Source organism: Pecten maximus, chromosome 13 (genome assembly GCF_902652985.1).
Source record: "Pecten maximus chromosome 13, xPecMax1.1, whole genome shotgun sequence".
NCBI classification, from domain to species: Eukaryota; Metazoa; Mollusca; class Bivalvia; order Pectinida; family Pectinidae; genus Pecten; species Pecten maximus.
In genome coordinates, this window is record NC_047027.1 from 37,111,376 (window position 1) to 37,230,070 (window position 118,695).

The 118,695-nt window shown below is 37.8% G+C and overlaps 4 protein-coding genes across 7 annotated transcripts in view; 3 read left to right on the forward strand and 1 right to left on the reverse strand.

Moving 5' to 3' along the window:
• Window positions 1-474, forward strand: part of LOC117340743 (beta-1,3-galactosyltransferase brn-like) — a 669-nt gene extending 195 nt beyond the window's left edge. Inside the window, exon 1 of the mRNA XM_033902505.1 lies at window positions 1-474. This exon is cut by the window's left edge and continues 195 nt beyond it. Within this exon, the coding sequence (XP_033758396.1) occupies window positions 1-474 (474 nt within the window).
• An 18,127-nt stretch (window positions 475-18,601) lies between these two features.
• LOC117340744 (beta-1,3-galactosyltransferase brn-like) lies at window positions 18,602-19,792 on the forward strand. Its single transcript, XM_033902506.1, has one exon. The coding sequence runs from the start codon at window positions 18,602-18,604 to the stop codon at window positions 19,790-19,792; it is 1,191 nt and encodes a 396-aa protein (XP_033758397.1).
• Window positions 19,793-35,903: 16,111 nt separating this feature from the next.
• LOC117341471 lies at window positions 35,904-99,362 on the reverse strand. Of its 4 annotated transcripts, XM_033903330.1 has the most exons (20): window positions 99,221-99,362; window positions 94,039-94,135; window positions 72,429-72,522; window positions 70,941-71,047; window positions 70,253-70,337; window positions 67,075-67,302; window positions 66,502-66,594; window positions 64,372-64,494; window positions 63,892-63,969; window positions 63,010-63,109; window positions 60,315-60,476; window positions 58,515-58,617; window positions 58,001-58,145; window positions 57,678-57,754; window positions 57,050-57,300; window positions 56,341-56,533; window positions 54,747-54,886; window positions 54,076-54,255; window positions 48,917-49,078; window positions 35,904-47,502 (listed from the first exon to the last, which is right to left on the reverse strand). In XM_033903330.1, exons 2-20 carry the CDS (start codon window positions 94,053-94,055, stop codon window positions 42,068-42,070), a joined length of 7,773 nt encoding a protein of 2,590 aa, XP_033759221.1. In that variant the 5' UTR covers window positions 94,056-94,135; window positions 99,221-99,362; the 3' UTR covers window positions 35,904-42,067. The 4 variants fall into 4 exon arrangements, with proteins under 4 accessions (XP_033759221.1, XP_033759220.1, XP_033759219.1 ...); XM_033903329.1 differs by lacking the exons at window positions 94,039-94,135; window positions 99,221-99,362 and adding an exon at window positions 86,388-87,618; XM_033903328.1 differs by lacking the exons at window positions 72,429-72,522; window positions 94,039-94,135; window positions 99,221-99,362 and adding an exon at window positions 71,297-72,371 and having other exon boundaries at window positions 63,022-63,109.
• Window positions 99,363-99,749: 387 nt separating this feature from the next.
• Window positions 99,750-113,478, forward strand: LOC117340866 (coatomer subunit delta-like). Its single transcript, XM_033902643.1, has 12 exons — window positions 99,750-99,864; window positions 101,684-101,723; window positions 102,319-102,542; window positions 103,335-103,514; window positions 106,019-106,224; window positions 106,834-106,925; window positions 107,149-107,221; window positions 107,830-107,995; window positions 108,284-108,431; window positions 109,840-109,948; window positions 111,896-112,100; window positions 113,008-113,478. The coding sequence occupies exons 1-12, from the start codon at window positions 99,862-99,864 to the stop codon at window positions 113,095-113,097; spliced, it is 1,536 nt and encodes a 511-aa protein (XP_033758534.1). The 5' UTR covers window positions 99,750-99,861; the 3' UTR covers window positions 113,098-113,478.
• The last annotated feature ends 5,217 nt before the right edge of the window (window positions 113,479-118,695 follow it).

The following is a 118,695-nucleotide window of genomic DNA, read 5'->3' on the forward strand; positions in this document are numbered from 1 at the left end:
ATTCACTGGACCGTGACACACTGTAACCGCTCCAGGTTTGTAGTTTTTGTCGATGATGATATGTTGGTATCTACTTCAAGGTTGGTGGACTTTTTAGAAAACAATGCGACCTTGTCAATATTTTTTGGAGGATTTATCAAGAAACATAGACCAATCAGAGGTAAGAGGTTAAAATGGTATGTGCCACGTGATGATTACCCGCATGACGAATATCCTCCAATGCCGTCCGCGGGGTTTATGATAATGACAATAGACTTCGTGATTGACTTACACTTCGCGTCACAATACACCAAGAAGTTTATCTACGATGACTGTTACCTTGGTATTTTAGCCTATAAACTCCACGTCTCTCCTGTCCACATGCGTAGAGTTCATATGCGACGCATTAAAGACAATGCCGTCTACAAATCTATGATAGCAGCACATGGCTATTCTCCCTCTAATCTTAACTTGACATGGCTAGCCCTTCAATGAGTAGTATAATGTATATATATTGTGACAGATCAGTAGTGTGAGCCAATGTTATTTACCTTTATACTTATAAATATCAGTTTTAGCAGTAATTCTCACGTAAATTGTATACCTTAATCCTTCTGAAGGATGTGTGAATACTTCATGATAGTGATTATCTTCTGTAATCTAAGAAATGCCTGAAATTCATCAGTGTTATATCGACGATGTTTATACTTCTTCATGCTCGATGTTCAGACCGGAAGTGACGTTTAGGATTGTGTGTACACTTAAGCTTGTGGAAGTTATTTTTAGTATCGATAATATAGCGGTATTTTCAACTTAGTTATACGAATACTTTACTCATTTTAAAGACATAATTAATGGATGTATTAACAACGTAATTTATTAATCATTTATAAACAGGTGTGTGTTGTATGCGTGTTGTGTAGGTACCATCCGCCGGGCAACTTGGTGAATGCTTAGTCACGATGCGGCTTGTCCTTTGTCTTGTGAATGTTGGGGGATGTATTAGTGTTAGGGATAATGATAATTTGTAGTATTTTGGGGACTTTTTAGTAGTTATTTTGAGTTAAATGTAAAGTTCACTTGAAATGTTGACACAGTGTACGCGTCACAGTGGGGTTAGATAGGTGGCTTTTAGGCCTAGCTTATTTTTATTACCGGTCAATGGTTACTGGTTTAAAAGTGCTTGACAGTATTAGTTGGAGAGTTTGATTGCTACTAGGTCTAGTATTATAGAATTGTAATTTAGAGTAATATTCATTATAGAAGTTGGGTTTAAGAAATATTTTTATAGGTTTCCAGTGAGTATGAGTTTGTACTGAGAGTGTCTTGTGAGGAAGTGATCTTAGGGAAGTTTAGGTTTTATTCTTGGATGGATAATTATACAGCTGTTTCATTGATATTGTAATTGCTAATTTATGTGTGTAAATACAGGAATAATACATCATTAACATAGTTCTCCATTCTCATCTCATATAGGTACATGTACAGTCGGATAAACTGAAAACAGTAGTAATCATAGGTTCATGTAAATATACTTATTACTGTTTAAAACCTCAATATTTTAGGGGTAATAATAAAGTGTCTAAAGTAAATGTCCATCACATCTCATTCAACTTAGAAGGGTGAAAGATTGTGCGATTCGGTTAGGAATATTTATGTAATTCATAACTTTGTTTTGGTATGCGTTCCCTACTTTATTAAATATTGAACTTTATTTCACTCTTCTGGTTTTCCTTTGCAATCGAGGTTCTACATGAGAATCATGACTCAGTCATGGAACCATTTAATGGTTTAGTGCTGATGCAGCACTTATAGTCACTGTGACTGTCTGGTTATCTTGTCTGATATTGGATGACAGAACTAGGTCAAGTCAAGGTCAAAGTAATAATTAGGTCAACTTTAACTACAAGGACCAAGGAGTACCAGGATTTGTTTTATCAATCCATCAACTATAGCTAACTTATATATTACTACATGGAGCCATAGACCTGCCTGATTGGAGACGGATGGAAACTGAGGAACCTGATGGAGAGTTGCTGTTTATTTATTATTTTATTGGGTATTTTACCCCTATATATATTGTAACAGCCTGCACGCTACCATATTAAGAAGTCCGAGATTGGGTCCGGACCACTTTGGCGTCACAATATGTTCCTTTCTTGGATATAAATGGAACTTGGATATACGTCAAATACTTATTTAGGGTCAAAAAGTGAATGCATGTATAGAAGGAAAGGATATCAAAATAATCCTCAAGTTTCAGGTGTGTGCAACATCGAAATATATTTTTTGTTAATAAACTAAATATTTTCAACTAGTTTATTTAATCTTTATCACAACAAAACATCCAATTTATTTCTTAGTTGAAATTATATCTCAAAAAAAGAATGTTAAAAAATCGCAAATGCATAGGAACCGTTGATACAGAATACCACGGGAGGCAGCCAATCGCATCGGTTCTTACCAGATTCTGATAACGCATGCGCAACGCAATTAACCTAAAATAACATTGGGAAAATCCCTATAATAGCTAGTACAAATGTGTCTAACTAAGTAGGCCTATAGGTAGTTCATATGACTTGGTTTTATTTATTTTTTTTAATGCCTTATTATAAGTCAGGGTCATTTAAGGACGTGCCAGGTTTTCGAGGTGGAGGAAAGCTGGAGTACCCGGAGAAAAACCACCGTCCTACGGTCATTACAAGGAAACTACCCCACGTGGGTTTCGAACTCGCGACCTAGAGGTGGATGCTAGTGATAAAGTGTCGGAACACCTTAACCACTCGGCCACTGTGGCCCTTAGTTTCCATAGTCTGCACCGTTCTGATATAGGGTTGAAAGAGTGTTGAACAGACACGTGTATTCTAGGACGCAGTAGGATGATGTTGCAATCTATTTCACGGATGAAAAAAATATATAGGAAAAAAGATGTTTTTTTCCTCGCCTGTTTTTGTCAGGGAGAGTTAATTAAGAGTGCATCTTGTTGTAAATTTAGGTGAGTTTTTGGTGTTAATTCAATACAAGATGGCGGCCCCCATATAAAAAAGTTCAAATTGGTAGAATTTTACAGGTTTCCGAGATGGCCTTCTTCAAAATTATGGCTAGTGGACCACTGCTGAAAACTCCATTTAAGCAGGACAGTGGTAAACGTTAACATTATCGTCTATGGGAATGTATATTTTTGTTTTTCAAGTCTGAAGACATTATTCTTTATTCTCATATATAGGAAGAGCCTATTCCATATGTTAATTACTCAAGAAAATAGCTGCAAAACACATCTTCGTTGGGGATTCGTTCAGGCAAAACAGCAGCTGATTGGCTAATCTAGTTGTGTGATTCCGTTAAGAAGAATTCTTTGCCTTATTTGTAGTCTCATTTAAGTGAATGTATAATGTTCTTCAGACACAATTCTCAAGTCACAGCAACCTACATTCAGCAGTTCTCCTGGTATAGCGGATAATCTCCCTTGATGCGCTGGTACATCAGTCCTAGACTGTGCCAAGAGTAACAATAACCTCGGCCGAGCTGAAGACCTCGTTTACCTATAAGTTATAAGCATTATTTTGTTCACACCTGGTTCACCTGTGATGCAGAAGTGTACCTTTAATAAACTGGTGCTTTTAAATTGATATACAAATTCAAACCTGTTTTATTAAATTTCATATAATTTTAAAATTGATACCTGAAAACTAATTAAAAAACTCATTTAAACATAGCCATTCAGCTTCTTTAGGTGAGGTATCTGAGTGATTTGTCAGAATAGGGGGAGGGGAAATTAAGCTTCTTTAATGACACCTGCCCAGATCTGAAATCTCATTATCATGGATGTACATGATATGAATGTTTTCGCTACCTAAAAGAGGATGATATTGTATAGGTTCAATGCCAAATACGAGCACATGGGTATTCTAATAACAGTGAACCTGGCATTTATAGTGGACCAAGTACATGTGCATTTGAAAAATCACGATGCGTGTCGATTGCATCGCCGAGATTGTACACTCATGCGTGAAATAGATTGCAACATCATCCTACTGCGTCCTAGAATACACGTGTCTCTTCAACACCTGGAGTTTTCTCTTTCAACCCTATATCAGAACGGTGCAGACTATGGAAACTAAGGGCCACAGTGGCCGAGTGGTTAAGGTGTTCCGACACTTTATCACTAGCATCCACCTCTAGGTCGCGAGTTCGAAACCCGCGTGGGATAGTTTCCTTGTAATGACCGTAGGACGGTGGTTTTTCCCCGGGTACTCCAGCTTTCCTCCACCTCCAAAACCTGGCACGTCCTTAAATGACCCTGACTTATAATAGGGCATTAAACAAAATAAATCAAACCAAGTCATATGAACTACCTATAGGCCTACTTAGTTAGACACATTTGTACTAGATATTATAGGGATTTTCCCAATGTTATTTTAGGTTAATTGCGTTGCGCATGCGTTATCAGAATCTGGTAAGAACTGATGTGATTGGCTGCCTCCCGTGGTATTCTGTATCAACGATTCCTGTATGCATTTGCGATTTTTTTATCATTCTTTTTTTGAGATATAATTTCAACTAAGAAATCAATTGGAAGTTTTGTTGTGATAAAGATTAAATAAACTAGTTGAAAATATTTATTTTATTAACAAAAAATATATTTCGATGTTGCACACACCTGAAACTCGAGGATCATTTTTATATCCTTTCCTTCTATACATGCATTCACTTTTTGACCCTAAATAAGTATTTGACGTATATCCAAGTTCCATTGATATCCAAGAAAGGAACATATTGTGACGCCAAAGTGGTCCGGACCCAATCTCGGACTTCTTAATATGGTAGCGTGCAGGCTGTCACAATTTATCCTGCAACTGCCACCGCATTGTCGGAATACACCCACCGTATATATATTTGCTGTATACGGCAGTGACGGAAAACAGCTGTATTTTGGAATCATAGCACGTGCGTCAGTTCGACTGACCTACTTCAAAGTGAAACTACGTTTAAAAAGCGAACATATTTCTGTCATTTTTGACACCGTTTCACTTCAAAATGATTATTTCTGATGATTATTTTTATGTCTGTTGCAGGATAAATAGAATACATGGTCAGTGTCTTAAGATATAAGCAGTATTTTTGGCTCGGGACAGAAAGACAAGGCTCGCCACTTTTGCCTTTCTTTACCCTCGCCAAAATACAGCTTATATTTTAAGACACTGACCATGTATTCTCTCTATATATAGGTGTAAAATACCCAATAAAATAATAAATAAACAGCAACTCTCCATCAGGTTCCTCAGTTTCCATCCGTCTCCAATCAGGCAGGTCTATGGCTCCATGTAGTAATATTTAAGTTAGCTATAGTTGATGGATTGATAAAACAAATCCTGGTACTCCTTGGTCCTTGTAGTTAAAGTTGACCTAATTATTACTTTGACCTTGACTTGACCTAGTTCTGTCATCCAATATCAGACAAGATGACCAGACAGTCACAGTGACTATATAAGTGCTGCATCAGCACTAAACCATCAAATGGTTCCAGGACTGAGTCATGATTCTCATGTAGAACCTCGATTGCAAAGGAAAACCAGAAGAGTGAAATAAAGTTCAATATTTAATAAAGTAGGGAACGCATCCCAAAACAAAGTTATGAATTACATAAATATTCCTAACCGACTCGCACAATCTTTCACCCTTCTAAGTTGAATGAGATGTGATGGACATTTACTTTAGAAACTTTATTATTACCCCTAAACTATTGAGGTTTTAAACAGTAATAAGTATATTTACATGAACCTATGATTACTACTGTTTTCAGTTTATCCGACTGTACATGTACCTATATGAGATGAGAATGGAGAACTATGTTAATGATGTATTATTCCTGTATTTACACACATAAATTAGCAATTACAATATCAATGAAACAGCTGTATAATTATCCATCCAAGAATAAAACCTAAACTTCCCTAAGATCACTTCCTCACAAGACACTCTCAGTACAAACTCATACTCACTGGAAACCTATAAAAAATATTTCTTAAACCCAACTTCTATAATGAATATTACTCTAAATTACAATTCTATGATACTAGACCTAGTAGCAATCAAACTCTCCAACTAATACTGTCAAGCACTTTTAAATCAGTAACCATTGAGTTTTGACCGGTAATAAAAATAAGCTAGGCCTAAAAGCCACCCATATAACCCCACTGTGATGCGTACACTGTGTCAACATTTCAAGTAAACTTTACATTTAACTTAAAATAACTACTAAAAAGTCCTAAAAATACTACAAATTATCATTATCCCTAACACACATACATCCCCCAACATTCACAAGACAAAGGACAAGCCGCATCGGGACTAAGCATTCACCAAGTTACCCGGCGGATGGTACATATACAACACGCATACAACACACACCTGTTCTATTCAACAGCTAAACAGCAACTCAATCCCGTCGGAACAAATCATGGAACGCGGTCGGTTCTCTCGTGCTACTGTTCTACCGTCGGTTTATCCGTCGGAATCCCGAGATCTCATTACCGCGATAATTATAAATGATTAATAAATTACGTTGCTAATACATCCATTAATTATGTCTTTAAAATAAGTAAAGTATTCCTATAACTAAGTTGAAAATACCGCTATATTATCGATACTAAAAATAACACAATCCTAAACGTCACTTCCGGTCTGAACATCGAGCATGGCGAAGTATAAACATCGTCGATATAACACTGATGAATTTCAAGCATTTCTTAGATTACAGAAGATAATCACTATCATGAAGTATTCACACATCCTTCAGAAGGATTAAGGTATACAAATTACGTGAGAATTACTGCTAAAACTGATATTTACAAGTATAAAGGTAAATAACATTGGGTCACACTACTGATTAGCTGCGATAACGTAGCTCTGGACGACGGACAGACAATTTCTGACAGATGGTCGTCGTCAGAGCTACGATTCCCTCCCATTGCTCGTAATGTAGCAAAACAGTGAACCTCGAAAATGCTACAAATAGCGGATATCGTTTAACTTTGGAGTAATAGTTGGTATAATTAAACATTTCTAACACAATTTTGCACTGTATTAGCCTACCGTCTAATCTGGTAATCTTTATTTCGCATATTCTGATATCATACTGTTTGGAGTTGTCTCCGTGACCCGCCATGTTACTTCTCGAAGAACTCTCGTGAGGATGCTGACCCAAATATGGAACCCGTGACCATATATGGATGAAGCTACTACGATAAATAAATACATTATCATAGATATTTAACCTCTGTTTTGTAACTCTTGTGAAGAAAGCGAATCTTACTTTGCGTAATTAAATAATTTCAGAATGAATTGACCTTCCGTACTGAGATATATTACTCCGAATCTGTTTTTCTGTTGAAATCTCGCAGGAAACCTCATTAGCATCAATTTATTTTGATTTCCTTATAAGGAAATTGACCTTTACACTTGTATCAAAGATGGCGGTATGTTTGAATTGATATCTCCGTGTGTCTTGCTCGTTTTGGATTTTACTATTTATTGTCAAACAATTGACGTAATGTGCAGGTTTGTGGCTTGAATATTAATAATAGATACCAGAATCATCAATTTACATGTGTTTTTTTATCCGAGAAAATTTTTACCACCGCTAATACTGCCCGATGTGAATCACATCGGGGCTTACTACACTATCAGCAATGGGAGGGACTTCATACCCTGCCGGAGAGCAGTGTAGGCAGGGTATGAATATTCGTTCTAACTACTGATCTGTCACAATATACATATACATTAAGCTACTCTTTGAAGGGCTAGCCATGTCAAGTTAAGATTAGAGGGAGAATAGCCATGTGCTGCTATCATAGATTTGTAGACGGCTTTGTCTTTAATGCGTCGCATATGAACTCTTCACATGTGGACAGGAGAGACGTGGAGTTTATAGGCTAACATACCAACAGTCATCGTAAATAAACTTCTTGGTGTATTGTGACGCGAAGTGTAAGTCAATCACGAAGTCTATTGTCATTATCATAAACCCCGCGGACGGCATTGGAGGATATTCGTCATGCGGGTAATCATCGCGTGGCACGTACCATTTTAACCTCTTACCTCTGATTGGTCTATGTTTCTTGATAAATCCTCCAAAAAAAATCGACAAGGTCACATTGTTTTCTAAAAAGTCCACCAACCTTGAAGTAGATACCAACATATCATCATCGACAAAAACAACAAACCTGGAGCGGTTACAGTGTGTCACGGTCCAGTGAATCGCCCTGATTGTCTTTAATGTGTTGTTATAGTAATTGTCATAAAACGACATTACGACCATATCCTTATGAATGTCATTTTCGTTTTCTATAGCTGATAATCCTTTCACCTTTTTAGGATTACCGAGAAGAAACATCCTGATAAAATTATATTTTCTCATCAGCATTGAATTCGCCCATGTTTCCCTGATGGCCATCCTGTTTCTATAATGTTTAAGTGCAGATTTGATGAGAAATATAAATAACGGCGAGCCTTCCACACAACCATCTACACGGTGATGACTAAACTTATACTGATACGGAAATATTGGTTTGTATTCTACGGGTATGTTAGATCTCAGATTTCTCACAAGCTGAACCATATCCACATCCAAGGGATATCGGTACTTATCCCAAGATTTCTGTGATGTGTTTGATGCAGATGCAATTGAAGCATTTGCGGACTCCCGAGATGGATTTTTATCAAATGCTACACCTGACTTGTTCTGTTTGTTTGTATATCGTCTTGGCCAGTTTTCGCTGCCGAGCTTGAAATCATTGTTTTCAGTCCTCTTCAAGCCATTCGAAGTCTGCGTTGATATTTGCAATACTTTCCATGACATGATCTGAAGATTGTTACTGGTATGAAGATGAAAAGAGGTCTTGATGAACGCTCCAAAAACCACCACTGTCATCAGTCCCACCAATGACCTTATCCGTTCATTGAAAGACATCATGCTGAAAAAAAGAATCATTTCATTTCAGAATATTATTTTGGCAGATTTAAGAATAAAGGGAATTTGGCGTAGCCTATACCAGCCCTCCGGATGCAAGATAAACTACAAGATCATACATTTCTATTATTCCAAAATAAAAGATATCTGAACAAGAGAAAAGTCATCAGTATCAATCAGCTGGTCAACAATATTACAGGTGGGTGATACACATAAACTAATTAAACTAATATAATATACTCTTTATTTAAACCATCCAGAATATAATATAATATACTCTTTATTTAAACCATCCAGAATATAATATAATATACTCTTTATTTAAACCATCCAGAATGTATACCAACAGACCAATGTTTTCAATGAAGCCTTTTTTTCATAATTTAGTCAAAGGGTCTTGTATTTCCGATGGCCTTTCTCTATTATCATCATATTAATATCACCATTCTGTGAATGAAAGCTGTGCAAAACAGTTTGTGTATTCATTGGAATATCATTATATAATAAAGAAACAGAGTCATACAGGAGTCATCTTCGGTTGATATATAGTGGGAAATGGAGAAAATATGTAAATGTTTACTGTCTTCAACTGGGAAGAACATTTTCAATAAACATGATAATAACAGAGCCCCAGAATGACGAACAGTTGTATGATGTCCCTAAACGTCACTGACGAGTCCTAGAACGACGAAACAGTTGTACGGTGTACATAACGTCACTGACGAGTCCTCGAATGACGAAACAGCTATACGATGTCCCTAACGTCACTGACGAGTCCTAGAAAGACGAAACAGTTGTGTGATGTCCCTAACATCACAGACAAGTCATAGAAAGGCGAAACAGCTGTATGATGTCCCTAAACGTCACTGACGAGTCCTAGAAGTGCCAAACAGCAGTGTGATGTCCCTAACATCACCGACGAGACATAGAGCGATGACACAGCCGCACAGCTCCGATCGATCTCGTAGGGGTACTTGTATTGAAAGTCTCGTATTTATGGAATTTTTCATGAACAAAATCTGATTGGTTCCGCTGAAAATTTGTCGTAAAATCTTACCAATCAGAAATGCCGTTTAATGTGTCCTTTGATTTATTTAACAAGATACGCAAACCACGTCGACAAATGGGTGCGGTCGTCTTGGCATGCCGTTTTAATTTTCCAGGGGAAGCATCAATATTCATGTCAAACGAAAGGCAGTGCTGGCCCGGTCTAATGAGTAAAACGAAGAGAAGAATACATAGGGACCGACGATGTCTCTACAATATTTAATTATTGATCATATTTATATTGTGCGACTTTTTTTTCAATCATTCGTTTCCTACAGGGAACGAGAAATTTACGTCAGTTTTGAATTTTTAACCACAATTGATTATTGTATCTCATTGCACATATGATGAGTGGTAACCAATACGGAATTTACATTTAAAAAAAAATTATTGTGGGACCCAAATTGTAAGTACAAAGGACAAAAGCACAAGTCGATCTCGTTCGCCAGTCAGTAGTACACAAAGTTTTACGATCAAGGACATGTCACGTGACATCGACATTTATCTTCAACAAGATCTATCCACCTCCATTAAAGCCCCGGTATTAGTAACTAGAGATCCAAGGGTGATCTTGGCGCCCACCTTTTCTCTCTTTTCCCTTTTCCTTCCTCTGCAATATTTGGGGGACCTATATATCAACCATAAAACGGATCTAAGAATAAATTTCTGAAATGTATCATAACGCATCTTAAATGTCAAAATCCAAGATGTCTGCATGTCGGCTAATTTGTATCCTAATTTGACTCAAACTTAAATTGGCACAACTAAGGGACAAAGGAAAACCTGCCTGTGAAGTTTGAGAAATATCCCTCCAGCACTTATCAAGAAATAGCGATACCAAGAAATGTTTACAGAATGACATCTTATGATAATTGGCTAACAAAATGGAGGTGGCACTTTTATGACCTTAAACACACATTTCAGAGATCCCGTTTATGTTTATGCCGTCGCATGGATTGATGATCATCATCTTTCGGCCTGAAGATTAGACTTTTCTATCATCTGGTAAATGTGAGAGTGAGATTTGGATGTGAAATATATTTTGAAGTTATCTCGAAATTAGCCATGCGTGTCGTAATAATTCTTATAAATGTTGGAGACATCGTGAACTGGGGCCTATGAGACATTTCCATCATTTTTAGGCTGGTAGTTCCTAAAAGAGATTGTCTTAAAATCATAATAATACCAATGACGCCAAGATACTTATTACAGTTGTACATATTTTTAGAGACTGACTTATTTTCAATATATCTGTTCATTATATTCGTCATCCCAAGTTGAGGTATCGCCTAGAATGCGACGTAGATATCAGAATGAGGGATGCATTACATGCGTTCCCGAATCCTAACACGGTATAAGGAATGAGGTATTAGATCACAATTTGGTAGCACGTACTAGTCCTCGAAAAGTGCAATCAACCGCGAGACCCCGACGATGTTGAACGAATAAACCGACAAGATAATAGAGCACGTTTGGAATATGTTCAAATCGACACTCAACGACGCTGTCACCAAAAGCATACCCCTATAACCTATCACATATGAATAAGACACCCATGAATACTCCACTTCATTAACCAATGAAAAAAAAAAACAAAAAAAACACTAGTACAGACAAACTCGCGAAAATGCAATTCAGCGCCACGATTATAATACATCAAATTTGCACAACAAAAGTAAGAAATACACAACAGCACTTCGGGGGAACTAGTGACAGACACGCATACAAATAAGCCGTGTTATATACTCCAGGACAGCTGTTATTCAGGAAATAATTAACGATGATTCGTGTATTGTTGCAGGATATACAACGAGGACGTGGATATTTTGCAGGCCTGAGTTATTAATTTAATTGCAAAATATCCACGTCCTCGTTGTATATCCTGCAACAATACACGTGTCAAGTTGATTATTTCTATTCTACCAGGTACTGTTTAGTTCTGAGATCGACCTCTTTCTAATAGAAAAAACAGCAAAGAAACCCGAGAAAACCTTGTTATTTATTTCTTGAGTATTGCATTATTTGTTGATGAAATATACAGGCAATACAGTACTACGATCAAGAGCATCTAGCATATGGCATTGATTTTGAAAATTAAAAAAAAGGGATATAAAAAAGAAAAGAAAAGGGGGGGGGGGGGGGGGTATAGTAACCTTTTATAAAACGGGTGAATATTAGATATATAAAATTGTAACAGCCGTGACTAGCGATCGAGTATTATTGGCACGAGCGTGGGTTATTGGAAAATAATACATGGTTTTAAACCAATCTAAACTGGTGTTGCATAGCCAACATGGTAGAATAGATAATATTAAAATGAAGGCCCTCAAAATAGCTCGCCAAAATAGCTCGCCAGTTGCATTGCAGCTGGAGTTCATGCATATTTTCCCAAATGGCGTGGTTTTTGGAGGGAACAGAGGTGTATGCGTCGGAACGAGAATACATTTTATATGTGTATATGTGATGTTATTGAAAGAAAAAATATCCATCTTTTCGACAATCATCAGGATATTTCTCTATACTCAGCAGAAACGAGAAACGTAGGCGGTGTCGATATTTTGTCACAGGGAGCTTTCCTCCCTTTCCGTATATATGAACATCGGGGGTGTCATTTTTACCGAATTTTAATCTAGCCCCCAAAACCGTCTCAAAATGTGCTATACACACTAGGGAAGGTACAAATACATGTAAACTATAACACATATCATGTCCCTGTGGTGGGAAGTAGTTAGTCTGAACTCTCCCTTGCCATTGGCCGCAGGTGTCCGGTTTTTCCTGCGCGGGTTTATCTCGGTGAAGGGTGTTCCCCCCTTGCTGTCCTTGAACATATTGTGATAGTGGCATTATTTGTCCTAACATCGCTTGTATATTCACCGTTTTTTTCATGCTTGTCAAACGCCGACCGCTTTTCACACGGCGGACTAGACGGCAAATATCTATTTGCATTTTTAATTTATGTTTTAGAAGACTATATGATACTCGATCCGTAATGTAAACCAGCGAGAATGTACCAGGTAAGTCTTCCAGATTTGATTTCATGTTAAAAGTGTTTTTAAAGAATTTTACATATTTCTAGGAAATAAAAACTGACAGCATTCCTGACCAGCTCGTCATTAACTGAGACCAGACAGGTGTGTCATTTGTACCCAGCAGCAATTGGACAATGACAGATACCAATAAGTTTTTACATGTAATTACCGACTACAATTGAACCGTGTACACATACATCCATCTCATCACGGGTACATAATTGAAGAGAAAGATGTAGTCGCCCAAATCAAAGCTCATTTAAATATACCACAAGTACATTATAATGTCTTAACTATCCCGTTAGGACGGGTGTCTAGGGAGACACCAACAGCCAGAGCCATATGAGGACGGATGTCTAGGAGACACCAACAGTCAGGGTAATATGAGGACGGGTGTCTAGGGAGACACCAACAGCCAGGGTCATATGAGGACGGGTGTCTAGGGAGACACCAACAGCCAGGGTCATATGAGGACGGGTGTCGGGGACACAAACAGTCAGGGTCATATGAGGAAAGGTATCTAGAGGGACACCAACAGTCAGGGTCATATGAGGACTGGTGTCTAGACGGACACCAACAGTCAGGGTCATAAAAAGACGGTATCTAGAGGGACACCATCAGTCAGGGTCATATGAGGACGGGTGTTTTTTGGGGGGGGGGGGGGACCATTAGTCAAGGTCATATGAGGACGGGTGTCTAGAGGGACATCAACAGTCAGGGTCATTTAAGGAAGAGTGTCTAGGGAGACACCAACAGTCAGAGTCATATGAGGACGGGTGTCTAGGGAGACACCATCAGTCAGGGTCATATGAGGACGGGTGTCTAGGGGGGCACCATTAGTCAAGGTCATATGAGGACGGGTGTCTAGAGGGACATCAACAGTCAGGTTCATATGAGGACGGGTGTTTGGGGGGGGGGGGGGGACCATTAGTCAAGGTCATATGAGGACGGGTGTCTAGAGGGACATCAACAGTCAGGGTCATTTAAGGAAGAGTGTCTAGGGAGACACCAACAGTCAGAGTCATATGAGGACGGGTGTCTAGGGAGACACCATCAGTCAGGGTCATATGAGGACGGGTGTCTAGGGGGGCACCATTAGTCAAGGTCATATGAGGACGGGTGTCTAGAGGGACATCAACAGTCAGGTTCATATGAGGACGGGTGTCTAGGGAGACACCAACAGTCAGTCATATGAGGACGGGTGTCTAGGGAGACACCAACAGTCAGAGTCATATGAGGACATGTGTCGTGGGAGACACCAACAGTCAGGGTCATATGAGGACATGTGTCGTGGGGATACAAACAATCAGGGTCATATGAGGACGGGTGTCTAGGGGGACACCAACAGTCAGGGTCATATGAGGACGGGTGTCTAGGGAGAGACCAACAGTCAGAGTCATATGAGGACGGGTGTCTAGGGAGACACCAACAGTCAGGATCATATGAGGACAGGTGTCTAGGGAGACACCAACAGTCAGGGTCATATGAGGACAGGTGTCGTTGGGACACACACAATCAGGGTCATATGAGGACGGGTGTCTAGGGAGACACCAACAGTCAGGATCATATGAGGACGGGTGTCTAGGGAGACACCAACAGACAGGTTCATATGAGGACGGGTTACGCCCAACCAACTATATTTTATTTTGGCCTAACCTTCCTATTCTATCACTACTTTTTCTGAAACATCGTATCACAAGTGATATAAGCCAGATATTATTATATTCTTATTTATATTTCTATATGAAATGTGTTGAAAGATTAGAATATCAATTGAAATTGAATCTATATAAACGATACCTAGAAGTATCATGAGTGTACACCCGAATAAGATTACCAGGTATGGGCATTCTAAATGGACGCTTTGAACAGGGGAAGTAGCTGGAGTGTGAAGCTAGTATGTCCCAGGTAAATATATAATGTCTTATAATTCACATTCTGTATATTATTAATCCCCTTTATGATATCATTACCATTTCCAATCTGTCTCTTCGTTCACTCCACTGATTCCCAATTTCGTTTCATTGTATATAATGAACATATGTATCTATAGTTCCTGTCACACTGCTGAAATAAATTGTGGAGGCGAATGCGTCTATTTGCTGCCATAACTTGTGCTCAGTTTGGTTTGGTTTGTTTTTGTTTAACGTCCTATTAACAGCCAGGGTCATTTAAGGACGTGCCAGGTTTTGGAGGTGGAGGAAAGCCGGAGTACCCGGAGAAAAACCACCGGCCTACGGTCAGTACCTGGCAACTGCCCCACGTAGGTTTCTAACTCAATTCAATTCAATTCAATTCAATTCTTTTATTACCTTAGGCCTTTCGGTCCATCGGTTTTTAACAAACATATATACATATACATGATACATTTACACAAAATCTCACACTCTACAGTGTACATGTTACATAATACTAAAGCGGTACACATTTTCCACCTAAAGTAATGATATGACATTTCATACATATAATTCTTAGATAATACTTTGAATTAATATGTAGTTATACGTTCTAAGGTATATCGAAATTGAACGGTTAATCCTTACACCTGTACAGGTATCAAAGTAACTACATTATTACTGCAATGTATTTTTCAAAGTGCTGCTCTCTGTCCGATATTTTTTACGTGTTTATGTTCAATCTGTCCGTTCGTCCGCCTGTTCCATGCGTCATTGGTATTGTTATGATTTTAAGAAATCTCTTTTAGGAACTACCAGCCTAAAAATGATGGAAATGTCTCATAGGCCCCAGTTCACGATGTCTCCAACATTTATAAGAATTATGACGACACGCATGGCTGATTTCGAGATATCTTCAAAATATATTTCACATCCAAATCTCACTCTCACATTTACCAGATGATAGAAAAGTCTAATCTTCAGGCCGAAAGATGATGATCATCAATCCATGCGACGGCATAAACATAAACTGGATCTCTGAAATGTGTGTTTAAGGTCATAAAAGTGCCACCTCCATTTTGTTAACCAATTATCATAAGATGTCATTCCGTAACTTCACAGGCAGGTTTCCTTTGGTGTCGAGTTGTGCCAAATCCATTTTGAGTTAATCGGTTTGGTTTGGTTTGGTTTATTTTGTTTAACGTCCTACTAACAGCTAATGTTATTTAAGGACGGCCTCCGTGCGTGCGACATGCATGCGTGTGGCGAGTGCGAATGTGTGTTTTGGGAAGCTGCGGTATGTTCGTGTTAAGTCTCCTTGTGATAGGCCGGAACTTTTGCCGATTTATAGTGCTGCCTGACTGAAGCATACTGCCGAAGACACCCAACAGCACACCCCACCCGGTCACATTATACTGACAACGGGCGAACCAGGTGTCCCACTCCAAATATGCTGAGCGCTAAGCAGGAGTAGCAACTACCATTTTTAAAGACTCAGGTATGTCTCGGCTAGAGGACAGAACCCAAAGCCTTCCTCACAGCGGCGAACGCTCAACTAAATGCCAAAAGTGATGCAGTGTCAAGGGAGACATTAGGAAGAAGAAAGTTGTTCAGAAAGAAGAGAACAGATAAGATCCTAAATTTAGTCGCCTCCTACGATCATGCAGTGGGGGCAGCAGGTTTCCTACGCCCTACCTGCAGGGCAGGAGTTAATCGGTAAAGCAAGATGTCCGACAGATGGCCATCTTGAACTTTGTTAGTTGAAGATTGTTATCGTTATTTCTTGGAGGGATCTTTTTCATACTTCACATACAGGTTTTCCTTTGTCCCTTGGTTTTGTCCATTCAAGCTTGAGTCAAATTGGGTAAACAAATTAGCCGACATGCAGACATCTTGGATTTTTACATTTAAGATGCGTTATGATACATTTCAGAAATGTATTCTTTGATCCTTTTTAGGGTTGATATATAGGTCCCCCAATTCATCAAATATTGTAGAGGAAGGAAAAGGGAAAAGAGAGAAAAGGTGGGCGCCAAGATCACTCTTGGATCTCTAGTTTCTAATCACGGGGCTTAAATGGAGGTGGATAGATCTTGTTGGAGATAAATGTCGATGTCACGTGACATGTCCTTGATCGTAAAACTTTGTGTACTACTGACTGGCGAACGAGATCGACTTGTGCTTTTGTCCTTTGTACTTACAATTTGGGTCCCACAATAATTTTTTGTTTTTAAATGTAAATTCCGTATTGGTTACCACTCATCATATGTGTAATGAGATACAATAATCAATTGTGGTTAAAAATTCAAAACTGACGTAAATTTCTTGATCCCTGTAGGAAACGAATGACTGAAAAAAAAGTCGCACAATATAAATATGATCAATAATTAAATGTAGAGACATCGTCGGCCCCCATGTATTCTTCTCTTCGTTTTACTCGTTAGACCGGGTCAGCACTGCCTCCCGTTTGACATGAATATTGATGCTTCCCCTGGAAAATTAAAACGGCATGCCAAGACGACCGCATCCATTTGTCGATGTGGTTTGCGTATCTTGTTAAATAAATCAAAGGACACATTAAACGGCATTTCTGATTGGTAAGATTTTACGACAAATTTTCAGCGGAACCAATCAGATTTTGTTCATGAACAATTCCATAAATACGAGACTTTCAATACAAGTACCCCTACGAGATCGATCGGAGCTGTGCGGCTGTGTCATCGCTCTATGACTCGTCGGTGATGTTAGGGACATCACACAGCTATTCCGTCCTTCTAGGACTCGTCAGTGACGTTTAGGGACATCATACAGCTGTTTCGCCTTTCTATGACTTGTCTGTGATGTTAGGGACGTCACACAGCTGTTTCATCTTTCTAGGACTCGTCAGTGACGTTTAGGGACATCGTACAGCTGTTTCGTCCTTCTAGGACTCGTCAGTGACGTTAGGGACATCGTATAGCTGTTTCGTCATTCGATGACTCGTCAGTGACGTTTAGGGACATCGTACAGCTGTTTCGTCCTTCTATGACTCGTCAGTGACGTTATGTACACCGTACAACTGTTTCGTCGTTCTAGGACTCGTCAGTGACGTTTAGGGACATCATACAGCTGTTCGTCATTCTGGGGCTCTGTTATTATCATGTTTACTGAAAATGTTCTTCCCAGTTGAAGACAGTAAACATTTACATATTTTCTCCATTTCCCACTATATATTAACCGAAGATGACTCCTGTATGACTCCGTTTCTTTATTATATAATGATATTCCAATGAATACACAAACTGTTTTGGACAGCTTTCATTCACAGAATGGTGATATTAATATGATGATAATAGAGAAAGGCCATCGGAAATACAAGACCCTTTGACTATATTATGAAAAAAAAGCTTCATTGAAAACATTGGTCTGTTGGTATACCTTCTGGATGGTTTAAATAAAGAGTATATTATATTAGTTTAATTAGTTTATGTGTATCACCCACCTGTAATATTGTTGACCAGCTGATTGATACTGATGACTTTTCTCTTGTTCAGATATCTTTTATTTTGGAATAATAGAAATTTATGATCTGATAGTTTATCTTGCATCCGGAGGGCTGGTATAGGCTACGCCAAATTCCCTTTATTCTTAAATCTGCCAAAAAAATATTCTGAAATGAAATGATTCTTTTTTTCAGCATGATGTCTTTCAATGAACGGATAAGGTTATTGGTGGGACTGATGACAGTGGTGGTTTTTGGAGCGTTCATCAAGACCTCTTTTGATCTTCATGCCAGTAACAATATTCATATCATGTCATGGAAAGTATCGCAAATAACGCAGACTTCGAATGGCTTGAAGAGGACTGAAAACAATGATTTCAAGCTCGGCAGCGAAAACTGGCCAAGACGATATACAAACGAACAGAACAAGTCAGGTGTAGCATTTGATAAAAATCCTTCTCGGGAGTCTGCAAATGCTTCAATTGCATCTGCATCAAATACATCACAGAAATCTTGGGATAAATATCGATATCCCTTGGATGTGGATATGGTTCAGCTTGTGAGAAAACTGAGATCTAACCTACCCGTAGAATACAAACCAATATTTCCGTATCAGTATAAGTTTAGTCATCACCGTGTAGATGGTTGTGTGGAAGGCTCGCCGTTATTTATATTTCTCATCAAATCTGCACTTAAACATTATAGAAACAGGATGGCCATCAGGGAAACGTGGGCGAATTCAATGCTGATGAGAAAATATAATTTTATCAGGATGTTTCTTCTCGGTAATCCTAAAAAGGTGAAAGAATTATCAGCTATAGAAAACGAAAATGACATTCATAAGGATATGGTCCTAATGTCGTTTTATGACAATTACTATAACAACACATTAAAGACAATCGGGGCGATTCACTGGACCGTGACACACTGTAACCGCTCCAGGTTTGTTGTTTTTGTCGATGATGATATGTTGGTATCTACTTCAAGGTTGGTGGACTTTTTAGAAAACAATGTGACCTTGTCGATTTTTTTTGGAGGATTTATCAAGAAACATAGACCAATCAGAGGTAAGAGGTTAAAATGGTACGTGCCACGCGATGATTACCCGCATGACGAATATCCTCCAATGCCGTCCGCGGGGTTTATGATAATGACAATAGACTTCGTGATTGACTTACACTTCGCGTCACAATACACCAAGAAGTTTATCTACGATGACTGTTACCTTGGTATTTTAGCCTATAAACTCCACGTCTCTCCTGTCCACATGCGTAGAGTTCATATGCGACACATTAAAGACAAAGCCGTCTACAAATCTATGATAGCAGCACATGGCTATTCTCCCTCTAATCTTAACTTGACATGGCTAGCCCTTCAAGGAGTAGCATAATGTATATATATTGTGACAGATCAGTAGTGTGACCCAATGTTATTTACCTTTATACTTATAAATATCAGTTTTAGCAGTAATTCTCACGTAATTTGTATACCTTAATCCTTCTGAAGGATGTGTGAATACTTCATGATAGTTATTCTCTGTAATCTAAAAAATGCCTGAAATTCATCAGTGTTATATCGACGATGTTTATACTTCGCCATACTCGATGTTCAGACCGGAAGTGACGTTTAGGATTGTGTGTACACTTAAGCTTGTGGAAGTTATTTTTAGTATCGATACTATAGCGGTATTTTCAAATTAGTTATAGGAATACTTTACTCATTTTAAAGACATAATTAATGGATGTATTAACAACGTAATTTATTAATCATTTATAAACAGGTGTGTGTTGTATGCGTGTTGTGTAGGTACCATCCGCCGGGCAACTTGGTGAATGCTTAGTCCCGATGCGGCTTGTCCTTTGTCTTAGGGATAATGATAATTTGTAGTATTTTTGGGACTTTTTAGTAGTTATTTTTAGTTTAGGGGTAATAATAAAGTGTCTAAAGTAAATGTCCATCACATCTCATTCAACTTAGAAGGGTGAAAGAATGTGCGAGTCGGTTAGGAATATTTATGTAATTCATAACTTTGTTTTGGGATGCGTTCCCTACTTTATTAAATATTGAACTGTATTTCACTCTTCTGGTTTTCCTTTGCAATCGAGGTTCTACATGAGAATCATGACTCAGTCATGGAACCATTTGATGGTTTAGTGCTGATGCAGCACTTATATAGTCACTGTGACTGTCTGGTCATCTTGTCTGATATTGGATGACAGAACTAGGTCAAGTCAAGGTCAAAGTAATAATTAGGTCAACTTTAACTACAAGGACCAAGGAGTACCAGGATTTGTTTTATCAATCCATCAACCATAGCTAACTTAAATATTACTACATGGAGCCATAGACCTGCCTGATTGGAGACGGATGGAAACTGAGGAACCTGATGGAGAGTTGCTGTTTATTTATTATTTTATTGGGTATTTTACCCCTATATATATTGTGACAGCCTGCACGCTACCATATTAAGAAGTCCGAGATTGGGTCCGGACAACTTTGGCGTCACAATATGTTCCTTTCTTGGATATAAATGGAACTTGGATATACGCCAAATACTTATTTAGGGTCAAAAAGTGAATGCATGTATAGAAGGAAAGGATATAAAAATAATCCTCAAGTTTCAGGTGTGTGCAACATCGAAATATATTTTTTGTTAATAAACTAAATATTTTCAACTAGTTTATTTAATCTTTATCACAACAAAACATCCAATTTATTTCTTAGTTGAAATTATATCTCAAAAAAAGAATGTTAAAAAATCGCAAATCCATACAGGAACCGTTGATACAGAATACCACGGGAGGCAGCCAATCACATCGGTTCTTACCAGATTCTGATAACGCATGCGCAACGCAATTAACCTAAAATAACATTGGGAAAATCCCTATAATATCTAGTACAAATGTGTATAACTAAGTAGGCCTATAGGTAGTTCATATGACTTGGTTTGATTTTTTTTTTAATGCCTTATTATAAGTCAGGGTCATTTAAGGACGTGCCAGGTTTTGGAGGTGGAGGAAAGCTGGAGTATCCGGAGAAAAACCACTGCCCTACGGTCATTACAAGGAAACTACCCCACGTGGGTTTCGAACTCGCGACCTAGAGGTGGATGCTAGTGATAAAGTGTCGGAACACCTTAACCACTCGGCCACTGTGGCCCTTAGTTTCCATAGTCTGCACCGTTCTGATATAGGGTTGAAAGAGTGTTGAACAGACACGTGTATTCTAGGACGCAGTAGGATGATGTTGCAATCTATTTCACGCATGAGTGTACAATCTCGGCGATGCAATCGACACGCATCGTGATTTTTCAAATGCACATGTACTTGGTCCACTATAAATGCCAGGTTCACTGTTATTAGAATACCCATGTGCTTGTACTTGGCATTGAACCTATACAATATCATCCTCTTTTAGGTAGCGAAAACATTCATATCATTTTCACATCATTTGAACTTTCACGTGAGAGGAAGGAGTCACTAGTAATAACATATAATAAACTATTCAGTTTTACATTAAAGACCAGGTGCCTGAGGTGATCCTCACCTTCGCTGTCTGTACATCCATGATAATGAGATTTCAGATCTGGGCAGGTGTCATTAAAGAAGCTTAATTTCCCCTCCCCCTATTCTGACAAATCACTCAGATACCTCACCTGAAGAAGCTGAATGGCTATGTTTTATTGAGTTTTTAATAAGTTTTCAGGTATCAATTTTAAAATTATATGAAATTTAATAAAACAGGTTTGGATTTGTATATCAATTTAAAAGCACCAGTTTATTAAAGGTACACTTCTGCATCACAGGTGAACCAGGTGTGAACAAAATAATGCTTATAACTTATAGGTAAACGAGGTCTTCAGCTCGGCCGAAGTCATTGTTGCTCTTGGCACAGTCTAGGACTGATGTACCAGCGCATCAAGGGAGATAATCCGTTATACCAGGAGAACTGCTGAATGTAGGTTGCTGTGACTTGAGAATTGTGTCTGAAGAACATTACAAATTCACTTAAATGAGACTACAAATAAGGCAAAGAATTCTTCTTAACGGAATCACACAACTAGATTAGCCAATCAGCTGCTGTTTTGCCTGAACGAATCCCCAACGAAGATGTGTTTTGCAGCTATTTTCTTGAGTAATTAACATATGGAATAGGCTCTTCCTATATATGAGAATAAAGAATAATGTCTTCAGACTTGAAAAACAAAAATATACATTCCCATAGACGATAATGTTGCCGTTTACCACTGTCCTGCTTGAATGGAGTTTTCAACAGTGGTCCACTAGCCATAATTTTGAAAAATGCCATCTCGGAAACCTGTAAAATTCTACCAATTTGAACTTTTTTATATGGGGGCCTCCATCTTGTATTGAATTCAGCACCAAAAGCTCACCTAAATTTACAACAAAATGCACTCTTAATTAACTCTCCCTGACAAAAACAGCCATTTTCATTTTTGCTGAAATATTGGATTTTTAATTTTAAGTTTTCAGGTATTAATTTTATAATTATATGAAATTTAATAAAACAGGTTTGAATTTGTATATCAGTTTTAAAACACCAGTTAATTGAAGGTACACATGTATATCACAGATGAACCAAGTGTGAACAACATAATGTTTATAACTTATAGGTAAACGAGGTCTTCAGCTCTGGCGAAGTCATTATTGCTCTTGGCACAGTATAGGACAGATGTGCCAGCACTTGTTTTTCAAGGGAGACGATCTGCTATATCAGGAGAACTGCTGAATGCAGGTTGCTGGTTGTGGTGACTTGGGAATTGTGTCTGAAGAACATCATGGAATAATTTGAATGAGTCCACGGCTAAAGAGAAGACAAAAATTATTCTTAAAGGAATCACGCAACTAAATCAGTCAATCATCTGTTTCGCGTGGACGAAGTCCCTGAGGAAGATGTGTTTCTGAGATTTGTAGCTATTTTCTTGAGTAATTAACATATGGAATAGGTACATTATGTATACGAGAATAAAGACTTAAGACTTGAAAAAAAAAACCAAAGGAAAAAAACAAAAAACCACTCTACTGAACATAGAATGACATAGGACTACATGTGAAAAAGGGGGTGTGAATTACCCAGGTGGGGGTTCCCCCGCCCACTGTTAATGCCAGCATTACTGTCTTTTGAGTGCTCTTCTTCGCCATTAAAACCTATACAATAACACATTGTTTCAGGTAGTGAAAACTTCAAACTGTAATGTCATATCCATTTCACTATTTGAACATCAAATTAGTGAATGAGAGAATGTTGACACTAGAAAAACATATTTAGATCTGTGAGTCCTTTACTGGTAACGACCACGTATTGAAGTGACCCTGACCTTCGCTGTTTGCACAGCCGTGTTCATTAAAATGCTATCAACTTAATGCAGGATGTAAAAAAAGCAATTAGCTTTCCGGATTCAATAAAAGATGACCCGTTAATGACAAAATTGAAACATCACCTAAATCCACAAGACTACAAAGTTCCAGCCTACAATTATACCGGTAGTCATATTCACTAAAATTAAGGATGGAGTGCTGCTAGAAACTGCTGCCACGACACCTTTTTAACTACACTTAAAACTGCATGTGTATCAATAGATCTGCTACCAATCAAAAGACAAAAGACATGGGATGGTGTTGCAATCTATCAATGTAGCTTACATATAACTGCACTCGGAATTATTCAATCCCCCAACCCCACAATTATCTTGCATCCTGTCATAGTGCCAAAATTTATTCTGATTTTAATTGTTTTCCAAAATTGTCCTACATGCTGTCTTGGTGTCTATTCGCATATTACTGTTTTCAGAAAGCCGCCATAAATGGAATCAGAAGTGTGACATGTGACATATTTGAACATCGACCAATCAGGACAGTGCAAGGGGAAGGATACAGATCTCCTCTGTGAACAGTTCTCTTTAAACTCCTACAAACGGTAAAGTCGGACGAACAACAATAAATTCCATAAAGAAGCACCTACTGGTCCCTGCTAACAAAAATACTATCAGTGACTTGGAACTTGACCCAAAAACTCAGAAAATCAAACTTGTACGATGCATTATGGTCATACATCATTATGTGAAGTTTGATCAAAATCCCTGAAGGAATGAAGCTTCTAGAGCGCTGACAAACTTTTGCATTACGTACGTACAACCGTACATGATAGACAGAGGAAAGCAATAGTTCCTCCTGTTCCCAAGTAGAGGCCTAATAAGAAACAATTGATGAGACGTCAGGAAATGACGTCAGACGAATATTAATCTTCAATAACCTCCTCTCAGACGTAAGTGGTTGATGAACAATCAGGAAGAAAGGTGTCAAAAGAAGAAAATGGCGTCTTTGAACAAACTGATAAAGACATCAGTTTTTCTATTACTATTGGTAGTCACTGGAACGCTTGTCTGGAGTGTGAATTTACTTTTAACATATAACAGGAAATACAATGTGGATTTACTTATAACATATAACAGGAAATATCTTCATGACTTTCCACAGGAGTTGGCATCCGTTCAACCCCCTACATATTTACCCTGGAATAAATATCGATATCCCTTGGATGTAGATATGGTTCAGCTTGTGAGAAAACTGAGATCTAACCTACCCGTAGAATACAAACCAATATTTCCGTATCAGTATAAGTTTAGTCATCACCTTGTAGATGGTTGTGTGGAAAGCTCGGCGTTATTTATATTTCTCATCAAATCTGCACCCACACATTATGGAAACAGGATGGCCATCAGGGAAACATGGGCGAATTCAACCCTGATGAGAAAATATAATTTTATCAGGATGTTTCTTCTCGGAAATCCTAAAAAGGCGGAAGATCTGTCAGCCATAGAAAACGAAAATGATCTTTATAAGGATATGGTCGTAATGTCATTTCATGACAATTACTATAACAATACATTAAAGACAATCGGGGCGATTCACTGGACCGTGACACACTGTAACCGTCCCAGGTTTGTAGTTTTTGTCGATGATGATATGTTGGTATCTACTTCAAGGTTGGTGGACTTTTTAGAAAACAAAGTAACCTCCCGGACCTTTTATGGAGGGTATGATGTAAAACTTAACCCAATTAGGGAAAAAAAGTCTAAGTGGTATGTGTCAAAACAAGACTATCCCCCCGACGAATTTCCATTAATGCCTGTGGGTGGCTTCATTATAATGACCATGGATTACCTGACTGATTTACACTTCGCGTCACAATACACCAAGAAGTTTATCTTCGATGACTGTTACCTTGGTATTTTAGCCTATAAACTCCATGTTACTCCAGTCAATATTCGTGGAATTGTTATGGGCCATGTAGCCATTTTCAGTGATGCCTTCAATACATCTGTGATAGCAGTACATCAGTATACCCCCTCTCTTCTGAAAAGTACGTGACAAGCCTTACAAAAAGTTACCTAACATATCGTATTCCTAACGCGGATAATATATATTTAACAGATGCTAAACAACGAGTGGTTGTTGTATATGGTATTTCTTTCAATATCGTTAGTTATATTTCAAGTTACAAAAACACATTTGTTTTTAACCAATGTGACTGAAGAACAAACCAAATCGTCACAAAAACATTAATGTAGGCTGTGGCTTCTGTGGACATACACTCGTATCTGCTGATCGGGTCAAGGCACTAGTGTTACACTTAAAACAAAGACGAGACATGTTCCCGTGGTCAAGATGATCCAGGTTTTGTTCACCAATTGATATTTTATGATTGGGTGATAGGGGAGTAAAGAACGTTCCTGGAGTAGCATGGCTATGTTGTGGACATTACAATATAAATCGGTTGTTTAGAGGAACAATTAAAGGACGTATCTCCAACATGGAGCGCTTAGATAGAAGTAAAGGGCCGTATCTCAAAAATTACAACTACGAGTGAGATTTTCTTATAGAATTTGCACATTATATCAATTGAAATGGTCTAATTCTGTTAAAATACTACTATAGTATGTGATTTAAAAGAATTAGATAATTTCCATTTATATAAAATACATATTCTATAAGAAATGCTCAGTCGGAATTAAAATTTATCAAAACCAAAAAAATTGATAAATTTGAGATACGACCCTTTACTTCTAAGCACTCATGTCTCTGTTCCTCTAAACAATCGAAATGCTGAGATCGTTTGGTATTTTACGAATTATTAAAGCGACCGATTGTAATATTCAATACGAGACAACAATTACAAAAAAAATGTACAAGTGCATCACGCCTTTTTAATTTGTCAATATTATTAGATAAGTTGTCGATGTCAAATGAAAAGTGTTGAATGTAAAAATCTAGATTTAAATTATCTTGGAGATGTATAGTCGGTTTCATTGATAGACTTCTTTAATTAGGTGTAATGAGTCGTGGCTGCCATTGTTCCTCTGACTGCCACTGTCAACTACTGATGTTTAACTTGACTCTGAAATATTATAGAAAGTGGGCATTAGTATCTAGGACTCTTTTTGGAGTTCGTGATGATTTTAATATATGTTTCAGTCAACTGTACATGATTTATTATGTTTATTTTATGTAATTTATTTAGAACTATATAGTTCCTATGCGCAAAGACTGTTATGGGGGTCAACGGAGTCATCCAGCCAATCAGAGGGCCGCTAGTCTTCCGGCCGAGGGGTTGAGCACAGAGTCTCGGAATCTCTGTTTCTCCAGTACCAGCCGCATTACGCTCAGAACGTCGTGAACTAGACATTATTAGTGGTTTATTTAGGTAAAGATAGACACTCATAAACTTCTAGAGTGCGGCTCCTTGCCTTTTAGAGTTGCATGTGGTTATTGCTCTAGAGTGCGGCTCCTTGCCTTTTAGAGTTGCATGTGGTTATTTATTTATTATTAGGTTAGGTTTGATATTCAAGCTGCTAGAGTGCGACTTATCGCCTCTTTGAGTTGTCTATGATTATTTATTTATTATTAGGTTAGGTTTGACATTCAAACTTCTAGAGAGCGGCTCTTGGCCTCTTTGAGTTGTCTATGATTATTTATTTATTATTAGGTAAGGTTTGACATTCAAACTTCTAGAGAGCGGCTCTTGGAGATGTATGTGGCTATAAACTTATCATTTGGTTAAGTTTGACATTCAAACTTCTAGAGAGCGGCTCTTGGAGTTGCATGTGGTTATTTATTTATTATTAGGTTAGGTTGTTAGATACTTCTAGAGTGCGCCTGTTCGCCTTGTTGAGTTGTGTTTGGCTACTTATTTATTATTAGGTTAGGTAAGACATTCAAGCTTCTAGAGTGCGGCTCTTGGCCTCTTAGAGTTGCCTGTGGTTATTTATTCTAGAGTGCGGCTCATGGCCTCTTAGAGTTGCCCGTGGTTATTTATTCTAGAGTGCGGCTCTTGGCCTCTTAGAGTTGCCCGTGGTTATCTATTCTAGAGTGCGGCTCTTGGCCTCTTAGAGTTGCCTGTGGTTATTTATTCTAGAGTGCGGCTCTTGGCCTCTTAGAGTTGCCTGTGGTTATTTATTTTAGAGTGCGGCTCATGGCCTGTTTGAGTTGCATGTAGTTATTTCATTAATAGTTAATTACCAGTTGATGGTTGGTTATGAGTGAATTATAAGTTATCGAACAGTAAAGATTGTCTTCCTTTAGTTGAAAGTCAATATTGAAAATAGAACACTGTATTATCTTTTCTGTACTTACCATCATTTCGTTACATGTAACATAATTGAAAAATAAATACAATGCCTTGTGTATTGCTGGAGAATTTCTGTTGGTCATATTCATTGTCAGTGTAATTAACTAATAATCAGAAACTGTATTTGATACTTTATAAATGCTGACTTTTTCAGTTCTAGATAAAACATGCTGAGACTTTAATTACTGGCTTGAATTTTCTTTCATTCATCTGAATCGTTATTGGATAAGCTAGTAGTCTGGACATGAAGGCTGAAGCAACGGATATATATATGTACAAGTTTATAGAGATTGACCGAAGCTGTGACTTGGGGGTGGATACTGATTGCTACCAAGAGCTACCAATTGATACCACACCCACGGTTTCAGGGTTTGTCACAGTGGTGGCAGCGGTCCATTGGAATAGCTGTTCTATATCACGGAGATATAAATCGACACTGATCTTTCTCTCCAGATGGAGGATCCTGAAGAGAGTCCATCCTCCCCTGCTACCGGAGAACCCGACGTCCTACAGGCTGATTCCATTGAGACAACAACAAGTGGACAAACATTTTAGGTTCCAGAATCCCCTGGGGAGTGTAGTGGGGAGAGCATCCTTAGGTACAGCTAGAGAGCTACAGCATAGCGGAAACAAACACTGGCCAAATCACTTGTTTTGAGTTTTGAAAATGAAGATGGTATATGGTGTCGCATGTGAACGATCAATGTCTTGGTATTGGTGTCTGGTCCACCATGGTAGCACACTACAGTAGGACAGCCTGGCCATGGGCGATTTTTTGGTTAAGCAAATAACTCCTGTATTATGATATGCATAAAAAATGTATACTATAATTGGTATATTCAGTATGAAGTAGTACATACAGGCTTAAAACAAAAATTAATAAATTGGTTTCGGATTTTCCGCAAGTGTGTTTACACAGTTTTGCCTAGAACGAAAAATGGAAGCCCACAGAAAAGGTCAGATAGCGGGAAAACTTGATTTACAACATATGTCAAAACAAGATTAATTCTGTCTTTGGGATAGAGATATTTAATTTTAAATAGGTTTCAGAAAAAAAAATTGTGTAGAGAATTGTGTCATTTTGGGTCAAATATAATATTTTGCAATTTTTGAGCATTTGTTAAGCTGTTACCATGGTATTCACAGCTCTAAAAATCACAGAAAAACTTTATTAGAGGTTATATGTAGGGTTAACTGGCAATGTTTACATATCTAAAACATGTGCCATATTTTTCAGAATTGGGCATTTTTACTGTACACTTCTACCCAAGGAAGTTGGGGACCTGGAATTTGTCTGGGGAGCCGGTACTATGTCTACTCATTTGTCCGCCAGGCATCCAGGAGCAAGTGAAGAGTTGAATCCCCACATACTTATGGTAGACTTGCGAGACTCTAGACTGACAAGAGAGGTTAATTTGACCCTTTTTTGCCCAGCCAATCAGCCCCTGGGGGTATGTAAGCACCAGTATGAGCATATGAGTATGAGCATATCATATAAATGTCATCCCATGCCGATAATGTTAACCAAGTTAGAATGAATTCCAATAGACATGAACAAATGACAATCTAAAATGTCATTTTGCTATATAAACTATAGTAAAGAATACCTCCCCAGGGGCAAACTTGTTTGGTAAAGCACTGGAGACCTTTCTAGCTGTGAAAAGTATTTGATTCTACCACATCTGGAAGTTCAGAAGATTTTTTTTAAATTTTAGTAAATTTGACCCTTTTTGGCTCCGTCCCTCCGGCCCCTTGAGTGGGGACCATATAATTCTAAATCTTGGTTGACACTTGACCAGTGAAGGTTTCCGCCAAATTTCATTGAATTTGTTTCAGCGGTTTTGGAGAAGAGGTTAAAGATTTAATTTGTTTACAATCGTGAAAATCTTAATCCTCTGAAACTTTGTCTTATGTGACCTAAAAAGATTATATAGAATGTAATAATGGTGTAATTGGAAGATAGGACACCACTCTGTCGTCTGTGAAAATTTCGTTTAGTACCCTAGTCAAATTGCATGTTGATCAAAAGGTTACCCTTCTCAAAATGAATAGCCTTCTAGCCCAATAATATCATGGGTCAAACTATCTAATACATTTGGAGATAGTTGCTATGTAAAACAAATGGGAATAAGATGATATGACATGCGAACTTGCTGTTGCTCTGCTTGTGGTGTTGGGTTATTTGACACGATTGATGAGGCAGCGAGAGCTAGTATGGAATATAAGTCCTTCTGGTAGAAGAAGAGGACGTCTGTCTCATCTGAGATTGTATCAAAAGCAAGAAAATTGAGCTGACAGAACCCGTAGATCAAAACTGGACTTCATCAGACAGTTATAAAATCTGTGGATGACCTGCAGCGGTTGTACATAGGCTTTTGTGCATTGAATTGATCAGTGTATTGACACTCCTCATTGGTATAGGTTTCCCTTCCTCGTGATCCTGCTAAAGCGTCAGTCGTCACACACGGCCGACCATTTCGGAGACAGTCTGCAATCCTCCCTGTGGTACAGAGTCTCCGGATGAGACGGCAAATGGTCGATGGATGGACTCAAAATTGATCGGTCTGATCGTGGGAGGTACCTTGCATAAGAAGTGATATTGTACTGTACGTTCCCTCAACTTCCTAAAGTCATTTTAAGGTTAATTCTTTGCGCTAAAAACTTGTAAACCAAGACGGATATATCTGAGGAGTTGTTCACAGAAATTTTGAGCCGATCCTTCAGACTGGGCTCTGAATATAGTGTATTTTCATTATCATTTGAACAGTCGGTCATGGCAGTTTGTGTGTTACAAATCAGCAAATTTGAATAGTGTACCCAAGAAAGAAAGCCTTAATGGGCAAAACTTTATCAAGTTTCAGCGATTTCATTTCTTTATTCTTTTACTTTAATTTGGGACCAATCCGTAAGCAAAATGCATCACTATTTGGAACCAATCTTCAAACATTTTCGTCTGAACGTATTGCAGACCAATCTGTAACTAGCTAACGGCAAATCACGCCTCGATTTTAATAGTTCACCCAACTTTGCCAGGGATTCGCAGTTGTCTATGAACTAGCATCTGATAAATGTCCAAAACAATTATTTTATATTTCTACTTGTCTTAATCAGAGAGTATAAATAAGCGAATGTGAAGTTTAATTTTTTTTAACGTCCTATTAACAGCCAGGGTCATTTAAGGACGTGCCAGGTTTTGGAGGTGGAGGTAAGCCGGAGTACCCAGAGAAAAACTACCGGCCTACGGTCAGTACCTGGCAACGGCCCCACGTAGGTTTCTAACTAGCAACCCAGAGGTGGAGGGCTAGTGTTAAAGTGTCGGGACACCTTAACCAGTGTAGTTTAAAGTGCACTACTGCCTTCTGTGATCAAATTGACCTGCCATCTTGAAAAGATCATTCCCTAATGGGAAAACAACAGTGGAAACAAGAATCCAAGAAACAAAGAATTTAGACTTGTCTGGTGTAAAGACCATACAAATACATCTTGCTAAAAAGAAAGAGGATAAAAGTCTAGAAACACGATCATTCGTCATAGCAGTCCGAAACAATAAATATAAATGCCTTAAGAGGACAAAAGAAAACAGTAGACCTAAGTCGAGGAGTGAGAAACAAGAAGTTACCTAAGGTGTTAATATCTAGTGTGTCTTTTTCTCAATTTGTACTGAAAGGTGTTAATATCTAGTGTCTTACTTTCAATTTGTAACGAAAATTGTTAATATCTAGTGTGTCTTACTCTCAATTTGTACCTAAGGTGTTAATATCTAGTGTCTTACTTTCAATTTGTAACGAAAGGTGTTAATATCTAGTGTCTTACTCTCAATTAGTAATGAAAGGTGTTAATATCTAGTGCGTCTTACTCTCAATTTGTACCAAAAGGTGTCAATATCTAGTGTGTCTTACTCTCAATTTGTACCGAAAGGTGTTACTATCTAGTGTCTTACTCTCAATTTGTACTGAAAGGTGCCAATATCCAGTGTCTTACTCTCAATTTGTACCGAAAGGTGTTACTATCTAGTGTCTTACTCTCAATTTGTACTGAAAGGTGTAAATATCTAGTGTGTCTTACTCTCAATTTGTACCGAAAGGTGTTACTATCTAGTGTCTTACTCTCAATTTGTACTGAAAGGTGTTAATATCTAGTGTCTTACTCTCAATTTGTACCGAAAGGTGTTAATATCTAGTGTCTTTTTCTCAATTTGTACCGAAAGGTGTCAACATCTAGTGTGCCTTACTCTCAATTTGTACCAAAAGGTGTTAATATCTAGTGTGTCTTACTCTCAATTTGTACCGAAAGGTGTTAATATCTAGTGTGTCTTACTCTCAATTTGTACTGAAAGGTGTTAATATCTAGTGTGTCTTACTCTCAATTTGTACCGAAAGGTGATAATATCTAGTGTGTCTTACTCTCAATTTGTACTGAAAGGTGTTAATATCTAGTGTGTCTTACTCTCAATTTGTACCGAAAGGTGATAATATCTAGTGTGTCTTACTCTCAATTTGTACTGAAAGGTGTTACTATCTAGTGTCTTACTCTCAATTTGTACTGAAAGGTGATAATATCTAGTGTGTCTTACTCTCAATTTGTACCGAAAGGTGTTAATATCTAGTGTCTTTTTCTCAATTTGTACCGAAAGGTGTCAATATCTAGTGTGCCTTACTCTCAATTTGTACCAAAAGGTGTTAATATCTAGTGTGTCTTACTCTCAATTTGTACCGAAAGGTGTTACTATCTAGTGTCTTACTCTCAATTTGTACTGAAAGGTGTAAATATCTAGTGTGTCTTACTCTCAATTTGTACTGAAAGGCGTTAATATCTAGTGTGTCTTACTTTCAATTTGTACCGAAAGGTGATATCTAGTGTGTCTTACTTTCAATTTGTACCGAAAAGTGTTAATATCTAGTGTGTCTTACTCTCAATTTGTACCGAAAGGTGTTAATATCTAGTGTGTCTTACTCTCAATTTGTACCGAAACGTGTTAATATCTAGTGTGTCTTACTCTCAATTTGTACTGAAAGGTGTTAATATCTAGTGTGTCTTACTCTCAATTTGTACTGAAAGGTGTTAATATCTAGTGTGTCTTACTTTCAATTTGTACCGAAAGGTGATAATATCTAGTGTCTTACTTTCAATTTGTACCGAAAGGTGTTAATATCTAGTGTCTTACTCTCAATTTGTACTGAAAGGTGTTAATATCTAGTGTCTTACTCTCAATTTGTACTGAAAGGTGTTAATATCTAGTGTGGCTTACTCTCAATTTGTACTGTAAGGTGGTAATATCTAGTGTGTCTTACTCTCAATTTGTACTGAAAGGTGTCAATATCTAGTGTGGCTTACTATCAATTTGTACCGAAAGGTGTTTTTTTAGTTTAAACATATTTTATTGTCAATTAAGTGAACAAAAGGATAAGGCACAAGTTATGTCAACTTATTGACGCCCTCTCCTAAATACAATATAATATCTATTGGCCTAGACAATATTAATGAAATATAACACATCATATACATGTATATATAGTACGAATGTATATCTTAAAATCTTTTGCTGGACTTTATAAAATAATGCACATGTCTGAAAATATTTAGATTTACATTATCGGCATACAGTTTGGTTTGTTTTTGTTTAACGTCCTATTAACAGCCAGGGTCATTTAAGGACGTGCCAGGTCTTGGAGGTGGAGGAAAGCCGGAGTACCCGGAGAAAAACCACCGGCCTACGGTCAGTACCTGGCAACTGCCCCACGTAGGTTTCGAACTCGCAACCCAGAGGTGGAGGGCTAGTAATAAAGTGTCGGTACACCTTAACCACTCGACCACCGCGGCCCCTAAATCGGCATACAGATTGTTACCATACAATAAAGTATTCAATGTTATATTAATATTTAAGTTTCTTAAATTGTCAAATAAAATGCCTCTGCAATTTACATACTTTTCACATTCAAAGAAATAATGATAGGCACTCTCGCAACGATTTCCACAACTACAATCTGGACTATTTATGAGATTTACACGGAACAAATCATAATTCAATGCACTGCATCTATGCCGTAATTTAGTATGGATAATATTTGTCTTTCTGTCACCAAAATTATAAAATGTTGGGTATTTATCTTCATCAGACCTGGATATACTTTTTTTAAAAGTTGCCAAGGAAGGAGATGATCTAGTAGATTCATCCAGGTCATTCCACATGTGTAGAGATGAAGGTATAAAGGAGGAGGTAGTAAGGGAGAGTCTGTAGTGGGGAATTCTGTAATTATTGTTAGTTCGTAAGATGTAGTTGTTAGTATCGCCAACATTTGGAGGAAGAAGAGAATTAAGATAATGTGGAGTTAAGTTCCTATCCATTTTGTAGAATAGACTTAATTTTCTTCGTTTTCGTCTCTCAGAGAGTGTTAATATATAGTGTCTTACTTTCAATTTGTACCGAAAGGTGATGATAGCTAGTGTCTTACTCTCAATTTGTACCGAAAGGTGTCAATATCTAGTGTGTCTTACTCTCAATTTGTACCGAAAGGTGTTAATATCTAGTGTGTCTTACTCTCAATTTGTACTGAAAGGTGTTAATATCTAGTGTCTTACTCTCAATTTGTACCGAAACGTGTTAATATCTAGTGTGTCTTACTCTCAATTTGTACCGAAACGTGTTAATATCTAGTGTGTCTTACTCTCAATTTGTACTGAAAGGTGTTAATATCTAGTGTGTCTTACTCTCAATTTGTACCGAAACGTGTTAATATCTAGTGTGTCTTACTCTCAATTTGTACCGAAAGTTGTTAATATCCAGTGTGTCTTACTTTCAATTTGTAACGAAAAGTGTTAATATCTAGTGTGTTTTACTCTCAATTTGTACTGAAAGGTGTCAATATCCAGTGTGTCTTACTCTCAATTTGTACCGAAAGGTGTTAATATCTAGTGTCTTACTCTTAATATGTACTACAGGATATAATTCGTACATAGTGTGTGTAGAGGAGGGCGCATGGATTTTGCAAAAAAAATTTGATTGCTTAATAAGTCTTTTTTTTTTTCAATATAATGACTCAAAAAAAAGCAGTTAAGTAACGGAACGGGGACATCAACCTGAAATTTTATCAAATGTAACAACTTTTTTTTTTATCATTTTTAATAAAAGTATTGAACTCTCAAGTACAAGTCTTAATTGTTTCAAACAAAAGGTAAAATGCTAAAAACATTACCAATATTTGATTTTCTATAGAGAAATCTATGGAGAAACAAATGGTGTAGAATATTCATCAATATTCGCTATAAGTGTAGCATAGCGTAGTGCAATCAACTGGGGGAAACCGACAATGTGACAGCACAGCAGGGTACATTTTCTCGATTTCCCAAGAAACACTTTCCCAGAAACATCAAGAACTGTATTCATGAAGTCGTACTCGTGCTCAAATACATATACAATGTACATAATTGTAAGGCCGGTTTTCAAAAGTAATTTTTGGTATATTTTAACAGGAACCAGACACAGAATCGGTCCGGTGTTCGGAATTCAGAGGGATCGGTATTTGGAGGTTTTTTAATACTATAATAAAGAAGGACCAATTCCGTACAATGACAATTCGTTCGGTTTTCAGAGGTGTTCGGTTTTTAGAAGGTTCGGTTTTCGAAAGTTGCAATGTATTTTGTGATAAAACAGAATTTTTAATTTTTCAATGATTTGAAATATTTTGGAAAGACTGAGTGAGATGTCATTTGGAGGTTTAGGTTTTTTTCTGTTAAAATGATATTTCATGATTTAGCCCAGTTTAAAGAAATTAAACCATTTGTACAGATTTCGTGTTTGAGCATGACTCCGTGGATACAGGCCTAGAAGTTAAGAAAGACAAAAAACACAGGACTATTTACTCATTAGATGATTTATTGAGTATGAGCGTCATCACACACGTGACACGTGTTGCTGTGTCGGTACTGTGTGATGATGTATATATGTATATATATGATATTCAGTAAATAATAAATATTATGCTACAATCTGAACATTATTTCTACAAACAAACATGGTTACGTGACCAGTCAACAGATGTGTAACGATTTAAAACACATGATAGTCACAGTTAAAACCCCTGTATACACATGTGTTACTATGGGAAATCTACAATGTGTACGACAAAAATGTCACTCTCACAACACCATACTTCACAAATTCAGTCTTATTCCCTCATTTGGCAATGTTCCATACTCTTGATTTCCCCAAATTTTCCTCCAGACTTAAACTTACTCTATTTTGTTACTTTCTAACAAAACTGTACAAAATTTACTTTCATTTTGCTGTCAAATTTTAACACTAGCCTCGTCTCTTCATATTGACCAAATTACACAAATTCATTCATCTACTACCTATATGAATCCATTTTTATTTGTCTGTCTGTACATATTCCAGTCTTCTGAAACTATTTGGCACATAAGTTCCTATACAACTAGATCTATTACCCTATTTGGCTCACATTGGTATAAATAATCCACCCCCTTCTCCCACTATTTAGCATTAATCTGTTCTAATCCGTCGATCTTAATCCCTGTTTTCTAGTCATTTTCATGGCCCCTAGCTGCTTATTATTGATAAACTTGGCCCAATTTTCAATTTAATTTCTATAAATTCATTTTTTAGTTTATCTCCTTTTTTACTAGAATATGTCCACCGATGTCTTAATGTCTCCTTCCATTAAGTCTGACAGCATCCATCACCCCATTACTTTTGCCTGCTTGTTAATATTTTCTGACACGATTTTGCGCTCCCCCAAATATTCCAGCTGATCTCATGGTTGAAGTAAAGATGTATTTGTCTTGTAGAAGACAATTAAGTTTCAGAATATAGATAACATTATGATAATAGTTATTGCGCCAACCTGGTACAGAAATTTGCACAACCAACAAATCCAGACTTTCTTATCGACAAAATTAAAGGGAGGTAATTCCCTATTTTTAAGTAAGTTGCAAGTTTTAACCTGTGTTTGGCCTATATTGTTGAGAATACTGGTATCGAGAATACTGGTTATCAGGCAATTAAGACTGCTGATTGTCGCCCGCTAAGTCTGCTGATATTTATATTCCTAAAGAACAAATTTCATAAGCAGATTCATTATTTAAGAAATCACAATTAATGTTTAAAAAAAAAGTCAGAAAATAGAGAATGAACCACTAGATTAAGCAAGTGTTATTTTTTAAACACGAGTCTATCAACATAGTTAATATCAAACTCTGAACCTGTCGATATAATGAAATTGACGCACTAAGTAACACAATGACCTAAGTAGTAAGAGTCATAAAAACGTCTATTAAAAACAAAATGTTTTGTCAAAGGGATATGGCTAGCAGTTCTTCTCAAAATAAACTTGGTTTAAATTGATGGCGATAAGCTTAATTGTGGATAATTTTTTTTTTTTTTTTTTATGTATCTACAAGAATCCTAAATTCCATAGGTCGTCCATTTTTCTTTCTTTTAGATATTGCTTACAAGAATCTTAAATTCCATAGGTCGTCCATTTTTCTTTTTTTTAGATATAACTACTAGAATCCTGAAATCCATAGATCGTCCATTTCCATACACTGTCTGGCCCACATTCATACGACAAAACACACGTATATAATGATTATTGTCAACATATTATTGCATATATTAGTTGTAATAGGAAGAGGAGGAACCGCTAGGATGAAATCAGTATTACAATGTAAATGTTTGTATACCTGTTATTAAAATCACACAAAACATTTTTCCCTAACAAAATGAATGTGTACATTAGTTATAATGTTATATATATATGGGACAATATTTAATATTAAGCAATTGTTAGCTTTTTTCAGTGTGTGAAGCCGAGGCCGGACGTGAAATGGCAGTTATAAGTTCATCAACTCATGAATAACGTTTAGTACATACTATACTGGAACATATACGCAAACAAGTTATCTCCCCTGAAGGAACTCATATTACACTGAAAACATGGAATTCAAAGGCACAATAACATACCAGGCCAGTTATAACCCTGTATTTCTGATAAAATGTAACATTTATACCCAAATTATTTTGTAATTTATTTATTTTGAAAAATTAACATTGTATTTGTTTACAGTGAGTAAATCACGGCTGTAAACTAAACTTCCATCCAGGCTACAGGGATTATTTTGGGTTACCAAATGGATTGGTCATTTTCAAGGAAAAGAACTATCTGTTATATGATTTATGGGCCATTTATAGAAATTTGAAGGATTTTTCTGAATCATGTGGGTAATTACGGAAAATTGTTGGCCAATGACCCCCTCCAAAATGATCCCCGAGACAATGACACGACTCCAGTCTAACTGAATTTAAGGTTTGGTTTGTTTGTTTTTGTTTAACGTCCTATTAACAGCCAGGGTCATTTAAGGACGTGCCAGGTTTTGGAGGTGGAGGAAAGCCGGAGTACCTGGAGAAAAACCACCGGCCTATGGTCAGTACCTGGCAACTGCCCCACGTAGGTTTCGAACTCGCAACCCAGAGGTGGAGGGCTAGTGTTAAAGTGTCGGGACACCTTAACCACTCGGCCACTGCGACCCCTTTAAGGTATACTCCGCTGAAGAACAAGTTTGTGAAAAAGGATTGGCCCATCTCCAAATCTCTTGGTTAAGAGGTTATCTGAACACCAAGAACGATGCTGGAAACAAGCAATTTTCAGTGATAATTTTGGAAAAATGTATATATAGGGAATCTTGACCATCATCCTGTGTTATCAGGCTGGACTACGTATATACATAACCAATGTACAAACAGGCTTATCTCATTACAGTTCCTTGTTTCTCTTTCGCTGAAACAGCGTCTTATTTCATTGATCCACAGTGTTAAATGGACACTAGAAATCATTTCTTGCAAAATGTTAAATTGTATAAAAAGAAAACATGTCTACTGGCAAACTCTTTCACAATCATAGCATTTAAAATAATACAGTATACAAAATATTAATGATTTCAGTGAGGGGAAAAAGAAAATAGTCATCTATTGCACATAGCATCAATCAAATATGTTCTTCTTGCCAAATACACATTGAAATGTGTGATAATGTTTTCCCCGTTAAAAATGTGTTAATTACAGAGTGATATTCAGGTAATGAGATGTATTAGGGGCGTGGGACTTTCTAATAAGTGAGATTCTGTTCAACCTCCCCAGTGTAGTGGCCCCGCCACACACCTCGGAGAATACAGTACAGCACAAGGAACACTGCGAGAAATTGTGAGAGCAAGCTGTAAACATGGAAATTTACGTAAGGGGAAAATTTTACGCTAAATACACGAAGGTCATTTGGACCCAAAAAAGTCCCAACTGAATATTATTGTGATTTATGAGGTATTAATACAATAGGTGAAAACGAAAATTAGAAGAAAAGTTGAACCCTCAAGAAAATAACCACTTTCAGAGTAAAGAAAAAATATGTTAATTCTGATGGAGTGTAATGTAGACTATTGTGTGAATTCATGTTCAGAATCAACAACTTAAGTGGACCTCACGGTTAAGTACAAAGTTAGAAATTCATAAAATCAAGTGTTCACCAAATTTTAAGTAATCATAATTGGCCGTTATTGCTGATAGTTGAAGGTCATCTTTTAGATATAAATACTAAAATTCTCTTAACCGAACATATAAATGCAAATAATCTACCAAAATTTGGTACAGAATGATTTGATATCTTTTAAGGAAGGATTACTGAAATCTACAATTAAAAAAAACGCTGCCAAGGGAAGTCACAATGCTAACTTGTCTTGCTAATTTTAAAACCGATGCTACGTATATACCAACTCTATGACAAATATTGCTAAACTTAATGAACGATTTGATAAAAGATGTTAATTGATGACAGATGTTGCTTACATTTTACTTAATGATCTCAACGCCGCTAACTTCGTAATTATTGCACTGATTCTGTCAAAGACGTTAGGTTGTTAACTTGATGACCATTGTCACTACCTTCATAAAAAAGGTTGTTTATTTATAGATATTTTGGAATTGTTAGTTACATGAAAAGAAACACTCATCCATAAACTGATTTCTTTGATCCCCTATTTAAGTACACGGTAAGAGAGTCATTAAAATTGCCTGTCTATCTTTTTTTCAATTCATTGATTAAGTTTTCTTCAAATTCAAAAAATCTATTGTTGTTGCACATTCTCAGAACCAATTTAATTTCTCAAGGACTTTAAAAATAAACTGTCTGTATAGACTAAGTGTTCATTTTATTTGTTTGTTGGAGATTTTGCTACACATCTGTAGAACGAATGAAAAATTTCAAATTGGAGATACAGATACAGGTAAAAGGTCTCTAAAACTTACAAATGCTGCGTTATGTGGACTATCTATTTCACATAATTAAAAGATTAAAACAAAATATTATGTACTGGGCCCCAATTTCAAGTTTTTATAAATATTCTATACAATTTTTAATAATTTAAAAATCAGATCTTTACGTACGAAATCACTGGATACTCCTCTTCTTAACCCAAGCAAGAGAAAAAAAAAAAAAATTATCATAGAAACTATAAATGACTAAAGTCTGAGCTTAACCCAATTAAAAGGTAAAATGTTGATTAATCCAAGACACAAAATTATATTGGTCAGCTTAACCCAAGTAAAAGGTAAAATGTTGATTAATCTAAGACACAAAATTATATTGGTCAGCTTAACCCAATGAAAGAAACAACTGAATTGATCACCATGAATGTAGCTTAGAAACTGGGGCCTAGTATTATAAAGTTCATCTATCAGTTAAAAACAGAATATGTGCAGCAGTTTAAAAGTACAATGAATTGGATGAGGGTGCTGTATAAAATGCTACATAACTATATAACTACAATCACAACCAGATATAGTATAGTCCCCTCACACGACACATTCATCCTCAGCTAGACACCGCATTACTAAAATCTTAAAAAGTATTAAAAGAAATTAAAATACTTTGTTTTCTGTGTCCTTTTTGGCATCATCTCTCACAAACGTTAGACAGTACCGTATCTGGCTATGACTGTCACTACACTGAGTATCCACCAAGATAATTCATTATGACTAGACTGTTCGACTCCTGTTATAATTTGTACAAGATACACCAACATACTGGAGTTTCAATTCCTTTCTTTCCAAACATGAAATGCAATTTATAACTTTATATATAAAAAAAAAAAAAAATGTCAAGATTTTATACCCTGACCTTTCACCCTGACCATGCCCTTTGAACTCCTGATGATCAGCACTTTGACCTGTTCAGAAAGCACTTCAAATATTTATACTGACCAAAATAAATCAGTATCACACACTCCGTAATAGCAGACTTCTATTTATAGAGTCACATCTACATAGGTCCAAGAAATATATTAAAATCGCATCTTTACAGTTTTTACCTAAAAAGGTCAAATCTGCATTAACACAAACCTCTGTATATTGGTAACCCTTGTTTAGAGCACACTTCTCCATGACAGTTCATAACATACCGTATGCAAAAGAGAAATTAAATGTTTTCTTCCCAAATGAAACAGTAAGAGAAATATGTCTTTACTGTATAATGTCACGAACCCCAAGTTAGACTGACCTCACCCCTAAAGAACTTAATACTTTCACACAATAGTGATTTTAGAGAGCTATAACCTCTTCTAAAGAGTGACTTTCAGAAAAACAAAGATCTTAACAGGATGACCTTCACATGCATGAAGCCTATAATGTATACAGCAGTGATTTATATGAGATTCATCAGAAGGCTCTCAACTTTTATATCGCTTGTCCAGGAATACTGAAGTGGTAGTGACAGAGGTAGTCTGTCTGAATTTGTACTGATGTTACTGTTACCAAGAGGTTGTGTTAATGGAGACTTGACCTTTAACCCTGCATGGTGTCATTCCTATATGCGACCCTGTACTTCACATTACTTACAATAATATACAGACTAGGTCATAATATAAGTAGTAAAACATACACTATTAGGTTTTAAAAATTCTAAAAATGTCAAAATGTTGTACATCTTAACAGGAGAGTAAAAACAAATAGAACATCTTACTTCCGAGCTCCATAGAATGGTTTAGGGCCCAGCCGCACTGGCTGAGAGCGGACTGAGCCCTCTAAAGGAGGAGTTGCCCCCCTTGACGGCAGTTCCAGACTGTGGCGGACATTAACCGTCTCTAGAGATTCATGGCGATGTGATTGACAAAGTGTGGGTGACACACTACGAACCCGCGACCTTAACAACAAATTTTCCGCACTTTGAGTGTCAGTATCGTGTTTCTGTTCAAAAAACTCTCTTAGCTCTTTAATGCTCCCTCTCCGCTCTAGATTGCACCCTTCTGTCCCACCCCAATCCTCTACACACCCCTGACTCCCCTTGGAGCTAGGCAGTATACACGACTGACTCAGAGTTCTCTCAGAACTCCTTTGTACCACACTGTCTTTCTCCACAGTCTCAACTGTTGCTATGGAGGTTTCTATTGACAATGACCTCCGATTTCCAGGTGACCTCCAAGCCCTCGGAGACTTTGGAGAACCCTCGGAGGGAGTATTATCACTTCGTCCAAAACTAACACGGCGTAACACTTTAGGCGAATCATCTGTCCTCTGTCTGTTTCGTTGTGAGGGAATAGAGATGTCACATGCCTTTTGTAAAAAAGGAGATTCACTTCCTTTACGAGATTTAGGGGAGGCAGTTGCCCCATCTAAATGCTGAGTCTTAGGTGAGTTTCTGAGAGAAGCATCTTTGCAAAGCTTAGGTGATCCAGTATCGTGAATTTTTGTTGGTATCCTTGACTTCGGAGACCCATCAGAGGAACATCCATCACGCTGAGATTTCGGAGAACTTTTTGAGCTTCCGACACGATTCTCTGACTCACTTACTGATGATTCACTTGCTGTGCGATTCCGTGAGCAGCTACGGTGTTTTGGTGGTTTGCTGGCACTTGTGAAGCTAGACTGACGATCCCAGGAACGCTCACGACGAGTTGTTTCCTTTCTCCTGCCAAGTTCGTATCCAATGTCAGTAGAGATACTACGGCGACTTCTCGGCATCTGCCACTCATCAGATGTCGTAACAAACTGTGTGGAAACATTTTCCTTGTCCATCACGAAGCGTTCTGTGTGTGATTGCGAGCGTCTGGCGGCAAAGGCACTACGCGCACTGTGCAGTCTAACAGTCTCAGTGTTTTCTATCTCACCACCAGGCAAGCACACCAGCTTTTCTTGAGACGAAGATGATGACTGTTTCTTCAAATGTGATGCCTCATACTCGCCAGCAGTCTTCTCGAACAATTCCCGTAAACTTTTTAGCTTTGTGGATCTATGAGCACGAGTGAATCGAATATCTTCCTGTTGTCCTTCATCGTCTCTGCTTAAAAAATCGTCATGACGGGACGATGCCACCTGGAGGAAGGACTCATCCAAAGAACTGCGACTTGGTGGATCATTCAGAAATGCTGATAATGGACTACGTTCCAGGTTAAACCTGTGTCTTTCTTTAGGTATATCCTGTACAGCCGAAGTGTTAGTATCGACAAAAACATCATCGTTGGTGTCTGCGTCGCTTGCCTCGCCGGTCTCCAAATACTGTGCATTGTTAACGCTATCCTTTCCTTTTTTCAAGCTTGTCTTCCTTTCCATGACCAATTTAGTCTCTCCTCGCTCTGACCTCTGACCTTTTGCTCCTGTCTTGTCTGCAGTCTTCTTTTCCTTTTCTGACTTGGCCTTTTGAGCTCCTGTCCTATGAAATCCCCCCTCCCTACGCTGAAGATGTGCTTCGTCAGCCTTTGTTCGCTCTGACATTGACCGCCTGATACCAACGTTTGTTCGAGGCTCGGACTTCTTGCGGGACTTTGAACACTTTATTACACTGGGTCGACTCACTTCCATAAATTCCCTTTCAGGGGGAGGCAACTCTGGGAGATCGGATAGATTCTGTTGCCATGGAGATTCTGCTGTACTGTAATTGTCTTCATGCGCCATATTTCTTAGTTTTGAGCAACAGGCATCGTCATCGTCAAAGTCGTCCATGTCATGTGTCATCTTTGGTGACTTCTGTGACATGGTCAGTTCTAGGTCAGCGTTGATGGCATTCTGATGAGCTTCCTCAGTGTTGTCAAGCATGTCAATGACCCTGTTAGTTGCCATGACAACAGGGCCTTGCGACAGGGAGCACAAGTTCTCTGTAGGAAGACTGATAGATGACATGCCTGCCTCTACCTCCATCCGTGTGCTTGACTGAAATTCACCCTCATACTCCCCTTGATCAAAATGTGCAGCAGTTTCGATGTGACTCATGTCTACAACAGGTCTGGCGAATCCCACGTGGACCTCATGTTCTGACTGCTCCTGATATACAAACGACTCCATGGCGACCACACTAGGTGAGTCTAAACTACTCTGTTGGGACTGGGACTTTAATCTCTCGTTCATTTTTTCTCTAAATTCATTCGACAAGTTTTGATGCGTAGGAATGCCAAAACAACTCTCGTTGACGTCTATATCCTCCAACATGGATTGGAATGGCTGGGCGTGGTCGCGGTCGGTGAATGCAGTATTTTCTGACCGTGACGACTCACTATAATGCCCGGCACCTCCAATATTGTTTGTGTTGTAACTATTACTGGTACTCTCAGACTGACTAGAGGATATGATATGACTAAGAGCAGTGGCACCATGACTATACTGATTATCAACGAGCCTATCCTCTGACGGACCCGACGTGTCCATTCTCTCCTGCACAGAACTGTCGCGGGGAAAATCAAACGAATCCATTTTCTGAATTTTGCGAGGTTTTGGAAATGAGGCCTTTTCTTCGCGTTCACATTTTTGACTAGTTGGTAGTTTGCTATCACTTTGTTTTAACTCGTCGCGTCGTATCGACGGTTTTTCCACTGTCATACGATCTGTAATACTGTGTATTTCTGTAAGGGCGTCCGACGTCCCACTTGACGATGTCGTACTCTGGCTATCCTGAGTCATTATACTACACTGACGTATCTGAGGAATGTCCGACTCTGTCAAACACTTTTTTATCATAGGTTTTTCCATTGTGACAGTCTGATCTTGTGTACAACATTCTGGAGTTTTGTCCCTTTGTTTACGACTACCCATCAAAGTCGTTTCTATGGCACCAACTGTCTGAGATTTTTTGAGCTGTGGACGAAATCTATTAGAAGAACTAAGAACATGGTCATCGTTTGCCACTGTCCGACACACATCTCCTGTGGGGGCCAGTTGCTGGCGCCACACATCATTAAAATCAGATAAACTCTGCAATTTTCTGTCAAATTCCTCAGAAGCGGATTCAGATTCGACCTTGACTTTGTCTTTTTGTGCTTTCACAGACTCTACTTTTGTTGCATGTTTGACTGATGGAAGAGCTCCGAAGTCCTGATTTAACCCTGCCAGGTCTTCCCACCGTGGCTGTTGCCTAGGTGACCGAGGACTGGATTTGGACGACTTGTTGGACGAATCATGGTCAGATTCTAACATGAGTTTTGCAAATTCACGCCTAGCAGGAGGTTTGGTTTTATGTACCGAGTGACTCTTAGTGGTTGGCGATCCTTCACATGCTTTTGCTTCACTTGCAGTTGCGGGACTATAGGTGGCGCCACCTACATAGGCAGATCCAGACCCAGAGAATGACTGTGGCATGTACCCCATCTCCTGAGACCACTGTACAGGAGAGCTTACAGACTCGGTGGGAGACAGAACAGGACTGGATGTTGTCTCATCCTTACTTACACGACGCATTGTTTTCATTTCCTGTAGAATACCTTGCCGCGACAAGAACTCCAGATCTTCATCTGACAAGTCAAATTCCACACAGCCATGACGCGAGTCTGAGCGTTTCATCTTGTTGTCAGGGTTACGACTTTTGACTGGATGCTCATCATCAGAGAGACCAAATTTAGCCCGCTCCTCAGGAGACATAGGACTCGGAAGACAGCTTGACTGTTGGCTACTGGCACCATGCATGGCCTGGCGAGGACTTAGCTTTCCTCCTTCACTGTATCCTGAAATATCACTTCCTGTTGGTGATGCATTCTGGGTATTAATGTGTGCTAGTTTTGTTTGGTTTGCTGCTGATGGCCGGAGTGGTGCCCTGATGACACGTGCAGTCTCTATTACCTGAATCTCCTCAGCTGGACGTTCAACAAAAGTAGTCTTAGCATCGCCAGAATCTGACGGCAGAGGTGGGATAATGTTAGGAGACGAAAATCCAATATGGTCGCCTTGGTAATCTGAGGGAATATTGTCAAAGGATCCGGAGCGACTCCGGTTATTGGGGCGTTCTCCTTCCTGTAAGTGATTGGCCTTGTCCAAATCTCTTCTAAAGGCCTTGTCAATCTGTGCGTTGATCTCGCGTAATGTCCGTGTTAGGGGAGATTCAGCTTCATTAAAACTGTCCACTGAAGCACTACGTCTCCGACGGGCAGCTGTATGATTGTCTTCATAACGTGCGAAACTATCTGTCGAAGCGGACAATTCACTAATCGTGATGGAGCTGAGCATGTCGTCACGAGACCCTGTACAGGACGTCATGTCCTCCAGAGACTTCTGAATGTCAGCAGGTACACTCAGGCACTTTGACATCTTGGAAACGGACAAATCGTTTGTTTCACTAACACTTTGCTGTAAAACAGTTGAAGACGTCATCTTCACAATTTTACCATCAATATTTCTAACACATTCAGAAGTACCAGATGAAGGATCAGAGGTTGTCGGCGACGAAAGAGAAGATGACGGCGTTCCAACAGAGCGACAAGTATCAACATACATTTTCTTATCTGCACCGAACGTTGTCTCAATATGGCCAGAGATGTCCATTGGAGATGTTTTGGTCTCTTCTTCAATGCCGAATCGTGACTTCTCCTCATCAGATAGGATTTCTGCATAATCATGGTGTCTTGAGTAGTAAAAGTGAGAAGTTGGTGGTTCATCGGGAGTTCCAGCCGGTGTGGATCCACCACTACCACCCATCCAGTTTTTCCGTTTCGCACCTGGACTCTCCGGAAGTTCTATTGTCACCACCTTTCCGTCATCTGCTTGGGAGTTCTTGTCTTTGATCTTGTCCTCACGGAGACGACCCCTGACGATGGGTGGTGTTCGGCTGCCCCTTCGGCCATGTTCCCGCTTTTCTTCCGGTGAAACATTTGGTAAAAGACTCGGAGACTTGCGCTGATCTGCGGTCTTCAACAAGTTAGCATCTTTCACATGTAGGACAAATTTATCACAATCACCTTGCCCTTCCTGAGATTTACGAACACCACCAGGTGGTAGGTCAGCTTTATTGGGTTTGTCGGCACTTTTACTGCTGGAGTTAGCTCCCTTTTCCTGTTCCTGCCTTGGCGATGACGGTCCTGACGGTGATCGACGGTGTGTTATAACCTTGCGTTTGTTATCTCCCCTTACAAAGGACTGCTTACGCTCCGGTCGATTGTCAGACACACCATTTTCAGTCGGTGTACTGTCTGGTGTATCTGTAATGAAGAAAAAAAGATCAGATAAATCTTGTGTTCACGAATACCAGTAGTTATAGTATATAGTTTCCTTCTACATTCCCTTGTTTTGTTCTAACTTAAGCCAAATCAAATATCCCCTTTCCTTTTAAAGCTGTTCCAGGAAATTATATATGGGATAGGGGGGGGGGGCACTTTAATAAACTCTTTCCTTTTAAAGCTGTTCCAGGAAATTATATATGGGGGGGGGGGAGCACTTTAATAAACTCTTTCCTTTTAAAGCTGTTCCAGGAAATTATATATGGGGGGGGGAGCACTTTAATAAACTCTTTCCTTTTAAAGCTGTTCCAGGAAATTATATATGGGGGGGGGGGCACTTTAATAAATAACATGTGGTGGTGTGGTTTCATACTAAAGTCACATCTATAGGTTGGTAGGGTTTGAAATAAACTGATTCTGTTGTTGGCTGTATTTGATGTATATGTACCATTTTCACATTGAAATTGCTTCTATACCAGGGTACTGTTCACAGAAAAACAGACATGTGGGAGGGTCATCAAAATTTTAAATAACTTCTATATATGGGTCCCCTGATTCTAAGTGCCTTCCCCTTGTCCCATATGTTTTCCTGGAACAGCCCTAAGCAAAAAGACACTTCATCCCAAATTCTTTTCCAGTAAACTGAGAGTTGGGTACATTTAAAAATTTGTTTTTAATTTATATCATAACAATTGCCTCACTACAACATGAAGGTCTTGGTCCTAATAAATCAGTCATGTAAGTATTCCATGTCAGTGTATTAATTATTATCAAGCCTTGTTATTAAACGTCACCTAGAAAAGATGTGATTTTTCCAATACTAGATACTCAGAAATCTGGCCATATAAGATGTCATAGCAAATGTGGTGACTGGTGGTATTAAAACGTTAAATTTCAACAGCCTGTGGTTCGTACAGATTTTTCATAACAAAATTCAAGCATTTTTCAAGCAATTTTTCTAAATTTTCCAGGAGCATTTTGTTTTTGTAAAAACTCACAGACAATTGGGGTATTTTTTTACTTAGATTAAAATATTAAAAGTACATGTCGACCATTCCTATTCTGTAGTGTTAAGTTAAGAGCTTGTAATAAATAACCATTTAGCTAATGTTTGGTTACTGTGATGAATGAATTTAATCCAGAAAATACATCTAAAAGATGAATTTTCTTGATTTTTTTCTTAATTCTGTAACTACATGAGAAAAAAAATCAAGCACTCTCAGTTAAACTCAAGGAAGAGAAATAAAAATTCAAGCACTTTTCGGGGACTTTTATATATTTATATATATATATATATATAAAAAAGTCGATTCAAGAACATTTTGAAGCACTGATTTGAAATTTGTAAGAACTTTCGAGGTCTGTACGAACCACCAGCCAAACTGATAACACCTACCGCTGCTAGTGCCACTGGCATCCACATCAATGCCGACCTCGCGAGACCCGGTCATGATAAAGGACGGATAGGACACGGAATGGTCGGAGTGCATCAGTGCTCGTGGAGATTCTGATGACAAGGAACGCTTGTGTCGGATACTCGGATGTTTTGATTCGTCATCTGTAAATAAGAAAACGAAATATATATCCCACAGCAATCAACACACAGAGATCAACACAAATATCAGTGGGATTTTAATAACAATGCTACATATCTGAACTTCAATCATCTGAGTTTTGTGTCCACTTTCATCAGTTTTCTTTCGTGATGAAGTCAAACATACAAACATCGGTGCATTCTAACGAATTAATATCCCGAGAGCAGTTTGGACATTCATCATTCTATCGCGTCATAGAAAAGATACGATTTCTTTGATACAATGATTTAACATCAATGGAGGAATTTTTTCAATACCATCAAAGACCAAGGGTATACATACACTCTTGTTAACAATACAGTGGAGATTATTGGGACAAAATTGATATAATACCTCATATTTACAGGACTGTTTCACGTTTGTAGATTATTTTATTTCAGATGACCTATTCTCTATGTCATAAGGTTAAAGCATGTCCTACAGAATGGATACCTGTGTATCAGTACACTATCAGTAAATAACTAATTTATTCCTCTAGATCATCAGCTTAAAGCATGTCATACAGAATGGCTACCAGTACCTGTGTAGCAGTTCTCTATCACTAAATTACTAGAGACAAGGAAAATTTCTAAACCCTAGAACTTATATTTCATGATCTGGGCTAAAATATTTAACAAGGGCCCAATGGGCCCAAATCGCTCACCTGCAATGCAGTGATCTTTTCATATATGGATCCTGCAGTTATTTGAAAGCATGCTACAGGACCAATATAATGTCTCTCTGCACTTTGGCTTTTCACTAAAAGTCATTTAAAGATTTAAGCATACTTGATCGACGTGACCTTGAATGTGAGTCAAGGTCATTCATTTGAACAAACTTGGTAGCCCTTTACCACAGCATGCTACAGTCCCAATATCAACTCCCTGGGACTCTTGGTTATTGAGAAGAAGTCGTTTAAAGATTTTAGCCTTTTGACCCCTGTGACCTTGAATGAAAGTCAAGGTCATTCATTTGAACAAACTTGGTAGCCCTTCACCCCAGCATGCTACAGGCCAAATATTAGGTCTCTGGGACTGTTGGTTATCAAGAAGAAGTCGTTTAAAGATTTTAGCCTTTTTGGCCCCTGTGACCTTGAATGAAGGTCAAGGCCATTCATTTGAACAAAGTAGGTAGCCCTTCATCCCAGCATGCTACAGACCCAATATCAACTCCCTGGGACTGTTGGTTATTGAGAAGAAGTCGTTTGAAGATTTTAGCCTTTTTGACTCCTGTGACCTTGAATGAAGGTCAAGGTCATTCATTTGAACAAACTTGGTAGCCCTTCACTCCAGCATGCTACAGACCCAATATCAACTCCCTGGGACTCTTGGTTATTGAGAAGAAGTTGTTTAAAGATTTTAGCCTTTTTGACCCCTGTGACCTTGAATGAAGGTCAAGGTCATTCATTTGAACAAACTTGGTAGCCCTTCACCCCAGCATGCTACAGACCCAATATCAAGTCCCTGGGTCTTTTGGCTATTTAGAAGAAGTCGTCTAATTTTTTTTTAGCATATTTGACTCCTGTGACCTTGAATGAAAGTCAAGGTCATTCATTTGAACAAACTTGGTAGCCCTTTACCCCAGCATGCTACAGACCCAATATCAACTCCCTGGGACTCTTGGTTATTGAGAAGAAGTTGTTTAAAGATTTTAGCCTTTTTGACCCCTGTGACCTTGAATGAAGGTCAACGTTATTCATTTGAACAAACTTGGTAGCCCTTCACCCCAGCATGCTACAGGCCCAATATTAGGTCTCTAGGCCTTTTGGTTATTGAGAAGAAGTTGCTTGAATGGAAAGTTGACGCCGGACGGCCGGACGGACGACGGACGACGGACGCCGCGCCACGGCATAAGCTCACTTGCCCTTCGGGCAGGTGAGCTAAAAACTGGTCAGCTGCTTTACTTCAAAGCCTATGAGTGTATGCCTTATAATAGACATAGGAAGAGACTGGAGGGTGCAATGGGATTTCATAAAAGTAGTGAAATTAGAAATTATTTTTTCAGGATTTCAATATTGTTGTTAGACCCTGATAAGCCAAATTTGAACAACTGGGCCCTGTTGCTCAACACAGAATAACCGTGGTTAAAAGAATCCTTTACCTGTAAAAATGACCCTACCAGACTTTGTATACTTTTTGTACCTGAGTAGATCCTAACCCTACCAGACTTTGTATAATTTTGTACCTGAGTAGATCCTAACCCTACCAGACGTTGTATAATTTTGTACCTGAGTAGATCCTAACCCTACCAGACTTTCTATACTTTTTGTACCTGAGTAGATCCTAACCCTACCACAGACTTTCTATACTTTTTGTACCTGAGTAGATCCTAACACTACCAGACTTTCTATACTTTTGTACCTGAGTAGATCCTGACCCTACCAGACTTTCTATACTTTTGTACCTGAGTAGATCCTAACCCTACCAGACTTTCTATACTTTTGTACCTGAGTAGATCCTAACCCTACCAGACTTTCTATACTTTTGTACCTGAGTAGATCCTAACACTACCAGACTTTCTATACTTTTTGTACCTGAGTAGATCCTAACCCTACCACAGACTTTGTATAATTTTGTACCTGAGTAGATCCTAACCCTACCACAGACTTTTTATACTTTTTGTACCTGAGTAGATCCTAACCCTACCACAGACTTTGTATACTTTTGTACCTGAGTAGATCCTAACCCTACCACAGAGTTTCTATACTTTTTGTACCTGAGTAGATCATAACCCTACCACAGACTTTGTATACTTTTGTACCTGAGTAGATCCTAACCCTACCACAGACTTTGTATACTTTTGTACTTGAGTAGATCCTAACCCTACCAGACTTTCTATACTTTTGTACCTGAGTAGATCCTAACCCTACCACAGACTTTCTATACTTTTTGTACCTGAGTAGATCCTAACCCTACCAGACTTTCTATACTTTTTGTACCTGAGTAGATCCTAACCCTACCAGACTTTCTATACTTTTTGTACCTGAGTAGATCCTAACCCTACCAGACTTTCTATACTTTTTGTACCCGAGTAGATCCTAACCCTACCACAGACTTTGTATACTTTTGTACCTGAGTAGATCCTAACCCGACCAGACTTTCTATACTTTTTGTACCTGAGTAGATCCTAACCCTAACAGACTTTCTATACTTTTTGTACCCGAGTAGATCCTAACCCTACCAGACTTTCTATACTTTTGTACTTGAGTAGATCCTAACCCTAACAGACTTTCTATACTTTTGTACCTGAGTAGATCCTAACCCTACCACAGACTTTGTATAATTTTTGTACCTGAGTAGATCCTAACCCTACCAGACTTTCTATACTTTTTGTACCTGAGTAGATCCTAACCCTACCAGACTTTCTATACTTTTTGTACCTGAGTAGATCCTAACCCTACCAGACTTTCTATACTTTTTGTACCTGAGTAGATCCTAACCCTACCAGACTTTCTATACTTTTGTACCTGAGTAGATCCTAACCCTAACACAGACTTTCTATACTTTTTGTACCCGAGTAGATCCTCACCCTAACACAGACTTTCTATACTTTTTGTACCTGAGTAGATCCTCACCCTACCACACTTTCTATACTTTTGTACCTGAGTAGATCCTAACCCTACCACAGACTTTCTATACTTTTTGTACCTGAGTAGATCCTAACCCTACCACAGACTTTGTATACTTTTGTACCTGAGTAGATCCTAACCCTACCAGACTTTGTATAATTTTGTACCTGAGTAGATCCTAACCCTACCAGACTTTCTATACTTTTTGTACCTGAGTAGATCCTAACCCTACCACAGACTTTCTATACTTTTTGTACCTGAGTAGATCCTAACCCTACCAGACTTTCTATACTTTTTGTACCTGAGTAGATCCTAACCCTACCAGACTTTCTATACTTTTTGTACCTGAGTAGATCCTAACCCTACCACAGACTTTCTATACTTTTTGTACCTGAGTAGATCCTAACCCTACCAGACTTTCTATACTTTTGTACCGGAGTAGATCCTAACCCTACCAGACTTTCTATACTTTTTGTACCTGAGTAGATCCTAACCCTACCAGACTTTCTATACTTTTTGTACCTGAGTAGATCCTAACCCTACCAGACTTTCTATACTTTTGTACCTGAGTAGATCCTAACCCTAACACAGACTTTCTATACTTTTTGTACCCGAGTAGATCCTCACCCTAACACAGACTTTCTATACTTTTTGTACCTGAGTAGATCCTCACCCTACCACACTTTCTATACTTTTGTACCTGAGTAGATCCTAACCCTACCACAGACTTTCTATACTTTTTGTACCTGAGTAGATCCTAACCCTACCACAGACTTTGTATACTTTTGTACCTGAGTAGATCCTAACCCTACCAGACTTTGTATAATTTTGTACCTGAGTAGATCCTAACCCTACCAGACTTTCTATACTTTTTGTACCTGAGTAGATCCTAACCCTACCACAGACTTTCTATACTTTTTGTACCTGAGTAGATCCTAACCCTACCAGACTTTCTATACTTTTTGTACCTGAGTAGATCCTAACCCTACCAGACTTTCTATACTTTTTGTACCTGAGTAGATCCTAACCCTACCACAGACTTTCTATACTTTTTGTACCTGAGTAGATCCTAACCCTACCAGACTTTCTATACTTTTGTACCGGAGTAGATCCTAACCCTACCAGACTTTCTATACTTTTTGTACCTGAGTAGATCCTAACCCTACCACAGACTTTCTATACTTTTGTACCCGAGTAGATCCTAACCCTACCAGACTTTCTATACTTTTTGTACCTAAGTAGATCCTGACCCTACCACAGACTTTCTATACTTTTTGTACCTGAGTAGATCCTAACCCTACCAGACTTTCTATACTTTTGTACCTGAGTAGATCCTAACACTACCAGACTTTCTATACTTTTTGTACCTGAGTAGATCCTAACCCTACCACAGACTTTCTATACTTTTTGTACCTGAGTAGATCCTGTATAGAGATTCCTCAAAGTCGCGCGAGATTCGACCACAGTCAAGCCCCGGTAATGACATTGCTAATAACGATTCTGCACTTTTGGCACCACGTAGACGTCGCCGCTTCCAGTTGTGAACATCTTCCTCTGTGATGGCTTTCCTATCTTCACTCAGACCAAGTGGCTCTGGAATGATGTCATATTAATGGTAAATAAAATGTTTAATGTATTGAGTTATAATATTAATGGTCATTAAAGTGTGTTGAATGGTAATATTATTGGTCAATAAAGTGTATAATGTATTGAATGGTAATATTGACTGGCGCCTTTCTATTTATCTGTCACCCAGATTGCATTTATATTGACAATAAATACAATCTGACAAGCGTTTAATTGTTGATTATAAAGTTTTCTGCACTTAACGAGTTAACTATTATGACTGTCATGCATACATGTATTATCACAGTTCAGAAATAGCTAGAGAGTCATCTGTTGTAACACACTTGCACTAAATGCAGTATTTGTATATTAAACATGTAGACATACCAACTGATCAAGGCACAAATCTATTATAATCTGTGTATGTACTAATATTTTACCAAGTTTATGAGACAAATTATTTCAATTATGGACAAAAGTAGTCATTGACGTCACATTTCCATTTAAAAGTTACTTACCACCTATGCTGTTTTTACGTCCCTTCTGTTTGATGCTGCCCTGCCGTGGCCCACGAGAGAAGATTGAGCGCCAACCACTCGGTGATTTCTTTGACTTGCCATAGCCTACAGTGTTACTTCCACTGACCAGCGTTTTCTTTCTGTATAGGATAAAACAGAGCCTGAAATCATGTTAGGTACAGCATGTGGGCTTTGTCCCTCACAATGTACATAGCTGGGGTGAGAGTTCGGTTTATTTTGTTTGGTTTGTTTAACGTCCTACTAACAGCCATGGTCATTTAAGGACGTGGCAGGTTTTGGAGATGGAGGAAAGCCTGAGTACCCGGAGAAAAACCACCGGCATACAGTCAGTACCTGGCGACTGCCCCACATAGGTTTCGAACTCGCAACCCAGAGGTGGAGGGCTAGTGATAAAGTGTCGGTACACCTTAACCACTCGGCCACCACGGCCCCTGCTTGAGTGAGAGGTTGTTGGGATAATGCAATTTAGTGGTTGGTGGTTAAATGGCATGGTAATAACATAATAGCCTTACATCTGTATAATGTTGTGTACATCATGTTGGCTTTTGTCCCCCACAATGTACATAGCTGGGGTGAGAGGCAGTTGGGATAATTCTGTTTAGTGGTTGGTGGTCAAGTGGTGTAGATGTAACACACTTGACTTTCATCAGGGAGCACTTTCATCTGGGTCAACTAGACCGATTAAAATATCGAGGATATTGAATGATTTCAAGTTGCATATAACATACATTTCAACAGTATGACAGAATATCGATATAACATACATTTCAAGAGTATGACAGAATATCGATATATTCTTTCATCACAATTTAGGCATTTTCTACTGTTATCTGCAGAGAATCTGTGCATGAATAGCTAACTTCAAGTGAGTATTTTGTCAAACCTAGTCTGCATATTTCAGAAATACAGCAAAATGGCCCATCTATCTCTCAAAACTTTATTTTCAATGTAAAACTTATATTTTCACTGCAAAATCTTATAAAATTCTCTCATCGCTGCAGTGAAGATATAAGTTTGATAAGTTTGATAAGTTTGCTAAATTTCACAGGCAAAAATGCAATAAAAGGTGATGTAACTGATTTCCCAATTGTTGTAAAACACATAAGGTTTGATATCCATTGTAGTGGCTGGATAGTGGGATAATCAAGTTAGTGGTGGTTTGATAGTTGGATTAGTGGGTTTTCTAGATTCAACAACAGTTTAGCCATTAAGTGTAGCCATTCTTAATCCAGTCATCAATCGCCTTATGCAGCTTCTATTCTAGGTTTATACTTTTCAGATAGAACAACCCTATGCTCCAATGTAGAGGTAACTCTGATATATGAACCCAGTCAACTTGGTAAGCTTTTTTAGGTTATTTCCCTTGAAGATATTCAATTTAAAACCTTCCTAAATCTTTCAAACTTGCATTCTGCTAATGTCTTTATATTACCAAGCTTGTAAATTGTACTGCCAGAATCTTTATGTCAAATATTTTTTACAGAAGACCCTGAAATATACCTTTCTTATTCAGAAACGGGTTATTTTAGTGCCAAGATTTACTCTTATTTGAATAATGATGGTATGCAAGTACCTATAGCCTGGCAAATCTATGACGGTATGGTAGCGAGATGGAAGGCGTTCTGGTCCCCCTCCGACATCTATATACTTCTGTGGCGGTGGGCGTAGACTAGCGGACAGGGCACGCTCCCTTGCCTCCTCCAGTGTAATTAGTTTAGTCGGTGTAGATATTGCTAGTGACTTTGGACGAGGTTTCCTCTGGGCACCTACAACACAATGGCATCAGTTTAAGACAAAGACAAAAAACAAACTTTTACATGAGGGAGTACTAAGAACATTTTACACACTTTTATACAAGGTACAACAATGTACATGTACTTGGTTCAAATTATTTGTTTTTCATATCTGTCGGGACTGGAATCGATCAATGTCAGAAATCTGGCTCTCCAAATATGCGAAAATAATGAACTCATTCCTGGGTTGCTATTCAAATAGTTATTGTAGAAACAACCAGATCTGATTCTTTTATGTTGCACATGGATCGGAATTTTTTTTGCACAAGCTGTGTAATTCAACAAGATTAACAAAGTCTTGTCTAGCTTTCCTCTGTAATTTACAGTTGATATAATATTTGATGAATCAGCTAAATATCTGTGTTTAAACTCTTCAGATGCTAAATAAATCCCTAAATCTAGGTTTTAATGATGTAATCAGTAATCTTGATATTTTTCATTTCCAGCCAAAAATGATCCTTCTATATGCTGTACCAAAGGTATACTCACTTTTGAGTTCGGGTGATGAGTAAGATGGCATCTTATCACTGAAGATAAGATCAGCATAGAGTATCAGACACTCTGTGACCACAGCTTGTATCCCCACCCCCTGGAGAGCTGCAGCTCCACCCCCAGTCTCCAGCTCTTTCGACCGGAGAAGATTTGGTGCCCACACAATGGCCAGGTTCTTGGAATGCATACCGGTGTCAGGGCCATAGGCAGCCACTTTGGCTAGATGTCGCATGAGGTATTCTAAAGTTCTGGAAAATGAAATGTGTATACAAATACAGTGAAAAATTTTCCAAACTGACATTCAATAGGATGGGAAATGCTGTGTAATCTGACATCAAGTGTCATTAAAACCTGTCTAATATGAAACCTTGATAGATTGTAAGAGAAACCCTCCAATTAGACACCCTTTTGGATCTGTATTATATACTATTGTATGGGATCTGAATTGAATCCTATCTGAAACAAATTTAGCAGATCTGTACTTTCTAATGAGGGGGAAGCAACCTGTCCTACCTGTAATGAGGGGGAGGTAACTCATAATACTAATGAGGGGGGATAACTCATCATACCTGTAATGAGGGGGAGGTAACTCATAATACTAATGAGGGGGGATAACTCATCATACCTGTAATGAGGGGGAGGTAACTGCTGCACAACATCGTGAATCTTCCACAGTTTATTGTCTTCATCTCGCACTGCATCCTGTCAACAATTCAAATAGATATCCGTGGATATATTTATAAGTCCAAATCACACAATTTAAAAATTCAAAAAGAAGCAATTGTAGAAGATATCCTATTAGGCTTTTACTTATGGGAACAGTTGTTTAAACTATCTTACATCAAAGAATTTTTCTGATTCAAAAATGAAAAGATATGGCAACCCTATTTTGGGATGTGTGTCTCCTAATATGCAAATCAAATCATTCTGTAAGACAATCATACATACAGCAAATTTGTTGTAAAGTTGATAGGTAAGGAGAGGGTTGGGAAGCTCACGGAAGTACATCTTAAGTAAGGAGCTGATACTGTGGATGTCCTGTAGATAAACGTCGGTCGTCAGATCTGGAACGCGGTCTTCATCGAAGGCCAATCTAACCACAATAAAGAATTGTAACCAACATTGGCCGAACAACAACAAATATAATCCAAAATCTGGAAATATAGTACACAACAAAGGTCGTCCATGTGTTGACGATATAATATTGGGACCGATATCTATCAGGGGTATATGCTATAAGTTCGAGATTTTGTGTGTACATGTACAACAAGGGCAGATAACTCATACACGTAACGCAAGGTAAATATCCCTATAGATTTGCACAGGGCTGTATTGCTTTTATTTCATTTCTCTTTTTATTTACAACTCTCTAAATATCATATTAAGCAAGATATTAAAACCTACAAAGAAGGGAGATTACTCCTGTGACAACTGAAGATACCAGGTTACTGGCTGAACTCACCGGAGTTTCTGTATATTGGAGGTGATCCCTGACAGCCTGTAGATGCCATCCACAATGCCATGTTCCTCTATTACTTCTGAACAACACTTTAACACCAGGGGTACTGTAACAGAATATCACAGCGATTCTATGGATCTCTATACAGTAAAACATGTTTAGTATGAACACGTTTATAGCGATTTTATAGATATTGCGAACTGATCCCGATTCCCCAGCTATTCTCCCTCTTACTTCTATGTAATTCTGTAATTATATTGCGAATTTCACATAGCAAAATATTGTCTATAACGAACCAATTTAGCGGTCCCGTCGGCTGAAGTACGGCTATTCAATCGGTGAGTTATATTTTCGATGACTTCTGAATAAAGTGAGTTGTTTTGTCGATGTTTATGTCAAGTTGTTAATCCATTCTTCGAAGTCTAATTAGTGTGTACACAGTACAATGGCTTTATCATCAAGCGATTGAGAGCTAGTGAAAACGAGACTTCCGGGGTAAAGGTCACTGCGACCGATTTTGTCAGTATTGATGCAGATGTTGTAAAAGACATTAAGAACGTGTTGGACAGTGAAGACGAGGAGAAAATAGAGACAGGGGACTAACAATCCGTAATCAGTGGCGCTACGGCGAGTGATTATTTACACGAGATAAGCCATTTTCTGGAGTCCCAAAATGATATGTCAGATGTTTTTAGTACTTTGTACACACTTGCCTCACACAAAAAGTTTCGGCAGAAAATTATAACGGACTTAAAATAATTGAATCGCTTTTAATTTCTACTTGCTTGTAATTTTATTTTAATATTTTCATACAGCGAAGTTTTTAGGAAAAAACAATAAAATTTGTAATACACGTAATACGAACTATCAATATAACGAACTGATTCAGTTGGTCCCCTGGGATTCGTTATAACCGTGTTTTACTGTAGCAATGTCAACAACTAAAATGGTTTTTTGTTCAGGACAAAAAAGGAAAACATGATCTGGTTGCCTGAGGCCATTAGATTTGGTGTGTGTGGACAAGTATACATTGGTGACTACTTGAATTTTCTTTACCAGTATATCATATTTATTAAATAATTCTACGATACAAACTGACACCTTAACAAACAGGAGAGTTTGAAAATCGAAAAAGAATGCCAAAAACGGTGATTTCAAGGTTATAAGTTCATTTTTAAAGTCTTTCAACAAAGACCTAGGATAAAAGAAAAGGTTTTTCTAGTTTGTATGAATATTGTAATCAATTTGATGAATTGAAACTGTTGATTCTGCACAAACTGATATCCTTATCATACAAATAAACCATTGTCCACAAATAAGCCCCTGGCTACAAACAAGCCCCTGTCCACAAGTAAGCCCTTGTCCACAAATAAGTCCCTGCCAACAAATAAGCCCCTGTCCACAAATAAATCCCTGTCCCCAAATAAGTCCCTGCCAACAAATAAGCCCCTGTCCACAAACAAGCCCCTGGCTACAAACAAGCCCCTGTCCACAAATAAACCCCTGTCCCCAAATAAACCCCTGTCCCCAAATAAACCCCTGTCCCCAAATAAGTCCCTGCCAACAAATAAGCCCCTGTCCACAAATAAACCAATGTCCACAAATAAGCCCCTGTCCACAAATAAGCCCTTGTCCACAAACTAGCCCCTGCCCACAAATAAGCCCTTGTCCACAAACTAGCCCTGCCCACAAATAAGCCCTTGTCAACAAATAAGCCTTCCCCAACTCTAATACTTAAGTTTGACACTAGGGGAAGGGGCTTATTTGAGTATATAATATACAGCACCGTATTGTCGCACTCACCATCTGTTGTATTTTCTTGGCCAGTGTTGAGTAAATGCTCTCCAAGATCACATCCAAACACGCGCTCCTTAACAATTCCCGACTGTTTGAGTTGGTTGCGAGCTGGACGGGTCGTGAAGAACATCCGAAGAAAAGACAGGAACTTCCCATGCTTCCGAACCACTACCATATCAACCACAAACATTACAGTATCTCATAGAAAAAAATCAGTTTATAACAATATATATCAAAATTGTTTGTGTCTGTCTGTGAACATATGACTAATGTCTCATAATTTATCTTGAAAAGAATTAAGAAAATCTTATTTAGAAAATTTAAACAGATACAATCATGAACTCATGTATAATTCAACAATGGAAGATCTTTGGGCAAAACTGAGAAGACCAATTTAATTTAGAAAGATTCTATGGTTTACAATAGAAAACTGTCTGAATTATATATAATTTACATATTTAATATACATCAGTATACAAGTAATAGACATACCAACCCACACACATGCAATGAAATCTAATCGGAACACAGAAAATCTGATAATCTTAGAATCTAAATGATTCCCAAGAGATTCAGGAAATGTTAACATTACATTGAAAGTTAATTAAAGTGTCTGGACTCAAATCTGTTTTTCATTCACAATCGTGTGATAAATCTGTAACACACACAAGACATTAACTAACACAACCCTGGTACACAGTTAAGGAAACATGCTGATTAACGGTAAAATAATGTCAAAAAGGTGTTGAACCTTTTGTTAAATATATACTGTATCAAACACAGGGGTAAAACAGTAATACACATTTGTTATGTAGGTGGGTAAACAGTTATACACACATGTGTTATGTAGGTGGGTAAACAGTTATACACATGTGTTATGTAGGTGGGTAAACAGTTATACACATGTGTTATGTAGGTGGGTAAACAGTTATACACATGTGTTATGTAGGTGGGTAAAACAGTTATACACATGTGTTATGTAGGTGGGTAAAACAGTTATACACACATGTGTTATGTAGGTGGGTAAACAGTTATACACATGTGTTATGTAGGTGGGTAAACAGTTATACACATGTGTTATGTAGGTAGGTAAAACAGTTATACACACATGTGTTATGTAGGTGGGTAAAACAGTAATACACATGTGTTATGTAGGTGGGTAAACAGTTATACACACATGTGTTATGTAGGTGGGTAAACAGTTATACACATGTGTTATGTAGGTGGGTAAACAGTTATACACACATATGTTATGTAGGTGGGTAAAACAGTTATACACACATGTGTTATGTAGGTGGGTAAAACAGTAATACACATGTGTTATGTAGGTGGGTAAACAGTTATACACACATGTGTTATGTAGGTGGGTAAACAGTTATACACATGTGTTATGTAGGTGGGTAAACAGTTATACACACATGTGTTATGTAGGTGGGTAAAACAGTTATACACACATGTGTTATGTAGGTGGGTAAACAGTTATACACATGTGTTATGTAGGTGGGTAAAACAGTTATACACATGTGTTATGTAGGTGGGTAAAACAGTTATACACACATATGTTATGTAGGTGGGTAAACAGTTATACACATGTGTTATGTAGGTGGGTAAACAGTTATACACACATATGTTATGTAGGTGGGTGAACAGTTATACACACGTGTGTTATGTAGGTGGGTAAAACAGTTATACACACGTGTGTTATGTAGGTGGGTAAACAGTTATACACATGTGTGTGTTATGTAGGTGGGTAAACAGTTATACACATGTGTGTTATGTAGGTGGGTAAACAGTTATACACACATATGTTATGTAGGTGGGTACACATATTTAGTACAGTAAACCAATGTTAGATGACTACTAACTGTTCATTCCTAAAACACAGTTGAACACAACTTTATATCAACCACAATTTGTTCTTTGGTAATAAGCCATTTCACATATAAAGTCAAACATTGAAAAGAGTTTGCCTTCTGTCAGCCTCCTCCCCCTCCCCTGTCAGCCTCCTCCCCCTCCCCTGTCAGCCTCCTCCCCCTCCTCTCTGTCAGCCTCCTTCCCCTCCCCTGCCAGCCTCCTTCCCCTCCCCTGTCAGCCTCCACACCCTCCCCTGTCAGCCTCCTCCCCCTCCCCTGTCAGCCTCCTCCCCCTCCCTTTGTCAGCCTCCTCTCCCTCCCTTTGTCAGCCTCCTCCCCTTCCTTTTGTCAGCCTCCTCCCCCTCCCTTTGTCAGCCTCCTCCCCCTCCCTTTGTCAGCCTCCTCCCCCTCCCTTTGTCAGCCTCCTCCCCCTCCCTTTGTCAGCCTCCTCCCCCTTCCTTTTGTCAGCCTCCTTCCCCTTCCTTTTGTCAGCCTCCTCCCCCTCCCCTGTCAGCCTCCTCACCCTCACTTTCTCAGCCTCCTCCCCCTTCCTTTTGTCAGCCTCCTCCCCCTTCCTTTTGTCAGCCTCCTTCCCCTCCCCTGTCACCCTCCACACCCTCCCCGGTCAGCCTATTCCCCCTCCTCTCTGTCAGTCTCCACACCCTCCCCGGTCAGCCTATTCCCCCTCCTCTCTGTCAGTCTCCTCCCCCTCCCTTTGTTAGCCTCCTCCCCCTCCCTCTGTCAGCCTCATCCCCACCCCCCTGTCAGCCTCCTCACCCTCCCCTGTCAGCCTCCTTTTTTATAATAGTGTTTGACTGTGAGTGTTAGATACACACACATGCACTTACATGGTTTCTTACTTGCGTTAGGATCTGGTATTCGACTCTCAACTGATGCAGGAACTTTGTCTCCGATCACCTCCACGCACTCGCTCGGGAAAAACCCAACCTGTATTGAAAATAAAACAATACTGTGGAAAACTGGAAACAAAAGAAAATTAACAAACGTCTAATTACAAGTCCTAATTTTTACATGTGAAAATCAACATGTTTCTTCCCTTACTACCGAGTAATTTTTCATGATTTTTCTGACAATATTGCTATATTTATACATTGAAATGCTGACAATCCAACCTTATTTAGTCCTAAGTAATGTCCTACATGTGACAGACATGAGCAAACGGAACTTTTCTTTACATAGATCAATATTAAAGCTGATGAATGGTCCATCAATATCCACCTGCTGATGATAGTAACATCATAAAAGGAAAATAAGAATTTCACTTTTTTCAAATGTTTCATTGTTAGGGCTGTTCCTGGAAAACATATGGGACAGGGGGGAGGCATTTTGAAATTAGGGGACCTACCTATAGGAGCGATTTAAAATTTTGATGAGCCTCCCACATATTTGTTTTTTTGTAAACATAGAAGCAATTTTAATGTAAAAATGGTACAAACACATCACGTACACCCAACAACAGAAGAAATTTATTTCAAACACCACCAACCTATAGATGTGATTTTAATTTGAATTTTAATTTATAAAAGTGCCTTTCCATCCCCCCTCCTCTTTTCCTGGAACTGCCCTTAGCATTTCATTTCCTTTTCATGTCCTTTGCCAAGAATTCTTTTCACTTTGTAATAATGATAATAATTAGTCCTAAGACATATTACCACTTTATATTTGAAAATTAAATTGACATAAATTTCTCAACTCTTCTCCAATGTTACCTCAAAACCTCTCTTGCCTCGCCACCAAATCGTCTCCTCCTGTTGGGGCATATCTATCACAGATACAATGTCTCCGACCTGTAAGAAACAGAGCAGCAAACCATTGTTCACGATTAACAGTAGATCTACAGAAAATATTTAAACAGACACTTTCATTTTCCATCTACAAGTCAATATATTAAGGTTCTTTATTTTTTTTTTTTTTTTGTTAAATAGAAGAAAATTCAATAAATATTTTGCTGTAAAAATATTTTTTATTGTTGATATTAAAACAGCTTTCTGTTCGCATCTTAGCTTGATTTTTAAGATAAAGTCAGAAATTTTATGAGATCAAGCTTACAGTTCTTGGATCAAATAAATCTTTCGAGGGCTATACCATGAATTCAGCAACAAACATGATAGCCGTTGTTATTTTAAGCCTATTGTATAAACGTTAATATTACGTTGTTATTTTCAGCCTATTGTATAAAATGTCATTACTTCTAGAGATATTTCGTCTGGGGCCTGGGCCGTATAGCGTTTGATTGCGTGAGCAGCAGCTATTGCGGGTGTGTTGATCCCTGAGTCATCCGTCGCCAGCAAGCGGTTGCCTCGATTGTCCAGCTGGAAAGAGATATAACACATCTGGAAAATGTCTAAATGACAATTAATCTCTAGCTTCTATGCAAAATAGAATTAACGATTGACAAAGGTACGGTATCTATGAGTTGTTAAAGTGACCTTGACCTTAACACTGTAGTGTACTGGAGTTAAAACAGTAATGAACTGGAGTTAACACAGTAATGAACTGGAGTTAACACAGTAATGAACTGGAGTTAACACAGTAATGAACTGGAGTTAACACTGTAATGTACTGGAGTTAACACTGTAGTGTACTGGAGTTAACACAGTAATGAACTGGAGTTAACACCGCAGTATACTGAAGTTAACACTGTAATGAACTGGAGTTAACACAGGAATGAACTGGAGTTAACACAGTAATGAACTGGAGTTAACACTGTAATATACTGGAGTTAACTCTGTAGTGCACTTGATCATGATAGTAACTGTGTTAACTCTAGTGTACTACTGTGTTAACTCCAATTCACCAGTGTTAACTTCAATACACTGCGGTGTTAACTCCAGTTCATTACTGTGTTAACTTCAGTTCATTACTGTGTTAACTCCAGTTCATTACAGTGTTAACTTCAGTATACTGCGGTGTTAACTTCAGTTCATTACTGTGTTAACTTCAGTTCATTACCGTGTTAACTGCAGTACACAACAGAGTGAACGCCTTGTATGATTTATAATATGAGACAGACAGACCTGCTACATTCAAGGAAACAAACTTACTACAAAGCCTTATTGTAGATTTCATTTTAGTTCTGAGTCATGTTCAAATGTTCATGATCAAACTCACTTCAAACAAGTTGAATACCGAGCCACAATCAGACTCACCTCAAAACAGCTGAGTACCGAGCCACAGTCAATCAAACTCACCTCAAACCAGTTGAGTACCGAGCCACAGTCAATCAAACTCACCTCAAACCAGTTGAGTACTGAGCCACAATCAAACTCGCCTCAAACCAGTTGAGTACCGAGCCACAATCAATCAAACTCACCTCAAACCAGTTGAGTACCGAGCCACAATCAAACTCGCCTCAAACCAGTTGAGTACCGAGCCACAATCAAACTCACCTCAAACCAGTTGAGTACCGAGCCACAGTCAATCAAACTCACCTCAAACCAGTTGAGTACCGAGCCAGTCAATCAAACTCACCTCAAACCAGTTGAGTACCGAGCCACAATCAAACTCACCTCAAACCAGTTGAGTACCGAGCCACAGTTAATCAAACTCACCTCAAACCAGTTTAGTACCGAGCCACAATCAAACTCGCCTCAAACCAGTTGAGTACCGAGCCACAGTCAAACTCGCCTCAAACCAGTTGAGTACCGAGCCACAGTCAATCAAACTCACCTCAAACAAGTTGAGTACCGAGCCACAATCAAACTCACCTCAAACCAGTTGAGTACCGAGCCACAATCAAACTCACCTCAAACCAGTTGAGTACCGAGCCACAGTTAATCAAACTCACCTCAAACGAGTTGAGTACCGAGCCACAGTTAATCAAACTCACCTCAAACCAGTTGAGTACTGAGCCAGTCAATCAAACTCACCTCAAACCAGTTGAGTACCGAGCCAGTCAATCAAACTCACCTCAAACCAGTTGAGTACCGAGCCAGTCAATCAAACTCACCTCAAACCAGTTGAGTACCGAGCCACAGTCAATCAAACTCACCTCAAACGAGTTGAGTACCGAGCCACAGTTAATCAAACTCACCTCAAACCAGTTGAGTACTGAGCCAGTCAATCAAACTCACCTCAAACCAGTTGAGTACTGAGCCACAATCAAACTCACCTCAAACCAGCTGAGTACCGAGCCACAGTCAATCAAACTCACCTCAAACCAGTTGAGTACCGAGCCAGTCAATCAAACTCACCTCAAACCAGTTGAGTACCGAGCCACAGTCAATCAAACTCACCTCAAACCAGTTGAGTACCGAGCCACAGTTAATCAAACTCACCTCAAACCAGCTGAGTACCGAGCCACAGTCAATCAAACTCACCTCAAACCAGTTGAGTACCGAGCCACAGTTAATCATGCTGCCAGCGATGCGAGAAAATCTCTGTAAATATTGGGACAACATCTCCTCCATCTCCTGCAACACAAAAGGAATCAGGTCCAAGGGGTCACCACAGTTTAAACAATAGAGGTCAGAGGTCAACGCTTAGTGATAAGAAGTCAGCAGACACAGTTTAAGGTTAAAAGGCGAGGGATTTTTTTTACTTTTTCTTCTACATTTATGACATATCTTCAAAATTGGATCCACAAGCCACAATACTCAATTTTCTTACACTCTTTTCGTGTTAAGAAAGAAATCTTCAACGTTTTCAGACTAAAACTGGGCTTCATTATGACCTAGTTTTAGATATTATGATATTGACATTGTTAAATGGATAACAGATGAAGGGTACTGAGCTACTGGAGAGAGAACTGGGTTACTAGGTAGGGTGTTGGAGAATATTATGGGCTATTAATTTGATAATGTACTCTGTCATAAGGGTATTGAGTTATTAGGAAGAATAGTGGATGACATTATTAGATGGAATCTCCCATACAGAGATATTTGGTTACGGACCTTATATGTTTTATTAGTGTCCTCTTCTTGGTTGAGATTTGGGAGACGACTGAACTTCCTGTCATAGATACAGCGGTGTAACTGTCTGTCCAGCATCTTAAAGTTTTTAAATGTTCTCCGTATAGTCCAGGACTTATCATTGGCCAGAGTCTTGACGAGAAATGTTCGTTCCATAACATCTGTTTCTCCATGGTGATGGTTCTCCTGGTCCTCGTCACACAGCGACACCTGGTGGACCGATTATCAACATATTTCAGAAAAGTGATAATTTCCTCACTGATCTTTTTCCTTAATTCCAAATTGAACAAGTTGATATTCTCAAGTAAAAGAAAAAGACTTCAGCTTTGAACTAACATGTATGAGAATCAGCTTTGAACTAACATGTATGAGAATCAGATTTGAACTAACATGTATGAGAATCAGATTTGAACTACAGGGATCACCATGGCTTCAGATTTTACTATGGAGGAACCTGCGGGGACATTTTCCCAGCGCGCCGCAAGACCAATATTAATTAATTAAAGGGAGATAATTTGTTTACATGAGTTATGTCCCTTTTCATTTTTAGGGAGATGATTTATTGTACAGTAGTTATATCCCCTTAGAAATTGTTTTCAGAAATAATGATAAACTATTTTAATCATGGTAATATAATTTATTTATTCAATATGTAAGAAAAATAAATACAGCATTTACCAATGTCTGACTCATCCATATTTGTACATCCTTAAATTAATACACTGCTCGTTCTTCATTCTCTTTACCAACTCAGACTTTCTCAAACTCATGGTCTCTCTCTATCTCTCTTTAAGATTACCAATTAAATGTTACTGATACACTTCCAAAGCTCAAGTTTCTTAAAATAATAAGCATTATGATATCACACTAAACACAATAACGATATGTAATGTCACAGCACTAATATAATATGATTTCCAATGTCACAATTGTCAGTCATTTTCACACACAAATTGTCCATTTTCTTACAGCCCAACTTCACACTTCATTGTCCTCAGGATCAAACAATGTGGCGATGGTGATATTTCTTTTTCTGATCTGTGTCCATAGATCTGCTGTCCTGTTTACAAAACATGCCTACAAATCAAATGAAACATTCAAAGTTAATAAAAATAATTTAATGAAATGTTTAAACATGAAACTTTCACTCTAGGTAAATACTTGGACCTAATCACTGAAAATATTGAAAAAGAATTAATTTTAATTTTTGGTTTTGTGATTAGACAAAGTCAGTATATATTTAGTCACTAATGTGAAATTTGGAAATAATACATTTTTTTATCAAATATCAACTATTAAGTTTGCTTACATTAAATATGTATAGGCCTATAAATCAGTCATATACAAACTAGCCAATAACATTTTTAAAAAATAATTTAAAAATTATATTTTTTATTATGACATGTAAGAGATTTATATTATACAAAATACATTTTAGTAACCATTTGACACCTAAATAACCTACCTTCATCTTCGTGGTACTTTAGCCATAAATATTTCTTCATTCAGTCGGTAAAAATGACGATCTGTGTTTTGACTTGAACAAGTCCGGTGAACAGACCGGGCTATGCCTTCTGTCGTTTCGGCGAATTCTCGAAAAATGATTCAATAGACTGCTGCTTTAGTTGTCGCTTCATGATTACATCATGAAATTATAATCATCGGTCTTTTTGTTCTACAGTTCATGTTACTTTCGTTTTGCAAACTCCTCATTTCTTCACAAACATCCATGTCACGTGTGTTATAAAGTAATCGGGGTCATATATGCGTTTGACTTTAATTGTCGAAGCCATTTAAGCCTTTATTCGACACAGATCGACCGCTGTCAAAACACAAACACGCGGTTCGTGGCCTGATCAATTAAGCCATCAATTAATATTGGTATGATTGATATCGGTTAATTCGTCGGGGTATTGGACGTCCAGGTCATTGAATGAAGTGTCAAAAGTCGCCCTAGCGTGTGAACAGGTAATTAACCGGCCTCAAGCTCTTACCTGTGCAGTCAGTAAAACACTACACAGTCGGCGGTATCTGGGGCTCACCACGGGTTAACAGAGTTTTGAATACGAAGATCGGCGGGGCAGATTTTTTTTACTATGGCGCTACATGATTTTACTATGGCGGGTAGACATTTTACTATGGCGCTGCTCCATAGTAAAACAGCCCGTGGTGATCACTGAACTAACATGTATTTGAATCAGATTTGAACTAACATGTATGAGAATCAGCTTTGAACTAACATGTATGAGAATCAGCTTTGAACTAAAATGTATGAGAATCAGTTTTGAACTAACATGTACGAGAATCAGCTTTGAACTAACATGTATGAGAATCAGCTTTGAACTAACATGTATGAGAATCAGATTTGAACTAACATGTATGAGAATCAGCTTTGAACTAACATGTATGAGAATCAGCTTTGAACTAACATGTATGAGAATCAGCTTTGAACTAACATGTATGAGAATCAGATTTGAACTAACATGTATGAGAATCAGATTTGAACTAACATGTATGAGAATCAGCTTTGAACTAACATGTATGAGAATCAGATTTGAACTAACATGTATGAGAATCAGATTTGAACTAACATGTATGAGAATCAGCTTTGAACTAACATGTATGAGAATCAGATTTGAACTAACATGTATGAGAATCAGATTTGAACTAACATGTATGAGAATCAGCTTTGAACTAACATGTATGAGAATCAGCTTTGAACTAACATGTATGAGAATCAGATTTGAACTAACATGTTTTTTTTTTGTTTTGTTTTTTTTACAAAATCTGCCATTTCTGAAATGGTACTCATATTAATTGACTTGTTTTCTAAATTTCTGAAATTTTAAACTGGACGTCATAGACTCATTAGTGTTTTCCGTGCCTATATCACAAAGAGTGCAAAACGAACGTGTTCCCAATGTATTTTAGACTTATTTTCCTCATCAAGGGATTAAAAATTACCAATTGTGTCCATAAATCTAGAAGTGACATGTACACTACATCATTAAACTGGTATTAAGCATGATATTCATGAAACAATTATCAGCTTGCAAATTTTAAACATAATTAACATTTTCCTAATTCAGTCGTTTGGATTTCCCCAAAATACCTAGGAAAACCATGGCATAACACTGCCTTATCAATGACAACTTATTACCTGTATTTTATGGAGTTCCACAAAGTCATAGTGGAAGTGAGCACATTCTTGCAGCTTGGGAAAACGTGTCGAGCCATCTAGCATGCTGTAACAGAATCATTTATAGAGTATAGATATAGGAATAACAGTCCACAAAGACAATTTCTAACACAATATATAAGATATACATTTAAAAAAAAAAAATTTATGAAATATATTTCAGTGATTACAATGTTAACCATCATGGTTATTAGCATGCAAATAATAATGGCTACAGAAAATTAATATTTGTTGATCGTCAGGTGTAAAGTTATGAAAAACTAAACTGTTATCAATTTGTAACAAGGTCTAAAGTCTGAAGTTCCATGCCGACATTCTGTAAAATCTCACTAAAGACTTCACAACGAACATCTATTTACAAGCTACCTGTTATTGAAGACTTCACAACAAAGATTTATTGACAAGCTACCTGTTATTGAAGACTTCACAACAAAGATTTATTGACAAGCTACCTGTTATTGAAGACTTCACAACAAAGATTTATTGACAAGCTACCTGTTATTGAAGACTTCACAATGAACATTTATTTACCAGCTACCACACTACAACAACTGAACACATACAGGTAAAGCTGAGGTGCTCAGTTAAGTGGTTGTGAGGTAAGCTGAGGTGCTAAGTTAAGTGGTTGTTAAGTGGTTGTGAGGCGTACCTCGACACACGTCGGATGCGGATAGTTGAGGTGGAGGCTGTACTGCTTCGCTGAGAACCGAGGCTGCTGTTATCAGAATCGTACATCTGTAACACTCCACCATGCTGCTGTAACAGATATCAGTGATTGGTTACAATTTACATCAGACAATGCCAAACATATTTTTCTGTCATATTCACGCCAGATTTTCGTAATAGTCATGTAATGATATTTCAGGATTTAACCAATTTCAAACAATAAATAAAACAATTCCCAAAACAATCTTGTTATTTTGTATCTTAAATAAAAGATATAAGAAAGACATTTCATTTCTAAATCATGGCTTTTCTGTAGAGAAATATCCCCATTGTAGTTACCTTGGTATAATACTGGGTACCTGTCCCCTCTGACCGTATGGTGGCTGTACTAGACTTTCTGTAGAGAAATATCCCCATTATAGTTACCTTGGTATAATACTGGGTACCTGTCCCCTCTGACCGTATGGTGGCTGTACTAGACTTTCTGTAGAGAAATATCCCCATTATAGTTACCTTGGTATAATACTGGGTACATGTCCCCTCTGACCGTATGGTGGCTGTACTAGACTTTCTGTAGAGAAATATCCCCATTATAGTTACCTTGGTATAATACTGGGTACCCGTCCACTCTGACCGTATGGTGGCTGTACTAGACTTTCTGTAGAGAAATATCCCCATTATAGTTACCTTGGTATAATACTGGGTACATGTCCCCTCTGACCGTATGGTGGCTGTACTAGACTTTCTGTAGAGAAATATCCCCATTATAGTTACCTTGGTATAATACTGGGTACCCGTCCCCACTGACCGTATGGTGGCTGTACTAGACTTTCTGTAGAGAAATATCCCCATTATAGTTACCTTGGTATAATACTGGGTACCCGTCCCCTCTGACCGTATGGTGGCTGTACTAGACTTTCTGTAGAGAAATATCCCCATTATAGTTACCTTGGTATAATACTGGGTACCCGTCCCCACTGACCGTATGGTGGCTGTACTAGACTTTCTGTAGAGAAATATCCCCATTATAGTTACCTTGGTATAATACTGGGTACCTGTCCCCTCTGACCGTATGGTGGCTGTACTAGACTTTCTGTAGAGAAATATCCCCATTATAGTTACCTTGGTATAATACTGGGTACATGTCCCCTCTGACCGTATGGTGGCTGTACTAGACTTTCTGTAGAGAAATATCCCCATTATAGTTACCTTGGTATAATACTGGGTACCCGTCCACTCTGACCGTATGGTGGCTGTACTAGACTTTCTGTAGAGAAATATCCCCATTATAGTTACCTTGGTATAATACTGGGTACCTGTCCCACTCTGACCGTATGGTGGCTGTACTAGACTTTCTGTAGAGAAATATCCCCATTATAGTTACCTTGGTATAATACTGGGTACCCGTCCCGTCTGACCGTATGGTGGCTGTACTAGACTTTCTGTAGAGAAATATCCCCATTATAGTTACCTTGGTATAATACTGGGTACCTGTGCCCTCTGACCGTATGGTGGCTGTACTAGACTTTCTGTAGGGTTCATCTTCTTCGTCTACCCTTACATTTCTGTTAATTAACAATAACAACAATAATGAATGAATCATAAAAAGCATCTGAAGGGTTTAAGATCCAGTTTTTTTTCTTTTTAATTGTCTTTCTTTTCATTTTGTGGACCAACAATGTTTGTACCCACAGCAACATACCTCTATACATCTCATTTGTTTCCAATTGTGTTATGCATAGCTAGATCTAATGAATCCTGCTGATAAAACTCAAGTCATAACAGAACTTGGTAAGGGAAGTAACTCTCGACTCTGGACAATCTATAGTCAACTATATACTACCCCTTTTAAATGGTCCATATAGCATACTTATATTAACTGTCAATCAAAATTTTACACAGTTGATAATGCAATAGTCTGCTGCTCAAATCCAAAGTTTTATATATGCACATGCAAATATGTCATGGTGAATTAGCAAAAACATTGCAAGAAAGAATTAGACTCACTTAACAGATGGTGCGTTCACAGATTAATGAATTATAAAGAAAAGTTTTCCAAGAGCAGATCAAATTCAATGAACTGTTTGAAAACAACCACTAGCTACAAAAGTACCATTTCCCAACATAGATTAGAATTTTTAACAATTAATCAAAACCATCACGAAAACTTTTGCTCAATTCTTTGATGCACATGAATTGTTCATACATAATGTGTACTGTATTTTTTTATTTTCATGAAGAACTTTGTGACATGATTATGAGAATTCAATTTCTCAATTCTTTGATTCACATGAATTGTTCATACATAAAATGTGTATTGTATTTTTTTATTTTTATGAAGAACCTCTTGACATGATTATGATAATTCAATTTCAGTGAATTTTTGGTTTGGTGTTTACATGGATGAAATAAATAATTATTTCCTGTAATTAATGTACTAATGAGAGAAACGATTGTCACGAGATCATGTCTACAACTCAGACTGTAAAAACCTCTAAATGTCTCTCATTCTTGTTTCAGGAGTTAAGAATCTTATTCCATTTTCTCCTCAAATCTATTTTATGTCTTAAATTCATTTTAACCCTTTCACCCCTACTGACCATAATGGACTTCAACTTATGAAAGAATGGCAGATTCCACTAAAGTTTCTTAGGGTTGAAAGGGTTAATCATAAAGGCTTACACTGATAAATGGTAAAATAGAATTGAATACATGTTATGTATTGAGATGAAGCCTAATATATGTCTAATACTACTTAGGTTGTCAGTGACATCAATCTTCTGAATTAGCATAACATGGTGTAAATCATTGAAATTCCAATGACTCGGAAATTTATTGAACATATGCAACAACCAGCGTACAATCATATTGTTGTATCTGAAATTATATCAACTCGACTGATACCGCTGACGACCACATTGTTGCATACAAAACTCTAGCACCTTGATCGAAGGAAGCCTGCGTACATCGAGGGTTTTTTCTGGCCTGTCACAAGCTGGCAGCCATTATATATATATATATATATACCCAGAGGAATTATCATCTGTTCTGGCAAATGTTTGACAGAGGTTACCCTAAAGGGATAGCATGATGACTGACCTTTACATATGATACCAGCCAGCTATTATAATTTAATAAAACAATTTCCCACCAACAGTTGTCACGGTTCATGTATAACTTGAATGAGCAATCCATCGCCCTCGTGTTTCTGCGTCGTGTACATGCCAGCGATTTTTGAGGGCCATTTGGGGCATAAATTCATCCCACAGCTCTATTTTACAATATCAGTCATAAATACATATTGCAATTGTATATAACAAAATTTTATCAAATAAGGAAAAGTACACACAAACAGCATAATGAGCATATATATATTGAAAAATATTAGTCTTGGATTTATTTTAAAGAAAGAAAATAATTGATATATCTTACATTAAATAAATGCATTTCTTACAGTGTATTAACTTTGATATTTATAGTTTGTACGATTAACGTTATGATTTAATTAGTGTTTAATCAAATCAATTCTGGTTATCAAGAATCTTAGAAATGTTGATGTTTATACCATCAACAGTAAATTGTCTCATGCTCACGGTGCTGTGCATTCCTTCAATTCTCATTTAAAGATATTTTATATAACTAAAGCTAACTATAGCTAATGGGTTGTAGGTAAGGGAGGTAACTCCAATCTAATACCAACACGCGTTGCTTATAAAGGGGAAGGAAATTACTGATACCTAAATAATAATTATACCGAATAGGAATCTTGTCAAGCAGTCATGTATATTTATAAATTATAGACTAGATCAATTTTCTTTCTGGAAGCTGGAGATAACTAAAGAAAGATCAAAGGGAGATAACTCTAAATTTGTATATAAAAGGGAAATTATCTAAGCATTATAAAGCAAACTGGGAAAAGGAGTTTTAACAAAGGGAAGTAACTCAAACAAAATATACCAGAAGAGACATGTACACAAAAAAAAAACAATTGTTAAAGTTATTTATAGAAGATGTAAATAGTTTCTGAAACTGACATTTTAATATTTCCAATATGTAAACCTAAAATCACAGCATGAGATTATGATATCTTCGCTGATTTTAAATTACACAAGGATTATGAGATACAGGGTCATGCAAATTAATGTATTTCTCTAATGTCAGCAGTCCTGTTATGATTATACACAAACACATTGAGTTAACACTGACGTACCAAGAAGTACTCCTCTATAATATCCAAGGTCAGTTATAACGACTTTATAGTAAACCATGCATTTGAATACACACACGACGTAGTTAGATGTTTTTTAAACTTGAGTATCGACGGGTATGTGCGGGTATAAAAACTGTATGTATGATGAGTACTGGTGATACTGGTATCTATAAATAGAGTATGATATACAGGTATAGACTTTTAAGGATTCATGCAGCAGGAGGATTGTCTGAAAGCCAAAATGCAGAAAATTTGTCAGGAGAGAAACTAAAGAGAGGATCGTAACTGATTAAGAATCAAAGCATCAGGTAAAACAAAAGGAAAACAAGTCGGTGTGGCCTGGTACAGGTACAGACAAAGATGTCAAGGAATGCAAATCAAATGCTTGAACTTTTGCTTGTACAGAAGATGGTATATCAGAATGTTGGTAATGATCTGCAGTCTAAACATTACCAAGCAGGCAGGTATATCTACAAACAGGTCTATGGTAATGCTTTTTCAGGGGCTATGGACAAGGATTAGGGTCATGCAGTTATATGACTGGACACAACTTCATTATAGGTAACATGCCAAATGTCCACTATGCATCGGCATGGTTACCTCAGGTCAATCAAGGTCATCCTCCTTGGCCGGATACATGGCCTCTTTCTGGGAATCTGCGGCGTGCCATAGATATTCTGTACCTCAAAGGATTCCATCATGGATCAATGATCGAGTGTCCCGGGTCAGAGTTCGTGTGTCCCGGGTCAGAGGTTAGTACACACATGTCTGCAGACAAAGCACAGGGTCAAACAAGAGTGATCTCCCTTTTATATATAGGACAGAAAAAATGCAGAATTTCTATATTTCTAGCAATGTTATACTGTAATGTTCAAGTGAGGAAACGGACTCATACATAGTCTGTACAGATATATAAAGACTCTTAAAGCAATAGCAGAGGAGAAAAATCTGAAAAAAAAAGAAAATACTGCTCGAGTTGAATTTCAAATTCACAATTAAGTACTGGAATTTGAAAGTGAGACCTACAAAGACTGAACCATTTATAATCTCAATGCTGTAATTAATCACAATGTTGTTCAACTCATTTGAGACAAAAATATCAAATAACACTGCATTCAACAATTAATAAATTGCTTTGTCCATTCCTGTCATACTATTAATTCACATCCACATGTTCACTAATGTTCATCTTATACTGATAACTATGATAATTATCAACTCTTGTGTTACAAGGAATTAACCAGACTTCAGAATTATATTTTGCACACTGCATTGATTTTTGTTTTTAACAATTTCTCAATAATCATTCTGGTCTTGTTAAAGTAACCTGGTCCATTTTTACACATAAATCTTGGTTACTGTAAACGTACTTATTTTAGCGCAATCAAATTTTAGCGCATTTGCAGATTTCAGCCAGTTAGCGCAATGATGAATTAGCGCATCCACAGAACTTTCTATAGAAATGGAACGTACAAAAAGTAATTAGCCCTATCATAATTTAGCGCAAGGCTTCCAGCGCGAAAAGCGCTAAAATAAAATTACCGCTAAAATATGTACGTTTACAGTATCCCAACATTAATCTATTTCACCACAAGTAAGAACAGATAAAAGCAATATGTATATTCATTTTCATTATAACTGCATCACAAATTCGAAGACACTTGTTTATTTTCTATGATGTTGACCTTTGACCTCAGAAATCCCAAGGATTTACTTCATGAAGATCGGGACGGTACCAAAAGGAACAAAAAAGGGATGTCTACTTCATCATGGCCATCATTACCCAGTAAACGCCAGGGCAAGAGGTCCAGCTCAGGTACACATGGCCATGTTTATTAAACATTGGGTTACCTCCCCTGATCTGACATTTTGTATATAATAAAGCTGGGTAGAACCAAGGCATGTTTATAAACCACTAACATAGCTCAACTTGGTTACTGTTTCAGAATTCCTTTGATACAACCAGTAGAGGTAGGCTGTATATACAAAAGTCTTATGGGTCAGACTTGACACAAAATTATCATGAACTGCATTCAATTCAGTCTGACTTGAATGCAACATCATTTTAAAACCTGATTATTTACATACCTGTAACAGCTAGTGCCTTTTCATAATTTTCATAAATTGTTAATTAACATATTTACTCACCGACCGCTGATTTCAATGGCGGTGAAGATTATCAGAGACGACTACTGAAATGTTTTACCGGAGTGATTAAATGTCATGGCTTCTAAATACACCTTTTATCTATCAATTTGGTCTGATTATTAATTAACCCCATGATCGGGAGTGACAACACACACTATCGTTATCCCTATTGTCAGTCAGGGCATCTAGGGGAGAATCTTGCTGCGGGGGTCACGACCAACACCTGTCCAGTGGTCAGTACAGGTAAACTTTTGTTCGAATCATGAGATGTCAATTACCTATGACATCATAGCTAACGGGCCATGAAAAAAGTTTGATACATCGAAAACTTCGATTTATAAAAATTTGAATCATGCATAGGTTCGTTAGTAGCGTTACATAGTAAGGAAATTCGGGACCAAGCAAAAAGTTCAATACAGCGAGAAATTTCAATCAACGAAGTTCGAATCATCGAGGTTTGACTGTATCTCTGAAATAAAATTTTCCCTTATAACCTATAGCTATCTCTTTATTGTATAGAGTATACCGCTTCTATATAATATCATTTATCTTGAAGAATCCCAATCTAATTACCTAACAATAAACATTTTACCTTTTTTCGTTCCTACAATTGTGCAAAATTGTACATGCATTATGTTGAAATTGTAATTAGGACCGCTATATATAATACATATCCAACATAACAGGAAATTCAAATCTTTACCTTCGGATCACCAACACATAGTGTATATGATACATCTGTACACTGTGCTAATTATTTGTTATATAGCATAATAGTAACACAAATGTGAAAGGCAGATAATTTGATGACTCGTGCCTTGACTGGGCCTCGAACTCACAATCTACCGCACCTAATCGCCTAGCCAGAAATACCCACAGCTTATACCATTGTGCCATATCCACATTTTTAAATACATCTGATGTCCCCAAAATATATAAAAATGAATATGTAGTTCCCCAGAATTTCTGTATATCATAAATACATGCTTAATGTAGTCAACAAATCAGATCACACCGACGAAATAATAGTACATAAGTACAATAGAATTTAGATCTTTTCAAATTTTAACAATATTAATATCCTTCCAACCAAATCATAAAATTAATGACACACTTACAAGAACAAGGTGTTCTACAAATTTGGGCTGGTCTACAAGAGTACAGCTAGTCTACAAGTTGTGAGCTGGCCAACAAGATCAGGGCTGGTTCATGATTTCATTGCTTGTCTACAAGTTCACAGTTGATCTATTAGTTTAAGAGCTGGTCTACAAGTTCACAGTTGATCTACAAGTTTAGAGCTGGTCTACAAGTTCACAGTTGATCTATTAGTTTAGAGCTGGTCTATACAAGTTCACAGTTGATCTATTAGTTTAGAGCTGGTCTACAAGTTCACAGTTGATCTATAAGTTTAGAGCCGGTCTACAAGTTCACAGTTGATCTATTAGTTTAGAGCTGGTCTACAAGTTCACAGTTGATCTACAAGTTTAGAGCTGGTCTACAAGTTCACAGTTGATCTATTAGTTTACAGCTGGTCTACAAGTTCACAGTTGATCTATTAGTTTAGAGCTGGTCTACAAGTTCACAGTTGATCTACAAGTTTAGAGCTGGTCTACAAGTTCACAGTTGATCTACAAGTTTAGAGCTGGTCTACAAGTTCACAGTTGATCTATTAGTTTAGAGCTGGTCTACAAGTTCACAGTTGATCTATTAGTTTAGAGCCGGTCTACAAGTTCACAGTTGATCTATTAGTTTACAGCTGGTCTACAAGTTCACAGTTGATCTATTAGTTTAGAGCCGGTCTACAAGTTCACAGTTGATCTATTAGTTTAGAGCTGGTCTACAAGTTCACAGTTGATCTACAAGTTTAGAGCTGGTCTACAAGTTCACAGTTGATCTATAAGTTTAGAGCTGGTCTACAAGTTCACAGTTGATCTATTAGTTTAGAGCTGGTCTACAAGTTCACAGTTGATCTATTAGTTTGAGCCGGTCTACAAGTTCACAGTTGATCTATAAGTTTAGAGCTGGTCTACAAGTTCACAGTTGATCTACAAGTTTAGAGCTGGTCTATACAAGTTCATAGCTGGTCTATCACTTCAGGACTGAACTACAAGTTCATAGCTGTTCTTTGTGAGTTTAGGGCTTGTCTACGCTGGTCTACAAACTCAGAGATTCCAGGTCTATGAGTGCAGAGCTGGTCTACGCTGGTCTGCAAGCTCAGAGATTCCAGGTCTATGAATGCAGGGCTGGTCTACACTGGTCTGCAAGCTCAGAGATTCCAGGTCTATGAATGCAGGGCTGGTCTACACTGGTCTACAAACTCAGAGATTCCAGGTCTATGAATGCAGGGCTGGTCTACAGTGGTCTAAAAGCTCAGAGCTTCTAGGTCTATGAGTGCAGGGCTGGTCTACGCTGGTCTGCAAGCTCAGAGATTCCAGGTCTATGAATGCAGAGCTGGTCTACACTGGTCTACAAACTCAGAGATTCCAGGTCTATGAATGCAGAGCTGGTCTACACTGGTCTACAAACTCAGAGATTCCAGGTCTATGAATGCAGAGCTGGTCTACACTGGTCTACAAACTCAGAGATTCCAGGTCTATGAATGCAGGGCTGGTCTACAGTGGTCTGCAAGCTCAGAGCTTCTAGGTCTATGAATGCAGGGCTGGTCTATGCTGGTCTACAGGCTCAAAGCTTCCAGGTCTATGAGTGCAGGGCTGGTCTACGCTGGTCTTAAAGCTCAGAGATTCCAGGTCTATGAATGCAGGGCTGGTCTATGCTGGTCTACAGGCTCAAAGCTTCCAGGTCTATGAATGCAGGGCTGATCGTCTACCACCTCAAGTTCACAGCAGGTCTTCAAGAACTCAATCAGAACCATTCTTCAAGCTGGTCTACATTCATATCTGGTCTATAAGCTGACCTCCAAATTCAAAGCTGGTCTAAGATTTCTAAGAAGCTCCAGCACCAGCAGACACTGGAATAAAACTCAACCCATTGTGAGTCTTATATATATACTAAATCACCCACATATATGAGACATGGATAGCTTGGTCTTTGTCACTTCCTCTAGATCTACAAACATCCCACTGGACTGATGAATAGCATTGAAAGTTGTTTTATATACTTACACGTGCACCTACAACCTAAGAGTAACAAATGATCAGATGGTATGTATGCCTGAAATGGCCTGGACATTTCCCGCCTCCCCGGACCCTACCATACCAGCATGGGGAATTTTATTAAAGAAATGATTTTTTTTTTGTTTTTTTGTTTTTGTTTTTTTGTTTTTTCTTATTTTTTTTTTTTTTTTTTTAATTTATCAGCTTTGTTAACTTCAATTCATTAAAATCACCAGTTCAATTTCTTAAATATTCTTTAAATGTGTAACATTAAATCTGTTTTATAATTACATATATAATTTTCTAGATTTTACAGTCAAGTATTGATCATTCCAAGTTGAATCTAATTAAGTTTGGAATTTCGTCATGACAGTAAAAAGAATTTGTTTAATCAGACTTGAAGCCTGTAATGCTTTGTACAGGAAAATTACACATTGTGTACATATGTGTATATACCATGTATATATATATATATGGCTTTGTAATGCAATCTCGGAAATACCAGCTACAAATCAGGAAGTATTTCTATGTACAAATTTCTACACAAAATAATCGTAATAAGAAACGGAAAATCACAACGGATATTAGTCATTGAGATTGACCAGCTGAACCATTGTGATGCCATGAAGATCTGTCACCAAACACGAGAATCTTGTGATAGATTATAGTGATGCCATGAAGATCCGTCACCGAACACGAGAATCTTGTGATAGTTTATAGTGATGCCATGACGATCCGTCACCGAACAAGAGAATCATGTGATGGTTTATCATAACTCTTAATTGTTTATCATATATTTTATTACGCTTCATCACAATATTTTCAACATCAAATTCATGCAAGTTCAACAAAAAGTCTTGCTGGGTCAACTTGAATTTAAACAAACTATAATGACGAAGCACGTGATTTAGTCACATACAAAGTTTACAGCGCTTTTGGTTTGGTTTGTTTTTGTTTAACATCCTATTAACAGCCAGGGTCATTTAGGGACGTGCCAGGTTTTGGAGGTGGAGGAAAGCCGGGGTACCCGGAGAAAAACCACCGGCCTACGGTCAGTACCTGGCAACTGCCCCACGTAGGTTTCGAACTCGCAACCCAGAGGTGGAGGGCTAGTGATAAAGTGTCGGGACACCACTCTGCCACCGCGGCCCCCGTTTACGAGGCAGTCACTAGTCTGACAATATGTGACATCAGAGGTCTCTCTAAGAGACAATACTGTCATACCCATTTCTGATATATTATCATGATGAAAAGGTCAGGGGTCAACTGCCCGGCCACATGGGTTTTCTACAGGTATTTCGGTTTCCTACCACACTTAAAGACCTCTTGTGTGCTTCCATCCGGGCCATCAAGCGTGATTAATATATGTTGTTTCAATTCGCCATTGTAGTTAAATAGATAAAGTCTACATCTTTTTCTTTTAGATATATAATCAATCAAACATTTACAGCCTTCATACACTTTTCAGGTGTGACAAGATTCCAAACAGAATTGATGATTGCGAGAGCAAATGGCAACAGGCTCAATATCAAAATAAAAATATTCATAAACAGCAGTAGAAACGAGCAATGATAAAAATATCATAAGACTCTCTAATCTGACCCTTAAGCTGATTCCTTGAGTAATCCAATATACTCATACCATTTATATTACTACAGTTAAATATCAGCTGCTTCCTACCAGCTCAACTGGGGGTGGAATTTCTCTTTAGCTTGAACAGTATAGACCGTCAGACATGTAGGTCAGAGGGCCCTGATTTGATCCCTAATAGTGGAGGCAATGAAATATTAATAATCTGTCTGCTACATTAATGAAAACTACTAAATATAACCTCATTTAATCTGTCTTATCTGTCCAATATTTTATGTGGTACAGTTATTAGACAGATTTCTCTGTAGTACACCCATCAAATCATTGTCAATATACCCCGGTACTAGTTGTCCAATATCTTATGTGGTGCAGCGTGGTGATTAGACAGATGTCGTACACCAATCATTTGTCAATATACCCCGGTACTAACTGTCCAATATTTTATGTGGTACAGTGATTAGACAGGTGTCTCTGTAGCACACCCATCAATTGTCAATATACCCCGGTACAAATTGTCCAATATCTTATGTGGTACAGTGACTAGACAGGTGTCTCTTTAGTACACCAATCAAATCATTGTCAATATACCCCGTACTAATTAAAATAATTGTCCAATATTTTATGAGGTACAAGACAGGTGTCTAAATAGCTAGATACCAGTCAAATCAATGTATATTTACTTTTGTTCAATATATACCAGTGTCCAGAATCCAAATAAAAAAACCTACAGTTTACTGTGATACAACCAGGTAAACAGACAATAGCCAGTATCTCCACTAACACCCTGTGTACTGCATAGTGGCATACTCACCGCATTTTCTTGTCGGCAATCCTGTGTACCACAAAACAATCCAATACACATCAGTAAACACTCGTTAGAACAGGTAATCACCAAACGATCCAATACACAGGAGTAAACACTCGTTAGTACAGGTAATCACCAATCCATTTCAGGTAAGTGGTGAAACAGAGGAACATTGATCCATCTCCAATATCATACATGTATAATTGTTACTTAAGGAGCAATATCAAAACGGGTAACTTAGAGGTCAGATGGAATCCATTCCCATTCGCATATTTTTTAAGAAGTGGTCAAAACAGGAGATTTGTCATCATACAGGTAAATTTTCTCCCGTTTCCAATCATCCTTTACTTTTGTAAATGTCAACACATCAGGGGTTGTGAATGGCGAGGCCAGGTATTAATTAGATAATACATTAATTAGTCATGATCGCACTGACTGGCCATATATCAGTCTCATTACATCTATACAAGATAGTACACCCCAGCATCCCGACACAAAATCAACATCATTTTATACCGAATCTTTTAAATAAAACTTTGGTAGATCCCGTTTTATGGAAGACATCTGTCTTTTTTGTAGAATCATCTAATTATGATGACAAATGTATTTTTTTGTCTGAATGCTCTGATCAATCTAGATTAAACATCTGCAGATTTCTGTCTCCAGACTCATCATCAAGCTTGATGATGAAGAGCATCTGTTGTTGGTCATGGTATATACACTTACAGTTTACTCAAACACATCTGGGTAATTCCCAATGTTTACACAACTGATCAGGTGAGCAGGACACCTTACCATCCCCAGTCTGACTATAATCCCCTGGGTCCAGCCGGTCAGTGGGAGGGTCAGTGGTCAGTCTAGCCAGGATCACAACCTGTACTGAATTGCCCTCTAGCCCAGGGAACACTGACAATCAGTACATCCCTGGAATGATGTCGAAGGGGACATGATGGGTTATGTATAAGAATAATCACTATGTATCAGAATAATCACAAGTCCAAATTACTGGTCACTGGTCATCTCTTGGTCATTTTCGCTCCTGACATTGGTCAATACAAAGGGAGATAACTGTAATCCCAAAAAGGTCACTTTAGACAAACACTTGAATCCACTCTCCGTCTCTGACACTGCATGAGAACTAAATAATTTTAAGGACCGGAGTTTCACATCAGATATGTTTTAGAAATCCTTCCTGTTACATATGGTCACACTGGAAGGAAATGCTGGTCAACATAGCCAATCATATCACCAGAAGTACCTGTGGAGGTCATAGCAAGGAAAACCGCTAAAAATCTGTTAATTACAGCAGAAACACCATAACACTGCTGTAAAAACTCTGTCCATCACACAGGTTCCTACTGGTGGTCATCTTCAGTCGGTCAGGGTCACTACAGCGGTCAATCTCCAGGAAACAGTTCTACCATAATCACTGTTGTTACCCAGTGGTGATGGTAGTATAGTGTTATTATGGGGAACTCACCCTCTAGTAATGAGCACAGCAGCCGCAACAGGAAGCTGCCTGTACTTAGAGTCCATGTGCTAACATTTATAAGAGGTCCCAAGAGGAGCAAAAATCTCTGGGGGCCCACAAAGGGAGATTTACAAAACATAACCACAAAAATATTATATAATTGGTAGATTTCTTTTTCAATTTTTTTTTTTTTTTTCAAAAATCAATTAAAGAAATCATGTTATATAACAAAACTTTTTTGAGATGATAGATTGAATGTTTGTGTATATGTGCTTTAAGACAAAAGTGGAATGCATAATATCTATGTATTTCAAACTTTTGTATAATAGGTAGTGTATTGCATGAAAGGTTGTTGAGGAGGAAAAAGCAATTAGCAGCACCCTGACTTTCTGTGACCATGTGTTACGGGTTACCAGCCACTCGGATGGAGAGGAAACCATTGTACTAGTAAATTATCTACTAATAGATGTCACTGTCTTGGTGAAGGAAGCTACCACAGGAACGAATTCACTGTTAATCATTTTAAGTTCTCAAGAAATTTAATTTGAATCAGGTGAAGTTTTCTAATTTAAACATCCCCCACTGTTTGACGATCTCCCGGTGAAGAACTACTGAATCAATCTGTAGAGGATCTAGGAAATCAGTTTTGTACAGTAAAATATGCATAATGAGAATCTAAGAAAAATTTTAATAATAGAAATCTTTATGTAAGGATTTTCATAAATTTTCTTTGCCAGGTGACAAAAAAAACTAAAACCTACTGTCGATGTACTTAAATTTCAGTGCATCATCATCATTTTTCTTTCTTTACATATTAGTGCATGGATGAATCAGCATTCACAGATCATTTCCTATATAGAAGCAGTATATAAAAACTATAATTAGCGCAATCAAATTTTAGCGCAACATTGACACCACAAAAATGTCCCTTAATTCAGTCCCTTGTAATAGCTACCAACAGATAAGAAAACCCATTTGCCACCAATGTATTAAGAACCATGCTGCTGTTCATTGTCATGACAACTGACAAGGTCAGGTTTGACACTATTTAGATAGAATATTCAATCTTCTACACTTTTTAGTGAAGTTTTTAAGGCAACATAAAACAGAGTGATACTTCGAGTTCAAATTCTTGGTTTAACCTTGAAACTCTTGATGGCTACTGTCCACATAATCGTTCGTCGTTCTAGTCGTGATGTATAGAATAGGAACCACCATCAGACACCATAAAACATGCATCAGTAAAGTTTAATTGATCTCAGTTTGGTTTAGTTTATTTTGTTTAACGTCCTAATAACAGCCGGGGTCATTTAAGGACGTGCCAGGTTTGGAGGTGGAGGAAAGCCGGAGGACCCGGAGAAAAACCACCGGCCTACGGTCAGTACCTGACAGCTGCTCCACGTAGGTTTCGAACTCACAACCCAGAGGTAGAGGGCTAGTGATAAAGTGTCCGGACACCTTAACCACTCGGCCCCCTTTAACCTTTAATTAATCCAATAGCAACTCATATCAACATCTATTACAATCACAGTTGTGTTAGGAACGTCATAACTCCTAGTGTGATCTGAGAGAGTGATCTGAGAGACAAAATTTTCGCTAGTCAGCTTAAGGCTGTAATAGCAGATGGAAACTTGTTAAATAAATATATGAATAAATGAAAAGATGTGATCTGTTGTAACAAGATCTTGATGTAGCATTCATTCATGTCAAATCCATGATGTCACATTCATAACAGGAAAGAGAAACATCGTTGATGAAGCATATGATGCTTACCCTTCCTGAACACCTGGTCCATATCTCCTTGGCTTTTTCACCCATATCATGATCTATATTTTGTTCATATCCTACTTTGCTCTTGTTTCATTTATTTTTAGTTGAAATTAAAATTTTGTTTTCACATCTCTATATGCACGTTGTTTTTGATGTTTGAGACACAACTTCTTCCCAGAAATACAAATAACACTAATAGGCAATTTTGTATTTAAACAAATCTGATTTTTACAACAATACCATTTGACCTTTTGCTTCTTGTCCCTCCTGACCTTATGACCTCTTCACCCCTACATTAATCCTTCTTAAAAGATTTAACATACCTTGACCGTCTCCGTGTCCACAGTGACAGCAGCCCTGCCCAGATCATCTTGTACTGACCAATTGTGGCGGTCACTCAGGTGCCAAACAGTAGGTTTTGTTCACTCATGAAGCTGACTATAACTGATTACAAGTTTAATTTCAAGTTCTTGATGATCACTTCCAAGATCCAGTCTCTATAGCACCGATTGGGAAAATGACCGGTTTTCCTCTTGTCACTGTGGTCAGACGTTAAGCTGACCAATCATAAACAACAACGACAGCTATAATTGGTGACCTGCTTCCTTAACAAGACACTCAGACTGAGAGAATCACCACCTGTCTTTTTCTGTCTCCATAGACAAAATAATTAACAGCTAGATTAATTAGTCCAAGACGAAATGTTTCGTTGATAAAATCTCCAATTATTCCAACACTGGTCAATATGTGTTACCATAGTGACAGACAGTCTGCTTGTCGGACAGCTGATGGTCAGTCTGGTGAAGTGACCGTTGATCACCCTGAAGTTGATCACCCTGAAGTAAACATTTCCGGGTGTACACCATCTGCCTGGTGGTGGTAGATTTGTCAGCCGAGTCTACTGTAATGTACACTCTGGTGAAATCTTCCCTATCAATAATTCACACCCACTTCTGTCTCTGGAACAGTCCTACCATGTAACACAATTTCACTTTTTTCCCACAATAGATGTAAAACAGAAACAGCATCGACCAACAAAATCTAGCCACAGCTTTATGTACATAAACATGATCGACTTCCCTTGAGGATAAAACACTTTGCTAACATTTCTGATATCCTATACACAGAACATTCTACAGACAGAGTTTTGATCACATGGTCAGTAACGATTATCAATCTCTTCTGTGTATTTGGCCGTTATGGAAAAATCCAAGATCTTCCCAAACGTCCAGTTCCTTTCTGAATATTCTGGAAACATTCATATATCAAAATTTTGGAGTTCTGACAATTTCCATGGTATGGAGGCAGGATATTCCCATCAGTGGTGGAATTTTTAAACAAATAATTATTTCAGCTGTTCCGAGGTCTATCAGAAACTATTTTCTTTTACCTGTTTCATCATAACTAAATGGAAATCTGACAATGACGTCTGTATCCTAACACATGATAGAGAATGAACTTATATATATAATTAGTACCATGTAGAGGAAAAGGTCATTTGAAGGTCAAATTTTAAATTAGACCAGGTCAGCTTTCATGGACAATTAACATGTAATATTACATCTTTGTCTGATTTAGTTGCCATCAAAAATGACAATTACGATCCGGACAAAACTACTGACGTCCCATCTCCAATGACAAAAAAACATCGGCTGTTACTCCATGCATATATGTTTCGGCAACAGTTGTCTCCCCTCACAGTCACATGTGGCCGAATTGTTTACCAGTGTAAAGGAGATTGAGATGCCTTCCATTTGTCATCGGTCAAAGGTCTGGTGTGAGGTGTGAATCGGACTAGTCATACCGGCCACTTCAGGCTAAATCATTGTAATAACATTTTATACATGTTAGGATGCTGTTGGTATCAACTGTGTGTGGTATTATTCCTAAAAACACTAAAATCTGAGTTCCACTAAATACTCGGTCAAATCAGGTCTTTCATTTCATTCAGCCAAAAGATTGTGATTTCATCCTCCAGCATGTCATCTGTAGAATTTTCCGGCGTTGTAATCCTTAGACACAGTATTGATATAATTCCTTTATAACGTCACGGAGAATACATCACAAAATTAAACCATGAGTTACATGTTTGGTCATATTGTAGTATCTTCAAGACACTGACCAGCAGTGACCACTGACTGACCAGCAGAGATATCCCTTTCAGTAGTCAACAGACATCAACTAGCAGTGACACGATATATATCCTCTTCTTCAGTAGCTGATTTTATTATACATAACAACCTGTGGGACACTCCTGCGGAACAGAAGTCACTGATATGCGACTAAGTCAGTGGTTTGAGATGTATACAGCCTGGAGGTCACCCTAGTGAGCGTGTATATGCGGTCATTTGGTCATCCCTGTGAGATACAGGCCTTGAGCTGCTACTGATGCTGGGGTGAGTCAGCAGCCCTTTATCAGCCGGCATGTTGAATCACAATAAACCTTTTATCTTCACAACCCTGGATCAATAACCCCCCCATTTAGCACAGTGAGCTCAACCAAATTACATTATCTGGGACGGTCCATTAAAATATCTGGGGATGTATAGGACCGAGTGTTACAGACATTATGATGCAGTTTAGCCAGTCACAGAGGCATGATAAACCGGAGCTGTGAGATCAGAGAATTGACACATTTCAATGTTTTCCCGGTACTATAACAACATTTAGGCAGCAGCCCAACTACTGTTGATTCCCAGATTTATGGACAGTTGAATCGCACTTATATGTACTATGGTGTTAAAAACGACATGATGCCAAACCCTTTTTCACATACAAAAGATGACATTCATGTCAAGTTTCTCTTCTCATACAAAAGACTCATTTATATTATATTAATGGAAAAAACAGCACAGCACACATCCAATTTCCAACATGATTGTTTTGAAAGTATGTCCACCAAAATTGGATCAAATACATACCCTGTATCTAGATAAAATCTGTTCATTTTACCCGAGACAAATACTTGGGTGTGTATATATATATATTTATCTCGGTACAACAGGAAATTCAAATCTATATATATATATATATATATGTCAGTCATGATTGCATATATGTAGGAAAGAAAAAAATGCTGAAGGGGGGGGGGGGGGGGGGGGGGGCAGAGAGAGAGGAGGGGTGTGTCTAGGGGACTTCCCCAGCAGGGTTATAAAGGGCAGAAGTGAACATCAAAATTTTACAAGAAAGCGGAATTTCCCTTTAAAGCAGAAAATAATCATGTCTGATATGTAGGATTTTTTTTCCAAATCTGTGAGATCTATTAAATTTTAATCTAGAAGATTTGTTTCTTTTTAAAACTAGTCTTTTTAATTTGTAGATTTTAAATCACTTTTAAAGAATCTGGGTTTTTTTTCTGAAGAAATCTCTAGAATTTTATTTTCAAACTGTTAAAATATGTTAATTAAATGTGCATGCCAAACTACAAATGTTAATTAGTGTAATAAATCAAAATCCAACTGCAGCACATAAAAGTATGTATTTTTTCATCTTGAGTATCTTTCATTGTCCCCAGGGTGTATTTCTTGGCAAATACGGTTAAGAAACGTACATCATAAACAATGGGTTAGGATCTAAAGGACAAAATATCTGTAGAACATTTACGCGATAAGTAAACTTGTTTCCACAGTGTACTTCCCAGATGTATTTTGTATATTGATGCGGAGAATGTAGAATTTATTCCGTCAGAACGAGAAAGTCGGTGAAATGTTGGCTATTATATAAACAGTACCACCTGTAGCCAGCGAGGTCTCAGCCAACTCTACTGATCAAAGCTCAGAATTACTGGCCATTCCAGGATATCTTTTTAACTCCCAAAATATTAATAATATTTAAACCTTTTCTCTTTCCTCAAGTTTAATACTTGTATATTTAAACCTTCTTTCTTTCCTCAAGTTTAATACTTGTATATTTAAACTTTCTTTCTATCCTCGGGTTTAATACTTGTATATATTTAAACCTTCTTTCTTTACTCAAGTTTAATACTTATATATATTCAAACCTTCTTTCTTTCCTCAAGTTTAATACTTGTATATTTAAACCTTCTTTCTTTCCTCAGGTTTAATACTTGCCTAATATACAAACATATATACAATTCAAAACTTAAAATCTTCCAGAAATCCTTCATAGATGTAAGATCTTTATTGCTGCTTCAGTTGAACTGAAAATCTGTTATAGTTAAAATCAGACATGTTTTCTTCTAACTTTTGGAAGACTGATATTTTGTTTTTTTTAAATCTCATATTTATATGAACACTGAGAATTGGTGAGTTTGTGAAGTTTTCAATTTGTTGCACATACAATGATGCATTGGCAGGGATCACTCAAGATTTAATGGAATAAGTAAACGTCTCTATTTAGGGAAAAAATCTGGGGCTCCATTATATTATAGCAATTTTGTTTTTGATTTCATCTTGTTGAAAAAGATAAGCAACAGAAATGGTAATGCCCAAGTATTTCAGATTATTGGCAATACATGTATAATTGATAAAGTTTTCATGGGGGGGGGGAATGAACTACCGGGTAGCTAGTCATTTGGGGAATTTTTCTAATTTGAAGGGGGGGTTTTGCCAGGGAATAGTACTTGGGGAAACCAACCAATAAATGGGTAAAGAAATGAGTCTAGATTGAACACTGATTGTCTTCAGTATTAACTCATTCACCCCTGAATTGTCATTATGAACTCTTCCAATGTTTGAATTGGAAGAGTTCAAATGTGTCTTTAGGGGTGAATGAGTTAAGAGTGTGCCTGCATACTATTTTATTAACAGGTAGGTTTATTTGGTATTTTTTTTGGAAAAACAGAAATTTTGGTGAATTTTCTGCATCACACGATAAAACCGACCAGTAATGAATGCTATGGTATGATACGTATACACTGCTAGAGATCACCCCCAAACCATAATCAACCAACCCCAACATCAGCTATTATGTAAAACAGTCATTGCCCAACTGATCAAATCAACATTGTCACATGTTGTTGACCGCTAATTACTCAAAATATTGAATAATTTGACGAGCACAGACATAAGAAATTTCATAGCAGAATAATTCTTAATGTTTATAATTAACAATATATAAAATTAATGTACTGTAAAGGACATGCTTATCATCTCAGTCACCAGCCCCAGGGCTTTTCTCACTGGTTTGGGAAGGGTCTTTTTGTCTCATTTTGGGAAGAAAATTGGTGAAATTGGGGGGAATTTTTTTCAGGAGTAAACTACAAATTTTGGGAATTTGGCTATGAAATGAAATAATTCCAATTGGGAATGGGGCCTAATAACGGCTTCAGAAAGCCCTCAGAAAAAGCCCTGAGCCCCTAACTTTTTTGTTAGGAATTGCTCAGCTAAATTCTAATATAAGACATCTCCTAGAGACCAAAATCATAAAGCTCAATTTTATTAATAATTTCAATATTATAGAGGCAGCTGTGGGCCAGTCTTTCATACCAGGTCCACCTTAACTTTAATTTGCTGTCCATGCACTGTAGCCCCACAGAGCCATTTCAATTGAATTCATTAATTATGCTTGCCAATTGTATTCCTTTTCATTGTACCAACCATTAGCCTCCTATTTAGCAGGTGTCCCAGCCACAGTTTTCACAGACAAATATATACATGATGTTTCCTGGCTGTCATTAAAATTTCCTCCAGCTTTCACACTTAAAACTAATCAACTACACAATAATACTTGGTAAAGGTACAACCAAATTCCATGTACACTAAGTTAGTAAGAATCAATTTACTGCACAAATATATTGTATGATTTGTTGAGAAATATAAATACCAAATAAAACGGGTTGTACATTTGTACCCTGTGAGTGTAGTTATCACACTAATCAATTATTAATTACACTGTTAATTATTACTCGGGACACATGAGTGTAATAAATATTTATATGTGTTATCCTGTGTTTAATTATTAATTACACTTAATAACCAGTATGTAAACTAATTACATATGACCTATTGAATGTAATCATTAATAACACTTCCTACCCAGAGTGTAAATATTAATTACACTTGTTACATGTACAATTTTGTCTACAGAGTGCAATTATAACTACACTTGTTATCCAGTATGTAAAATAATAACATGTTACACAGTAAGTGTAATAATTAATTACACTGGTTACCTGATGGGTGTAATAATTAATTACACTGGTTACCTGATGGGTGTAATTATTAATTACATTGGTTACCTGATGGTTATTATTAATTACACTGGTTACCTGATGGGTGTAATAATTAATTACACTGGTTACCTGTTGGGTGTAATTATTAATTACACTGGTGACCTGATGGGTGTGATTATTAATTACACTGGTGACCTGATGGTGTAATAATTAATTACACTGGTGACCTGATGGGTGTAATTATTAATTACACTGGTGACCTGATGGGTGTAATTATTAATTACACTGGTGACCTGATGGGTGTAATTATTAATTACACTGGTGACATGATGGGTGTAATCATTAATTACACTGGTGACCTGATGGGTGTAATTATTAATTACACTGGTTACCTGATCGGTGTAATCATTAATTACACTGGTTACCTGATGGGTGTAATAATTAATTACACTGGTTACCTGATATGTGTAATAATTAATTACATTGGTTACCTGATGGGTGTTATAATTACACTGGTTACCTGATGGGTGTAATTATTAATTACACTGGTTACCTGATGGGTGTAATCATTAATTACACTGGTTACCTGATGGTGTAATTATCAATTACACTGGTTACCTGATGGTGTAATTATTAATTACACTGGTGACCTGATGGGTGTAATAATTAATTACACTGGTGACCTGATGGATGTAATTAATAATTACACTGGTTACCTGATGGGTGTAATAATTAATTACACTGGTGACCTGATGGGTGTAATTATTAATTACATTGGTTACCTGATGGGTGTAATAAATAATTACACTGGTGACCTGATGGATGTAATTAATAATTACACTGGTTAACTGATGGGTGTAATTATTAATTACACTGGTTACCTGATAGGTGTAATTAATAATTACACTGGTTACCTGATGGGTGTAATGATTACACTGGTGACCTGATGGGTGTAATCATTAATTACACTGGTTACCTGATGGTGTAATTATTAATTACACTGGTTACCTGATGGTGTAATAAATAATTACACTGGTTACCTGATGGATGTAATTAATAATTACACTGGTTACCTGATGGGTGTAATTATTAATTACACTGGTGACCTGATGGGTGTAATAATTAATTACACTGGTGACCTGATGGATGTAATTAATAATTACACTGGTTACCTGATGGGTGTAATTATTATTAACACTGGTTACCTGATGGGTGTAATAATTAATTACACTGGTGACCTGATAGGTGTAATTATTAATTACACTGGTTACCTGATAGGTGTAATTATCAATTACACTGGTTACCTGATAGGTGTAATTAATAATTACACTGGTTACCTGATGGGTGTAATGATTACACTGGTGACATGATGGGTGTAATCATTAATTACACTGGTTACCTGATGGTGTAATTATTAATTACACTGGTTACCTGATGGGTGTAATCATTAATTACACTGGTTACCTGATGGGTGTTATAATTACACTAATTACCTGATGGGTGTAATAAATAATTACACTGGTTACCTGATGGTGTAATTATAAATTACACTGGTGACCTGATGGTGTAATTATTAATTACACTGGTTACCTGATGGGTGTAATGATTAATTACACTGGTTACCTGGTTGTGTAATTATTAATTACACTGGTTACCTGATGGGTGTAATGATTAATTACATTGGTTACCTGATTGTGTAATTATTAATTACACTGGTTACCTGATGGGTGTAATAATTACACTGGTGACCTGATGGTGTAATTATTAATTACACTGGTTACCTGGTTGTTATTGTTTACATCTGTCATGATGACACCGTTATTGCCACTATCCTTACATACCTTGTACATGTTGCCATGCCAAACAGCCCATCCACACGAAGCTACATGACTCTTCGTCCAGACACGTTACCCTACATGGCCTTCTTCCAACTCACACCTGCAAAAATCAATCAAATTAATTTCATGCTTTGCTGCAGTGTTCCAATAATTTAAAATAACTTCGGCATGGAAAATTGATAACCAATTCAACTGTTACAACACTGGACATGGGAGGTCAGTGAACTAGAGGGTTGATAACCAAACAGTATTACAACACTGGACATGGGAGGTAACTAGAGGGTTGATAACCAAACAGTTTTACAACACTGGACATGGGAGGTCAGTGAACTAGAGGGTTGATAACTAAACAGTATTACAACACTGGACATGGGAGGTCAGTGAACTAGAGGGTTGATAACCAAACAGTATGACAACACTGGACATAGGAGGTCAGTGAACTAGAGGGTTGATAACCAAACAGTATTACAACACTGGACATGGGAGGTCAGTGAACTAGAGGGTTGATAACCAAACAGTATTACAACACTGGACATGGGAGGTCAGTGAACTAGAGGGTTGATAACCAAACAGTATTACAACACTGGACATGGGAGGTCAGTGAACTAGAGGGTTGATAACCAAACAGTATTACAACACTGGACATGGGAGGTCAGTGGACTAGAGGGTTGATAACTAAACAGTATTACAACACTGGACATGGGAGGTCAGTGAACTAGAGGGTTGATAACCAAACAGTATTACAACACTGGACATGGGAGGTCAGTGAACTAGAGGGTTGATAACCAAACAGTATTACAACACTGGACATGGGAGGTCAGTGAACTAGAGGGTTGATAACCAAACAGTATTACAACACTGGACATGGGAGGTCAGTGAACTAGAGGGTTGATAACCAAACAGTATTACAACACTGGACATGGGAGGTCAGTGAACTAGAGGGTTGATAACCAAACAGTATTACAACACTGGACATGGGAGGTCAGTGAACTAGAGGGTTGATAACCAAACAGTATTACAACACTGGACATGGGAGGTCAGTGGACTAGAGGGTTGATAACCAAACAGTATTACAACACTGGACATGGGAGGTCAGTGAACTAGAGGGTTGATAACCAAACAATGTTACAACACTGGACATGGGAGGTCAGTGAACTAGAGGGTTGATAACCAAACAGTATTACAACACTGGACATGGGAGGTCAGCGAACAAGAGGGTTGATAACCAAACAGTATTACAACACTGGACATGGGAGGTCAGTGAACTAGAGAGTTGATAACCAAACAGTATTACAACACTGGACATGAGAGGTCAGTGAACTAGAGAGTTGATAACCAAACAGTATTACAACACTGGACATGGGAGGTCAGTGAACTAGAGGGTTGATAACCAAACAGTATTACAACACTGGACATGGGAGGTCAGTGAACTAGAGGGTTGATAACCAAACAGTATTACAACACTGGACATGGGAGGTCAGTGAGGACAAAGGATTGATAACCAAACAGTATTACAACACTGGACATGGGAGGTCAGCGAACAAGAGGGTTGATAACCAAACAGTATTACAACACTGGACATGGGAGGTCAGTGAACTAGAGGGTTGATAACTAAACAGTATTACAACACTGGACATGGGAGGTCAGTGAACTAGAGGGTTGATAACCAAACAGTATTACAACACTGGACATGGGAGGTCAGTGAACTAGAGGGTTGCATTGATAACCAAACAGTATTACAACACTGGACATGGGAGGTCAGTGAACTAGAGGGTTGATAACCAAACAGTATTACAACACTGGACATGGGAGGTCAGTGAACTAGAGGGTTGATAACCAAACAGTATATTACAATACTGGACATGGGAGGTCAGTGGACTAGAGTGTTGATAACCAAACAGTATTATAACACTGGACATGGGAGGTCAGTGAACAAGAGGGTTGATAACCAAACAGTATTACAACACTGGACATGGGAGGTCAGTGGACTAGAGGGTTGATAACCAAACAGTATTACAACACTGGACATGGGAGGTCAGTGAACAAGAGGGTTGATAACCAAACAGTATTACAACACTGGACATGGGAGGTCAGTGAACTAGAGGGTTGATAACCAAACAATGTTACAACACTGGACATGGGAGGTCAGTGAACTAGAGAGTTGATAACCAAACAGTATTACAACACTGGACATGGGAGGTCAGTGGACTAGAGGGTTGATAACCAAACAGTATTACAACACTGGACATGGGAGGTCAGTGAACTAGAGAGTTGATAACCAAACAGTATTACAACACTGGACATGGGAGGTCAGTGAACTAGAGGGTTGATAACCAAACAGTATTACAACACTGGACATGGGAGGTCAGTGAACTAGAGGATTGATAACCAAACAGTTTTACAACACTGGACATGGGAGGTCAGTGAACTAGAGGGTTGATAACCAAACAGGATTTCAACACTGGACATGGGAGGTCAGTGGACTAGAGGGTTGATAACCAAACAGTATTACAACACTGACTGGACATAGGAGGTCAGTGGACTAGAGGGTTGATAACCAAACAGTATTACAACACTGGACATGGGAGGTCAGCGAACAAGAGGGTTGATAACCAAACAGTATTACAACACTGGACATGGGAGGTCAGTGGACTAGAGGGTTGATAACCAAACAGTATTACAACACTGGACATGGGAGGTCAGTGAACTAGAGGGTTGATAACCAAACAGTATGACAACACTGGACATGGGAGGTCAGTGAACTAGAGGGAAAAGAGTTGCACATTTTGTCGCTATCAGATATATTAGAAATATTTCAATTTTTCTGAATTTTCAACATGGCAATAGGAATGTTAATATTTTGAGAAAGTGTCATATTTTTTAGAGTCAAATCAATATTATGTAACTTACAAAGTCGTAATCAATGTGACATCATATTACCCCAATATAAATTTCTTGTTATCAAGATAATATAACGCAATTACCCCCTGGTACAAAGAAGTTAATTTCACATATAAAAATTTAGGACAACAATGATGCAGTCAATATTGTGTTTAGCTTTTTCTAAAATATTGACTGAGGGCAAGGTTGGTATAACACAATATCAACCTCAACAAAGGTCCATAACTGATAATAATATTAATTGACTGCAATTGAATGGCTAACTACAGTGATGACATCTCAACTACCGTATTTGACCTAATAAGGGCGCAGGGCGCGGGTAATTGACAGTGGGGACGCCCTTATTAAGATTAGTTATTCTGAAGTTTTATGAAACAGACTATACCTTATAGCAGAATACCCAAGGCTGTGGAAACGGTAAAATATTCAGTCATAAAAATATTCCAGATGAAGATATCTATTCATTATCATATATTAAGCTTAAACATCACTTGAATATTCCTGTAAACTTGTAAACCATTCCAGCTGATCTTTAGACCAGAGAACGTGTGTTCCACCATTTATATGTTCAAATGGAACTCTTTTGTGTTCTATTTATAGACACAGGTGATTTCCCAGATCATATCAGACATCGTTTTCTTTGACCTTATAATTAATTTACAATGTCTTTTACTAGCTTTCTGTCCTGAACAAAACTTATTTATCAACAAGAATGAAGTCTTTTACTTTATCTTCAAATAAAGATGGTAAGTTATTATCTGTATGTGTGTTTAGTTTTGGGTGCTCTTTGCACTGACATGTCATCTGTAGGAATAGACAAAAAGTGGCGAAAACTTGTGTTTCAGTTACTTAATTTGCTGAAGAAAATTGAACACAAAGTAGTAAAACTTTTGACATAAATTATTACTTTTGAACACCATTTTGACACTCAGTCAAAGATTTATTTCCTTGAAAAAAGGTAGGGGCACCCTTATTAGGGCAGGCACCCTTATTAGGTCAAATACGGTATGTTTTATCAGTTCATGAAGAACACATCCTTTAGTGTAGGTTAGCTATAGAGGATAAGAAGCATGCCAGGCTATATTAAAATTCAATTGGATTTCACTGATATATGATCATGATTATAAAGATGTGAATAATTTAAAAAGGCAAATCTTTCACTGACAATCAACAGTCTGTGTATGTACATTTTTTGCATCATATATGATAACAGGAGCATACAACACACCACACACACCCGGCCCGGACTCGCATGTGGATTTCTCACTGCCACTATGGCTTAATACTAATTTAATCGAATTTAATCGTAATAATGTTGAACGTACCTACAAGTGTTTTATATCCCAGACTTAAGTTATGTAGTTGCGTCCAATCAGAAGTCTGGATCAAATGCACCTGACTAGAAATAATCTTTAAACCAAATTACTTTCCGTTAAAACCTGAGGAAAACGTTCGAAGTGCTGTCTGTCACAGATATCAGCACAGGCAGGAAATAACGGCCCTGAACTATAATTTGCATAATTATAACCACTTCCAAATAATGAGAGACTATGAGAAATAAACAAATATGGAATGAAATGACATGAAAACCAATTCTGTTACACACAATAGACATTTTTAATTAAAAGTGTGGCAGGGATTGTCATTTTTCCTATCGATCGTATAAGAAGACTTCAGTTGTATTAATTCACTTTGGTATTCAGCTTTTCATATCTTTAGCCTAATTAAAAAGGCCTACCGCATACAATCATAAAGGTCCTAAGTGTGCATGCAGGCTTACCAAACAGCACCATATATATTTATCATATATATATATATTTGTAAATTAAAACCGCTCAATGCTTGTATGCGGTAATGTCCCATTTAAAATCACTTTAGGCAGAATTGGTCTTGAAGGCTTTGAATAAAATCAAATATAACTGCATACTGGAAGTAACAATAATGCTAGGTCTAGATCATTATAACCGGTTTTAAATCTGAAATAAAATCTGACAATTACAATTTACATGAATTAGTCTAGGCCTTATGCGAGAATTCATAACATCTCACGTTCAAACAGGTAAAACAAAGCTTTGAATCACGAAAAGAATGCACCACATAAAATGAATTTCTAGCTGTACTGTTAGTTCTGAAAAACTGACATAACCTGGCTGCAGACGAGCTAATTCAGCATCTGCAACAGGGCACCCGCTGACCTGTCAGAATCCGATTTTTTAGGCGTGTTCAAAAACTGACAAACAGACCAGGTCAATAACAATAGAAAAATATATACAAGTATCCTCACCGTTTAACCAAAGTCTTATCCTACAGAGAAACTTCGTTGCAGCCAGAAGATCTCCAAGGTGGTAATGTTTACAACTTTTGTTCTTTTCTTTTATTGTTGATCAGGAAATCGGAAACCACCATTTTCTGTATGGTCACGTGATCGCTAGTGCGAGGAAAACAGTGAATGTTAATATATAAATGAATTGCACTTGTTTCAGCAATAATGAATATCGTAAATAAGGGACAAAATAAACAACAAGCGTATAATCTTTCTATTATTTGTATTTGTTAATAACAAATGTTTTCATTTCCAACACATCTATCAGTAACGGAGCAAATTATATTTCCGGCGACGAACTACTTCATTCCGCAAAAAGAAATAAACACCATATTAAACTTATCCTAATTTATACATTTAATAAACTGTGTTTTTATATAGCACTTTTCATTTCAAAACAATAATTTTCAATCTTTAAATTGAAAAGAATAATGAAAATATTTCCAAATGATAACGAAAATATGATGGATTTGCGGATTGATATAAGTCTAGATTGACGTGGCTGGAAAACTGTGCTGACATTCGTGTACTTGGTGGACGTACAACTTCCAGCAACACGTTTACGCCGAATTCGACATTAGATAAACCAACTAGTGACAACCATGGTAAAACATTGATTGCAATGCTTTGTTTGAACTTGATACAGATCTTACTTTTGATATGTTATCAATAGAACAGTCTATATTGACCTACCGGTCTACACCCCCCCCCCCCCCTTTCCTTCCCTTTTCCTATTTTTTATATTGAATTGTTGGGAGAAAATGTATCAAATAATACCTATGCACTTTAATATATATGTAGATAACACGGCGATTGTTTATGTATACGTTCTTCTTCGGGTGTTATGCAATCTCTAGACATGATTTGTTTACTAGCGATATGTTGACACCATCACCATGTTGCTTAAGCTTGTTGAGATCAGCAAAAGAAGTGAGCCCCAGAAGATTGTTAACAAATCTTAGTCTTACTACGTTTTCCTTCCATTGTTACATTGGTGTCAGTATTCAAGCATGGTGTATCAATAATGGAAGAGACAAACGTCCAGATTAGGATTTGAAACCTAGACCTAACCTCTTGCCATGACTCTGCCAGACACCAGACTTTGACATACTGACAGATAAATGTCTGGTGTAGAGCTATTCCTATAACATACGAGGCTGCTGGTCTTCCGTTTTATTTTCCCACATAATTTCTCCGACTACTACCTCTTATTTCCCAAGCGGCACCTATCATAATTTTCTCGCCATATCAAGCTCTTAACATATAGTTGGAGAAGCATAGGTCCAGAGCAAACTAGTAGACTTCTATATGAAATTAAACATAGCGTTTTCTGACATCATTTTGTATGGAACATCATTTTGTATCGCTAAGATTTTGGTACAGAAAAAATAAATGTAGTAGGACAGAACACCTACCTTTTATGCGATATTCATTTATCCAAGAATGATCATTTAGTCCCGTAAATCAATGTTCTGTACTGTTGGTGTAGCAGAACTGGACCTGGTCGGTCATCGGTTACCAAGTAGCTCAATCGGTAGAGCATCCGGCTAGTGTTTGGAGGTCCCGGGTTCAAACCCCAGTCTGGCCGTGCATTTTACCACTCCTACTACATACGTATAACACCTGTCTTACCATGCTTTTATTTATTAGTGTGCTCTTACCTTACACAGACATCTGTCTGTCAGAATATCCAAGTCTGGTGTTAGGGCCTGAGGAAACTGGTTACAAATGTGGATTCTCTTCATTCAGAAGGTTCTGACTGACCACAATGAGCTTTGGTCTCTGTTGAAGTTTATAGGATCATTTCTGTTTTAAAACATGGAAATTTTGCATTGGTGAGAATTCAGCCAGTTTTAGAAAACAAAAAAAAACAAGATAAGGTCACAGACAAATATAGGCGGATTGTAGTATATATCATAAGCCAGGTCCAGTCTTTCAATCCATGCAAACATCAATCAAACTGTAAAGAAGCACTTGTGTCATGACCTAGTTTCCAAGTCGACCAAGGCGCACTCACACAGAAAACTTTTAATTAACGATGTTTACATAATTCAAAGTTTGGTTTGGTTTGGTTTTTATATTGGTTTAACATCCTATTAACAGCTAATGTCATTTAAGGACGGGCTCCCGTGCATGCAATACGCATGCATGTGGTGAGTGCGTATCCTTTTTTTGGAAGGCACATAATTCTAACCATTAAGTATTTTCACCATTAAGGACATTATTGGGAGGGCCACACCGAATCGTGAATTGGATATCCAGTTATCCATTTTGGCACTACTCTAAACCATGTGGAAGATCAGCCTACAATTAAAAATGTCATTTTAATATTATGCTTTTGGGAAATGATGTTTACAGTTCTAATATTATTATGTTTTAGAGAAATGATGTTTACAGTTGATTTAATGTTTGTTTTGTTTATAGGTGCTGCTGGCAGCAGCGGTATGCAACAAGTCGGGGAAAGGTAAGTAAATTACATCTGATGGGTATTAAGTAGTACTGTATTCTCTCTGAAATTTTCATGCTAGGTAGTTATTGTCTTTTCATGCCCCTGTCATGTGGGGGCAGGTGGGTGCCCATATCCATCCTGTCCTGTCCCGATTCATTGTAAACATTTAGTAACTTCATTCATTGACAGAAACTTCATTCATTCACAGAAACTTCATTCATTCACAGAAACTTCATTCATTCACAGATTTGGTAAAACTTTATACAAAGGTCCCGTATGAGTTTACTTAGGACATTGTTGTGTTTCAGGATTCCAAAGTCAAGGCCAAGGTCACACTTGCTATATATAGATAATCATCAACTGATTCAATTCAAATACTTAGTAATTTTAATCTTTCATAGATTTTGGTCAATTTCAATCTTTCATAGATTTTGGTCAATTTCAAATGTCACATTGTTACGGGGGGGCATTTATGTCTTAGATATTTTCAAGTTAGTCAGATGAGATTACAACTAATAAATATCCCACTTACTCCATATTAATACAATAACAAGCATTTTATAAGATCAAGTTCATCTTTTAAAGGAAGTTTTTGTTGTGATTATTGCAGCGATCATCTCACGACAGTTTGTCGAGATGACACGCTCACGTATTGAGGGCTTGTTGGCGGCTTTTCCTAAGTTGATGAACACAGGCAAACAGCACACTTTTGTGGAAACGGAGAGTGTGAGATATGTGTACCAGCCACTAGAAAAGCTCTATGTCGTCCTTATCACCACTAAAGCTAGTAACATACTGGAGGATCTGGAAACTCTCAGGCTTTTTGCCCGAGTGGTAAGTAGTAGTGGTGTTCCGATTAATTGAGTTTGTGGAGTTTCACTTGTTTGAGGTATTTGACCAATTAATCAAGTAAAAAGTTTGTAGTCGAGTTTTGTCAGAAATGCAGAATATCAGCTGATTGGCATTACATAAGGAGAGGACTTATATAGGCATCAGTCTGTTGTCCAATACCCATTGAATTAATTCAATAAAATCTTTGTGAAATGAAATTGGTGTAACAAGTGAGAAAACTAATCACAATCGATCACATGATTGTGGTTGTTGCTCATTTAAAATACAAGCTTTTAGATATAAAAAATGCTTAAATACTAAAGAAAGATAATTATAAATTAAGATTAATTGATTTTAATCAAATTGACAAAACTGATGATCAATCAAGAAATTTCAACCAATTCCATTCACTAGACTAGTAAGTAGTATTATATGTTTATACTTAATCATGTATTTCCTGAAATTGAAACCTAATAAACAGTCAGATGGTATACTTCATGAGCATTTTATTTATGGAATTTGTTTTCCTCTTCATATGATTTTGAATTTTGTTACTGTTGCGACTTATCTGAAAGCCAAATTGCACAGAGATTGAAATTTATACTTTAATTGTTAAAGTATGACTTCTTCAATTAACAGCAATTTTGAAATTGGATATCAATGTTAGCATTGCTCTGATGAAATTCAGATTAAACATTATGTTCAGCTCTCTCAAGGGTCAAGTCCTGAAAATCTACAAATGTTTAACCCTGATGGCAAGCCTTAGATTAGGTACATTTTCTGTTTTTTTAACAGATACCAGAATACTGCAGAAACATGGAGGAGGTGGACATCGTAGATCAGGCCTTCCCTCTCATCTTTGCGTTTGATGAAGTGGTCGCCCTCGGCTACAGGGAAAACGTTAACCTGGCGCAGATACGCACCTTTACAGAGATGGACTCGCATGAGGAAGCAGTAGCAAAGTCTGTGAGAGAGGTGAGGGAATCATTTGATGTGAAAGTGTGTCCTGCTAGCACGATTTTGTCTTGTCAACATGAAACTGACAGAAAGCACTAATGTAATAGAATAGCAATTACTTTTTAGCCCACCATCATCAGATGGTGGGCTATTCAAATCGCCCTGCGTCCGTGGTCCGTCCGTCCGTCCGTCCGTAAACAATTCTTGTTATCGCTAATCCTCAGAGAGTACTGAAGGGATCTTTCCCAAATTTCATATGTGGGTTCCCCTTGGTGCCTAGTTATGCATATTGCATTTTGAGACCAATCGGAAAACAACATGGCCGACAGGCAGCCATCTTGGATTTTGACAATTGAAGTTTGTTATCGCTATTTCTGAGAAAGTACTGAAGGGATCTTTCTCAAATTTCATATGTAGACTCCCCTTGGTGCGTAGTTATGCATATTGCATTTTGAGACCAATCGGAAAAAAACATGGCCGACAGGCAGCCATCTTGGATTTTGATAATTGAAGTTTGTTATCGCTATTTCTGAGAAAGTACTGAAGGGATCTTTCTCAAATTTCATATGTAGATTCCCCTTGGTGCCTAGTTATGCATATTGCATTTTGAGACCAATCGGAAAACAACATGGCCGACAGGCAGCCATCTTGGATTTTGACAATTGAAGTTTGTTATCGCTATTTCTGAGAAAGTACTGAAGGGATCTTTCTCAAATTTCATATGTAGATTCCCCTTGGTGCCTAGTTATGCATATTGCATTTTGAGACCAATCGGAAAACAACATGGCCAACAGGCAGCCATCTTGGATTTTGACAATTGAAGTTTGTTATCGCTATTTCTCAGAAACTTATGAAGGGATCTTTCTGAAATTTCATATAAAGGTTCCTCTTGGTGCCTAGTTATGCATATTGTGTTTTGAGACCAATTGGAAAACAACATGGCCGACAGGCAGCCATCTTGGATTTTGACAATTGAAGTTTGTTATCGCTATTTCTCAGATACTCATGAAGGGATCTTTCTGAAATTTCATATGTAGGTTTCCCTCGGTGCCTAGTTATGCATATTGCATTTTGAGACTAATCTGAAAACAACATGGCCGACAGGCAGCCATCTTGGATTTTGACAATTGAAGTTTGTTATCACTATTTCTCAGAAAGTACTGAAGGGATCTTTCTCAAATTTCATATGTAGGTTCCCCTCTGTGCCTAGTTATGCATATTGCATTTTGAGACTATTCGGAAAACAACATGGCCGACAGGCAGTCATCTTGGATTTTGACGATTGAAGTTTGTTATCGCTATTTCTCAGAAAGTACTGAAGGGATCTTTCTCAAATTTCATATGTAGGTTTCCCTCAGTGCGTAGTTATGCATATTGCATTTTGAGACCAATCGAAAAACAACATGGCCGACAGGCAGCCATCTTGGATTTTGACAATTGAAGATTGTTATCGCTATTTATCAGAAATTGCTGAAAGGATCTTTCTGAATTTCATTTGTAGGTTGCCCTCTGTGTCTAGTTATACATATTGGATTTTGAGACCAGTCAGAAAACAACCTGGCTGACAGGCAGCCATCTTGTATTTTGAAAATTGAAGTTTGTTATCGCTATTGTACAGAAGGTACTGAAGGGATCTTTCTCAAATTTCATATGTAGGTTCCCCTTGGTCCCTGGTATTGCATTTTGGGACCAATTGGAAAACAACATGGCCGACAGACAGCCATTATCGCTAAATCTTAAATTTTATATATAGGTTCCCCTTGTTTGAAAAGTACTAGATATAGAGGGCTGTTTCTGAATTTACACAGATTAGTTAGAAGAAGGGAAAAGTAGAGAAAAGATCAATCTGACATGGAACCTATAAAGATCATTCAATGTTGGGCGCCAAGATCCCTCTGGGATCTCTTGTTTATCCTAATTTATACTTTAGGGGTTAATGTTGAAAAAAAATAACAAAATCTGATCATAGATATTAGAATTGTTGTGAGCGAATTCTTATGTAGTATGAAATTTTGACGAAAAAATAGATTGATTCTATTGAAAACAAAGATAATCTTTTATGATAATGACTTTTGAGGTAGGAGTTAAATTTAATTATTCAGATACTGATCTTGTGATGTGATGGTTTCTGTTGCAAAGACAAGGAGTAATTTCTCTGGGTCAAATTAAACTGGGTTTCCAGATTAATAGGACTTTAAATGGCAATTATTATAATGAATATTCCTGAGGAAATGAAGAAATTCCATGCATATTGGAAGAAATGCAGCTTATAATATGTGACTGTTTGAATTAAATCACTTCTATAGGTGATCCCTGTTTGATAATCCTGAGTCCTTCTGTTGGATAAATATTTTACTGGAATATCCAAACTATCTACCGGATAGAGTCATGACACTTCTATTTTGAGTGTTATTCAAGATCACAAATGTAGTGAGCACAAAATTTCCAAGGAAAATAAGAGCCTAGTCAGTAATTTTATATTTGTTTAGCCGAGACACACTATGCTTTTTCAAACATTTCAGACACAAGAAAGAGAAGCTAAGGATCTAATGAAGAAACGAGCAAAGGAACTAAATGCGCAGCGTCGAGAGGCCCAGAAAAGTGGGGGCCGCAGTGGTGGATTCGGCAGCGGGTTCGGAAACTCATCCTACTCATCATCATCATCCCAAAGCTCAGTTATGGATACACCTACCGACACACCTAAGCCCTCATACACAGCACCGGCCAGGTAAGAAACTGGAGTAAACTGCTGGTTTTGTAGGATTTTTGGTCAGAACCTATAGATATTTGGGACAGAATTTCAGACACATCCAATGCAATTGGAAGAAAACAAATCCAGTGTTTGTAACAGAAATAAGATTTCATTTTGTAGATATCTATGTAATAGCAGAAAAATAATTTTATTTCGTTGATATCTACTTAATAGCTGAAATACATGAGTAATAATAAACATTGGATTAAATTTGCATAATATGATACCTATGTATAGATCTGAATGTCACAATTGTCAAATAAGTTAAAGAAAGTCACAATTGTCAAAATAAACTAAAATAATATCACAATTGTCAAAATAAAAGAAAAAAATTCAAACCACTTATCAGAATTTTTTCGGAAAGTGAAAACAAAAATAAAACACCCATGTTAAGATCTTGTCACTAATCAAACTGTGACTAAAATCTGTGACTGTTAAAGTAGACTTGTGACTAAATTTTAACCACTATTAGTTGTCTTGACAACCTCTCGGTAATGAATGACAACATTGTTTGCATATATTTAAAGTAAAATAAAATTTTGAGAGGACTTGGTGATATTGGTGATTTTTCTGTGATTATTACAGCCGACCGTCTGGCGGAGGAAAGGCACTTCGCCTCGGCAGTAAAAAGAAGGACGTAGACACATTTGTAGGACAACTGGAGTCTGAGGGAGAAAGTATGTACAGATCAAATTCATTATGTGGGAAAACGGAAAAATTATTAATGAATTGGTAGTTAATAATTGATAGATGTTTTGGAATTCAAAACAGGTAGAATATGTTAAAATGGTGAAAGCATGGCAAAAAAGCTAGTATTCAATCATTTGAAATCGCTGAATAAAAATTATATCAAAAGATTTGTTTTGTTTGTGTAATGTTTGTGTATCTGTTTGTTCACAGAGGTATCCAAGGCAACAACATCCCTGTCTTCAACAGTAGCCAAAGCCAGCACACCAGCAGTCGACCAGGACGGGTAAGTACCAGTATATAATTAGCTGATATAGAAAAACTGTTGAATCACAAATCATTGAATAATAAGTTGAATTAACAGGGGAAAGATCAGAAGAATTGAGTGTAAGAGTTGAATTAGAAAATGTAGGTGAAAATTGATTGAAATGGAAAACATGAATGATTGATTTCAATTATTTCACCTTATGAGTGAATCAGCATCAGCTGAGGATTAGAAATTGTCTGGCTCCCTAGGACTGAAATAATCGTATGAGAAATCTTAAAATCTTTTTATAGAAGTTAGGATCTGATTCAGTCAAAATATAAATGTGGCACATTAATATAAGAAATAACTGCTGCAAACTGTTCTGAATATGAACTTTTGGCTAGATTATTATAAAACCGTCCAATGAAAGTCGAGATATCATATGACAAAGGCTATTAATTAGACAGTATCTATTAGCTACAAGTTTATAAAATCAGTAAAGAATTCAAATCGAATATAAAACCATAAATTACTTAACTTGAGTTTCTGTTAACTTTTAAGCAATATTTGAATTTAATGTAAAGATTTGAAAACTGAATTAAGGTTTTTATCATACTTTTAAAATACCAATTGGATTTTTGTTGTAGAGTACATGTTGCAATAGAGGAAAAGATATCTGTGTCTGCTGGCCGTGACGGAGGTCTACAGAACATGGAAATACACGGAATGTGCAAGGTCAAGGTGAACGACTCTGAATATGGTCGTATCAAGGTCAACATGGTGAATAATGATAAGCGGGGCATTCAGATGCAGGTAAGACAGAGGGATTGACTTGGTAATTATGGTGATCGGGTCTCTCTCGACAAGAGGGCATGTAAAATTCATTTTCAAATAGAAAATGCTCGTTCTATCAAGTGTTGTTAGGTGAAGTTTGTGGTTGATTTCAAATAATTAAAATAAAAGGGGTGTTTATTTTCCAAAATTGTAAAATAAAATGGAGTGGACCTATTACCAAATAAGGTTTCCCTATATCTAAATTTAAACAAAAGAGAAAATGCAGAACAATCCAGATACAGTAATTCTAACGTATTAACTTTACAGACCCATCCCAACATAGACAAAAAGTTGTTCAACTCAACATCGACTGTGGTCCTTAAGAATCAAGACAAACCGTTTCCTATTGGCCAAGATGTTGGTGTTCTGAAGTGGCGGTTCCAGACACAAGACGAGGCACTTATGCCCTTATCCAGTAAGTATAGACGTTTTCTGGGTTTTATCGCCCCCTGAACAGCCAGTGTCATTTTGAGGGTTTCCTTGTAATAGCTGGAGACTACCTCACTGAGCAATTTAAGGGAGGCCTGTCACAAGCCATCCAAAGCAATTTGGGTACACAACCACTACTGAGGCCAACTCGATTTGCACCCTTCTCGGAATAAAAGCCTTCTCAGAAAATCGCATTCTGTTATATGTAAATCGAGTAAACAGGAAGAAGATAACCCAAAACAAAAAAGTTTTAAAGTTTTCTCAAACACTGTGACACAAACACATGTATGTATGTGTCATATATCCTACTCTAGTGAAATTCACCACTCGCACGCTTAAACATGGTCGCCGCCATCTTGGAAGATAAATCTTCCAGCTTGGAGACGGAAGAGGTAGAAGATCTTCCAGAAGCAGAAGAGCTACAAATCGAGTGACCGGAAAATATATTCTAGAAGGAGAAGAGTGCAAATCGAGTTATCCTCCGCACAGACTGGCCTGTTTCTCATCTTCAGAAGCACAAACTGACATGGTAGGGAGCATCGAGCCACACACCTCAGATCTTCACCTGAGGTTACGTGGTTGGTGCTCTGACTGAGCTATCACTGCCCCGTATAGATAATGATTTTTTACAGTGAATCCTGGTTTACAAAAATACTATTCAGATTGTTTTAATACCATCTACTCAAAAAAGAAAATATTGTTTATCACAGACTTTGATGGTTGTACCATTATTGATATTTGGATGAATTTTAACAATCCTGCTTGGATAAGGTTGTATGCTTGCTCAATGATACAGAATATATTTTTCTTCATTTTGAAAAACACACACTTTCTGCTGTAAAATCAGGCCAAAATTCACTGATTTTTTTTAATTTTTTTTTTTAATCAAAGTATCTTAAATGAAGTTCAAGAGAAACAAAAAATATCTTTAAAAAAAGTCAAACGGCATAGTTTTCATGCTGGTGGTTATAATGTAAAACTGCTGGTGAAATAAATTAACAAACTAATGTGTTTCAGCATGGATAACAAAATTATATCAGTTTGAATCATTTTTGTTGATAATTAGACTGCATTTGAATCAGGAATATAATTTTATTGATGTGTCATTTGAAAAGATACATCCACTTATTCAGCTTGCATTCAATCTTAACTTTGTTTCGTTTTTAACTGCATACCTGCATTTCGCATTTACCGCTACATTGACCAATCACATACTTCAGCTTGACCAGTAATGCCACCTGTCATGTCATATCCGGGGCCAAAAGAATATTATACGGCTATGCCGAAAAAGCAGTCCTTTCCTCATGTATTTAGATAACTGCTGAGAACTGATGAAGTTCCTTTTGAATCACCTGAATGTTGTTTAACGAGATCGTTTTTGTTTTCTATAACAGTTAACTGTTGGCCTAATGAGACACCAGACGGCTGTGAGGTAAACATCGAGTACGGACTAGAACAGCAATCATTGGAACTCCAAGATGTACTAATCACAATCCCCCTCCCGTAAGTATCCAGTAGACACGGACCGGTCCCTCTTCTGTAAATTAATGACCACAATCCTCTACCCACGTATAGACACCTTCCCTCTTCTATAAATTAATGACCACAATCCTCTACCCACGTATAGACACCGCCCCTCTTCTATAAATTAATGACCACAATCGTCTACCCACGTATAGACACTGTCCCTCTTTGATAAATTAATGACCACAATCGTCTACCCACGTATAGACACCGACCCTCTTCTATAAATTAATGACCACAATCCTCTACCCACGTATAGACACCTTCCCTCTTCTATAAATTAATGACCACAATCCTCTACCCATGTATAGACACCTTCCCTCTTCTATAAATTATTGACCACAATCGTCTACCTACGTATAGACACCTTCCCTCTTCTGTAAATTAATGACCACAATCCTCTACCCACGTATAGACACTGTCCCTCTTCTATAAATTAATGACCACAATCCTCTACCTACGTATAGACACTGTCCCTCTTCTATAAATTAATGACCACAATCCTCTACCCACGTATAGACACCGCCCCTCTTCTATAAATTAATGACCACAATCCTCTACCCACGTATAGACACCGCCCCTCTTCTATAAATTAATGACCACAATCCTCTACCCACGTATAGACACTGTCCCTCTTCTATAAATTAATGACCACAATCGTCTACCCACGTATAGACACCTTCCCTCTTCTATAAATTAATGACCACAATCCTCTACCTACGTATAGACACCTTCCCTCTTCTATAAATTAATGACCACAATCGTCTACCCACGTATAGACACTGTCCCTCTTCTATAAATTAATGACCACAATCGTCTACCCACGTATAGACACCTTCCCTCTTCTATGAATTAATGACCACAATCGTCTACCCACGTATAGACACCTTCCCTCTTCTATAAATTAATGACCACAATCCTCTACCCACGTATAGACACCGCCCCTCTTCTATAAATTAATGACCACAATCGTCTACCTACGTATAGACACCTTTCCTCTTCTATAAATTAATGACCACAATCCTCTACCCGCGTATAGACACCTTCCCTCTTCTATAAATTAATGACCACAATCCTCTACCCACGTATAGACACCTTCCCTCTTCTATAAATTAATGACCACAATCCTCTACCCACGTATAGACACTGTCCCTCTTCTATAAATTAATGACCACAATCGTCTACCCACGTATAGACACCTTCCCTCTTCTATAAATTAATGACCACAATCCTCTACCCACGTATAGACACCTTCCCTCTTCTATAAATTAATGACCACAATCCTCTACCCACGTATAGACACCTTCCCTCTTCTATAAATTAATGACCACAATCCTCTACCTACGTATAGACACTGTCCCTCTTCTATAAATTAATGACCACAATCGTCTACCTACGTATAGACACCTTCCCTCATCTGTGAATTAATGACCACAATCCTCTACCCACGTATAGACACCTTCCCTCATCTGTGAATTAATGACCACAATCCTCTACCCACGTATAGACACTGTCCCTCTTCTATAAATTAATGACCAAAATCCTCTACCCACGTATAGACACCTTCCCTCTTCTATAAATTAAGTACCACAATCGTCTACCTACGTATAGACACCTTCCCTCTTCTATAAATTAATGACCACAATCGTCTACCTACGTATAGACACCTTCCCTCTTCTATAAATTAATGACCACCATCCTCTCCCATAAGTACCCAGGTATAGTCACCTTCCCTCTTCTATTTAAATTAATGACCAAATCCTTTCCTATTGTCCGTTTCCCTCTTCCATATATTCTCTGGTTACCAGAATCTCTTAATAAGCACCCTCATAATCACTTTCCCTCTCTAGTAAGTACCTTTAAACTACCCCTAGATTTGAAATATTGACACAAGAAGGGTATAATGCTGTTATATTGTGTTTACAGGTCAGGAGTGGGTGGCCCAGTGGTGGGTGACTGCGATGGCGAGTATAATTACGAAAGTCGGAAAAACCAGCTACAGTGGTCACTCCCGGTGATAGACAAGTCTAATAAAAATGGCAGCCTAGAGTTCAGTATAGCTGGCCATCCGGACGATTTCTTCCCCGTTGAGGTGTCATTTGTGTCCAAAATATCGTACTGTGATTTACAGGCAAGTACTGACTGGGACTGTGGCAATATTTATAAAATGTCTTAAGAGCTCTTATCTACCCAACAGATCTAGGTCTCCAGAGCCTCACTCGATTTGCACTCTTCTCAGAAGAGAAGCCTTCTAAGTAGATCGCATTCCGTTATATGTAAATCGAGTAAACCGGGAGAATATAACCCAAAATAAACAAGTTTTAAGATTTCTCAAACACTATGACACAAACACATGCATGTATGTGTCATAAATCCTTCTCTAGTGAAACTCATCACTCGCACACTTAAAACATGGTCGCCGCCATCTTGGAAGATAAATCTTCCAGCTTTGAGACGGAAGAGGTAGAAGATCTTCCAGAAGCAGAAGAGCTACAAATCGAGTGACCGGAAGATATATTCTAGAAGGAGAAGAGTGCAAATCGAGTAGGTCTCTGATTTGTTAAACAGGGACAACCCATAGATCTGATTTAATTTAAACTACCATGTAATAAGCAACATTTTTAGTAGAATTACTTAATTTCTGGTGTCTTCCCATTGGTTAATAATTTTTCTTAAAATAGCGCCTAATCTTAATTCAGGAAAATCAAATTATGATATTTTCCCTGTTGAATAATAAGTTTGAAATATATATACATTCACTGTTTTTACGCTGGGGTCTTTTTTATTTCCTATGCTGTGGACACTGCTTCAACGCAAATTCTTGATTCAAAAGGATTTGATGTTCAATTTTTGATTAGATTTTTAAAATATGGCCAAAAAAGCATTGATATTCTTTCTACTTTTTTTTTTTTTTTTTTTTTAATCACATAGATCTGACTGAGCTTTGAATGAACAAAACAAATAAAAAATGTTGAGGAAATGGGTAAAAGTTGAAAGGTACCTAATTTTAATCAAGGACTGCCATATTTATCTTTCAGATATCTGAGGTCGTGATGTTGGATGGTGAACAGCCAGTCAAGTTTTCATCAGAAACCCTGTTTTATGTGGACAAGTATGAATTTGTGTAGGAATCATGAACTGTTATAATATTAAAATTCATTCATCTATAGAGACTTTGACAGTAGCAACGGCAGTCAGTACAGTCTTCGGGGACTTGGTGGCAGACGAGCCCACTAACTAAACATGCCATGCATCAGACATAATTCAGATGTTTTAAGATGAAGGACGGCTATTTCTGCTGTTTTTGGAGGATAATAAACCCCGACTTGATGCTGTGAACACAACAGACTGGCTGTCTCTGCCAAAATTGAATTGCAGAATTTATTTATAGACATCTTTCTGCCATCCAAGATTACTGTATATGTGACTCGGTGTAAATCAGGATTTGGATGAACTGGATCTACACACGACACCAAGTGCACAGATAACAAATGAAGTGCTGAAGTTTGCATTTTCTTTCCTTTTTTTTCAACAGGAAGTCGTGAAATGTGATATGATTGTCGTGCATGTTATAATATCCATCATTTTATCGACTGATATTTTTGTCATAGTGTTGATATGTGACAATGTTTAATAATGTAACCGCTTACCTGTAGCGAATGGTTGGGCGGATGTCTAGATACAATGGTGAAGGCTACATGGGGATAAATCAGAGAACAAGTTTAATAGATAATACAGATCTTTTCCTCCTGGAAATTCATTGAAAGGGTGGATGGGGGAGGTACCGGGTATATTTTCTTGGAATGGGTCAATTAGGAGATGGTATTTTACATCTTGGGAGACAGATGGGGTGGGGAGGGGGAAGATATATTTTTATCTGTTATAGGTCAAGGGTTCATTTAGGAGAAAAAGGATGAAGAGGTTATTTCACATCTTAGGGAGACCGATGGGGCAGGGAGGGAATGAAGAAGGTATTTTCCATGGGGCGGGGAGGGTAGAGGGTATTTTCCGGGGGGGGGGGGGGGGGGGGAGTGATAGAAAAGTGTCTTCATTTTGGAGAACGAGGATGAAGATAGTTTTGATCTTCTATCTATAAGGGTCGATGGTCTCCATTTCTGTAGAGAGCTGTAAGTATTGATTTTGAAGATGTACAGGGAGGGTATTTAATATGTATGGAAGCTTGACATGGGTTCAGTTATATTACATCTTTGTATAGTTAAGTATAAATTTCTATATTGAGGTTGAATATAGATTTCCTCATATTAGGTAATGAGGATTATTTATCATTGACATATTTCGGGAGGGTTGAAAAGGCCGTTATTTCACTCCTAATTACCCAGTGTGTATGATTCAAAACTACACTGAATATATATTGGATTTACTAACTTTAAAAAAGTTATTATGAAAAGTTGTTTATTTGATTATAACACACTGTTGTGTTATACAATGAAGTGACTTTTTTATCCAAATGTGAAAATGATTTGAATAAAATAGTCAAGTAGAGGCTTGAGGATGGAGAAGTTACATTTGTATAGAGGCTAGAGGATGGAGAAATGAAATGTAGAGAGAAATTCTGGTAAATCTTGGTGAGACAGGTATTGTAGTGAAAGATTTTAAAGGGAGTTGAAGAAGAATTGGCGAATGATTGATAAACATGATAGGGGAGGGATTTATGTTACTGGATGGGCGGGTTGGGGACGGGTGTGATAGATAATTATATATTTAGCAGGAGGTGTGAGAGAGAGAGAGAGATGTGATATATTTGTGAGGCGGGGTGATACTCGACCTCACGAGACTATGTCAGTCTATGTTGTAATATTTATATCTCAATAAAGACTGGGAACCACTCGCTGTGTCTGTGTGATTTCAGAAACGTAATTTATCCTTGATTATAAAGATATCTGAACCATAAAATAGTTTTGAAATCATGATATTTGTTATGGATATCAACTGTCTCAAAAGGTCAATTTCTTACTGGAACTGTGATGTTGACTCGTTTTATATGGGTCGTCTCAAAAGGTCAATTTCTTACTGGAACTGTGATGTTGACTCGTTTTATATGGGTCATCTCAAAAGATTTCTTACTGGAACTGTGATGTTGACTCGTTTTATATGGGTCATCTCAAAAGATTTCTTACTGGAACTGTGATGTTGACTCGTTTTATATGGGCCGTCTCAAAAGATTTCTTACTGGAACTGTGATGTTGACTCGTTTTATATGGGCCGTCTCAAAAGGTCAATTTCTTACTGGAACTGTGATGTTGACTCGTTTTATATGGGCCGTCTCAAAAGATTTCTTACTGGAACTGTGATGTTGACTCGTTTTATATGGGTCATCTCAAAAGATTTCTTACTGGAACTGTGATGTTGACTCGTTTTATATGGGCCGTCTCAAAAGATTTCTTACTGGAACTGTGATGTTGACTCGTTTTATATGGGCCGTCTCAAAAGATTTCTTACTGGAACTGTGATGTTGACTCGTTTTATATTGGCCTACATGGTTTTCACTTATCAGTTTAAGCCATTTCTGTTACCATTGACTGGTGTATCTTTCTTTCCTTCTGCAAGAAATCCATTTTTTCCCTACAGTTGAGACCAAACCTAAAGTTCCTTGGGGGTGTGGAAAGACCCCTTGGCTTATTTTTAGCCCACCATCAGCAGATGGTGGGCTATTCAAATTGCCTTGCAAATCGCCTTGCGTCTGTTGTCCGTCCGCACTCACTCAGATATACTTGTGGGGTGCATTAACAATTCATTCCGTGCAAAAATCTTTGTTGCCTATAGGATGAAATCTAATGTAATTTTGTGTTTTTTCCCATAATTCATCATTAAACCTCATTGCACATGTGCTTTTTTAGCGACGGAATGAGCGGAAATTAAATGTAATGTCCATATCTAATTAAAACTTGTGCATTGCACCCCACAAGTTCACAGACAAAAAATTACACCTCACAAGTCAATCCTGTCCATATGACCGTCCGTCCGTCCCTAAACAGTTTTTAGCCCACCATCATCAGATGGTGGGCTATTCAAATCGCCCTGCGTCCGTGGTCCGTCCGTCCGTCCGTCCGTCCCTCCGTCCCTCCGTCCGTCCGTCCGTCCCTCCGTCCGTAAACAATTCTTGTTATCGCTATTTCTAAGAAAGTACTGAATGGATCTTTCTGAAATTTCAGATGTAGGTTCCCCTTGGTGCCTAGTTGTGCATATTGCATTTTGAGACCAATCGGAAAACAACATGGCCGACAGGCAGCCATCTTGGATTTTGACAATTGAAGTTTGTTATCGCTATTTCTGAGAAAGTACTGAAGGGATCTTTCTCAAATTTCATATGAAGGTTCCCCTTGGTGCCTAGTTATGCATATTGCGTTTTGAGACTAATCCGAAAACAACATGGCCGATAGGCAGCCATCTTGGATTTTGACAATTGAAGTTTGTTATCGCTATTTCTGAGAAAGTACTGAAGGGATCTTTCTGAAATTTCATATGAAGGTTCCCCTTGGTGCCTAGTTATGCATATAGCGTTTTGAGACTAATCCGAAAACAACATGGCCGATAGGCAGCCATCTTGGATTTTGACAATTGAAGTTTGTTATCGCTATTTCTGAGAAAGTACTGAAGGGATCTTTCTCAAATTTCACATGTAGGTTCCCCTTGGTGCCTAGTTATGCATATTGCGATTTGAGACCAATCTGAAAACAACATGGCCGACAGGCAGCCATCTTGGATTTTGACAATTGAAGTTTGTTATCACTATTTCTGAGAAAGTACTGAATGGATCTTTCTGAAATTGCAGATGTAGGTTTTCCTTGGTGCTTAGTTATGCATATTGCGTTTTGAGACCAATCCGAAAACAACATGGCCGACAGGCAGCCATCTTGGATTTTGACAATTGAAGTTTGTTATCGCTATTTCTGAGAATGTACTGGATGGATCTTTCTGAAATTGCAGATGTAGGTTTCCCTTGGTGCCTAGTTATGCATATTGCGTTTTGAGACCAATCTGAAAACAACATGGCCGACAGGCAGCCATCTTGGATTTTGACAATTGAAGTTTGTTATCGCTATTTCTGAGAAAGTATTTAAGGGATCTTTCTCAAATTTCATATGTAAGTTTCCCTTGGTGCCTAGTTATGCATATTGCGTTTTGAGACCAATCTGAAAACAACATGGCCGAAAGGCAGCCATCTTGGATTTTGACAATTGAAGTTTGTTATCACTATTTCTGAGAAAGTATTAAAGGGATCTTTCTCAAATTTCATATGTAAGTTTCCCTTGGTGCCTAGTTATGCATATTGCATTTTGAGACCAATCTGAAAATAACATGGCTGACAGGCAGCCATCTTGGATTTTGACAATTGAAGTTTGTTATCGCTATTTCTGAGAAAGTACTGAAGGGATCTTTCTCAAATTTCATATGGAGGTTCCCCTTGGTGCCTCGTTATGCTTATTGCATTTTGAGATCAATTGGAAAACAATATGGCCGACAGACCGCCATCTTGGATTTTGACAATTGAAGTTTGTTATCTCTATTTCTCAAAGTACTGAATGGATCTTTCTCAAATTTCATAAGTAGGTTCCCCTTGGTCCCTTGTATTGCATTTTTGGACCAGTCTGTCCTGAAAACAACCTGGCAAACAAACAGCCATTATTGTTAAATCTCAAATTTCTTATATAGCTAGGATTCCCTTGTTTGAAAAGTACTGGAGGGATGTCTCAATTTGCACAGATTAGTAAAATGAAGGGAAAAGTAGAGAAAAGATCAATCTGACATGGAACCTATGAAGATCATTCAATGGTGGGCGCCAAGATCCCTCTGGGATCTCTTGTTGTTATTGCTATTTCTGAGAAAGTACTGAAGGGATCTTTCTCCAAGTTCATATGCAGGTTCCTCTTGGTCTGTAGTTATGCATATTGCATTTTGGAACCAATCAGAAAACAACATGGGTGACAGGCAGCCATCTTGGATTTTGACATTTGAAGATTGTTATCCCTATTTCTGAGAAATTGCTGAAGGGATCTTTCTCAAATTACATATGCAGGTTCCTCTTGGTCTGTAGTTATGCATATTGCATTTTGGGATCGGAAAACAATATGGCGGACAGGCAGCCATCTTAGATTTTGACAATTGAAGTTTATTATCGCTATTTATCAGAAAGTACTGAAGGGATCTTTCTCAAATTTCATATGTAGGTTCCCCTTGGTCCCTCGTCTTGCATTTTGGGACCAATCTGAAAATAACATGGTCAATAGACAGTCATTATCGCTAAATCTCAAATTTCATGTAGAGGTTTCCCTTGTTTAAAAAGCACTGGAGGGATGTTTCTCAATTTATACAGATTATTAAGAGGAAGGGAAAAATAGAGAAAAGATTAATCTGACATGGAACCTATAAAGATCATTCAATGGTGGGTGCCAAGATCTCTCCGGGATCTCTTTGTTACATCAGGATTGTGTTCATCTCTTGATCATGATTGCAAGAAGTCCTTTATAGCAACAAACATGTAGTCAAATTAATCCCTTTTGCCCAGCCCCTGGGAAGATCAGCCCATCATTTGTATAAATTTGAATCCCGGCCACCTAGGGATGCTACCGCTGAAATATCATGTCATATATTGCTTAGGTCCAGAGAAGTCGTTTATATAAATATTGTCAAATGGACCCCATTTGGCCTTGCCCCTAAGGCCCCTGGGGGGTCAGTCCCATCATTTGTATAAATTTGAATCCCAG

What these genes read in the sequence shown, in the direction of transcription:
- LOC117341471 (XM_033903327.1), bottom strand. Translation starts at nt 72,244, where the DNA reads ATGGGGATATTTCTCTACAGAAAGTCTAGTACAGCCACCATACGGTCA. An exon ending in TCCAATATACAGAAACTCCG is followed by an intron (nt 58,146 to 58,514) that starts GTGAGTTCAGCC and finishes TATTGTGGTTAG; the next exon opens with ATTGGCCTTCGATGAAGACC. An exon ending in TTACCTCCCCCTCATTACAG is followed by an intron (nt 57,301 to 57,677) that starts GTATGATGAGTT and finishes TTCATTTTCCAG; the next exon opens with AACTTTAGAATACCTCATGC.
- LOC117340866 (XM_033902643.1), top strand. An exon ending in ATGCAACAAGTCGGGGAAAG is followed by an intron (nt 101,724 to 102,318) that starts GTAAGTAAATTA and finishes TGATTATTGCAG; the next exon opens with CGATCATCTCACGACAGTTT. An exon ending in AGCGGGGCATTCAGATGCAG is followed by an intron (nt 107,996 to 108,283) that starts GTAAGACAGAGG and finishes TTAACTTTACAG; the next exon opens with ACCCATCCCAACATAGACAA.
- LOC117340744 (XM_033902506.1), top strand. Translation starts at nt 18,602, where the DNA reads ATGTCTTTCAATGAACGGATAAGGTTATTGGTGGGACTGATGACAGTG.